At 43.6% G+C, this 144,179-nt stretch overlaps 1 protein-coding gene and 1 pseudogene across 2 annotated transcripts; both read left to right on the top strand.

Annotated features, from left to right (window-relative positions):
* Window positions 1-871, top strand: part of LOC103015553 (calpastatin-like) — a 3,001-nt pseudogene extending 2,130 nt beyond the window's left edge.
* A 50,419-nt stretch (window positions 872-51,290) lies between these two features.
* MYOCD (myocardin) lies at window positions 51,291-142,885 on the top strand. Of its 2 annotated transcripts, none has more exons than XM_007175293.2 (14): window positions 51,291-51,629; window positions 85,140-85,205; window positions 95,464-95,519; window positions 97,642-97,717; window positions 100,173-100,334; window positions 113,697-113,869; window positions 116,828-116,953; window positions 121,975-122,219; window positions 123,902-124,055; window positions 131,225-132,151; window positions 134,261-134,404; window positions 135,433-135,561; window positions 138,251-138,308; window positions 140,414-142,885. In XM_007175293.2, the coding sequence occupies exons 1-14, from the start codon at window positions 51,575-51,577 to the stop codon at window positions 140,983-140,985; spliced, it is 2,943 nt and encodes a 980-aa protein (XP_007175355.2). In that variant the 5' UTR covers window positions 51,291-51,574; the 3' UTR covers window positions 140,986-142,885. The 2 variants fall into 2 exon arrangements, with proteins under 2 accessions (XP_007175355.2, XP_007175354.2); XM_007175292.2 differs by having other exon boundaries at window positions 131,225-132,166.
* The last annotated feature ends 1,294 nt before the right edge of the window (window positions 142,886-144,179 follow it).

Raw genomic sequence — 144,179 nt, 5'->3', positions numbered from 1 at the left:
AACTAAATCTTTCCAGTTTAGGATGCCATGTTTTTGGTTTTGGTTTTTTTTTTCTAGGTGGCTTTTTAAATATTTTATTTTTTAAAAATGTTTATTGAAGTGTAGTTGATTTACAATGTTGTGTTAGTTTCAGGTGTCCAGCAAAGTGAATCAGATATATATAGATATATATAGATAGAGATATCTATATATCTATATCTGTAAGTATAGATATAAAAGAGCCCAAGGAACCACTCCCACCCTTGAGTGAAGACTTCCTCCTTAATGCTTTGTCCAAGGACTTCACCGTTCCCCCAAACACTTCGTCTCTTCAATTTGAAGATGCTAAGCTTTCGGCTGTCATCTCTGAAGTAGTTTCCCAAACCCCAGCTCCAACCACCCACTATGCAGGTCCACCCCCGACACTCCGCAGAGTGATGACAAAGAACTTGACGATGCCCTGGATCCACTTTCTGACAGTCTCGGGCAAAGACAGCCTGACCCAGGTGGGAACAAACCCCTAGAGGATAAAGTCAAGGAAAAGGTGAAAGCTGAACACAGAGACAAACTGGGAGAAAGGGATGGTACCATCCCACCTGAATATCGACATCTCTTGGATGATGACGATGAGGGCAAATCAGCGACGCCACCTCCAAAGAAACCTGAGGCATCAAAGAAACCTGCAGATGCCCAAGACCCCATTGATGCCCTCTCAGGGGGCTTTGACAGCTGTCCCTCAACTACAGAAACCTCAGAGAACACAGCAAAGGACAAAGACAAGAAAACTGCTTCCGGCTCCAAAGCACCCAAGAATGGGGATAAAGCAAAGGATTCTGCAAAGGCAAAGGAGGAAACTTCCAAGCGAAAAGCTGATGGCAAAAGTACAAGTTAAAGTTAAAGTTCACACTATTTGGTACCTGCATATAAAATCTTCAGCTGGTAGATGGTGACTTTTGAAGAACAAAAGGCTTTGACAGCAGAAAAATTTTCTGAGTGGCTTCTAGACAGTGGTATTTGTTGAGTCTTTTGACATCCTAAACATTGTTTGTTATGCTTTTCCTGAAGAGAAACTGAATTTGTCTGGTTCACCTGTGTTATTCTACTGAGTATTGATAAACTTTGAATATCTATATATCTGTATCTATTTACATTTACATTTACATTTTCTTCCTTTATAGTTCCCTGTGCTGTAGAGTAGGTCCTTGTTGTTTATCTATTTTATATATAGTAGTGTGTATATTTTAATCCCAAACTCCTAATTTATCCCTCCCCTCCTTCCCCTTTGGTAACCATAAGTTTGTTTTCTATGTCTGTGAGTCTATTTCTGTTTTGTAAATAAGTTCATTTGTATCATTTTTTTAGATTCCACTTATAAGCGATATCATATATTTGTCTCTGTCTGATTTACTTCACTAAGTATGATGATCTCTAGGTCCATGCAGGTTGCCACAGATGGCATTATTTCATTCTTTCTTACGGCTGAGTAATATTCCATTGTATACATATCCCCCCCTTCAAAATGTCCATAGAACTGCCATTCTCCCATAAAGAAAAATTAGCAAAAAGTCTGCATCAACTTTGCAAAATAAGGAAGGGCATTTTCTGCATGAAGAAAACTCTGAGGACTTTCTGTTAAATGTAGTGCCGATCCGAGCCCACCCACAGTTTCAGACACGCAGTGCAGCACACACCTGAGCAGTAAAGGAAAAAGCACCCAGAGGTGAGCTTGAAAGCTACTGACTTGAGAGTTTGGTGGAACGACGTGTGAATAGCGTTAAAATATTGCTGGAATAAGTGGGAAAGTTGAGGCCAGTTGACAAAGCTGACAACATCTTTGAAAGATGATTCAAATAAACTACATGAAAAAAAAATTATGAGACAGGGAAATGTGAACAGAGATTGGATATTTAATGATTTCAAGTAATTACTGTTAGAAACAGACTCACAGACGTAGAGAACAGACTTGTGGTTGCCAAGGGGGAAGGGGGGAAGAAGAGGGGTGGACGGGGAATTTGGGGTTAGTAGATGCAAACTATTACATTTAGAATGGATAAACAACAAGATCCTACCGTATAGCACAGGGAACTATATCCAGTCTCCTGGGATAAACCATAATAGAAAAGAATATTTTAAAAAGAATGTATATATATGTATAACTGAGTCACTTTGCCGTATAGCAGAAATTAGCACAACCTTGTAAATCAACTATACATCAATTTTTAAACATACATACATACATTTATGTATTTATGTATTTATTTATTTATTTATTTATTCATGGCTGCGTTGGGTCTTCGTTGCTGCGCTCGGGCTTTCTCTAGTTGTGGTGAGCGGGGGCTACTCTTCGTTGCGGTGCGCAGGCTTCTCGTTGCGGTGGCTTCTCTTGTTGTGGAGCATGGGCTCTAGGCGTGCAGGCTTCAGTAGCTGTGGCTCGCGGGCTCAGTAGTTGTGGCTCTTGGGCTGTAGAGCGCAGGCTCAGTAGTTGTGGTGCACGGGCTTAGTTGCTCCACGGCATGTGGGATCTTCCCAGACTAGGGCTCAAACCCATGTCCCCTGCATTGGCAGGCAGATTCTTAACCACTGCGCCACCAGGGAAATCCCGTATACATCAATTTTAAAAAATAAATAAATAATTAATTAATTAAAAGTAATTACTGTTAGAATTTTTAGATATAGTAATGGGACATGGGACTTTGATTGTGCTTTTTAGAAAGAGTTTATATTTTTCAGAGACATATACTGAAATAGAGTTGATCCTCATTATTTGTGATTCCATCTTTGCGAATTTGCCTCCTGCTAAAATTTATTTGTATCCCCAAAATCGATGCTCACGGTGCTTTTACAATCATTGGAGGACATGAGCGGAGGGGTGAAAACTGAGTCATCCGACACCCCACCTGAGGTCAGCAAGGCAACAGCCACCCTTGTGTCCCTTTTGCCATCCATTTAGTGCCACATGTTTTGCATTTGTGTGCCTTTTGCTGGTGACTTTATTGTTTAAAAGGGTCCCCAAGCATATGCTGAAGTGCTGTCTGGTGTCCCTAAGCGTAGGAAGGCTGTGATGTGCATTTCGGAAGAAAGATAAGTGTGTAAGATAAGTTTCCTTCAGGCATGAGTTACGGCTCTGTTGGCCATGAGTTCTGTGTTCATGAATCCATGATATATAGTCACTAAGGTGTCTTTAAACAGACATACACATAAAACAAGGGTATGTATTAATTGGTTGACAAAAAGTTTGTGATCAGAGGCTCTCAGGAACCTAACCCTGAATGTTTCCAAGAGCCATGGTTGAGTATTTGCTATTTCGGTATTCACAAGACTTTAAAAAACATCACTACCACGAATAACAAGAATCAGCTGTCAACACGGATGAACTGATGATGTGTGTCTGAAATTTGCTTCAAAATCATCTAGAGGACCGGAAGCAGGAATATAAGTGAAACAGGTTAGCCCTGAGTAACTCGCTGAAGGAAAGTTCATTACACTCTTCTCTCAACTTTTGTATATATTTGAAATTGCCCATAACCAAAAGGTTTTATTTTTAAAAGAGAGAGTGAGAGAGAAGAGCAGAAACCCAAGTGTGGCCTTTTCTTCAGGCATTATAAGAATCATTTCATGTATTCTCTAAAGAAATATAATTATTTAGAAGGAGGATGAATTAAATTTCACATTCAGTATAAATGATCCAGGGCCACATAAAGTTAATATATACAAATCTGCAAAAGCAAAAGACAGTGAACGAGTGTGGGCTTTTATAAATTGTAAGGTAATATAGAAACTTCCATGTTGTTTTAGAAAGTGAAAAGAGAAAGGCAAGAGACGTCTAAATAAAAGACCACGTTCTGCCATTTCATTATAATAAAGCTCAGTTTCTAACCTTCACTCTTGTTTATCCCATTAATAAAACTGCTTCAGGCTCCTGGGAGGGCTTTGGCCCCTCTGCCCCAGCTTAGCCTCTGAGAGTTCAGAGCAGGTCAAGGGCAGGGGCGAACGCCCTGCTTTGTCTCCATCGGTTTCCATCACGATGCCTCCACTTGTACTCAAGCCCTCGGACACTAATTCAAGTCACTTGTCCCAAGTTAAAGCCTTTCTATCATTCCATCTTCCCTCACCTCTAACAGTTTTCTCCAAATGCATCCTGAGTGGTCCTAGAGCTCCAGGGAGATTTCCAAGGAGTGGGAAGAGCAGGGAAAACTCAAGGACCCCGCAGCGTGGAACCACTCCACTTTTCTTTTTAATTGGAGTCTCGTTGATTTACAGTGTTGTGCTAATTTCTGCTGTACAGCAAAGTGATTCAGTTATACACGTATGTACATTCTTTTTTTATATATTCTTTTCCATTATGGTTTATCATAGGATATTGAATTTAGTTCTCTGTGCTATACACTAAGACCTTGTTGTTTATCCATCCTATATATAATAGCTCACATCTGCTGACCCCAACCTCCCGTTCCATCCCTCCCCCAACCCCCTCCCCCTTGGCAACCACCAGTCTGTTCTCTATGTCCCTAATTCTGCTTCTGTTTCATAGATAGGTTCATTTGTGTCATATTTTAGATTCCACATATAAGTGATATCATATGGTATTTGTTTTTCTCTTTCTGACTTACTTCACTTAGTATGACAATCTCTAGTTGCATTCATGTTGCTGCTAATGGCATTATTTCACTCTTTTTTATGGCTGGGTAATATTCCATTGTATATATGTACCACATCTTTATCCATTCATCCGTTGATGGACATTTAGGTTGTTTCCGTGTCTTGGCTATTGTAAATAGTGCTGCTGTGAACATAGGGGTGAATGTATCTTTTTGAATTACAGTTTCGTCCAGATATATGCCCAGGAGTGGGGTTGCTGGATCATATGGTAGCTCTATTTTTAGTTTTCTGAGGAACCTCCATACTGTTTTCCATAGTGGCTGCACAGACTTACATTCCCACCAACAGTGTAGGAGAGAACCACACCGCTTTTATCTGCTTTATAATTTGGCTTTTGCACACCATTTTGCGAGGGGAAGAAAATAGTCTGCTTCTTAGGGAAAAAAAATGGCACAAGCCAAGCTTCTGAGATACACGGTACACTGAGGGGACGTGAGGGCTTGATGGGGACACGTCACGGCTGTTCCCCGTGAACCTGGCTCACTCCAGGTGAAAGACACACTTCCTCGGAACGTTTCCTTCTGTTTCCTTAGAGAAACCAAGCCCTTTTGCAGCCCAGATCAACCTCAGTACCTCTGAGACGCTTAGCACCGGCCGCTCCAGGCTGGGAAAGATTCGGAGGACCCTGAGAGATTTTTGAGTCACCGCCCTCATTACCATTTCTCGAGAGCCTTTCGTTTGCCAGTTGTTGCACTAGTTACTTTGCATTTATTATTTTATTTAATCCTCTCAGCAAACTTGCCCGCTAGGTGGTGGCTTTCTCATGTATTAGTCAGCACCCTTTTACAGGCAAGTGACAGACACCCAGACCCTAAGCCACAGAAACTCACAGGAACCAAGTGCAAGAAACGCCGGACAGAGCCTGTCTCTGGAAGGACCAAAACCCAGGGCTCCAACACTGAAAGGATGGCCACTGCCTTCACTCTCCTTGGTGTCTATCTTCACCTTGACTTGAACCCACAGAGAGGTCACTGGACGTGCTTGCTTCGTCACTGCAATATTCTCAGCAGATAGACCCATGCCTGGCATGAGGCAGGCACTCAAAATATAACTATTGAATGAATGGATGGAGTGAAAGCAGGATATGGATTTTTGTAAGTCCCGTTACCCTATGCTCATACCAAAGACACAGGCGCTTCCCGGTGTACAGTGTATCAGCGTGGGCACTGAGCAAGTGCATCGCCCAGCCTCGCTCCAGCCAGCCTTTAGAACGGCCTCCATTAATAGATTATTACATCTTTTCCCTCATATTTAGCTACGTTATCATTCCACGTGTTTTTTTAAATGTGATATGTGTGAATCTAGAGGTAAAACAAGACCAGAACACTCTCTATGAAATATACAGGCAGGTGTGCACACACAGCTGCCATTGACTTTGGGTTATTGCAGAGACTACCACCATTTTTTAAGGGATAATCCCTCTTTGTTACAGTCTACCAAGTAATTTCACTATGCTTTTATAATTTGAATTTGGAAAAGAAGCGTCTTCCCATGGGTTTGGTCCTGAAGAAAGTCGAGTACTTGACGTCAGATCTCCCTACATAAAATGAAAGTTTTAGACAAAACGTTCAAGGAATCTTCCGGTTCCTTCTAAATTTCCTTCTACTTGTCACTCACCCACACTTATGCCTAGTTCCCATCAGTATTTGTTCACTGCAGTAAGTCCCCTACATACGAACAAGTTCCGTTCAGAGAGCGGGTTTGTAAGTCCAGTTTGTTCATAAGCCCGACGTTAGCCTAGGTACCCAACTAACACAATTGGCTATATTGTACTGTACAGGTTTATAATACTTTTCACACAAATAATACATTAAAAAAATACAAAAAATAAAACATTTTTAATATTACAGTACAGTTCCTTGAAAAGTACAGTAGTACAGTACAACAGCTGGCATACAGGGGCTGGCATTGAGTGAACAGGCAAGAGCTACTGACTGGAGGAGGGAGAGGAGGTGGGAGATGGTAGAACTGAAGGATTGTCAGCAGTAAGAGATGGAGGGCAAGCTGCAATTTCACTCACGCCTGACGTTGATGGCACAGGTTCTGGTTCCTTACTGGAACCAGATGCACGTTCGCATCTTTGAAAGTTCAAAACTTGAAGGTTCGTATATAGGGGACTTATGTACTTGGGACCAAATCCAGTGTATTTTCCTCCATTTGGGCTTTTAAGAAGATGCTATATTTCCCCTACATCAGCCTCAGGAAGGCACTCCAATACTTAAGAAAATATAAGATGCTAGTAAGGCTTCTAGAAAGGGAAACAGACAATAAACAAATAATACCGTTATATGTTATATAATATAGAATTTATTATTTATTAATTTTATTAAATTAATTAAGATATATAATGTCAGGTAGTAAAAAGGTAAAGACATAAAGCAATGCTGTCCAATAGAAGTTTTTAATTTCTACTAGCCGCATTTAAAAAGTAAAAAGAAAGTGGTGAAATTAATTTTCATAATATATTTTAGAAAACCAAATATATCCAAACTGTGGTCAACATGTAATGAATATAAACATTGAGCTACTTTACATGATTGTCTTCTCATACTAAATCTCCAAAATTCATTAAAAAAAATCTTTGAAACCGAAGTATATTTGACACTTTCAGCATATTTCAGTGTGGGTGCTCAATGTTCAGTGGTTAAAGTGGAATTGGTAGTCCCATCAAACAATAAAGTTGTTTAACAGGAAAATCATTTACACCCCATCAGTTTTTAAATTTAAGTTAAAGACAATTAAAAATTCAGTGGCACTAGTCACATATCGAGTGCCATATAGCCATGTGTCTCACGACCACCGCCTGGGACGGCAAAGCAGAGGGAGTTACGGGCCGGGAGATGGGGGAGAAGGCAGTTTCAAGTAAAGAAGTCGGGAAGATCTTGCGTGGAGATGACCCTCGAGCAGAGACACGAATGGAATGAGAGAGGGAGTCTGCCAAGATGGGAGAGAACAGCATTCCAGGAAGAGAGAAATAAAAATTGCAAAGGTCCTGAAAATGGGACCATAAATCCCAACGCATGTACAACCTCCAAAGGCACGACCTTGGGAGTCTATCTACTTGTTCTAAGGATGCCATCATGGTGCAATATCTCTTTGGTGTTTGGGGCACAAGGTTCCTAAAATATGCATTGTTTCCCCTTTCTGTGGTTCATCAGAACAAAACATGAGGTTCGTCTGTGTGATGAGAAGGATGTGAATGGAGTTTGAGGCTCTGTGTCTGATTTCAAGGCTGAGTCGGCCATCTCCCTCTGGCTTCATGGAGTGCGCCACTAAAGAGAAATCCAAAGAACAAACTTTCTGGATCACACCTGGCAGCGAGGTGCTGCTTGCTCTCAGCTACCTCTGTCCTTGAGAAGGGTTCCTGGTGTCCCTCTGCATTTAGCTAATCTCAGTGTTATTTTCTCTCGGCGGTTTTCTGGACAGCTGACACCTTTGACAGTGATAATCAGAAGTAGGTTTCCAAACAGTGCTATTCACGGCCCACTCAGAGAATCTGAGCGAATGGATGAAAGCCCTCCTTATCTCTGCTTTTTCTTAGGCAAGTTAGACAGAGGTGTGTAGCTGCCGAATAATCTCAACCAGGGACAAAAAGTCTAGAGGAACCAAAAGACCAAGAGCTGAGAGGCCTCTCAAGTGGGCCCTGAGCTCCAGGGCAGGGAGCACACAAGGTTGAGTGAAGTTGGGGAGCCAGTTCTCTCTCCACACTTCGATATCCCTGTGCAAAAAGCAAAATATCTGAGTGTGTGAACAGTATGGCTGAAATGAATTAGAAAGATAGATAGAAGGGTTTAAGATAAATCAAAAATAGGTTTTGTGAGGGTGATTGGTTGAAAACTTTTTTCCTTTTATCAAAATTGTCTTTAAAAATTAGTATTGATTAAAAGTTGAAAAACAGTGAAAAGATACTCACTACCACTAATCATTGGAGAAAGGAAAATCAAAACCAAATGAGATGTCCCCTCACACTTGTTAGAATGGCTATCGTCAAAAAGACAAGAGATAACAAGTGTTTGCATGGATGTGGAGAAAAGGGGACCCTGGGAACACTGTTGATGGGAATGGAAATTGGTGTAGCCACTATGGAAAACAGTGTGGAAGTTCCTCAAGAAATGAAAAATAGAACTACCATGTGATCCAGCAATTCTACCTCTGGGCATATAGCCAAAGGAGATAAAGTCATTATCTCGAAGAGAGATCTTCACCCCCATGTTCATTGCAGCATTATTCACAATAACCAAGTACATGGAAACAACCTAAATGTCCATTGATGGATGAATGGATAAAGAAAAAGTAGTATACTATTTACAATGGAATATTATTCAGCCATAACAAGGAGGAAATCCTCCCATTTGCAACAGCATGAATGGACCTTGAGGGCGTTGTGCTAAGTGAATAAGTCAGACTGAGAAAGACAAATACTGTATGATATCACTTATATGTAGAATTGAAAAAAGCCAAACTCATGGAAACAGAGAGTAAAGTGGTGGTTGCCTGGGATCGGGGGTTGGGGGAAATGAGAAGATGATGGACAAAAGGTACAGATTTCCTGTTATAAGATGAATAAGTTCTGGGGAGCTGATGTACAGCATGGTGATGATAGTTAATAATTCTGCGTTATACACTTGAAAGTTGCTAAGAGGGTAGATCTTAAATGTTCTCACCACAAAAAAGAAATGGAACTACATGACCCCGTGGGACTAATGCTACGTAGGTGATCATTTTGCAACATATAAGTGTTTCACATCAATATGTTGTACACCTTAAACTTAGACAATGTTATATGTCAATTATCTCAATAACATTGGGGGGGGGGGGAGTTGGAAAACAAAAGTTCTTGCAACTTTTCATTTAAGGTGAGTCCTGTCCCGTCTCTCAACACTATCAGCCTTGATGAGGCTGCTTCCAGAGAAAGTTTGCCCAGGCTTGACTTGAGCCCATTCCCTGAATTAAAGCCCCATGAGGGTGAGAGTACGCCTGTCCTGTTCACCAAATAGCCTCAAAAGCTCACACAGAAGGGACACTTAGAAAATATTTGCTGCATATTGAAGGGGCAATGTCATGCAAGAAGTCATCGCCCAAACTACAGGACAGGAGAAGAAAGCAGAAAACAGGAACCGTGTGCCTGGTTGGGGGGCGGGGGGAACATGAGGTTTCAGAAGATGAGACCCTGAAGGCATATCTGGGGTGAGATGAGGAAGAGGTTCCAGGCTGTGTAGAGAGCTGCTTTGAAGTCCATCAAAAAGCTCTGGATTTTTAAGTCCAGGGATGCAAGGCACTGGGGGTGCAATAGCACCTGCCCTTGGAGGTTCAAGATGTTTGAACCTGAATATGTGTCTGCCCTGAGCCTTGGGAGCTCAGATAAATCAGGCACTGGACTCAGCCCCATGACCATTTCACGCTAATGGTGAGCTCCGGGCGCCCAGACCAGCAGCTGCCAGTTAGGAGGGGGGCTCAGGGCTCCCTCAGGGGAGAACCAGGAAACAACGGGGGGCAAAGGACTTCCCTTGCCCCTCCAGTCTGATAGCATCTTTCCATCCTCGGACCTTCCATAATCATATCTGAAGCGTTCTCCATTAGGAGGGAGAGCAGACTTCTTGTGCTCTTGGAGAAGGAAGATTTCAGCTCAGTCTGATAAAGAACGCTCTAGAATGCACCGAACCACACAGAGAGTAGGCTGCCTCCTGAATCGAGGTCCTGACCCCAGCCTGAGGGGCCACATCATCGGCATCATGGGGGGAATCTCCATTCAGAGGGAGTTGAACTTGGTTGTCCACCTGTCTAACGATAGCTCCCCTTTGTGAGTGGAGCCAGCAGCTGTGGCCCATGCCAGGCGCCCTGAGCGCACCCCTGCTCCCCTCCAACCTCCGAGCAGAGTCAGGACCACAAAGCCAGGTGGCCCCCTTGTCCCCTGCAAGTAGGGTGACCATCTAATCAATCCTGCAAATTTGGACACTTTTACAAGTGAAAGGGGACAGTAATATGATTATAACATACCGCAGCAGGGCCGATAGGGAGCCGTGGTCCCCTCACTGGAGTGCAGCAGCAGCAGAAATGCCCAGCCTTATGGTGGGACCTGTGGTTCTAAACCACAACATTGATTAATGGGCTAAAAATCTGCCTGCTGCTGTTAGAGCCTCAGGATGTCAATGCATCTAGCAATAAGTGTAACATGTGGTGTTACGTAAAGCCTCTTGGCTGGGAAGTCCGTTGGATACAGAACACGTCGTGTGGGGTTACGGTTGAAGGAGAGTCCTCAGGTTTGAGGAGCAGAGGTGATTACGAGGAAGCAAGGCCGGGGTGAGGCGTGTTTCAGAACTGCATTTCCAAAGAGACCTTTAAACACTCTTAAAATAAGAATAAGAAACTCTCAACTGTCTGTATCCAATTATACCATTTTCTTTTATCTGGACGGCTTTGGGGGATATCTAGAATAGAATTGGGGGAGATAAAGCCCTCTGCTGTACTGTCTCCTCACAGCACCGTCACCAAGCCACGCCCCCAAGCTGGCACTGCCTGGGTTTGCTAAGGAACAGCCATAGGACCAGGCATGTTTCTAAACATCTGAGCTTCAGGTCCGCATCTGTGAAGCCCAGCGCAGAGGCCTTTGCCCCTGGGTTTCCACTGTAGCCCAGACCTCTGTGACTTCACTCTCTATTGACCTACACAGCAAACCAGCTGACGTCATGCCGAGCCCTGCAGACCTACCAGGGTGACTCATTTAACAATATTTGTAATCTTTGAAAGGTGCAGTTGCTCCATAAAGAGTTAGAAAAGAACCCAAGTCAGGAGTCCCTCTGGTGCAGACAATTTTATTATGGCCTGAGCTCTTACTTTCTTCCACTGGCTTCCTATCACCCCCCTCCCCCCTCCCCGGGCTCAGACTCACACTGGAATAGTTTGCAAAACTCCACTCTTTTCTGATTGGGTCCATCTGAATGGAGTCAAACCACTGTCTTCACAAATGGCATTTCCATTAACATTTCTATTTCCGTCCATTCGGGGCACCTAAAGATTTCCCACCAAGATTTACATCATCTATTTTAAGAAAGTGCTTTTAAAAAGCCAGTGCTTTGGCTAAGTTTAAGTCTGACTTTCTCAAGGGATGCTTAAAAGAAATACACAAAGCTTTTTTTAAAAAGAACCTTTGTAAGTTCAAAATAACATTCCAAAAGGAGTCACTAGAAAAACATTCAGGGGAAGAGAAAGATTTTCTTTTTTTTTCTTGCGTTTGGGGCAGTCCTGGCTTCATCCTCATGTTCTGTGTTTGTTTTTTGACGCACAAAAGTCAAATAGCCCTACGAGTCAGGTGATAATTGAAAGAAAAATGGGTTGTGCCTGCCATGTCTAGGATATTTACAACAGAGGGAAGAGTCAAGCCTGTCTGGATCCATTATTCAATAGGCCGGGTAGAAAGAGAAGATTCTGACAAATGGTGGATCAAAGGCAGAGCTTTGGAGATTCTCTTAGATCTTAGAGGAGCAGCGTCAGAACCATTGCCCAACTATGCCAACTGTAACTTTCCATCAGGCTGATGACCCACGATCTTCTGATGCCATAGCCCGATGGAATGCCTGATATGCTTGGACAGCTGCCAATCAGGAAGATCAGCCGTGGATGATTACTTCAACAAAATTGAGATTTGAGATGATTGTTCTCCTAGGCATGGAGACAGACCTCTGCTGACAAAGCAAGATGAATGGCGTCTCAGTGAAAAATGGGTTTTGCTGCTAAAACTGAAAAACCATAATAGTGGTCGAATCATAAAAAGAGTCAAAGAGGAGGTTTAGGACTAATATAGTGGGACCACAGTGTCATCCGGGTCCCAGGCTCCTAACTGTTTCCTCTGCCACCTTGAACGTGTGGCTTCCATTCTCCAGTTTACCTCATGGTCCCAGATAGCTGCCAGGTCACTATTCATCATGACTGCATTCCAAGTAAAAGCAGAGAGGAAAGGGCGGGGGGGGGGGGGGAAGTGTAGTCCCTTCTCTTTTAGGAGTCCCACACAACACCTGCATTGCATCTCATTGGCCAGTTTGGTCACATGGCAATTAGGAGCCACAAAGCAGGCAGAGAGTTTCTACTTTGGAAAGGTATCCCCCCCGCCAGTCTCTTCCATAGATAGAGACTGCAGTGAGTCTTTTCATATCTTCCAGAGGCACCAACTTGCCTAAACTCAGCATTGTAGACTACAGAAGTCTTTACGAATGTTGACTCACCCTTGGACATAAAAAACAATCCAGAAATTTGAAAAGAATGCCATTTTCCATGACCTATAATAAATGGTAAGTGTCTAACCCTTAAAACAGTAGGTAAGAAGTATCTCCTGGGCTTTCTCCAGAAATGGATATGAAAAGATAACCTGTGTTTTACTCTAATAAAGATGTGGTATCCTAAATTCACTTTTGAGGGAAAATGAGAAAACCATTAGCTTCTAGAGAGCCCATCCACTGTGCTTGCAAGATTCGCACCCAGATTCCCAGGTCTGCATAATTCTACTCAGGATGGCTTAAGGGGTGCCAGTCTGGGTGGAAGTTACGGGGGAAATGGAGGTGGTAAAACCTGTCTTGAAGGTTACTTCCATAGCAAGCACAATGCCCACAATTTGTTCAAAGTCTGTTGATTTCAAGTTTCGTCTTCCCCACTCCCATGACAAGACAGCTTTGGAGGCAGTCCTGCGTTGGAAGCTTTTTCAATGTTCCTACACGACAAATGTCTACAGGGCCGGTGCTACCACCAGGATCGGGCTGTGTTCAGACACCTTTCCACGGGAACTGCTTCCCTGGATGCCTGCTGTAGGTTCTGAGCTGTTGACTGAAGATACTTAGTGGGTCTTTCGGCTTTAGATATTTCTTTCCGTTTTAACACATTATACCTTGCTTCTTTCACACCAAAATATATAATGATGAACATCAAAGACTTATTTGAGACTAACTGTGTCCATTATGTACACACTATGGAAGGAAAAAAAAAACAACATGTTGGTCATGAAACCATTGACTGAAACCATTATCTACAACAAACTCCAGTAACATGGCACTGATGGGGTCTTTTTAGTGTATTTTCCCAGCCTGAGATATAATTGACTAGATTGTAAGACATTCAAAGTGTGCAACGTGACAATTTGATATATGCATACATTGTGAAAGGATCCCGCCTACTGAGTTAATTAACCCATCCATCACCTTACATATTTATCTTTTTTTGGTGGTAGTGGTGGGGGGATACATTTAAGTTCTACTCTCTTAGCAAATTTCAGTTACACAATAGTGTTATCAACTATAGTCACCATGTGATGTATTAGATCCTCAGACCTTATTCATCTTATAACTGAAAGTGTGTACCCTTCTACCAACCTCTCCCTATTCCCCACCCAGCAGCCCCTGGTAAGCACTTTTCTACTCTCTGTTTCTGTGTTCAAGTTTTTTGCTTTATGTCTGTTTGGGGGTCCACTATGTCACACTGTCTTCAGTAGGCAGATTTTGATGTAATTGACAGGAAAGTGTCTCCATCTTATTCTTTTCTTCCTCCTCTTCACCCCTATGCCCAGAGGCACAGGCCTGACGCACACAAATAGGTTCAGGGACCTCCTGAAACTGCGTGTCCAGTTGTGTGTACATGTGTATTTGCGTTGGGAGCAGGACACATATCAGATTCTCAAAAGAGGTCTCTAGCCCTATTTTATACCTTAGCAATGCAAACCCCTCCCACCCAGGCTAAACACGCAAGGTTGTCTCCTGCCTCCGAGTCTGCCAGGGGACAGAGAGAGGAGGCGTCCAGGTAGAGAGAGCCACGTTGTCTACCTGGTAAACTCTGGCTCAGCCTTAATATTCCAGAACAAAGCCTGTCTTCTCTGTAAAACTTTCTGAGACGTCTAAGCAGATACAGGCTTTCTTTGCCTGGGTGGTGCTGCCTGCACCTTATTTCATCATATCCTGTTGTTTGTTTTTATGTTTTTCTTTCCATTTGTCTGTGAATTCTCTGAAGCTCAGATTGACTTTTCATGTAGGTACCAGCTAGTACTACAACTAGTACATCCCAGTGAGTTCCCACTGGATGGGTAGGTGGGTGGTTGGTTGGATGGATGGATGGATGGATGAATGGTGGGAAGATGGGTGGGTTAGTGGATGGGTTGATGGATTGATGGATGGATGGGTAGGTGGGCAGATGGGCAAATGGATGGATGGGCGGATGGGTGGATGGTGGATGGACAGATAGGCAGATGGATGGATGATTGGGTCGATGGTGGATGCGTGGATGGATGGATGGACAGATAGATGGAGACTTTCCTTTCATTGCCAGTTTCGCATTATCCACAGATCCACTTTTGTTCCCTAATATGTTAGTCATTTCCTTAACTCAGGGCTAGTATTAATTGCAGTGCCTAATATTGCTGAATGTTTAGGCTTTAAAATAAGCCATGCTGGTTAACTGAACTTTGATCCATCCATTTCTGTTTTCTCTGGACAAATTCTAGAGCTGCAACTCTATTCTGTAAATGGGTCCTGTTTGGTTCCTGAATAACAAATAGTGTCTTCTCTTTGATGGGGGCTGTTTCATGCTTCTTCCTTTTTCGAGAAAGAAAACAATGTCAAGTCTCAGGCTTATCTGAATCTAGCACCATTTTCCACAAGTTGTTTTTGCCTCAACTACTTTACATGGCTCTCTATCAATTGCTGATCCCCACTCTCCACAGTAACTAGGTTTAAAAAACTGTCAGTTTGGCTCCTTCCTGAGGTTTTGCTAATTTTTAAACTTTGCAGTGCTGGCTTGCATGTTTTAAATTTGCTTATCTCTAAACTTACTCCCAAGAGCTGATGAACTTTCTCTTCCATGTTGATAAGCCATGAAAGAGTGAAAAATTAGGAGAGGAAAGAGTTACTGTCTCACAAGCTGCGAGTTTGCCTGTCTAGCGTGGCGTTTGGATGAGGCTCATTATTTGTGGCAATGGTGTGTTCCACAGGCAAAAATAACTTTTTAAAAAAAGAACATCTCTGTACCCTCCTGAAATCATCTCAAAAGGAATTCAAGATTTCTCATGAAATGGAGAAGCCTTTATCATGGCCCGAGTGTGTCCTTGTATACTTGGCCACGCCACATTAAGTCTAATCTCAGTAACATTAGGGTCCAGAAAAAGCTAATAGAGACTTAATGATGAGGTAATGAGAACAGAGGTCAAGGGTGGGAAACAGGTTTTCTATTTGGAGCCACACGACCATGGGAAAATCTCACTTGAGGACCATAAACTACCAAAAAGAAACAATGGAAAGGACCATTCTGATATAGGACCTTTCCCTTACCTGATTTTAAATTAAGCACAATGGAGGTCACGTTTTGAGTAATAAATCAAAGCATATTATGTCAGCTTCACATGAGAATCAGCTAAGGAAAAGAGAAAGAGAAGGAAGGAAAGACAGAAAGGGAGAGTGGTAAACAGAGGAGAGGAGAGGATAAAGAAGAGAGAACACGGCTGGAAAAAATAACCAGCACTTCCTTTGTGCCAGGTACTCTTCTAGGTGCTTCATTCATATTGGTTGTTTTAACCATTTTAAATCTACAAGACCCATATTATTATTCTCTCTGAAGAAGTGACGCATAGAGAGGTTAAGTAACTCACCTAACAGGTAGAGGAAGTGGGATTTGAACCCAAGAAGTCAGACTCCAGGGTCTTTGCCTTGACAACAGTGTGACTGCAGGTGCAACTGGGGGATTGGGAAAGCTGAGATCTCCTGACCCCAGGCTGACTGTTTATATCTCCTCGAAATTCACTGAAACCTCACCTTCAGTGTGATGGTAATTTGGAGGTGAGGCCTTTGGGAGGTGATTAGGTCATAAGGGTGGAGCCCTTGTGAATGGGATTAGTGCCCTGATAAAAGAGACTCCAGGGAGTTCCTTCACCCCACCTCCCATGTAAAGACAGTTGTTTATGAACCAGAAAGTGGGCCCTCACCAAACATGAAATCTGTCGACACCTTCATCTTGGACATCCCAGCCTCCAGAACTGGGAGAAATAAATTTCTGTTGTTTATGAGCCACCCAGTCTGTGGTATCCTTTTATAATAGCAGGAATGGACTAAGACACCATGGAACTCCCATCCCAAATCCCGTTCAGGGCCCAGCTGCCCACATCCCTGCTTTGTACATTCCACCCCTCTGCTCCCACCTTGGGCCCTTGATAAAGCATTTCCAAGTGCCCAGCTCAGCTGGTCACCCCTCACCCATCTATGAGCCCTGCCTAAGTCTCCTGACCTACGTGACCTTGTGTCCTGTCCCCACGGGGCATGATGTCCCTGGTGAGGCCATCTCTGGTGGTCCAGCCAAGGAGTTCTCCATCCCACTGACCTTGCCTCCTGCTCAGAGCACACCTGGCCTGTGTCTGACCAGTTTATCTCCACATCTTTGTTCTAAGCTGGTGGAGTCCCAGAAAGAATGTAGCAAGATGAACATGTCTGAACTTGGAGCTGAGCACCCAGGGGTCCAACAGAAACCTACCTTTGAGAGAACGCAGAGAAAATCTAGTGCAATTGAGTTAGTTATCAGTGGGGCTGCGCGTGGTGTGATTGGAGGTGGATGCTGAATTGAGTTGGACACTTCTGATCTCATCACTGTTGAAAACTAGAAGTTTCGGCTAAGCCAGTAAACTCTGTGAGGCATTATGTTCTAGCCTTAGCAGTGGTGATATTTGCATTTGGAAATGGCAGCACACAATAACTTCTTGAATAGATTTATGATTATTTCCAACCCTGAACATCTTCCTTGACAAGACCGTACTACATTGGAAAGGTTTTTTTCTAGATAATCCACTCTAAATAACTTTCCTTCCCTAAGAGTTCTAGTCTAATAATGAGCTTTGCCTCTAGTTCAGAGGACACAGTAAGGAAAGCCCTGGATTCAAGGTAAGTTGCTTTGAGGGGTGTAGTGGATACAGTAATGTGACACCCAGAGCCCCCAGCTGCTTGGAGTGTTGGGGGCTGATGCGTCTCAGCTGAATCCCACTTAGAGATTTGCTCTCAGCCGAAGAGAATTACCCAAGGTTAGATCCCCTCCCCAGGGGCACATACACTCAATGACTGGTCCATGAGGATGGGGATAAGGAGCCCCAGCCTCATTGCCTGAAGGCAGAACGACTCTGAAGGACCATCCCAGCTCCAGAGCTCCTGGGATTCAGAGCCAGGACTAGGATGAGGAGATCGAGGTGCTCACCTCAGCTACAAAATTTAACGGGGCACCAAAAGTCTTAGTAAACAAGACAGATACAATTTTAATGCAGTATTTTTTTTTTAATGGGAATTATTTATTTATTTATTTATGGCTGTGTTGGGTCTTCGTTTCTGTGCGAGGGCTTTCTCTAGTTGTGGCAAGCGGGGGCCACTCTTCATCGCGGTGCGCGGGCCTCTCACTATCGCGGCCTCTCTTGTTGCGGAGCACAGGCTCCAGACGCGCAGGCTCAGTAATTGTGGCTCACGGGCCCAGTTGCTCCGCGGCATGTGGGATCCTCCCAGACCAGGGCTCGAACCCGTGTCCCCTGCATTGGCAGGCAGACTCTCAACCACTGCGCCACCAGGGAAGCCCCAGTATTTTTTTTAATACTGCAAAACAAGAATCCAGGAGAACTATCAAATTTTTCAATAAAGACTGACCTTGACTGGGGTGAGGAGAGTGAGGGCAGTCACACAAGTGCAGGGTTGGATTTTGACTCTCTTTAAAATTTTGATAGTGTGTTCATGATGGATTTTTTAACATTAGCTTAAATTATTTTTCACGTTGCATTAAAATATTATGTATCGTGATGACTGCGTTTTCTGGCACCCCTTACATTTTGCCCCAAGGCAAGACTTGCTTCACCCTGGTCCCGGTTCTACTGGGATCTGCCGGGGTTTCCATGGCAATCACATCACAGCTTAACTTCTTTCCTTGCTTGACTCTGCTTTCCTCACTCTTGTAAGAATTATTCCCAACAAGCCTTCTACATCCACACCTAACACTGTCAGAGTCTGTTTCCTGAGGATCCTGACTCAGGTCACGGAGACAGCTGGGTAGAGCAGGAAGCTTATACGATGGGCAAACTTGGGACTGAAGCTCAGCCCTGCAGCCTTCTCAAAGCGTGATCCCAGGCAGGGCATGCAGTCCCCGTATCTCGGTTTCCCTCCAAAGTAAAATAAGAACAACAATGCCTATCATTGATTTGATCGTGGGTCTCTGCGAGTAGTAAATGAGCTAATGTAGGTAAAGAATTTAGTCTAGCAAATAACAGGTGTTTGGGAAACGTTCTTATCTTTCCCTGTTTCATCTCCATCTTTCCTGAAACCCCGAAACAGACAAGACTGGGAGCTTCGGTAAAAAGGATGAGATCCAGTGTCATTGGTTTTGCCAAATCAGCCTGGGTCCGACCCCCCTACAGCTAAATCAACACTCTTTATCCTTTGGCTGCTGATAACCTGATCCACTGCTTCCTGGTAAAATCCCTAACGCGGGAGGTCTTCCCTCTGGGTTGTCTCTAAACATCTGTGATTAGGGACAATTAGGGACCAGTGTGCCTGCCTTTCCTCTCCTTTCAGCTGAGGAGGAAGTCCTGATGGGCCATTATCAGGGGCAAGACATCACCTGTCAGCCACAGTCTCAGGAATCCATGGCTCGTTCAGGCCCAACACCAATCTCACTACCTTTATCTGTGTTCCCCAAGTGCCTCCGACTTTGCTTCCCACCGATAGAGGAATCCAGCGTCTCCTTCTCTCAACAACCAGAAAAGGATGCTTCAGTAACAAGAAACTAAGATAGGTGTCATGGAATGTCAAGGAAATCGGGAAAACCACATAGGGGATGCAGTCCCCTCCTTCAAGGAGCTTCCAAAATTCCAACAGGAAAGAGGGCATAAACATACACGCGAGAGACGAACAAAACCCATAACCACAGACGTATAATGGGATGTACCCACCTCCCTGCGTGCCGCCTGTCAAAACCCATTAGGGCTCCTGTGACACCTCCACAATTAAGTGTCCCTCTCTCCTGCGCCCGCCCCCTCTCCCAGGCCAGACAGAAGCAATTTCTGTACTATCTGTCTCCCTAGCAAATTGCAATGCTGTTACAATACGTATATGCAACAGCTCAGTGAAATGCTCTTCTCGTTTATAGATGCTTCGCTTCAAGTTCGGATGACTGCACCCACTCTTGCGTGCTTTTTCATGTGTCTCTTCCACAATGATTTGTGCAAAATAGGTGCTCAGTAACTGCTTGCAAATGAGTGGCTGGGCTAGAAAAGGCCAGGGACCACGAGTAAAGGAAGGAAGAACAGATTTCCAGGGGAGGTGGATTTTGTGAGATGGCTTTTGAAGGAATGGAACAATATGTCCCTCTGGAGTAGTACTTACAGACTGGAGCTCCAAGGGCGCCGTTCCGCCCACCCAAGTGTTTGCTGAGCTGGCGTGGTGTTGTGAAATTCTCCGATCCAAAGGCCTGAGGTTAGCATGTGCATCCCTGCTGAACGGCATGTCCCATCACTTCCTGTCTGCTCTCTGCATCTCTGTTACCTGTCTGCTCTCTGCATCTCTGTTACCTGCCTGGCTCCTAAGGCCACTGGCGTTTGTCTCCTGCTCTAAAGCAGCCTGTCCATAGCTGCTTCCCTCTCTAGAGCTAAGTCTGCCTGGCCGAAAGACATGGAGGATGAAGGCAAATGTGTGTGTTTTCCCTCATTTCTCCACCATCTCCTTCAGTGTAGATTAAGATCTCTTCCTTCAGGGCCAAATACAGATCTGGGAAGAGAAGGGACAAAGCAGTTACTGAATACTCCCCCTCCATATAACAAGGCTTTATTGCATTTAATCCCCACAGCCACCTTGCAATTAGGTGTTCCCCATCCCCATTTTACAGATGAGCAAACTGAGGCTCAGAGGTTTAAAAACTTGCCCGAAGCTACAGAGCTGGGAAGTAACCAAGCCAGAGCTCAGACCTAGATCTGTACATCCTACACCCTTTACCTAATCACAGCGTGGAGCTGCCGGGGAGGAGCAGCAGCCCAGAACCTCCGTTTTCACGGGCAGAATCCTGGGAGGGAGGATTGTCTGAGAACATGTGCTCAGACACATGTTCTGAGCAGCACAGGGGTTTGCATGCAAGTAATTCCTGTTTATCTGCAGAAAGGCGGGAGACTCATGGGCAGATAATCCAAAAATAGTTTCTCATTTTTCTTGGGATAAATATAAAGTTTTGGCAACAGACACCCCTTTCAAAGTGTGTTTTGATTAGAGTTACACGGAAAGGCGTTTTTATTCTATGAGGATTTGCCAACTAACAAGCAAAAGGGAACTGAGAAGTATGCCAGCCCGACCTTTCTCCTGCCACCAGCAGGAGGACTGTGTCCAGGACACAGAGCTGTCAGTGGAAAGACACTGGGTGGATGTGGGCCACCTGGGCTAGGGCTGAGTGTCTCCCACTCTAGAACTTGAAACCCAACTCAACCCTCCTCATTCCACAGACACATTTCTTACTTCAGTCTGGTTAGGAAGTGTCTCAGCCACGGTCCCAAGGCAAGTCGATAGAGAATTGGAATTAGTCATCTCTAGAGCCCTTAACATCGTCTCTTTTCAACATTAACTCTCCTCCTGATCCGAATTCCAGAGTCAGGAATAGCCAGGAATTGAGGTAAAGAGATATTTGCATATGACTCAAAGTATGCACCCAAAGCATGAAGGACAGAAAATGGTGGGTGGGCACTGTTCTATTTTAGCCCAGAAACTGGGCTTCTGGGAATACCCTACTTCTGAAAAGTAACGAGGATCTTGGAGACAGTAGTGAGGCAGTTTGAGTCAAGGGGACGGAGCTGAAGCTTGGAATCAGGCAGACCCGTGTGATGTGGGGCACCTTGTTTAACCTCTCTTGGCTTTCCCTCGAATGCAAAATTCAGCTATGGTGGGAACTCACAGAGACAGCCGGCATGTAGAGAAGACTTGATTAATGCAAACAAATGGTCTTGTTGAAGGTGGAGGGACCCTCGTGCTGTAGTCCTTGTCGATGAATCTGGCTTCATGATTTATTGTTAAAGTTATTGATTTAGTGATTTACTGGTGGGTCTGTTTTCTTTCTCCCAAGCATCTGCAATAGATGAAAGGGAAATTAATAAATTGCCATACAAAGAAAAGCAAGATCTATCCTCCCAGCCCTTTGGACTCAAAACCCGTGCTCTTCTGTACCACAATTAGACGTCGAGGGCGTAAGTTATGACACAGCTGGGCAGAGAACATGGGGAGGGGAAGAGGCCAGAAGTGAGAAAACCCTAGAGCATCTGCTTCTGAGTGCACAGACTCCAGTAGCCCAAGGTTAACTGAAATTGTCCAGTGTGCACAGTAGGGCCATTCTGCCTGGAAGAGCCAAACCAATGAGCACCATGTTTCTGTCTTTAAGCTGAGGTCTGAGAAGGCCTGGAGTTTACCATTAACATAGTCTTTAATTCTCACTTACTGGATCCTAGCTGATACTCAGGAAAAACTCAGGAATGGTCCGACAGGACTCAATGATCCCATTTTGTAGATAAGAGAAATTGAGACTCAAGAAAATCAAATGACTTTTCCAAGCATACACAGTGTGTAATGGTAGTGCCTCTGTTAGAACCTACTTTACTGAAAGGGTGTATTCATATGCCTTGTACCTGCTTGAGGACAGAGGCTGTATGTCATTCATCTTTGTGTCCTCAGTGACTAGCAGATGATTGGGCTTCTTCAGTAAGGATTTGTTGAAGGGATGACTTTCCTACATGTTATCCTACTATGGAGTGTTATGAATCGCCATGACTCCTTCTCCCAAACAGTATGTGACTTCGGATAATACTGGTGATCACAAACTGAACCAAGTATAAGTTAGTGAGACAAATATTTATTTAGCCATATTAAAGAGTCTTTTAGTACAAATGTTTTTTACATAATCATAATTCATCAATCATTTCAAAATCAATTGTTTTCCGACTTTCTAAATGTAATCAAGATACTAAAAGCCAAAATGGCTGCCCCAAGGAAGCCCACTCTGAGGGCTTCACAGCTAGTGAGGGCTGGGTAACAAGCTTCTGTGGGAAAAGGGGAGGGAGGCTATAGGAATAGCCATCGCCAGGACCATCGCCCCCCAAGCTGCACAGTTTCTGCTCAGCATGGAGTCTGTCTTTCTATAAAAGAGCTTCAGGAGAAACCTTCAAGATGGCGGAGGACTAAGACATGGAGATCACCTTCCTCCCCACAGATACATCAGAAATACATCTACATGTGGAACAACTCCTACAGAACACCTACTGAACACTGGCAGAAGACCTCAGAATTCCCAAAAGGCAAGAAACTCCCCACGTACCTGGCCGTGTGGCTGACAGGGTCTTGGTGCTCTGGCCGGGTGTCAGGCCTGTGCGTCTGAGGTGGGAGAGCCAAGTTCAGGACATTGGTCCACCAGAGACCTCCTGGCTCCACGTAATATCAAATGGCTCAAGCTCTCCCAGAGATCTCTATCTCAACACTAAGACCCAGCTCTACTCAATGACCAGCAAGCTACAGTGCTGGATACTCTATGCCAAACAACTAGCAAGACAGGAATACAACCCCACCCATTAGCAGAGAGGCTGCCTAAAATCATAGTAAGTTCACAGACACCCCCAAAACACACCACCGGACACGGTCCTGCCCACCAGAAAAACAAGATCCAGCCTTGTCCTCCAGAACACAGGCACCAGACCCCTCCACCAGGAAGCCTACACAACCCACTGACCCAACCTTAGCCACTGGGGGCAGACACCAAAAACAATGGGAACTACGAACCTGCAGCCTGCGAAAAGGAGATCCCAAACACAGTAAGTTAAGCAAACTGAGAAGACAGAGAAACACACAGCAGATGAAGGAGCAAGGTAAAAACCCACCAGATCAAACAAATGAAGAGAAAATAGGCACTCTACCTGAAAAAGAATTCAGAGTAATGATAGTAAAGATGTTCCAAAATCTTGGCAATAGAATGGAGAAAATACAAGAAACGTTTAACAAGGACGTAGAAGAACTAAAGAGCAAACAAACAATGATGAACAACAAAATAAATGAAATTAAAAATTCTCTAGAAGGAATCAATAACAGAATAACTGAGGCAGAAGAACGGATAAGTGACCTGGAAGATAAAATAGTGGAAATAACTACCGCAGAGCAGAATAAAGAAAAAAGAATGAAAAGAATTGAGGACAGTCTCAGAGACCTCTGGGACAACATTAAATGCACCAACATTTGAATTATAAGGGTCCCAGAAGAAGAAGAGAAAAAGAAAGGGACTGAAATATTTGAAGAGATTATAGTTGAAAACTTCCCTAACATGGGAAAGGAAGTAGTCAATCAAGTCCAGGAAGCACAGAGAGTCCCATACAGGATAAATCCAAGGAGAAACACGCCAAGACACATATTAATCAAACTATCAAAAATTAAATACAAAGAAAAAATATTAAAAGCAGCAAGGGAAAAACAATAAATAACAGACAAGGGAATCCCTATAAGGTTAACAGCTGATCTTTCAGCAGAAGCTCTGCAAGCCAGAAGGGAGTGGCAGGACATATTCAAAGTGGTGAAAGGGAAGAAGCTACAACCAATATTACTCTACCCAGCAAGGATCTCATTCAGATTCAACAGAGAAATTGAAACCTTTACAGACAAGCAAAAGCTAAGAGAATTCAGCACCACCAAACCAGCTTTACAACAAATGCTAAAGGAACTTCTCTAGGCAGGAAGCACAAGAGAAGGAAAAGACCTGCAATAACAAAGCCAAAACAATTAAGAAAATGGTGATAGGAACATACATATCAATAACTACCTTAAATGTAAATGGATTAAATGCTCCAACCAAAAGACATAGACTGGCTAAATGGATACAAAAGCAAGACCTGTATATATGCAGTCTACAAGAGATCCACTTCATACCTAGGGACACATACAGACTGAAAGTGAGGGGATGGAAAAAGATATTCCATGCAAATGGAAATCGAAAGAAAGCTGGAGTAGCAATTCTCATATCAGACAAAATGGACTTCAAAATAAAGACTATTACAAGAGACAAAGAAAGACACTACATAATGATCAAGAGATAAATCCAAGAATAAGATATAACAATTGTAAATATTTATGCATCCAACATAGGAGCACCTCAGTACATAAGGCAAATGCTAACAGCCATAAAAGGGAAAATCAACAGTAACACAGGCATAGTAGGGGACTGTAACACCCCACTTTCACCAAAGGACCGATCATCCAAAATGAAAATAAATAAGGAAACACAAGCTTTAAATGATACGTTAAACAAGATGGACTTAATTGATATTTATAGGACATTCCATCCAAAAACAACAGAGTACACTTTCTTCTCAAGTGCTCATGGAACAGTCTCCAGGATAGATCATATCTTGGGTCACAAATCAAACCTTGGTAAATTTAAGAAAATTGAAATCGTATCAAGTATCTTTTCCAACCACAACGCTATGAGACTAGATATCAAATACAGGAAAAAAATCTGTGAAAAAATACAAACACATGGAGGCTAAGCAATACACTACTAAATAACCAAGAGTTCACTGAAGAAATCAAAAAATACTTAGAAACAAATGACGATGAAAACACGACAACCCAAAACCTAAGGGATGCAGCCAAAGCAGTTCTAAGAGGGAAGTTTATAGCAATACCATCCTACCTCAAGAAACAAGAAACATCCCAAATAAACAAGCTAACCTTACACCTAAAGCAATTAGAGAAAGAACAACAACAAAAAAAAAACCCCAAAGTTAGCAGAAGGAAAGAAATCATAAAGATCAAATCAGAAATAAATGAAAAAGAAATGAAGAAAATAATAGCAAAGATCAGTAAAACTAAAAGCTGGTTCTTTGAGAAGATAAACAAAATTGATAAACCATCAGCCAGACTCATCAAGAAAAAAAGGGAGAAGACTCAAATCAATAGGATTAGAAATGAAAAAGGAGAAGTAACCACTGACACTGCAGAAATACAAAGGATCATGAGAGATTACTACAAGCAACTATATGCCAATAAAATGGACAAACTGGAAGAAATGGACACGTTCTTAGAAAAGCACAACCTTCAGAGACTGAACCAGGAAGGAATAGAAGATATAAACAGACAAATCACAAGCACTGAAACTGAGACTGTGATTAAAAATCTTCCACCAAACCAAAGCCCAGGACCTGATGGCCTCACAGGTGAATTCTATCAAACATTTAGAGAAGAGCTAACACCTATCCTTCTCAAACTCTTCCAAAATATAGCAGAGGGAGGAACACTCCCAAACTCATTCTACGAGGCCACCATCACCCTAATACCAAGACAAGACAAAGATGTCACAAAGAAAGAAAACTACAGGCCAATATCACTGATGAACATAGATGCAAAAATCCTCAACAAAATACTAGCAAACAGAATCCAACAGCACATTAAAAATATCATACACCATGATCAATTGGGGTTTATCCCAGGAATGCAAGGATTCTTCAATATATGCAAATCAATCAATGTGATACACCATATTAACAAATTGAAGGAGAAAAACCATATGATCGTCTCAATAGATGCAGAAAAAGCTTTCAACAAAATTCAACACCCATTTATGATAAAAACCCTCCAGAAAGTAGGCATAGAGGGAACTTACCTCAACATAATAAAGGCCATATATGACAAACCCACAGCCAACATCGTTCTCAATGGTGAAAAACTGAAATCATTTCCTCTAAGATCAGGAACAAGACAAGGTTGTCCACGCTCACCACTATTATTCAACATAGTTTTGGAAGTTTTAGCCACAGCAATCAGAGAAGAAAAGAAATAAAAGGAATCCAAATCGGAAAAGAAGAAGTAAAGCTGTCACTGTTTGCAGATGACATGATACTATACATAGAGAATCCTAAAGATGCTACCAGAAAACTACTAGAGCTAATCAATGAATTTGGTAAAGTAGCAGGATACAAAATTAATGCATAGACATCTCTTGCATTCCTATACACTAATGATGAAAAATCTGAAAGAGAAATTAAGGAAACACTGCCACTTACCATTGCAACAAAAAGAATAAAATACCTAGGAATAAACCTACCTAGAGAGACAAAAGACCTGTATGCAGAAGACTATAAGGCACTGATGAAAGAAATTAAAGATGATACAAATAGATGGAGAGATATACCATGTTCTTGGATTGGAAGAATCAACATTGTGAAAATGACTCTACTACCCAAAGCTATCTACAGATTCAATGCAATCCCTATCAAACTACCAATGGCATTTTTCACAGAACTAGAACAAAAATTTTCACAACTTGTATGGAAACACAAAAGACCCTGACTAGCCAAAGCAATCTTGAGAAAGAAAAACGGAGCTGGAGGAATCAGGCTCCCTGACTTCAGACTATACTACAAAGCTACAGTAATCAAGACAGTATGGTACTGGCACAAAAACAGAAATATAGATCAATGGAACAGGATAGAAAGCCCAGAGATAAACCCATGCACATATGGTCACCTTTTTTTTTTTTTTAATTTATTTATTTATTTATTTTTGGCTGTGTTGGGTCTTCGTTTCTGTGTGAGGGCTTTCTCCAGTTCCGGAGAGCGGGGGCCACTCTTCATCGCGGTGCGCGGGCCTCTCACTATCGCGGCCTCTCCCGTTGTGGAGCACAGGCTCCAGATGCGCAGGCTCAGTAGTTGTGGCTCACGGGCCTAGCCGCTCCGCGGCATGTGGTATCTTCCCAGACCAGGGCTCGAACCCATGTCCCCTGCATTGGCAGGCGGATTCTCAATGACTGCGCCACCAGGGAAGTCCCCAACCTTATTTTTGATAAAGGAGGCAAGAATATACAGTGGAGAAAAGACAGCCTCTTCAATAAGTGGTGCTGGGAAAACTGGACAGCTACATGTAAATGAATGAAATTAGAACACTCCCTAACATCATACACAAAAATAAACTCAAAATGGATTAAAGACCTAAATGTAAGGCCAGACACTATAAAACTCTTAGAGGAAAACATAGGGAGAACACTCTATGACATAAATCACAGCAAAATCCTTTTTGACCCACCTCCTAGAGAAATGGAAATAAAAACAAAAATAAACAAATGGGACCTAATGAAACTTAAAAGCTTTTGCACAGCAAAGGAAACCATAAACGACGAAAAGACAACCCTCAGAATGGGAGAAAATATTTGCAAATGAAGCAACTGACAAAGGATTAATCTCCAAAATTTACAAGCAGCTCAATATCAAAAAAACCAACAACCCAATCCAAAAATGGGCAGAAGACCTAAATAGACGTTTCTCCAAAGAAGATATACAGATTGCCAACAAACACATGAAAGGATGTTCAACATCATGAATCATTAGAGAAATGCAAATCAAAACTACAGTGAGGTATCACCTCACACCAGTCAGAATGACCATCATCAAAAAATCCAGAAACAGTAAATGCTGGAGAGGGTGTGGAGAAAAGGGAACACTCTTGCACTGTTGGTGGGAATGTAAATTGATACAGCCACTATGGAGAACAGTATGGAGGTTCCTTAAAAAACTACAAATAGAACTACCATACGACCCAGCAATCCCACTACTGGGCATATACCCTGAGAAAACCGTAATTCAAAAAGAGTCATGTAGCACAATGTTCATTGCAGCTCTATTTACAATAGCCAGGACATGGAAGCAACCTAAGTGTCCATCGACAGATGAATGGATAAAGAAGATGTGGCACATATATACAATGGAATATAACTCAGCCATAAAAAGAAACGAAATTGAGTTATTTGTAGTGAGGTGGATGGACCTAGAGTCTGTCATACAGAGTGAAGTAAGTCAGAAAGAGAAAAACAAATACAGTATGCTAACACATATATATGGAATCTAAAAAATGAAAAAGAAAAAAAAAAGTGGTTCTGAAGAACCTAGGGGCAGGACAGGAATAAAGACGCAGACGTAGGGAGTGGACTTGAGGACACGGGGAGGGGGAAGGGTAAGCTGGTGCGAAGTGAGAGAGTGGCATGGCCATATATACACTACCAAATGTAAAATAGATAGCTAGTGGGAAGCAGCCGCACAGCACAGGGAGATCAGCTCGGTGCTTTGTGTCCACCTAGAGGGGTGGGATAGGGAGGGTGGGAGGGAGACGCAAGAGGGAGAAGATATGGGGATATATGTATATGTATAGCTGATTCACTTTGTTATAAAGCAGAAACTAACACACCATTGTAAAGCAATTATACTCTGATAAAGATGTTAAAAACAATTTAAAGAAATATATAATCAAGAAGCCTGAATTATAATTCTTTTTTATTTTAATGAATTTTTATTGGAGTGTAGTTGATTTACAGTGTTGTGTTAGCTTCTGCTGTACAGCACAGTGAGCCAGTTATACATGTAGCCACTCTTCTTTAGATTTTATTCCCATATAGGTCATTACAGAGTATTGAGTAGAGTTCCCTGTGCTATACCGTAGGTTCTTATTATCTATTTTATATGTAGTAGTGTATATATGTCAATCCCAGTCTCCCATTGTATCCTTGCCCCTTTCCCCCTTGGTAGCCATAAGTTTGTTTTCTACATCTGGGACTCTGTTTTGTAAATAGGTTCATTTGTACCATTTCTTTAGACTCCACATATGAGGGAGATCATATGTATTTTTTCTCTGTCTGACGTACTTCACTCAGTATGACAATCTGTAGGTCCATCCATAATTCCTTTTTTTTAATATATATATATTTTCTGCATTTGCTTTATTTATTTTCGTATGTGTTGGGTCTTCATTGCTTCACGGGCTTTCTCTAGTTGCGGCGAGCGGGCTTCTCTTGTTGTGGGATCTAGGCACGCGGGCTTAGTTGCTCCGCGGCATGTGGGATCCTCCCAGACCAGGGCTCAAACCCGTGTCCCCTTTATTGGCAGGCGGACTCCCAACCACTGCGCCACCAGGGAAGCCCCATCCATAATTCTTTATGAGACATTGAAGTAGCATCACCGTAAGGTGTTTTTTGCTTAGGGACACAGATTTAGGTGGGAATAAGATGAGGAGGTGGGTCAACTGGGCACATCTTTGGAATTAAAGATGCCAATTTCAGAATTTCATCTGTGAATAGTCCACCATTTCTTAGTCCTCTAAGGTAGTGTATTTTGGAAGAAGGAAGTTCTTCTCAGCCAAAAAAAAAAGTTCTTTTTTTCTTATATCAAGATAACTCTGTCCTTCATCACCTTTGAACCCATCACCTTGATCTTTGGTTGCATTCTCAGCCATGTGTGATGCTTCTCACTGTTCCGTTCACTGCCCTGCCTGACTCTCTATGTAGACAGAAACTCTAGGGGCAGGTGTAGAATGACAAGGGGAAGGAAGAGGTCAGTGGCTTTGCACAATAAAAGGAGGACTGAGCTGACCCTTGGGTAGGAATCTTTAACAAAGTCGATTAAACATGTAAGCTGGCAAGTAGGAAGCTCAAGCTTCATTCTATAATTCTCTGCTGTTTGTAAGGAACTAGAAAGGCCTGGTTGACATTCTCATGGGGTAAAGGGAAGGGGGGATATGAGATGGTTTGGGATCATGCGAGGGAATGCATGAGTCAACTTAGGCTGCCATAACAAAATTCCACAGACTGGGTGGCTCAAACAATAGAAATTTATTTCCTCCCAGTTCTGGAGTCTAGAAGTCCAGGATCAAATTGTCAGTGGAGTTGGTTTCTTCTGAAGCCTCTCTTCTTGGCTTGGAGACAACTGTCTTTTTGCTGTGTCTTCACTTAGCCTTTCTTCTGTGTGTGCACCTCCCTGGTGTCTCTTTGTGTCCTAATCTCCCCCTCTTATAAGGACTCTAGTCAGATTAGATTAGGGCTCCCTGCGACAGCCTTGTTTTAACTCAGTCACCTCCCATTTCCCAAGGCAATCACATCCTGAGGTACCGAGTGTTAAGGCTTCAACATATGTATTTTGAGAAGATATAATTCAGCCCATAACAGAGGAATATGTAAAAACACCAAAATCAAGCTTCATCTTCATCACAAGTTTTCTCAAGGCAGAGTTAGACATTGGACCCAGGAAAATGGAAAACTAAATATGTTTTCTAGAAGCAGTCATTTGCTGGTAAATGTTTAACCACCATTTGTCAGGGATGTGGGGCGCCATGACTTGTAGTGTTTGCCAATGTCTGTGCTGTAAATATTCCCACCACCAACTATTTCAAGTTAGCACTGTGATGTCACCGAAAATGGAGTTGGGAAGAGATGCATGCAATCAAACCTCACAAACAGTCCAAGCTGGCTCCAGCACACCTGCAAAGACTGGGACATTGTGTTGTCCCGCAAAGAGTGGAATGGTGTAGGGATGTCGTCTTGTCCGGGCCACATTCCTTCTTCCACAGTTGCCTCTGGTTTGAAGTCCCTCCTTACTCCCCACCAGCTACTGGGTCTCTAATCTGGCAAACTAAAGATCTGTGAATCTAAATGTTTCCCTTTTCCCTTCACCTGGACCCGAAATATTTTAATACCGATACACAAAATCCTTGATAGAACCCATCTCAACTCTCCGTACTGGACAAATCACCTGAATGGTCATGGAGGAAAAGTGGTAGATGTATGAAAATATTCCACAATCTCCAAAAAGGGAACTGATCTGATAAAGGAAATACCCCCCCATTTCAGTAACAGTTATTGAAATAGTCATAGGCAACCTAACCTCTAATATGTATTTTCAATGTTCTTCAGGAAGATTTTACACTTATGAAGCTGATCCTGTAAAGGAAACAATCTGACATCAGAAAATATTTATTAGCAACTGAAAAATGACAGATACATTTTAAAATTCAGTGAAGGTGGCACATATCAAATGGAGTCTATATAAAAACTGCATAATTTAATTACAGTACAAGATCAAGAAGTTTCCACATAACGTGGAGTATAAATGATAAACGTAGTAAAGTATTAGGCATGATCCAGAAAGTCTAGTATTTATGTGGAACAAAAATTCCAGAAAGAGATCAGAGTATTCAAAGGATCAATGAACAAAAGAATTAAAGGAAAATCCTTCCTGAACTAACAAAAGACATGAGTCTTTTCACCAAGTAGCACACCTAAGAATAAACTAAGACATACATCAAGACATATCTTGTTTGTGTTTTCTTCTAATTCAGGTGTGGGAGGGGAGGAACCCATAAGAATCCATGTATTTTTGTAAAATTACTCACAGAAGAAGAAGTCAGTTCTACATCAAACTTCTCCTTTGCAACACTGAAAAGCAGAAGTCCAGTTTACAGATTTCAGATGAAAAAATATTGCAACGATGGGAAATGTTCTTAGACTTACACACTTTAAAACTACACCAGTACACCCATTCCTACAAAGTTAATCAGAGAAAGTGATTTCACAAAAGCAGATAAGTATATAAAATCCAAAGACATAATGTTAGCTCGAAGAGAGAAAAGTACAAATAGATGATGGTGAGTAATAAGGACAGTAAGATTTAAAGTTTTACATTTTTTTGTTAAAATGATTTTGACACTGGATGCAAATGTAAGACCAATTCTTGCCAAAAATACTGTATAATGAAAAAAAATTTTTAAGTCTGATTATTTTCCTCTATATTTAATATTCTTGATTATGTATTGAGAGTTATTACTGAGAGTAGCAGAGGTTAAATTATACTCTAGTTTGGGGCTTCCCTGGTGGCGCAGTGGTTAATAATCCACCTGCCAATGCAGGGGACACGGGTTCGAGCCCTGATCCAGGAAGATCCCACATGCCGTGGAGCAACTAAGCCCGTGTGCCACAACTACTGAGCCTGCACTCTAGAGCCCATGAGCCACAACTACTGAGCCCACGTGCCACAACTACTGAGCCTGCACGCCTAGAGCCTGTGCTCCACAACAAGAGAAGCCACCGCAGTGAGAAGCCCACGCACCGCAACGAAGAGTAGCCGCCGCTCGCCGCAACTAGAGAATGCCCGTGCGCAGCAACAAAGACCCAATGCAGCCAAAAATAAATAAAAAATAAATAATTTTATAGAAAAATATTTTTTTTAATGCAGGCGAATACTACCATTAAACAAAGAAGAATTCAAGGCAAGAAGCATTTAATGACACAAGGTTATGTACCAGTTACTGTTTCCTCAGCTATAAAATAGAGGAAATAATAAGTGATATGGAGAAAATAATAAGTTCTGTTTGAATACTAAGTGAGATGATGCTTAAAAGTATTTAGCACAATGCTGCCTGGCACATAGAAAGAGTTAAATAAATGATGATTATGTAAAACAAGAGAAATCACTGACCAATTCCTTCAAAATTTCTCTCATATCTCACCTTTGTTCTCCCATTTCTATGACCCTAGCACAGTCTGTCCTTAAATTTCTGCTGGATTACAAAAATAATCCACTATCTGCTTTCCCTGTCTCCAGTTTTTTTACAAACTTCAATCCACCCTGCACAGATTAATCCTCTTAGAACACTATTTTTAGTGTTCTTTGGCTCAAAATTTATATACAAGATGAAATCCAAACTTTCCAGCTTGTTATTCAAAGCCCTTTAAAATCTGCCATGATCCCACCTTTGCTTATAGGCTTATGCTGTACCACTTCTCTATATGAACTCTCCATTCCAGGAATGTCTACCTTTTCAATAGCCCTGAAACATATTTTAATCACGTCTCTCTGTGTGTCTTTCCTTGTTCACATTTGTAATCTCCCTCCACTTATTTCCATGTCATCCTTCCCTGCTTTCACCTCCCAGCCCCAACTAGATCTCCCTTTCTTCTCTTCAAATGTAGTCTAGCTCCTACTACAGAGAAGCTTTCCTCTTATGATGTCGAAAGAATCAGGGGCTGTATTCTAATACTTAAATAAATCCTCCCTTGTATCATTATTCATCATATATCGTTGAATTCAAAAGCGTTGATTATAAGGTAAAACATTATTGTATGAACTACCAAGAAAGAGAAAGTACAGTGTGACATTTCATTGATTATTTTTCTTTTTTTTAATTGAAGTATAGTTGATTTACAAATGTGTTAGTTTCAGGTGTACAGCAAAGTGATTCAGAGATAGATAGATAGATAGACATTCCTTTTCAGATTCTTTTCCCTTATAGGTTATCACAAAATATTGAGCATAGTTCCCTGTGCTATACAGTAGGTCCTTGTGGTTTATCTATTTTATATATAGTAGTGTGTATATGTTAATCCCAAACTCCTAATTTATCCCTCCTCCCTTTCCCCTTTGCATTCCATTGATTTTTAAGAGGCATTGTATTTTGGTGATAGTAAAAGATAGAAAAATGTGCATCTTGGATTCAGTAAAATACAGTGGGTGATTCATACATACATTCATTATTCAGTAAATATTTCCTGACTGCCGACCATGTGCTCAGCACTGTACCAACGGTATCAACAATACCAACAAGACACCTACATTCAAGCTTATGTTCTGGTGTACACAGGCCTTTTATGGCCCCCGCCCCCCAGAAAGGATGGTAAGGTCTTTAAAGGTAGAAATTAATGTCTTATACTTTATATTCCCTAGTAGATAGTATTTCACATAGTTTTGCACATAGTAGGCACTCTAAACATTTAGTGTGAGGTAATGAATTTTAAAAAAGGTGCACATAATGTAATAAAGTCTGTTCTAAAAGAATACACAGTCTGTTAGAACTACTTAGCTTACAGGCCTCCCAACGTGCGTGTCTTCACAGGACTTCATAAGTCAGGGGGGAAATGTTCAGAAAGTGTGAGATGAAGCAATCGCGTTACGTCGATGTACCTGAGAGCTGTCTCAGGGATTCTCTGGCGGAAGCAAAGGAACACAGAGAATTAGAATTGATGCATTATTCGTACTGCTTTATGAAATTACTTTCTTCCCAATTATTTACAATAGCAAGTCAGCAGATCCTTGTCATTTGTTGAGTTCAGATTTCTGGTTTTTACTGTTGATGAGCCACTGCAGAGTCCACGCTGTCTAGAAATTTGCCTTTGTCCTGGGAATTCCATGACCTGGGAGGCTGGCACTCAGAAGAGAGTCGCCAAGCCGGGGGTGGGCGCAGACTGCCAGCCAGCATCTCAGCATCTCCGCATCTCACTGCAGCTTTGTCCTTCTCGTCTTCAGTTTTATTCAGGAACTTGAGGATTCTCAAGACTGCGGGGTGTATCCCTTGAGAACGCTGAGGGCCCATTGTAATCTTGATCAGCTGCAGCTCTTCATTCTTGGAAGTTCTAAGCACACTCCTTGCAGAACTGAGTGAGGAGAGGACCGTGTAGGCTACCAACAATGCTTACTTATTCTATCAACAAACTTATAAAGAGATTTACAATGTGCTAGGCTCGGTGTCAGAGGGGGGAGCACATACAGTGAGGTATACACTCTCATGTGAATGCAATGATCCCTTAAGTGAGGACTGTCCTTTAGAGAACTTCCATAGTTTTCATTGTTCTCTCTCATTTTCATGTTTCACCCTCCCAACCACACAGCGGAACAGCCAGGAAACATCTTAGTCCCATTTCACAGATGATGAAGGTGAGGCCCAAAGAGATTCAGAGAACTGCCTGAATTTAGATGGCTAAAAAGACCTCCCAAACTCAGGCCTCCTGACTGTAAATCAAATGCTCTTTGCCAGATTATACAGGTAGAGAGTCAGGGATATCAGTGACAATGTGTGGAATTTCAGAGTAATTCCACCGAAGTCCTGGATGGGCTTCTAGAAATATTCCCCCATCCCCAACCTCCAAACACACAAAAAATCCAAGAATCATGCCAAAGAGTACCAACTGGTTGAACATCTGAAGGTCCAAATATAAATGACACACAGAAGCTTCTGAGCAAACCAAATTAGCAATGGAAAGTGATAGGGAAGTTTTCCATGTCCCCGAGTGTTTCATTCAACCCTCTGTTCTTGTCCGTGGCTTGGCCTGACCGAAGAGCTCCAGATGGAATGGATAGTGTCTGGGGCCAGTCTCGGGCTTGTGTTATGACTGCAAGTGGGCATCTTGCCAGGTTGGGCCTTCACTCTGTCCTCCCAAAATGACCCTGGCCTACTTGGGCTGGCTGAATTATTTAAATATTGTACATTACTAGTTAATAGACACAACATATTGAAAGTTTTACAATCAAATATTTATGCTGCTAGAAAACATTTTACATGATCTTTAAACAGCCATGTCTATTTATTTTCATTCTCTGATCTTTCTGTTTTGTATCAGAATCGGAGAATTTAGCCTATTTACCCAGAAGTAAATATTATGATGAAAACATGGGTTGGCTCAAAAGTAGACTTAGTAAAGTGCAGAAGTATTCTTTGTTAGTGTCAGTTGCGCAAGAGCCCCGGCATGGTAGTACATGAAGACGTTTCTTTGGGGTGCTTGAAGCATGGAGATTAATATCTCATGGCTACACGCTGCCCCTACCTGCCTCCGGCCTCCTTCATGGAGCGCCTCACCATCCGTTCCGTCCATTCACTCCTTTTGTGAAATGGAGAGAAACTCTTCTGGGTCAGAGAGTGGGCATTTGCAGGTGACTGCAGTCAAGGAAATACATTTAGTACCAAACCTTGCGCTGCAAGTAAGAATTGACACTCAATGATCTGAAGTCTTCTGTTTGGCAGTTGAGGGCCACACGGCCCTCAGCTGACGGCCTCCTTTTTTTCCAGACACTTCTAACTTCTGAATACTTCTCCCTAACTCTGTCCTTGTTGCTGCTTTATGAGGCCTGAGAGCTAGTCACTGTGTTTCAAGGGCCACTCATCTCTGCCCTAGAGAGGGTCCAGCCAGTATCTCCTCTATTACTGAGTCAGAGAGAAAGACCCTCCTTGAATATCAGTGGTTTTTCTCCATGTCTTTTCCAAAGAATAGTCTTAAAGCTGCAAAGAAGGCACTAGAAAGTCAAAGGGCCAGCAAGCACCATCTCTATGACGAGCCTTGCATGGACCCCCATCTCTAACTTTGGGCTCAAGATCTAATTTCGACCCCTTAGCCTTAAATTGGCTCCGCATGCTCTCTACTCCTTGGGCTTCATTCCTCCACTGACATCTGATTTTTCCAAGCTCTGGCTGAACTCCCAATCAGGCTCTTACTTCTGTCTCACCCTCTCTCTTCGAAGGCCAGGTTAGCTCCCTGCCCTGACTTACCAGGAGCCTCATTAGATTTGGAGAAGGTAGTGTGCAGGGTTTTAAGGTGAGTGGGACCTGTGTCTTAAACCATCTCCTAACCTCCTTGAATTTCAGCTCCTGCCCCTAAAAGAAGAGGAAGATGTACAGGTCACGGGATTACTATGAGGAATATGTAAGAACTTATATGGATTATATGCAAAGTGCCTCATACTATGTATGGTCCAGACTGAGTGCTAATCCATTAAGTAGCAGTGACTATTATTATCACTATGTGTGGGACAGATGCTCTGACTTTCTTTTTTTTTTTTTTTAATGTTTATTTATTTGGCTGCACCAGGTCTTTAGTTGCGGCACTTGGGATCTTCATTGCAGCATGCGGGATCTTTTAGTTGCGGCATGCATGTGGGATCTCATTCCCTGACCAGGGAACCTGGGCTCCCTGCATTGGGAGCTCGGAGTCTTAACTGCTGGACCACCAGGGAAGTCCCTGACTTTCTCCAAAGTCTCCCAGGTCTTGATCTCCCCCAGTTGCTCTCCAGTCCTAGCATGGTTTTTTCCAAGTATCTAAACATTAGCTCTTAATTAGTGGTTCATAGCTACAAGAAGGCATGGAGATAGGACATAGGAAAGAAAGAGAGCAAGAGAGAGTAAAGGAAGATGGGGGGAGATACAGTTTAGAACATCCATGCTTTAGGAGAATTACTCATTATATTAAAGATCATAGCCAGTAAAGAGAAGGTAAAGAAGAGAGGCCCCTTTCTACAGGGAAGACAAGATTAAAATGAGACAGGAACTTGAGAACTGGAAAGGCAGCCCTGAGTCATAAAAATCTTGGTTCAATTCCCATGAGGGGCCCTGGACAAGATCCATTTCCACAGATCTCAGCTTTCCCAACTGTAAAGTGAGATGGTCCCATTGGATTCATTCAGCAAACGCTTAGCAACCATTTATCGAGCACCAACAGTGTGCAAGGTGCAGTCCTAGGCACTGGGGTTGCCAAGGAGCACCAGAGAGACAAGATTCCTGCCCAGGTGTCCGTAGTGGAGACAAAACAGACACACAAACAAAAAACCAGATAACTAAATATGATCATTTCAGTCCATGATAAGGGACTGGAAAAAAGCAAAACAGAGAAACTGATAGAAAGTGGCTGGGAAGAGTGGGCTGCTTCAAGGAGGAAGGTCAGAGAAGGTCTTTCTGCGAAGCTGATTCCTACGTGATTGGAGCCTGGGCCTGTAAAGATCTGGGAGAGTGTGTTCCAGGCAGAGAGACGCCTTGGCCACTTGTAGTGCTAAAGGAAGAGAGCAGAGTGGTCAGCAGGGCCCACAGGAAGGGAGCAGAACAGACAAGACTGCCTAGTGAGAGCTGTGGTCTTCACAGGGGATGCTGCTGGGGTCAGGGGACCCTGGGAAGCAAACACCCTGACCTCACACTCCCACCTCCGTGGAATCCCTGCCAGAGCTCCCCATTGGCTGGACACACTGGGAAGTCAGAGGGCAAAGGAACCTATCAACCCTGGCCATATTGGTCAACCTCCCGGGCACCGCCCCACCCTTTTGACCCCCTCCCCAGAGTGGAGGGTAGGACAGAGGAAGAAGGAGGAAGATGGGAGATGAAAAAAGAAGATAGCAGATGCTATCCGGAGTGGCCATGATGAGGTGTGTGGTTTAACCCTGAGGGCATTGGGAAGCCACTGGCGAGTTTTGAGCAAAGGAGGACTTTAAACTGATTTATGTTAAAAAGATCAATCTGGCTTCCGTGTGGAGAGTGGACTTTCCAGGGGCGAGACTGGAAGTTGGGAGAATATTTACGAGGTTATTACACCATCTAAATTTTTTAAAATGCATGTTGGGGTGGTCTAGCATGGTGGCTGAAGATAAAGAAAAATAAATGGATTCAGGAAATACGCTGGAAAAACATTTTAGAAGCAAGTTCTGCCATTGCCATGAGCTAAAGGGAGACCCTTCTCCAACGCTGATGGGAAATAAGAATGTACGTACACCCTCAAAGTTGCGAACTCTGGAACCTCGGCACCAATACCAACTAATGTGGCTTTTATAGTGCAAAGTGCATTGAGATAAATGTGTCAGCTCTATGCAGTCTTTATTTATAAGAAGGAGAGAGAAAATAAAGAATTTTCCGAGCCTGGCATGTAGAAAAAGGATGTGTCCAGTCGACCTGATAAATAACAAATTGTAAAGTCTTCTAGTTTTATTGTTGGCATTATCATAAAGAACATGCTGTGCTTATTATCTGGTTAAAGGGGTTTCATTCTTTGTGATGTTGAAGTGAGTTATAATCTTTAATAAACAAATAACGTCAGTAATTTTTAAATTCCAGAGTCATGAATGTTTGTAGGATTTTTTTTCCCTTTCTCTCTCTCTCTCTCGGATGATGCTTTTGTCAGATATCAGAAATGCTTTTGCTGTGATCCCGGATGAGGTATCATTTCCAGCTAAAGAGCTAAAATCCATCAGTGTCTCTAAAAATCCATCAGTGTCTCTTTAATCACAGACTGTATCCGTGATGAGCAGCTTGAAGGCTGGCGCTGTAACACCAATCCCAAACCATTATTCCCTCCTGAGAAGCTCTCATGTCCCATAAATAAATGTAGGTAGACTACCAAATTCATATTCTTCCGGAAGGTAGGCCTAGCCTGTAGCTGGTCGCAGATCAAAGAAAACTGTGGAAAGATTTTTTGCTCATCTGCAAATAAATGACTTAGGATAGTCGAGGGATAGTCGATCTTTTCTGCAAAATGTATATATAAGCATCACAACCCCTAGAATCTTGAAAAATAAAGAACAAATATGTGAAGCACTTCAGACACATCTGAGGTCAAATCACAGCCCTACCACTAAGCAGCTGGATGATCCTGGTCAAATCACTTCACCTCTAAGCAGGGCTGCTTAGAGCAGGGGCTTTGGGAAAATATTTTTCCCAAAGACAGGGCTCCTGTCTGTATAAACAATTTGAATAACTCAAAATCAGCATGGCAGCACCATTCTGGCAGCCTGATGACACACCAGTGAGAGGAAGTTATCAGCTCACCAGGCTGCCCTCCTGGCACCAGGGCAGGTCACAAGGATCTGAGATGACTCATTAGGCTGCAGTTCTGGAGTTCATTGGGCATCTGGTCAACCCCACCGCAGGCTAGAGGGTTAGAGAACACCGCAAAGAGGAGAAACAGAGACCAGGGAGTGGGGCCCACCCTATCTGACTTGGGCTCAGAGCACCTAGCCCAAATGACTCTGCTGGCCTCCACAGTTCTCAGAAGACCTAGAAAATTTCAAGGAAGGCAGTCCAAAGCATAGGGGGGGCCCTGAGATACGGCATCTGGGTCTGAGGATAGTACTCTCTCTGAACCCCAGTTTCCCTACCTGCAAGATGGGAATAAAAAGTGTACCTACTTCCTAAGGCCATTGTGAGTATTACGTGAGATAATAAAACCATTCAGATCCCTAGTATAGAGTAAGCATTTACTTCATGTCAGCTAATATTGTTGCATACATGTGTATTATACACATAATTGTGTTTATACACATAAATATGTATGTTATAGCCCAGATTCAGAAAACTTTTGGATGACAGATGTATCGATCGGTATTTAACACTTGGCTCTATTCTCTGGCAGGTGCAGTGTGTGTCCAGCTTCAAATCACCCATCAGCAAACCCAAATAGAGCAATAACAACAAAAAAAAGAGGACACAAAGCCTTTGGAGTTCTGAGTTCTAGCTTCACAAATTTCCGCCCAAGCAGATATTAGTTTGCAGGGTTTTTTTTTTTTTTTCTTTTCAAATAGGGCAAGAATAAAACTTCCGAAGTCTAAATGCCTCAAAATTGAATATTGTTTCCATTATTATGATTCACTTAAGCATGGATCATTCCACATTTGTATTTCCAGTGGAATCTTTAGAAAAAACTCAGATGCCAGCCAGTCCAAACCTGCAGCTCAGGGGTCTGACTGCAGCATCCCTGGCAATGGCTCCCCCACTTGCAGGACCACAGTCAGCTATGAAGCACTGATTTCATGCAGGGACAGCCTGGCCTGATGAAACTGGAGGGTGTTTAAAGGATGTTGACTTTCTCACTGCTTTGAAATGACTCTGGCTATTTCCACCACAGAAAATAGTTATTTCCCAAATGATCACCATTCACAGACTCTAATATGTAGCATTTGTAGAGCACTTTAAAGTGTGTGAGGTGCGGGACGTCCCTGGAGGTCCAGTGGTTAAGAGTCCACGCTTCCACTGCAGGGGGCGAGGGTTTGATTCCTGGTCGGGGAACTAAGATCCTGCATGCCGGGTGGTGCAGCCAAAAAGTAAAAAAAAAAAAAAAAAAGTATGTGAGGTGCTTCTCTGCACCTCAGCTTTGCCCATAAATAGGTTGGTCAGTGGATACGCGTGACTGTCAGCATCGCCATCACCGCCGCCATCACCGCCATCTTTGGGGGGGAGTGCTCCTTTTGGGGGAACTTCCCACGTGCCAGGCTCTGTCCTGAGTGCTTTATGTGTATCTATTTACCTATCGGGTCCTCTCTGTAACTTTTTGGATTAGACCACCATCTTACAGGTGAGGACACCGAGGCACAGAGAACAGAGAGGTTAAGTAACTTGCCCAAGGTCACACAGGTAGTAGAAGGTGGGACCAAGCAATTACATTCAGGCATCTGGCTCCAGAACCCACATCTTTTGCCATGACTAGCCTTTATGCCACTGCTGCACCTGACCACAGAGGGGAAAATTACACCCCCAACAGCTCCATGTTTCAATAACCTTTCCAAACCCAGCCCTCTGCAGACATGTACATTTTATTGGATCTTCTGGGATTCATCTTTGGTCATTTTTAATAAATTTTCTTTCAAACACACTGGAAGATACCCCCAGCTTCATGTCATGAAAGCCTTTGACACACAGTTACCATTCTTTAGCTTTAAATGCTAATGTAACAAAATCCTGGCTTTTATGGATTTTTTTTTTTTTTTTTTTTGGGAAATGGGTCAGTACCGAGGTCAGTTCGTAATAAAGAGTTTTCCAGAAGAAAAACAGAAATTGGCAACGTACTGTAAGAAAATCCTGCATGAGCCAGGAAGCAATGAAGAGATGTTTAAATTTTCCCTGACACGAACACTGACCACCCAGGGGAATAAAGAAAACACCTGTTGAAGCCTGGGCACGTGTATACCCAGAGAGGGAAACCAGAGTGGGCTTCTGAGTCACCTGTCAAATTAGAGGCTGCGTGAGCTCGTGAGAAGAACAGCCACACAGAGGCCTTGAGACCCAAGACCTGGTCTTGCCTCTACCTAGAGGGACAACTTCCCATGAATCAGTGACCCTCTCTCCTGCGTCAGTTACTTCAGCTGTCAAAAAGTGTCTCAAAGAACTCCCAGAATGGCTACAAAGGAAAGTACACACTCCAGGGCTTTAAAAAGTTAAAAGTACATGTGACCTTGGGGAAAAGAAGCATGAAAATAGTGCGATTATAAGACAGGAAAATCTTAGGGCAGGGAGGGATGAAAAAGTGGAGCACAGAGGATCTTTTCAGGGCAGTGAAACTACTCTGTATGATACTGTAGTGGTGGCCCCGTGTCATTACACAGTTGTCCGAACCCAGAGAAGGTACACCAGCAAGACTGAACCCTAATGTGAACTGTGGACTCCGGGTTATAATGATGATTCAACGTAGGGTCGTCAGTTGTCACAAATGCATTCCTCGGGTGGGATGCTGATAATGGGGGAGGTTGTGTACGTGTTGGGGGGAGGGAGATACAGGAACTCTCTGTGCCTTCCTCTCAATTTTGCTACAAACCTCAAACTGCTCTAAAAAAATTAAGTCTTAATAAAAACAAATCTTATAAAAAGAGAACTACTAAGGATTGCAACCCCTGCCTGAACATTGTGTAGGTTTCAGTCTGAGAGTTTCAGGAATCCATTTCTATCAAACTGGCATATCTGTTCAAATCATATCCATAAGGAGGAATTTTGTGGCAGAAGCATTTAGTGGGTCTGAAGGTCCCTTGGCTATTTGCTGAAATGAACGATTTTTTTTTTTCAAGTTTCCTTTTACTGAGACAAGCTGAGGGTATTCCTGGTTAACAAGCCTCCCACCATGAATTTTCTTTCCTGTTGTCATAGCTGGTTGGAACAGCACTTGGAATTTTCCCTCTTCAGACAGTCTCACTTGGAATGTACTAATTATAATAGTAAGATGTCAGTTTCAGTTAACCTGTTCTAACTTTCTGTATGGTGTTTCCAAGGGGAGAGAAATAGCCTTTCTAGACCACGTCCCCTAGAACTAAAAGCTCTCCTCCCTGACTCACAGCCCTGGAAACGTGGGGTGAGATAAAGGTGAGGTTCGGAAAGCTGTTGAGTGATTGGGGTCCAGGAAGCAGCACCGCTGGCCCTGCCCCGCCCCTCCCTGCTGGGGCGATGCTTCTCCATTCCTTGGCCATAATAGGCATCCAGGGTTAATGAGACTAGGCATGCGTGATTTGTAAGGTCATCTGAAGCAGGTCAGGGATTTATGGGCCTCCATTCTGTTTTCTGGGGAGCGGGGGAGATGGCAGGCGACTGAAGCAAAGGGAAGAGTTAGGAAACAGAATGTGACCAGTTGCAAAAAAAAAAAAAAGATTTGGAAGAGAAAGCACACTCCCACATCAGATCACACTTTATGAACCAGAAGCGGTTTCATCATCTCTGGAAAGTGTATAAGTTTGCATCGGGCCCTGAATGGAGTGAATCAGAACCAAACAGTCCTTACACCCCAGGCGTCATCCAACCAACCCCTGTTATAACAACTATTTGAAAACCAGCATTTAAGACGCCTTGGTAGAGATAAAGCATCTAAGATGTAGCCAAAGCCCTCAAGAAATGTATAATATATTTGAAGAAGAGAAGATCAAAAACCAGAAACACTATTCTGTAGACAATAATTCAAATACAAAGTATGTCAAAGGGCAGCTTATTATGAGAGGATTAATACAGGAAATCAGCAAAATAGAACAAAAGGAAAAATAGATAATGGGCTACAGATAAATGAAAAGGACATTTCTGTCCCCCAATAGCCTAGAAACTAGTGGAGGGATGTTCATGTCAAAAGTAATCCATAATACTCCTTGATCAATGCAATAACAAAGTATAAGCAAGATATGAAAGCAGCAAAGCAAGGAGGGTGTGATTAATTCTGCCTGGGCCTGTCAAAGGTTTTCTGAATAAGGTAAAGTTTGAATTGGGTTTTGAAGTATAAGTAGGATGTCTCTAGACAGAGAAAGGAAGAAGGAATTCTAGGTAAAAGAAACAGGAAAGGAAGGGGGACTTCCCTGGTGGTCCAGTGGGTAAGACTCTGCGCTCCCAGTGCAGGGGGCCCGAGTTCGATCCCTGGTCTAGAAACTAGATCCCACGTGCATGCCGCAACTAAGAAGCCCGCGTGCTGCAACTAAGGCCCGGTGCAGCCTAAATAAATAAATAAATATTTTAAAAAAGAAAGAAACAGGAAAGGAAGAAAGAGAGAGAAAAGCCTCAGTGTTTTTAAAATTCTTTGTTATTGCAAGTATACAGAGGATGAAACGGGAAGAAAGGCAGGAAATAAAGTAGGAGTTAATGGGGCCAAATTACGTGGAGTTCTCCATGTCGTACTTAGGGGTGTGGACATTATCCTTCAGCAGTAGGGAGCCAAAGAAAGATGTAGGCAGGAAGCAGACTGATCCTGCTTATGATTTAGAAGTACCATTTTGATGACAACATGGAAGATGGGTTGGAGCAGGGAAAGAGAAGGGCAACCACTCAAGAGACACTGGTAATAATCCAGGAAAAAACCAAGGGGGGGCCTGAAGTAAGGAAGAGGCATTAGGAGCAAATTAAGGGGTAGGTTCAAAAGGTATTTAGGTGGAGAATGGAAAAAGCACGGTGACAGATTGGTGATGGGGCGAATGAAGGGATGGTGGGCCATCTCCCAAGCCAGAAACTCGGGGGCTACTGTCCTGTTCACTCAACAGGAACTGCAGGAGAAAGAGTAGGTTTGTAGGGAAACTTGGTGAGTGAAAGTATAAGTTAGGTGTTGTACCTGTTGTTTTGAAGAGCTTTGGGGAAACCCCAGTGGAGAAGGCATTTGGATATGTGGGAAAGGACCAACAATGCCTGATCCCTGAGAGAATCTAGAAAGACAAAAACTGACAAGTGTCTATTGGACAAGTAGGTAATTATTTGTCGTCCTAGTGCCCTCACAGAATAGACAAAACAGGGCTTCCCTGGTGGCGCAGTGGTTAAGAATCCACCTGCTAATGCAAGGGACATGGGTTCGAGCTCTGGTCTGGGAAGATCCCACACGCCGCAGAGCAACTAAGCCCGTGCGCCACAACTACTGAAGCCTGTGCGCCTAGAGCTCGTGCTCCGCAACAAGAGAAGCCACCGCAACGAGAAGCCCACACGCTGCAACCAAGAGTAGCCCCTGCTCGCCACAACTAGAGAAAGCCCGCACGCAGCAACGAAGACCCAACGCAGCCAAAAAAAAAAAAAAGACAAAACAAAGGGGAATTGAAGAATTTGCACCATGCAAATGGTACCCATCCAATACTGAAAGACAACCATGAGTCCAGCTGTGGGCCTCACACTTCCAAATTCCGTACTCTCCATGGCAAGCAAGTCACAGCAGTGTGACAGGCTCTTGCATATACCCTGGACCCAGGGACACCATCATTGCGTAAATTCAGTGCAAACCAGATTAAGCAATACTCGTAATGGAGCTGGGACGACTGGTATAGATTGATTCAAACACTGTTAAATGCACCTTTTTTTTTAAGTTGAAGTATAGTTGATTTACAGTGTTGTGTTAATTTCTACTGGACAGCAAAATGATTCAGTTATACATATATATACATTCCTTTTTTATATTCTTTTCCATTATGGTTCATCATAGGATAGTGAATACAGTTCTCTGTGTTATACAGTAGAACCTTGTTGTTCATCCATTCTATACATAATAACTTACATCTGCTAACCCCAACCTCCCACTCCATCCCTCCCCCATATTTCAGATTCCACATATAAGTGATATCATATGGCATTTGTCCTCTTTCTGTCCTACTTCACTTAGTATGATAATCTCTAGTTCCATCCATGTTGCTGCCAATGGCATTATTTCATTCTTTTTTATGGCTGAGTAATATTCCATTGTATATATGTATCACATCTTCTTTATCCATTCATCTGTTGATGGATATTTAGGTTGCTTCCGTGTCTTGGCTATTGTGAATAGAGCTGCTACAAACATAGGGGCAGATGCACATTCTTTATTTTGGATCTATGCTCCTCCCATCCTCTTAAAGTGAGAGCAGCAAGGAAGAAGCTGAAGAGGAGGTGATGACAGATGCATGACTTTTTTAACACAGTGACCCTGTCCTCCAGCAAATGTGGCCCAACTCAGTGGCTCTAACTCTGAATTATCAAACTGGATTCCCTTTTCCTGGGCAGGAGCTAGGATAGAGATGTGAAAGAGAGAAGGGAAAATTGAGAGGTATTGCTGGCAAGCAGGGGAAGAAGAAGGAGCTGTGACAGATACTTTCCACTAAAACTACTTTCTTTACATTTGTTTAACTTAAAGTCTTTGTTTAAATCAGGCAAAAGTCCTTTTGTACTCACGTTCATGAAAGAAAACAGGCTATATTAATAGGTTGGGTCACACGAGTTCCATCTGAGATCTCATTATATTACTAGTGTAATAATGACATTGGATTTCTGGTTTATTGGGAGTTTGTGGAGGCCCTGCCACTCTATTCTTGTCCCCTGGAGGTCCAGGATCATATCTGCTTTATCTTTATAACCCTTACAGTGCTAGAACAAGGTCTGTGCTTTATAAACATTTCTGGAATTGAGACGGATAGGCTGAAATTGACAGGAAATTGACACTGAAATTGATAGGTGGAGGCTGTATTCCTTAAGTAGGTCATTGGTAGTCCAGATTTCACCCCCTCCATCCCAGGATCTAGATGGAGCCCCTTGGAGATTAGAGCACAAATTTCATCGCAGGGGTCGCCAAGCGGGACTGCAAGAATCTCCCTGAGCCCACACACATGTTCCACTGGCCCCAGAGATGGATTTACTGTGAAGGCAGTGAAGCTTAAACTTAAGGGACTTGCACTGGTGCTATGGGTGCTGGGAGGAGCTGAGAATTCTCTAGAGTTCCAGGTGGGAAGAGGAAACCAGGATGTAACTAGGAGGCATTTCCGAGTTGCCATTTCCAGTCAGTTGACTTCAGGGTCCCACGAGAAGGAACTGAGTCTTCATGCTCTAGTCAGTTGTCAATCAGAGGTGATACGCTACATTACCCACCACCTTTCTAATTTAGCACTCAGTTTTTATTTAAAAAAATTTTTTCCATTATGGTTTGTCCCAGGATATTAATATAGTCCCCTGTACTATGCAGTAGGACCTTGTTGTTTATCCATCCTATATACACTAGTTTGCATCTGCTAACCCCAGCCTCCCAATCCATCCCTCCCCCATCCCCTTTCCCCTTTAGTAACCATAAGTTTGTTTTCCATGTCTGTGAGTCTGTTTCTGTTTCATAGATATGTCTATTTGTGTCATGTTTTAGATTCCACACATAAGTGATATCATATGGTATTTGTCTTGCTCTTTCTGACTTAGTTCACTTAGTATGATCATCTCTAGTTGCCATTTGTAGCTGCAAATGGCATTATTTCATTCTTTTTTATGGTTGAATAATATTCCATTGTATATATAGACCACATCTTCTTTATCCATTCATCTGTAGCTGGGAGGGGTGGGTGATGTGACAGATGACACTGCCATGATTAGATTCTGTTCTATGGTCAAAGTAAAGAGGTTTTGCAGGTATAATTAAGGTTCCTAATTAGTATGACTTTGAGTTAATCAAAAGGGAGTTTATCCTGGATGTGTCTGGCCTAATCAGGTGAGGCCTTTAAAAGAATCTTCCCTGAGAGTGAGATTCTCCTGCTGGCCTTGAAGAAGCAAGCCACGGTGAGTTCTAGAGCTGCAAGGAACTGGATTCTACCAACAACCAGTGAGTTTAGAAAAGGACGCTGAGCCTCTGATGAGACCACAGCCCCAGCCAACACCTGGATTGCAGCCTGTGAGGTCCTGAGCAGTGGGCCAGCAGAGCCAGGCCCTGAATCCTGACCCATGGAAACTGGAGACAAGAAACGTGTGAGGGCTTCCCTGGTGGCACAGTGGTTAAGAATCTGCCTGCCAATGCAGGGGACACGGGTTTGAGCCCCGATCCAGGAAGATCTCACATGCCACGGAGCAACTAAGCCTGTGCGCCACAACTACTGAGCCTGCGCTCTAGAGCCCGTGAGCCACAACTACTGAAGCCCGTGAGCCTAGAGCCTGTGCTCCACAAGAGAAGCCACAGCAATGAGAAGCCTGCGCACCACAACAAAGAGTAGCCCCCGCTTGCCGCAACTAGAGAAAGCCCGCGCGCAGCAACGAAGACCCAACGCAGCCAAAATTAAATAAATAAATAAGTAAATTGGAAAAAAAGAAACGTGTGGGCTGTTGCAAGCTGCTAGATCCGTGATAAGTTCTTACACAGCCTTAGGTACCTGAGGGCAAAGGAAAGGAAAGCCACAACCAGGGAAAAGGATTTGGGATTACCTGGTATCATCAAGAATGGATGCAGAAGGGGGGAGGGTAAAGAGAAGGACGTAAAACACGCAGGAAGAATTGTTCCGGGTAATTATTATTCTTCCAGATGTACTGTTTTGTTTCAGTGCCCCAACACTTCTGGGAAGTGAGCATTTCTCGCTCCATTTTACACGAAGATGCTCAGCATCTCAGAAGACTTCAGTCACTTACTCGAGGTCACAGGAGTAGCTTAGATTCAAATGGAGAGCTTCCCAGCAGCTCATGTCTCTCCCTTACATCACATCGCATCCCGGGCTCACTCTGGGCCTCAGGGGGATAGCGAGGCCCCCGAGAAGTGCTGCCAGTGTGATCAAATTGCAGGACAGAGCCTGGGGGCCTGCCGTTGCTGCGTTCGCCCCGCTGCTCCCAAAGCACAGCAGCTTGGGACATCTGTTTCCCTCGGGAACGTCCTCTTTAAATTCCACCAAAAACATTTTTTTTCACAAAAAAATGCTTGCATAGAGGGGGGAAGGATGAGCTTCTATACGAGCATATTTATATCCATAGATATTCCACGCCATAGGGGGTATAAATCCCAGAGGGCTGATGTCAGCAGCTCCACACTCCGATGGGAAACTTGAGGAAAGCTACGGTTACCAGCATTTCCCAAACTTACTCGAAAAAGAAACCCCCCCCACACACACACACACGCACACGCACACGCACACACGCTCTCAGGCCTGCAGAGGGAAAACAATCCACTCCTGTCCAACTCATCTGGGTCAGGCAGACCCTTATCCCGACTTTCACTGCAAGAAGAATTCTCCGCCAAGTTGCCATGTATCGCTCCACAGCCCTCAGGATAATAATCCGTTTGGCTTTTTTTTTTTTTTTAATGTGGCTCAGAATCGTTTTTTGTCTGCTCAGATAATTTAGCAATATTCCTTCTCCCACCGGTCTCCTCCCTGTCAAGTACCTCCCTGCCACAGGTATCCGAAATCTGGCCAGGGTTCTTCCAGGCCCCTGGGCATCTCTATTCCCAAACCTCCCTCCACTTGACCTCTTTTCATTGAAGATCAGGAGCCTGGGGTTCAACTGAGGACAAGAACAGGCTGGTAGGAAGAGGGGTCACTCTGTGTCACAGATATCATAATGCCCCTACCCGCTATGTTCACATCTTAACCCCCAGGAATCTGTATGTTACATCACATGGCAAAGAAGGGTTAAAGATGCAGGTGGAATGAAGTTCGATAATCAGCTGACCTTACAACAGGGTTTATCCAGGTGGGCCCAGTATAATGACAAGGTCCTTAAAATGAGGAGGGAGGCAGAGACGAAAGGGCAGGGCCATATCACGTGAGAAGAACTTGACCCATCATGCTGGCTTTGAACGTGAAGGAAGAAACCAGAGACAAAAAACATGGGCGCCCTCTAGAAGCTGGAAAGGGCAAGGAAACTATTCTCCCCTAAATCTTCCACAAGGGAAAGTAGTCCTGATAATACTGTGATGTCAGCCTAGTGAGACCCACTTAGGATTTCTGACCTCTAGAACTGCAAGATAATAAATTCTTGTCGCTTTAAACCACTCAAGTTGTGATAATTTATTCCAGCGGGACTAGGAAAGAGATGCCTTGTGTATGAGTATGTTTCGTAATGACTGAGATACTCATGCACATCTCATGCCCCGTAAACAGGCCTCTGGGGACAGGACTCTGTCCCCAAGAGGAACAAGGATGGGATTGCTCCGCCTTTCTGACGTATCAGTAATTAAATGGTCTAGTCCAGAAGACCTCATTTATACCAACGACTGGTCAGTTCCAAAGGGTGAACTCAAGGATCCGAGAATTTGGGCAAGGCTAAAACTCAGAGCATTAGAAGCTGTCCCAGGAGCTGTGGTCATATCAGGTCTTCATTTGTCACCCACGGATCTTTGAAGGCTTTAGCGCTCTCAGACATAAGCAGGCGTGCATGTAGTAGATGATACTTCGACGCCCACGTGCATAGAAGGTTGCAAATAAATTCAACCCAGCACTCTGTGTGTATATAGTTCGGTGTTATTTTCTGTGCTGCCAACGATTAAGCAAGCTTCTCGAGAGCAGGTCTTTGTTTTATTTACAGACGAGCCTATCACACCTGGCACGTTCTGGATGCGCAATCACTTGGTGTTGGATTCGGGACTCGCTCGTGGGAAAAGTCTTTTAGCCTTTACAAGCTGAGCCCAAGCCCGGCTCGGACATCCCTCTGCTCCAGAGACCCTCCCTCCCTGAGTCCCACTCTACTGAGCGCCCCAAAAGGGCTTCCAACTCGTGTATCTCCCCCAGGAGGGAGAGCACTGTGTCCTGGCTGCACCTGCAGGCAGCCTGAGTCAGGTTTGTCAAAAAAGAGCATATCCCAGAAAAACGAAAGGCGTTCCGTTTTCTCCGTGGACGTGTATCCAGGTTTGATACGGGAACTGCGACATGTATGCTCCGTCTCTGCCTGCGCAAACGGAGAATGTGCGCACCCTGGTGCGTTGGAAGCCTCGGTTATTTGCCAGGGGTCCAGCCTGCCTGCCAAGCGCGGTGCGCCGCGGGTGCGCGGGCGCGCAAGTCCCCTCCCGGGGTGGGCCACGCCCCTCCCCCCCGGGGTCCCCACCCTCCCACCTGGCCCGCCCACCTGCGCGCTAGACGCAGCGCGGCGCCCCTCCCCTCCCCGCGGCTCCCGACTCCCGGCTCCAGGCTCCGCCCCCCGCGCGCGCCCTCCGCATCCCTGCTGCCCGCCCCCGCGCCGCCCGCAGCCAAGAGTTCAGACCGGCTCCCGGGACTCCTCCGGCTGCTCCGAGTCCCGGGCCCCGCTCGCCACTCCTGATTGGCTGAGCTCCTGTCAGTAGTAAAAAAGGATCAGATAGCAAACTGGGGACCTTCATAAAGGCGTGGTGGGGATGCTCGAGGAGCGCGGGCAGCCTATGACATCAGCCGCGCACGCCTGGGATGCCGCGGCGCCCCGCCAGACCCCGAGGAGGCGCAGGGTCCCGCCAGCTGAGAGTGGAGTAGCCCCGCGCGGCGAGGCCGCCACTTTTCTGGGGACACTGGTTTCGGTCACTGGCTGCCACTGTACTCCTACCCGGGGGAGCTCGCGGAGAGTTGGATGAATTCTGGGTTGTTAACTGCGGTCAACTGGGCTCCCGGGAGCTCGTTCCTGGTGGAAGTCAGGGGCCATCTGGCCAAGGGACCAGCGGCTCGCTGAGACTCAACATGACACTCCTGGGGTCTGAGCACTCTTTGCTGATTAGGAGCAAGTTCAGATCAGGTAGGGCTAAGGCACTTGGCATTCCTTCTTCAACTTTTCCTCTTCTGCACGTCTCAACTCCACACTGCTTTCCAATAAATGTTTCAAAGCCAGCGCCTTGGCTACTTCAACTCTGTTCCCCAAAAGCACATTTGGCAAGTGAAGAATTTTATGTGCCTTGGGGGGCCTTTAATGTCTTCTGTTGTAAATGCTTTGAGTCAGAGTGTGGTTTTTGTTTGTGAAAAGGCCAGTCCTTTTACTTTTGTCTCTATATTTGCGAGTAGAAATTCTGGAGGGGTCCATCCAACAGGAATAACCTTGAAAATGAGCAAATAGGGGATTTCAAGTTGGAGAGCTGCACAGTATCAGTCAGAATTGCTGAGACAATGAACCTGATGCTGTTGTATTAGATACAGGAGTCACTTCAAACGGAGCTAATCCAAACAAATGTATTTCCCAAAAAAAGTCACTTGGGGGAAGTAAAAATAGCAAATTTGGAGCACACCAAGTATTTAAAATGACATCACTGTAGGAAAAAAAGAAGTCCAGTGCCACAAATATTTTTTCCCAAACCATCTGATGTTTATAAATGGAGACTTTTCCCCCAAATTTCTGTGTTAGTGGCGATAGAGGAACTTCTCAGAGGACGCTGAGTGAAGGTGAGTGGAGAAGAGACGGGCCTTTAACTGCCTCACACATAGGGTGGTAACTCGCCCCGGAAGGTGTTTATGTGTGTGGGTCTCCACACTGAGACGGGGAGACTTCTTTGGTTCTTTCTCAATAGCTCTGTGTAGAATATCGGTTTTATAAAAGTGGTAACAAACTGCTCAATAAATGGTACAACGTCCGCTTAGAAGATGGGTTACTTTATATAAACTGTGATGTGAACATTTCCCATAACAGGTGTTAGAAGGATGCTGGCATAGTTTGCTAAGTTTTCCATAGCCCTTCTAAGTGGGACCACGCAGCATTTCACTTGGACGGATGTTACCAAAAAATGAGAAGAGTGGATGCTGGAAAGTAGGGTCCTCTGGGACTTGCTTAGACGCTCCTGGCTTTTAGATGTCTGTGGGGTCCACTGGAGATTTTCTATGGCTCTGTACCGTCAAAGCGAGATGAAAACTTGAGAACGGAGGCAGCTGCAAGACTCAGTGCCCCGAAGATCCGGGGCAGGTCTGCCAGGCACTAGGTTCTGCAGTGGATTAATCCATCCTTTCCTTTCCGTGGTGAGGTGAGGTGGTTGGTCTGTTAATCCACGAGAGACATGGCCACCGCTTTGCAATTTGGTCAAAACCGCAGGGCAACACTGCCACCTTTCTGAAGGAGAGAGGATGTGGATTTGTTTTGCAAGAAGCTACGCTCATTTCAAAGGCACCCTTGCCAGTTTCCTGCAGGGGCAGGGGAGGAGCTGGTCTGTCTCTGGATGGACTTGGTGATGTACTTGATAGTAGAATTGCGAAACTTATCGAACGAATGCTTCCTTCAGCCGCAGTGCAGAGGCCAGGAAGACAGTGCTCCTAATTCCTGCTTTGGCGGGTCGGCGGAGTCCTGGTGTCTCCCAGGTGGACCCTGCAGACCTAGACCCTGGAGCTTCCAAGAATTCCGATGGCAGCCTCACTTTCTTTTTTTTTTTTTTAAACTGGGACAGGCTTCTGTGTCACAGGAAGGATTGCTTTGGGAAGACACGCTATCGAAGCAGACATAGGCAGGCTTAATCCTCTACCTTTGATAAACAGGGAAACGGGGTCTGGAAATGGACAAAGTGATTTGGTCCTCTGAATGCAAGGGGTTGATAATCTCCTGAAAGATAGAGAAGAAGACAAGTTGAATGTAAAACTAAGTAAATGTAATGTCGAGGATGGGGATTATTCTTGCTGGAGATAGTTACAGCCCTAGCTGTGGGAGCACGTAAGTCTGGCTGGCAGCATGCGAACAAGAGGGCCTCTTCCTAAGAGTCCTCCATTTATTTTATGGCTAACAATGAATAAAGAAGGCTTCTTCTCTGTTTTGATTTCTCTCTCTTTCTCTCTTGTTTTCTTTTTTTCGTCTTCTTTTCTTTCACAAACTACTCAAAAGGTACACTCATAAAACTCTATCTCAGGGCTAATGTTTGCTTTGATAGTAGGCTCTGGTGTATTTCATTTTAAAAGTTTCAAAAAAAATAAAGAAAACTAAATTGATCATACCAAGGGGCCTGTGTGTAGGGCTGGTTTGTTTGTAAGGGAGCAGGTAACTGTTTTGACTCTGAAACTGACATGTATGGTAACAGCTTCCAACTGACTTTCTATAAGCTGTATTCCAGTGACCTTGTTATTAACTGCAAAGCCCGTGCTACTGGAGCAATAAACATGAAAGTTTACATGGATGAACGTGTTTAGTGATATAAACTCATCTTACTGGAGAGGCTGCAGGGTTTCACAATTGAATGTGCAGATCTGGTGCCAAACTCTCTGGGTTTTTCGCAGGTACTTCTCCTTATCGGGTGTATAACCTCGAACCTTAGCTAAATTACATAACTTTATCTGCCTCAATTTGCTTCATTTGAATGATGAGAATGATTATAGGATTATTGTGATGATTAAATGTGATACTACAAGTAGAGCATTTAGAAAAATGCCTGGCACTTAGTAAGCCCTCAAAAAATATTGTTCTATTATTTAAATTCTTAGGCAGGGTAGTCCTGGGTTTGTCACTTCTTCTCTCTGAGTCTTGGTTACTTCATCTGTAAATGTCAAGGTTGGACTAGGTGATTTCTCAGACCCTTTAGAAACATTTTATGGTTCTCTGAAAATGCAAAGATTGGGAATAAGCAAAATTGTGATTGGGCTGTGTGCCAGTTGGGCATAAATCAGAGGCAGTTTACTTAAATGCAGTCATTAGTGTTGCTTTTAAACTAACCACATTTTTATTGTTTTTCATCTTTTCACTGTTGTTATGTCAGTATCTGTAATCAGTATCACTGTCAGTAATTTTCCTCAATACCATAATCCTTGTGTCAATAAGACACAAGTACCCATACGTGTGTATACACACACACACATACACACCCACTCACCCACCCACCATGTACAAAGGATCAAAAGGAGAGAGAGAGGTTCATTAGTGGATTTCCCTTCTAAAGAACTATTGTGTTTCTTTTGCTTCTTTCTCTTTTTTCTCTTCTTCCCAAACAGCTCATACAGAGGCAGACTCTGGTTCCTGCCATGACCTTACCTCCATCCCCTGAAAATTTAGGGTTGTCAGATTTCGCAAATAAAAATACAGGATGCCTAATTAAATTTGAATTTCAGATAAACAATGATTAATTTTTTAGCCTATATAGGGAGCATACTTTCACCTGAACTAGGCACTCTGCATTTTCTGTGGCAACTAGGCTATAAAACTATATGTATTTACCTAATTTAATTGACCTTTTCAGATCTCATTTTTGTCATCTACAAAACAGAGGATTTGACTGGTTCATCTCTGCAGTTGTTTCCAGCCCTAAGATTTGATATTTTCCCCACATGAATGGCCCTGAGGGCTTCTGTAAACTTCTGAAGACTATAAACTTCATAAAAGTGTTACTATGACATTTTTTAGCTGTCGTATCCTCAGGGAACCGGACATAGAGTAGATGCTCAATAAATTTTTCTCACGTGGATAAATGAATAATTCACACCTGCCATCTTTAGAATTAACCCATTATTATTCTAAGATTATTCTAAGATATGATTATTCTAAGACAATCATTTCAATTGCTTCATATGTTCAGTCTTCTTTTCTAAATTTCCTTGACAACTTTTGGGTGTGACATTTACTGGAGCACAAATATCTATTCCCAAATTCCATTTTGCTATTGAAATGACCAGTAGAATATTGGTATATATTCCAATGTTAAAACAAAGATGAATTTTGAAATAAAATTATTTCAGTGATATAAAAATTTACTACTTGTTTACTTAATGTGCTGTCAAAATATCTCTCATTTGCCCATGGTTACAACATTTTCCTGTAACCACAAAGGCGGAGCCTACTATATGCCAGGTACTATGACAGATACTGGGAATTCAAAAATTAGTGAGATTTTACCCCTGCACTCAGAGCTAACTATAAGCTAAGAAACATAAAGTATACAGGATAATCCCCCTATTTTAAAAGGTCAGTTGATTAGCAGCCTTAATTCCCCTGTGCCATGCGTTTTAGTCAGCATGGGCTACTATAACAAAATACCATAGACTGGGTAGCAAAACAACAGAAATTTATCTTCTCACAGTTCTGGGGGCTGGAAGTCCAAGTTCAGGGTGCCATCATGGAAAGGTTCTGGTGAGGGCTCTCTTCCTGGCTTGCAGACGGCCACCTTCTCGCTGTGTCCTCACATGGCAGAGAAAGAGAGACAGACAGCGAGCTCTCTGATCTCTTCTCACAAGGATACTAATCTCATCATGAAGGCCCCACCACCAAGACCTCATTTAAACCTAATCATTTCCAAAGGCCCGCGTCTCCAGATACTATCACATATGGGAGTTAGAGCTTCAACATGTGAATCTGGTGTGTGGAGGACACAATTCAGTCCATAGGACCATGTAAGGTAACATATTCATTGGTTCCAGGGATTAGGATGTAGACATCTTTGAGGAGGGGACATTATTCTGCCTGTGACAGCAGCTTCCAATAAGGCATTCCTAACTATAACCCCTCCACATGCCTCTCTCCTACAGACTTTGTTCTGTAGCACTTTTCCTTTAATATAGATTATTCAGCCATAATACCTGTATTTTCCCCAGGGAGGCCCACAGAAGACTAACTCCACAGTATGTTAAAGTTGTTCAGCAGGAAATTTAAAAAAGAGGGAAGCAAAGTATAGTGAAAAATTAAATTGGATTTTTAATTGCAGGATTTCTGAAGCCTTTACTATTTCTCATGTCTATTATGAGCTTCTGAAAGGCAGGGATTCCGAGACATGCTTCACCTTTATTCACACAGCATCTCAGAGGGCCAGTTTAGCTGGACAAACACATTGTGGAGAATTCTTTCTGGACAGAAGAACTCACAGTTTCCGACAGTGATTTCTCGAATGGGGTTAATCTCTGTATCTAGGAAGCTGGCAAGCCGTCCGCACCCAGCCAGGTGAGCACACTGATGCTTTTCCTTCCTGGCTGCTTCCTCCCATGCTGGGTCCCCCTTTCACTGCTCAAACCTCTGTTATGTATTGGCACCAATGCCCCACCCCAGGAATATCCATCAGAGGATTATAACCCATGTTCTCAAGGAGCTCACAGGCAACCTGAAAGGTGCTGAAAAAATGCTATACGAGAGTTACGTATTTATTCATTCATTCAACAAACATGCAGGAATATTTCTTCCATGTTTCCCTTGTAATGGAGACTGTGTTAGGAGCTGGGGGTTCGATTGGGAAGCAGAAAAGACCCATCCCACGTCCTCACGTGGAATGTTAGAGCTGACCCTCTAATACCCTGTGCGTGGTTCCTGCAAGCCTTCTAGAAGTCCACATGAGAACACAGTTAGCGGGATCTTAAAAGATGAGTGTGGTTTAAGTCCTAAATGGGAATTTTAAATCTTTTTCTTAAAGCTAGTGGAACATTCAGGGGCCAGCCCATCTACTGAGACCATTGCATTCACCTCGTATACCAGGTGGCCTTCCCCAGCATCTTAATTACTGCAGCAAGAGCCCCAAACTCTCTCCCTGCACCTAACCTGCCTTATTATTATCCATAGCTCCTATTACTATGGAGAACACTAAACATTTTACTTGATCATTTGGTTATTTGTCCATGAGGGCAGGAATTTTTGTCTGTTTGTTCATTTTCACTGCTTTATTCCCCACACCCCCCACAGTGATTGGCATAGATAAGGCACCATTAACAATGCCTTGAATAGATACATTTTATTTTCCCCCCAAAGACTATTCAGAAACAAAAGTAACCAGTCTATGTTTTTATGTATATTTTAGGCATATTGGCTGAGTGGTGCTTAAGACAAGAACAAAAAAAGAATGAGTGAATATAAATACAAAATTCAGAAAAGTAGTTACCTCTGCAGTAGGAGAGGCAAGGGGAAGAGCTAGGCGTGGAGCCTGAGTAGGAGAAAGGTTATTGGTGGTGGTCTCAGGTTGAGCCGTGGTGACATGTACATTGATTATTCAGCAAATGAATTAAATAATGTTCATTCATGGGCCGATGATGACAGTGTGACTTGGACCAGGGGTGATGATGAATCCAATTATGTGTATCTGGGGTCTTTGAAAAAATTGAAAACATAAGTTTTTTAAGACCATAAAGAGTGGCATTCATCTTTTATCTGCTACAGTATATGACAGACACAGTAAGAGTTTGTCAAATAGGACTGAACCAAATTGAATGGATTCTGATCTAATTGGGTTGAATTGGAGAATAACAGAAGTGCCTGGCAGAAGCAGAAGTGCTCAACCCAGCACTTTGAGGATTTTACATACCTCAAAAAAGCCAGACCCGAATAGGAGATGTTAGAACATGAAGTGGTCTCTCATCTCCTTTATTTCCATCTTACTAGCACGAACTCACTGGTCCTCTAGCAGATGGTGACGAGCTATCTTGAATCTCTGCCCAGATCAAGAAAGTGAAGCTGGCAGGTGTATTTCCCAGGTATCAGTCTTTCCAGTCTCATGCCCACTCTCCTGTGGGCAGAACTGTGGGGGGAACCCATCACGCCCACTCTCTGACTCCATGATCTTGGGAAAGTCAGCGCGGCTCACTGGGCATCTGTTTCCATACTGGTAAAATGATCCCTGCCATTTGTGAGGGAAAGAGTTTTGTAGAATTATCAAGGCTTTCTTCTGCAGAAGGATGTCTCCATTCTCCACATGGGAAGGGATTACTTGACCTGGTGGCATGTGAATTGCACAAGAGAGAAGCATGAAGTAGTGGTTTTGATAGACATAAATAGGATTTAAAAAAAGAAAACAAAACCACCCATTAGCCAAATAATAGTTTTTTGCAGCCTTATGATTTTAGTATTTAGTTTGTTCAACTTTATTAAGCAGACAGTGTTTGTTTAAGTCAGTAATTTGCACTAATTTCTATTCTGATATCATCCAGAACAGCTGATAAGTCAAGCTTTACCTAACTACATTTGCATTATCATTCTTAGAGGAAAATACAAGGGTCTCCAAATTTTTTATAATGTGTCATTTATTCCCAGACATTCAGAATAAATAAGGCTGATTCCTGACTTTCATTTTTTACAGAGCACAGCAAAGTGCCCTCAGAAACCAATGAAGGAAGAATAATTTCATTCTTTTCTCCTGTTGGTTGAAGGAAGATAAATTCTCCTACTTCTCTATAGATACCACTAGAGTAGTTCTCTCACGTTTCAATCACACCAGTTGACGTTTGCTGTATTCAGCCACCTTAGATCATTAGAGAAAGCAGTAGAATTCTAGCAGTAGAAGCAGTGGATTAAGCCACTGTAATATTGTAAAATATATTTACTGGGTTCCCCCGTATAGGACCTTAACCATCACTTGGTATGTGCAGCAACGATCAGTGAATACACAGCCTCTCAAATTCTTAGCATGTCTTGCCTAACATCTCAATTTGAACTGCCACTCAAACAAGTTATCCATCCTTCAATCTGCATCTCTTTCCCCTTAGACTCTTAAGTAGTGCAAAGTCATCAGTTCTTTCTCATAAAATATAGTCCAGTAGCCCCCAGGAATATCCCTATTCCACAGATAATGACTGGAAAATACCCCATAAGCTGTTTTGACTTTCCTACTTCGGGGAAACACTCTCCTTTCAGGAAGTCATTCGACTTTGTTGTCGTCATGACTGGTTGGGCTGGTTTCTTGATCTGAGGGAAAGTTCCACGTGGAACTTTTTGATACTCAAGCTCCAGACAGGGCAGTGAGGCTTCAAAACAGGCTAACTCCAAGAAAATGCTATTCAACATTCATTGAACAATCATTTCCTCAATACTTCAAATGTCTTTGCTATTTTGTGTTCCCTTCCTGCCCTTGTGCAGACGCGTAAAGAACTTTACAAAGCTATGGTCAGAGCGTATGCCTAAGTTAAACTCGGCCTTTTTATCAGTCAGCATGAGATCATAAGCAGTTGTTCAAGCTGCTCCGTAGTAGCATAATTCTTGTTTTAAGGACTGTGTCCTATTCCACCAAGTGAGTACATAATAATTCCACTTGTATTGGAATATTTAGCCAGTTATAATTTTTATGTTATAAATAACACTACTATGAAAATCTTCATGAACTTTTTCTTCCTCTGGATTGTTTTGTAGGATACTCATCCTTTAGAGGAAATATCCAAGTGTGGGAATCACGGATAGGAATCTTTATGAACCACTATGGTAGCTTGTATTTCTGGAGCACTTAACGATGCACCAAGCTTAACCTTAGTCCTTTTTCCACATGGCAGTGAATATTTGACCCTGTGATAGAACTAACTCAGAGTCATCTTGGATACTTATCCAATGCGGACTGGTGTTCAGTGAGCTTTTCACACCTTTCCAGTCAAGAATGAAAAGGAAAAGGAGCCACAAGTACCTGATACCTTTGGAAACCTTTGGCTACCTCTGTGTGATCTGCTATTTGGGGACCAAATGTGACCGTTTTACCAAATATGATTGATGCTTCATCAAAGGAGAAGAGAAGAGGACCAGGAGTTACTGAGAACCTGTTATCTATGACATTTTCAGTATCTCATTTAATCCTTACAAAAAATGCTATGAGACAGGTATGCTTATTCCATTTTATAGATGAGGAAACTGAGGCTCAAGATGTTAAACAACTTAGTCGGAGTAACATAACTGGTAAACGGCAGAGACTAGGTCTGATCCCATCTGTGCCATGATGACCATCTCTATCACAAGCTAAACCTCGCTTCTCCCACCCTCCCTCTCCACCGCCCATCCCATACACACACAGTTGGCCCAGTGGTTTTAATTCTACATTCCAGTGGAGTCCTGGGCTACAACTTCAGGTTTATACCCAATTGCCATTGTTGTCCGTGATTTTCTAAATAGCGATTTACTAAGCTACTTGTTTCTAATACTAATTAACCTGTAAATTATACATGGCATCTCTCCCAAATCCCAGGACTTTTAATGAAACTTGAGTATTTTAATCTCAGTTTATCTGATTAAAAAATTTCAAGAGATTTTTGAAAACCAACAGCAACAAGAACAGACTTGCCCTAAAACACTAAACATGTAAGAAATATCAGATAACAGAGAGTCAAGTGTTGGTTGCCAGGAGCTGGGAGGTGGGGGAAATATGGAGAGGTTGGTAAAAGGGCACAAACTTTCAGTTATACAATAAATAAGTGACATGACATAAAATATTAGAAGACAGTTTTAAATTTATCACTCTCCCCAAACACACACAGAAATGCCAGTAAATTCTAAATATCATGCTCATTTCTTGATCAAAAGGCAGTGAAAAAAAAGATGTTTTTGTATTTTTAAACTTTTTATACAGTTTTTAAAAGTTACTTTCCATTTGCAGTTACTACAAAATATTGGCTATATTCCCCATGTTGTGCAATATATCCTTGAGCCTATTTTATACCCAGTAGTTTGTACCTCCACTCCTCCACCCGTTTATTGCCCCTCCCCCCTCCCACTGGTAACCACGAGTTTGTTCTGTGAGTCTGCTTCTTTTTTGTTACATTCACTAGTTTGTTGTATTTTTTAGATAACACATATCAGTGGTGTCATACAGTATTTGTCTTTTTCTGACCGACATACTTCATTTAGCATAATTCCCTCCAAGTCCATCTATGTTGCTACAAATGGCAAAATTTCATTTTTTTTATGGCTGAGTAATATTCCATTGTATAAATAAACCACATCTTCTTTATCTATTCATCTTCATCCATCTGTTGATGGACACTCAGTTGCTTCTTTGATAGCTGATAAAAATACTTTGATAGCTGAAATATTTTAAGCTCAGCAAGTTAGGGATCAAAACACACCACAAATATACCAAAAGCATTCAAGCATAGAACAAAGCCTAGAAGGATCCATTCTCAGTGATTATCTTTGGGTGGTGAGAAAATGAGTATTTTTAATTTTTCTTATATTCTTTCTTATATTCCTATATTCCTTATTTTGATGATCTATTCAGTGTCTCCTGTATCTTCTATAGTAAGCAGGAATAACGTTGGTAGTACATGAATTAGCAGTGGACATTGCTTGCGTATTCAGTTTTAAGCCATGCAGTCATAGGAGATGAAAGATTCCTGAACTGAGGAGCAGCTGAAACAGGTTGGCTGAACACCTAGGAGGTTTAAGTTGTTATAAATTCCCACCAATCCGAGAGCACATTCACATTCAGACTACAACCAAGAAAACTTGGTCCGCAGCTGAGACTGAACATTGGCAACCCCTCCGATTAATTTATGTTGGAAAACTCTAATGTGTATATTGTGATACAAGCCCTTCAGTCTTGCTGACCTGGGGTCAAATTCTGGCTCCACCTTTCCTGGTCGTATGAACTTGAGCATATCCTTCAAGCTCTCCACTTTTCCGTCTGTGAAGGTGGGAACACAATTGCCTGCCCTGTGGAAATTTTGTGAGGCTTCAGTGAAATGACAAAAAAGGTATTTGACCTAGTGCAGGGATGTACTTGTGTACTCCATTAATGGTAATGGTTTTATTCACAGATCAATATTCGTGATTATATCATTATTTATATCAATATGCTATAGGAGGTTAATCTGCAATATTTAAAATTACTTCAATATTATTATAAAATATCATATTGTTTCTAAATTTACAACCACCTTGTGGTTACCTCGTGAGATTTGCTGCTAGTTCTTCTCGTTTCTTTTTACCCCAGGTGGTGGTTGAGAATGTTGCAGATACTCATTATCATTATAGAATTTACACTGTATTCTATAAGGTGATTTATATACGTACTATCACTACTCCTTCACTTTCAAAGAAAATTTTGAGAAAGGCATTATTATCATTTGCATTCTCCAGACAGGGGTAGGTGTTGTCCGGCTCAGGTCTTTATGTGTTTCCGACGAGAGCCCCAGGCCTTGTCTGGGACCTTGCAAGGTTACCAGTTGGCTGTAAGGATTAGCGTGGCTCATGGCTGTTCTTCGGGCTCCACTGAGAGCCCAACTCCTCCACCCTTATAATCGGAAATATCGTTCTTTCTAAAACTGAAACCAAGGCAAAGAGCTCTCTCCAGAGGGAACAGTGTTTGAGGATCAGACAGCAGTCTGCTAAATTATAATACCTTTTATTTTTATGGTGCATTAAACTCTCAAGTTGATATGCTTATATTTTCATAACAACTCTGTGAGATGACAAAACTGGTCGTGCAGATGAGGAGATTGAGGGTCTGGGACATTAAGAAATCTGCCCAAACTTACTCATTAGAGTTAGAACCAGAGTTCTGGGCTCCCAGATTCAAGTTCTCCATGTGATCCTCTGAGGAACATGCAGCCTGGGAAGACATCGATGGTGCAAGGATGGGCCGATGCCTGGCTTTTTCAAGGCCAGTGGCTCTCAGCAAAATAAATGGTCCCTCTGCTTCGGGCGTTCTTTGCACGTAGTAGCCATCTGCACTGGCTTCAAGGTTCAAAGGGCTAGATTAGAGGGAGAGGTGAAATTCAGCAAGTTCGACACAGTATTAGCTGGGAGAGGAGAACAGAATAGGCATAGAAATGGCAAAGCAGCCATTGGCTTTAGTAGAGTACCAGTCTCTGCAGAAGGTTCTGGTCTTAGCACATAGACTAGAACCCAGCACCATGGAATGTCCCAGGGACGGAAAATGTTCTTAAATGTTATGTTTGGTTGTTTCAAAACCTTGTAAAAACAGTAGAGCCAAGATTATTTTCTAACGCTTAAAAAAAATTTTAATATACCTACATTTACTATTTTCTCAAACTTTAAAGGTACAGTATATGTGTACATATATATATACTCACACTATTATATATTATATATATTTATATATATCAATCACTGTTATATATATCATGATTATATAATGGTGTGAGCATATAATATATATATGTCTATTGTATATTATGTATATACTATATACTTCATATGACGAGTCAAAGATCTATATTCTTTGTAGTGTTATACATGCTACAGAAAAATTGAAGGAAAAACTCGAAATGCTCAACAAAGGGAGAATGTTTGAAGACACTGAAATGTAATATAACATGCATGTTATATATGGTACTTTCAAAGAATAGCTAATGAAATGGAAATATGTTTTATAATCAGAAGAGGCACTATGTGCTTTCAGTGCTAGCACAGTATACCCCAGGCTTCAGTTAGGATCTCAAAAGAACTTCAGTCTCTATTCCAGGACTACAGCGACGTGGAATGAAAAATTTCCCCTTAATTTGGAGAGAATTCCTTTTCCTTGCCCTCGTAAAGCACACCCTTGGTTCCAAGTTCTAATTCGCCTTTCTTACCAGTTCTCATCCAGGTATTCCCTGGATGCCTGCGTTCACCTCTTGAATGTTTGTGTAGTCATTTATCCCGGCTCACAGAGTCTTAGTTTGATCACGGCAGTGACCCTGTGAAATGGGTCTAACGATACCTTCCTCACAGGGGTGGGAAAATGAGGTTCCGAAAGGGTTCGTGACCCACTGAAATTCACACGCAGAAACATGGCTGAACCTGGATCTCGTGACCCCTCCCAATGAAGGGTGGACCCTGGGAGGTGAAAATCCGAGTCCCTTTCCTCCAGGACCACCCCCCGCCCCAGCACCAGCTTTCAAGGAAAGCAGGTCAAACAGCAGGTCTGGTTCCCCAGGCCCCTCCTGCCCGCCCCCCCGCCCCGGGGTGGCATGCTGTCCACCTAATTCACTCGTGGCTCTAGGCCATGGAACACATAAACAAGTGGGGAAGCCTCCGGAGGGATCTTGATGCCCATATGGAGCCATTTGTCTTCTGAAATGATTGTTTGAAATTGTTTATGTCAGTTGCCCAGTTTCTGTTCCACGCTTCAGGGACCTATTTGTGACGGAGGAAAGAATTTCCCTGCAGCCGAGTGGTCGGGGCTCAGCGGGCAGTTCTGGTGACAGCGTGGCCTGACGCCGGCTGGTCCTCCCCACGCGGGGATGGCTCTGGGGAGACGCACCGCAGTCCCAGTAGAGCACCCCAGGAGTGACTGGGTGCTCCCTGTTTGCTGGGCACTGCTCTTAGTGCCTCACGTGTACGAACTGAATCCTCACAGCAGTCCTGTGGGGTGGTACCCTGGGTCCCCCTCCGTCCCCCCACATTCACAGATGGAGAAACTGGAGAACCCAGCCCCGAAGGACGTTTCATAAGACTCCACGACTAGTAAATGGAAAAGCTAGGACTTGAACGTATGCACCCCTGGCTTCAGAGCCTACGTCTGCAACTCCTACTCTGTACTGCTTCTCACAGGCACCTGGGCTGGCCGGCGCTGGCTTTCTCATCCCGTCCTCCCCGAGAGCAGGCAAATTGCACCTTCTGTCCCCTTGGTGGCATCGTCAGCCCCACGGCACGTCCGCTCGAGGCCTGCGTTCCTCCTGCCTGTAGTGTCCTGAGATGTTGTAACATAAAAGCCTTCAGCTCACAAACCTGGCAGCTGGCTGCGTGAGAGAGAATTCCTTTTGAGGCATGAATTAGTCTTCTTCAACTGTTTTGACAAACTGAGAGTGTGGTGCTTAGGGAAAGGATCGCTTCACAGTGTTTGTGTGAACAGACATCTTTCTCAAACTTGAGACTGTGCGTGAGGCTTGATCATTGAAATAAGTAACTGCGTGGTCATCCTGAGCTGGTGCTCTTTGGATGTGAATATTCCCCTGGTTTTGACCCAACACGTGCCCAACGCTGGAAGCTGGCCTGAATTCGTGTGTCTCAGTCTCCTCGAAGGAAGCGCAGTCGGGACATCTCGTGAGATCAAGAAAGAACAGTGGTGCCTGGTCCCAGCCTCTCCCTGCGTGTCTGCTCATCTGTGAAGACCACTAACGCCAGTCCGGCCGCCCAGGCTCCCCTTCTCCATCAGACCACAAAGGGCGCGTTAGTCACCTGATCGTCATTTTCTCTGCCTCTTCTCTGGATGCCCCCAGCGACGGATGGGTACACAGTCAGCTTCTGTCCTTCCTGGTCACTGTGACCACTTGGCTGCACACAGGGCAACGCTTGGTCAAGGGAACGGCTATTATTGGTACCTGGACTCTGGAGGCAAGGAGCAGGGAGTGCTCAGATGTCAGCAGGACACACAGAAATAATCGCTGGCTTTCAGCCTTGTTTGGGAAACACGGCCAGGCTTGGGGCAGCAACAGTGTAGACAGCCTGGCCTAAAAGGCCACATTCTCTCAGTTCGCATCCCCCTGTCTCCTCTGTACTAGGCGGGTTGATGCCCGTGTACCCCAAGGAAGAAAACATCAGACCCACGAGTGACGCAAGCTGCTCCTGGGAAGGGGGTTTGTCCCAGAGTCGGAAAATGCCAGGGAAAGGAAAGAATTCTGTGAGTGGGCCACCCGCTGGGCAAGAAGAGGGCAGTTATTTCTACAATCTGTGTCCAACAACATCAGCTTCCAGCTCTGAGCGTCCCTGAAACCTCCAGTGGTGGTCCTGCTTGTTACTTGCCAGGAAATCCTCCACTGCCCTGTGCCTGACGGTGTCCTTGAAGGCAATGAAGTCAAAGTCGGGGGTCGTACATGAAGGTTGATCCAGCCAAACTCAGGGTAGAGCTCAACAAAAAGAAGTTCAAGGCCAAAATTATGGACAGATACGAATGCCCCTTCTGAGGGGAGAGCTTTCAGCCGACTATTGCTCTGTCGTGTCCAGGGCTTGTGGTCTTTACCTGGCATCGGCTAGAGAGGACGCAACATTAACAACCATCCAGGATGCTTCCCATAACATGCTTAACTTGGCTTCCTGGGTCTGCCAGCATCATGCTCTGGGGTGTATGCTTTGCCACCTCTACAGACCCTAGGTCTGCACCCCTAGGAGTTTTGACTAGTGGACCAGGATTTTAAAGGAGATCTCAAAGCTTTGCTTGCTTGTGCTGGTAGCTTTCCACCACCACTGGCTGCCCCTCTTCACTGCTAATCAGTAGGGAGCTTCTTGGTTTGCAACCAGTAGAGAATTAAATCTTGAACAAGCTTAAACAAAAAAAGAGCACTTATTATAAGCATCCTGGGCTGTCTCATGGAACTCGGCAACAGGAATGTGGTTGATACTTGGAGGAGAATGAGCTGGAATTGGGGATTGGCATACCTTCAGGCCACTCTCCCTGGCTCTCCCCATCCCTATTGGTCAGCTTCACCATTTTCCCAGTTCACGTGGTTGAAAATGGCCACTCCCGACAGCTCCCAAGTAGACAGCTCTCACCCAGTCCAATTTCCAAAATTCCTAGGGAAAAGCCCAATCTGGCTAGGGGGATGCCCATCCTTGGGGGAAAACTGAGATCAGGAAGCGAGGCCATCCTGTGGGAACATCTTAGCTACACAAAAACCACCTCCATAGCAGATCAGAAAGGCATTTCCTTGTAAGTTCAGTGGAAAACCATTCAGAAGAGAATGAAAGGCAGGTATGACTTGCTTCTCATTTTCTCTTTTATTCCTCACTCTGCCAGGGACTTTATTGTCAATATCTCCCCCTTTCTCATCAGGGAAGCCAAGTCTTTCGGAAATGGAATTTACCCATGCATGTGCACAGATGCACACACACAAAATGGGCTGTAGTTGAGTAGAACTGAAAGGAAGCAAATTAAGTGCCGTGGGCTTAACAACTCCATTTATTTATTTGCCTAAGTTTCCTGGGAGAAAAGACCAGAAAAGCCTCTCTAATTCCCAAACGATGTGAAGCTTCCCTTTCATAATGTACCCACAACTGTAATTATTTGTTTAATGTCTTTTCCCTCCTAGGCTGTAAAATTTTCATAGGCAGAGTCCGTGGCCGCTTTATTTGCAGCTGGATCTTTAATGTCTAAAACGGTATCTAGATGTTTAGTAAGAGATCAATAAATATTGAAAGAATGAAATGAAGGATGAATGATGTTAATACAGTCACCTTACTGCCAAGTTCCCAGATGAAAGCATGGCCTCAAAGCTCCTGACAGCCCTACCAGTTTTGCTACCAATAATTATAGTAACAGCTCTTTAGTTTTTGTGGTTTTATTTCTTCTTTGCCAGTCTGATGAAAGAAATTGTCATGTAAATTTGATTCACCTGTCTCTGACTCTCTCTCTCTCTCTTTCTCTCCATCTTTAATTTATTATCAAGACATAGTGATTCTTCTTTTCCACTTGTTTCTCAAATCTTCCCTCTCCTCTCCATTCTCACCATGTCCAACTGACCTTTCTTGCTTTACCCACGGAGCCTGATAAGAGTCTTCACGCCAGCCCCATCTCCGCCATTTGTGTTAGCACGAGATTAGTTATCCTAAAATCTCAATGTTACCATATAACTCTGCTGCTCAAAAAGTGCCAGTACTGGACTTCCCAGGTGGTGCAGTCGTTCCCAGAATCCGCCTGCCAATGCAGGGGACACGGGTTCAATCCCCAGTCCGGGAAGATCCCACATGCCACGGAGCAACTAAGCCCGTGAGCCACAACTACTGAGCCTGAGCTCTAGAGCCTGCGAGCCACAACTACTGAGCCCGCGTGCCACAACTACTGAAGCCGCGCCCCTAGAGCCCGTGCTCCACAAGGGAAGCCACTGCAATGAGAAGCCCACGCACCACAATGAAGAGTAGCCCCTGTTCGCCGCAACTAGAGAAAGCCCAAGCACAGAAACAAAGACCCAACGCAGCCAAAAATAAATAAATTAGTTAAAAAAAAAAAAAGTGCCAGTACTGCCATCTTTCTACAGGATAAAGTCTGAACACTTCAGCGTAGGTTTCAAGGCCTTCTGTCCATGAATCCCCACTTCCTTTTCCAGTATTATCTCTTACCACCCCACAATAGGAGTCCCTCTCCTTGAAAAGTTGGTGTTCTGGGGCACACTACGTATCTGGTGAGGGCCCAACGCAGCATTATAATGTGGGGTCCTTTGTTCAAAATGATCACAATTTCAGGTGGTGGCAGCACAGCGTTAAACTAAGCACAGGGCCCTTCTGAGTGTGGGATGCTTGTGGCACAGGTCATATATGCTCATGAAGCTGGCTCTGGCCAGGAGGTACCATGTTGATTCCACATTCCAATTTTTAGGCATGCTTTTCCCTTGATCAAGAATTCCCTTTATCAACCATCTCTCCTATAAGATTCTCCCTTGCAAATGTAAAGGTTCCATCCTTTTATCCTCGGTACCCTTCTGTGATTATGTATTCTTTAATCATGTGTTGCTTGACGCTTTATTTATCTGACTCATGTGTGGGCATCTTCTCTTCTTCATTAGATTATTTGCGCCTTAAATTACTGTGTGTCATCCTCAGTGTCTGGAGATGCCTCAGCCAATAGCAAGGGACTGTTAAATACTTTTTGAGAGACTGAATTGGTAGATTCATGGGGGGGGGGGTCCTAAAAATTCTGGTGCCTTTGTAAAAATAATAGCTGTTTTGGGTCACATTTGCCTCTGGAGGTTCACTTTAAGACCCTGCATTTCACATCTGACTTCTTGGAACCCTCGATGGTGTACTGCTCTGCTATCTTGCAGTCTTTTTCCTGCACTTCGAGCATAATGCTAAGAACTATTACAAGACGTATCATCATCTCATGGGGAAAACTCTTGAGATTAAGAAACATCTCAGAGGCTTGAATTTGGAAACATGCAAAGAAAGATCCTGGTCAAAGATGAAGCCAAGGGTCATGAAATGTTAACACTCTTAGTAGGAAGCCGAGGCCTGCAGAGGTGACGTATGTTTGACCGAGGTCACACAGCAGTTTCATGGGAGGAGCAGGGCCTGGTCCCCTGAACTCTTGTGTGACTTGCAGGGGACATCCGCTGTTGTATTTCAGCAGGCAGAGCTCCGGGTCATCTTCTAACCACTACTCATAAGTATTTTGCCTGTGTGCAAAGCAGAAATTAACCATAGATGCAGGTTATTATTTTTTTTTTAATACAATTCACTTTGGTTTTCTATGAGATTCTGGACTTTGGCATCTGTCATCCAATATTCAGATGATAAAAAGGATTCACATTTAGACAGAGGGCATATTGTATATGCAGGACATGAAACAAAGTATAGAGCAATGAGAATACAAGCAGCGGTACCGGTCTGACGGAATGATTGCACTTGTGGTTGCCAAGGGATGCTGGCTGCTAGGGAGGGTACAGAGGATTGTACCAGGAGCCAAGAGCGCATTGTAATAAGGTGCTGAAGAAGCAGTGAGAGCCCACCACCAGCTGCTGATGGGAGAGGCTTCCCTCTGCTGCTGTTGCTAAGGAACCTTGGCGTGGTTCTCTGAATCGGAAGCTTTCCCGCCTCTCGCGAGGCTTTACTCCCCCGCAAGGAGGGTTCAAAGGACCAAGTTGGGCTGGAGGAACAGGGTTCTACTGATGCAACGGCGGCGCCGTTATCCACCCCTCAGACCCTCGTTCCTGGATAAAAATCACTCCATCTGTTTCTAAGCAATGTCTCCTTGGAGGTTTGAGATTTTTTAGATCGAAATCACAAAAATAACATTTAAGTTGGAAGGGATTTAGGGACGACCCAACCCAATGATTTTTCAAACTCTACTCCACAGAGCTCTGATATTTCATGAGAGGTTTTGCTTTTACTGTGCTTCCTGGTACTGTTTTTTGTTGTTGTTGTTGTTTTGTTTTGTTTTGTTTTGTTTTTCCTTCCATGTAGGATTTCAGCTTGGAAAAAAAAAAAGTTTCCAGTTTGTTTTATTTTGTTTTTTTCAAGTTTGAGAGCACCTAATTCTAACTTAATCTGTCCTGTCCTTCATGGGTAAGGAGGCTGGAGCCCAGAGAGATGACCTTTTTGTATTATTATTTTGAAGTGTTGTTGGAAGAAGACCTTTGGGTTCGCTCAGCAAAATTGGGGGATTGATTTTCACCTTACCTCGTAGTCAAAGCAGAGCCATTGTTGGACTGGAACTTGTGCAACATTAGGAGAAAGATGATTCTCTAGATGATGAATATATGGTTGGTTTAGTGAGTACGTGTCTTCTGTTTATCATTTACCTTCTCTGAGGTGTTTTTTCATTTATTCCCTCCCACAAAAATGACTCACTCAATGTAAAATAAACACAAATTAGTTTATGACTTTGGTTACGTTTAAATACAAATTAATGTATAATTCAGAAACAGTATCTTGTTAGACCATGCATTCTGGGGTTCCTTTAGAGCAGGGGTCCCCAGTACCCGGGCCGCAGACTGGTACTGGTGTGCGGCCTGTTAGGACCCGGGCCGCACAGTAGGATGTGAGCGGTGGGCGAGCGAGCGAAGCTTCATCTGCCGCTCCCCATCACTCGCATTGCCACCTGAACCATCCCTCACCCCCCGTCCGTGGAAAAAGTGTCTTCTGCGAAACTGGTCCCTGGTGCCAAAAAGGTTGGGGACCACCGCCTTAGAAAATGTGACCATTCTCAGAGGCCATAGAGGTGATGGCAAGTGAGCTGCATAGAGACCGCAGGCGAAACGAGGCGGAGAGAAATTTGTTTAGGAAAAATGGAGGATTTGGTAGGAAGAAAAGAGAACAGTTGAGTAGAGGGAGGGTAGAACAGAAAATCAATCAAGTATGAATAATATGATGGTCTTAGGAAGGCAGTGTCTCCATGGCAACACGGGAGGTGTGATGGGTAAGGATGATACTCATCGCAGTGGTGGTTTATTTAAATGGACCAAATAGAAGCTTAGCACACAGATCCCAGCAACTTCTTTGTAGGATACAACTTCATGGGCCCATGTCGTATTCTAGATAGAAAGTAATAAACAGGAATTCACAACTGCCGAAGAGTTGGGAAACACCAAGACACCTAGTGTTATTGTTTAGGGGGAAAAGCAGCTGTTCTCCACCATCAGTGGTTGGAGGAAAGATATCTGGGTTTCACTTGGACCTGCCAGCTTTGTCAATACAGCCCAAACTGAAGTATGAATGGGCGATAATCCAGCTTATTGGATAGGTATAGATGGCTCCCATGAAGAATTCTGGTCCCCATTTTGCTGCTTCCAAATCATCTAAGACATGGAGCAAAGAGCCAGATTCATTCTGTAATTCTTACAGTGTGTAAGTGTAAAGGCAGGTTTTTTTCCTTTTCTCTTTTTTTCTCTTTCTTTCCCCTCCCTTCCTCCCTTCCTCCCTTCCTCCCTCCCTCCCTCCCTCCCTCCCTCCCTCCCTCCCTTCCTTCCATCCTTCCCCTCTCCCTCCGCCTCATTCAGAATTAGAATCACCTCCATGCTGGGCCCAGGGAGGCAGCTCATGATCTGAGTGGAAGCCTTACAAATCCATAGTTGTACCAAGACACTAGGCCCATCTCTGGTTTCCTTCCTGGAGCAGAAACTCACCCTTGATTTAACCCATCTTTTATTTTCCAATACATACATATGAACTAATAGCCTTCACTGGAATATTCATACACACACAAATATTCTTCTTACAGTGAAAAACAAATGAAACCTTTTTCCTACTGTCTTTCTTTTTGTTACTTCCTCTTTTTACCTTTATCCCATCCTTGCTTTCTCTTCTTTTGTCTGCTCCCTTTTTCCCTAAAATCCTCAGTACATTCAGAACTGATTCAGACTCAGATTTCATCGGATTAAACTTTTCCTACCTGTCGTATATAAACATTTCCATGAATACATGGCACTATCTTAACTTGATATGTCACCTCTGTTGCTGGTGTCAATAGAAGCTACTTTCTACTGTTTGGTCCCTTGAAACCTTGTAATTACTTAGAAATCATTCTGAGGGCTTGGTTTTGATCATCTAAACAAGGATTGTGTAACTGGAGGGCTGAGGGTATTTCAGATTAGACTCCCACACTGTACAAAATGTGTATTTAAGTCAAGGATAAACCCAGCCTGCCAACAAACAAAACAAAGTATCGAGGTCAGAAAATAAAGAAAGGGTAAAAACGGATTCAAGGGTATAGAAATATATATATAAGTATTATATGACAGAATCTATATCTAAAATCCATTTAATTAGAAATTAATTATGTTAGAGTAATTAGTTAACAATTTGAAAAAATAATGAAAACCTTTTTTAATGCTTATATACTAAAATAAATTCCAGGTGCATTGCAAAGTCATACAAAAACCAAAACCATAAAAATATAAGAACATTTAAGTGAATATATAATCTGGAGATGAAGGAGATTTTTCTAAGTATATACCAAAGATACAAATCATAAAAGAGTTTTTAAAAGGATTGCATATAGAAATGTTAAATGCCAAAAATCATCACAAACAAAATTGATTGGAAACAAAAAACCAGGGGAAATTTACAACATATATGACTATGTTTAATGTGCTTCAGATATAAATAGCTCTCCTAAACCTATAAGAAAATATAATCCCAATGGAAAACTTTGCAAAGAATATTATCAGGCCACTCACAAAAGAAAAGATACTAATAATCAACAAATCTATGAAAATGTGTCTAATTAGAAAGAATAATGGATACCATCATTACTTATCAAATTAGCAAAGCTTTTCTCCACTTTAATAGCATTGTTAATAAGGGTGTAGTGAAATGCAAACCCTCCACAAGTCCCAGTAGGAGTACAAAGTGATACCTCATTTCTGGAAAAAAAAATTAAATGTACAGTAAAAGGGGGTTTGTTAAACAGATAGTAAAACATGACAAAACACTATGTGGCCATTAAAAATGAGAGTCTACATATACACACCCACACAAAAAGTGACAGTATATTACCAGTGAAAAAGCAAGGCACAAAGCAGTATAAAAACATGGTCTCATTTCTTTGCATAATATATTTGCTTATTTCTATCTCTCAAACCTACTTTTTTCCTCAGAATTTCCTGGAATGTTTTTTAAAATATACTTCCAATATACACCAAAACTATTGGACTGTAGTCTCCAAGGAAAGATCCCAAAGAAATGTTTTTTTCCAGGTCCCAGGTGACTCTTGATATAAGATAAATTGGGAAAATCCTGATCTAAGCTAATCTAATCTCTTCTGTTGCTTTATATTAAACTGAGATCCAGGGAGATTCTGGGACCAGTCTAAAGGAACAACTACGTAGGAGCAGAGGGGGTTCTAGAATTACATGTGCTGTATTCCAGATAAGTGATCCCTTTTTAGGGCACCAAGCTTATTCAGACCGATATTATTAAATCAAATTCCCATCAGCCTCCTTCTATTTTGGTCAGACAGGTAACAGAACTTCTCTTCAACTCCTCTGTTTCACATTCAGTAATGATCTTTCTTTGTTGATGGCAAATGGAAAGTTTTCCATTTCCACTGTTCCCTAGCAATGTGACATTTTCAAACAGTAGCACAAAACTCTTTAAATAGAAAAGATCCATTTCTACTCTATCGTGACTCAGTAACAGACCCAGGATTCTTCTCAAACTTTCCTAAAAATGTCATCTTTGGGCTGGACTCAAGAGGAACATTTCAGCCAAGGAGACGCATTTTCCACTCTGTCAGGAATGAGCAAGCATGGGGTTGGAACATAAAGTGTTTTGCAATCCTCAGAAAAGCAATACTTCTCACCAAAACCATGGCAACAACTCTGTGTGATGCCGTCAGAGTCTGGGATCATTCAGGAGCCTCATCCTAACTGGAGACTCCGCTGAGCCCATCACCTGTGTTGGCGAGAATGGTACTCTACATGACTGTTGCTATGGAAACACTACGGACAGTAATGCTGAGCTGAGGGTCCCTCACGTTGGGTTACCGAAGAGGCAGGGAGCATAAAACATGCCTCATTTTCTAGTGGCTCCTGATTCTTCGTTTGAAAGGAACTCTTTCAATGGAAGAAATACATTAAAACACAAGGTTTAACATGGCAGAAGTTACCATTTTATCATCCAAATGGTTCCATTCGGAATTTGCACCCATGAGGCAGAACTTTAAAGTCCAAAGTCATGGGTTTGAAGTTCGCTGTCCTGGCTTCATAAGTCTATGGCCTTGGATGAGCTATTTACACCCTCTGGGCCTTATGAGTTATAACATAGGGATCAGAATTCATACAACTACAGGATTAATGGGAGGTTTCAATGGGATGATTTATATAAAAACTTCTGTCCGAGAGACTGGCACTCTTCAATTCTACCAATGCCAGAGAGACAGGGAGAAATAGTGAACAGGAAGATGGAAGAATTGATCTGTGTTGAGTTACTGATTCAGCTTCTACTATTCACTCCTTTTTCTGTCCTCTGCCTTTCCCACTTCACTCTCCGTACTGTATAATCTCTGTATCTCTGGTCCCTTCTTCCTACAAATCCCTCCTTTACAATTTGCATCACCTGCCCCCAGCAACTGCTAGCCCTGAACTTGGCCAGTATTTAAAGGCAGCAATGACTTTTTAAAACGTATACTTTAGTGCTCCCACTACAAATTAAAGCTCCTTCTCTTCAAATTCTGTAAGCAGAACCCAGCAGTTGGGCTTTCTCCTGAAGCAGCTATTAGCAGTAATAGCTAATAGAAAGTGGTTACCTCGTTAACTCCATCCCAATAATCCTGTGAAATTGGTTACTCTGATTTGTTATTGACACTGTTGCTATACACAGAGGAGAAGGCTAGGACTCGTAGACAGAGTGACTTACTCAAGGTCACGCGGCTTGGTTGAATCAAAGTTGAGTCTCTGTTTTCCATTCCCACCCTTGCTCCATCATATTGCTTCCCTTTTGCATCAGGAAAGGTCTGTCTGGGCATGTAGCGGAGGTGGTTGTCTATGTGACAAGAGAAATGTCACAGTGTCCATCAATCCCGATATTTCCCTCCTCTTTAACCTGAAACTCTTAAGAGACGTGCACAGTTGTACCTGGTCCTTCCCATCCTGACTGGCCCTGCTTCCTCTGCTGGGCACAGGCAACTGACATGTTCTGGTTGCAACCCAGTGGTGTATAGAGATATTCAGCTCCCATCATTTTTTTTTATTTATGTACTTTATTGAAGTATCGTTGATTTACAATGTTGTGTTGATTTCTGCTGTACAGGCAAGTGATTCAGTTAGACATACATCTACATTCTTTTTCAGATTCTTTTCCATTATAATTTATCACAGGATATTGAATCTAGTTCCCTGTGCTCTACAGTAGGACCTTGTTGTCCATCCATTCTGTATATAATAGTTTGCATCTGCTAACCCCAAACCCCCAATCCTTCTGTCCCCTACCCACCTCCCCCTTGGCAACCACAAGTCTGTTCTCTGTCTGGGAGTCTATCTCTCTTTTGTAGATGGATTCATTTGTGTCATATTTTAGATCCCACATATAAGTGATATCATATGGTATTTGTCTTTCTGACTGACTTCACTTAGTATGATAATCTCTAGGTCCATCCATGTTGCTGTAAATGGCATTATTTCATTCTTTTTTATGGCTGAGTAACATTCCATTGTATGTATATGTACCACATCTTCTTTATCCATTCACCTGTCGATGGACATTTAGGTTGTTTCCATGTCTTGGCTATTGCGAATAGTGCTCCTAGCTCCCATTTCTTGGGTTGGGTACCCAGTCTCAGCCCCAGCTGCATGCAGGGAGCCTAGTCCTGGTCCTGCACTGTACTTGATCCAGAGGTTTCTATATATTGTTTAATCATCTTAAACAGGGTGATGCTTCCCTGCCTGGATAGGGTTCACACTTGTGATTATAGAGTATTAAAGGGACATATTCCTCCTGCTTCTGGGGAGGTAGGTTCTTGGGGTGATGATGGAACTTGCTACTCACATCCTGAAATTGATTTTGGGGGAAGAGCAGGCTAGAGTAGTCAAGACACATTTATAAAACAAGAGTGATGTAAGATCCTCCCTATCAGGCATGAAAATCTATCATAAATCTAGAATAGTTCAAATAGTGTAGTACTGGGGCAAGAAAAGCCCCAGACAGATGAGAAAATCAGAATTGAGAGCCCAGAACTTATGAATAAAGAAGCAACTTGATTAGGATAAATACCTGTGTTTGTACCAAGGAAACCAAATTGGACTAATTGTCAGTCTTGAAGAGAATTTAATATAGTAGAGCTGATATTTTTATGATTAGATAAAAATCACTAATGTAAATATTGTGTAGTAAAGAACAGCATGTACTGAGGATTCCTTTTTGTTTTAACCTTAATATTTTCTCAAATCTTCTTATTGGTTCCTAGGCAAGTTATGGAAATTTCTAGAATGGTATAAATATTGCCTAACAACTATTGTGTAATTGGTCACAATAATTATCACGTTTTATTTTAACATTCGGGGGAAATACCACATTGGTTTTTATTGTCTCTTTTTGTCCTTAAATATAACATTGTAATGATTTTGATTTTTTTAATAAAGAAACTTAATTTAAAAAAAAAAGAAGCAACCTGGGTGCAAACATGTGACTCTTAATTCTGGCAACGATGCCCAAACGAACACAAAAGTAGAGAAAAAAAATTGCTTTGTTTCTGAAAGCTAAGACAGGCTGACACCCAAATGCCAGAACCGTAAGGGAACACATTGGGATGACATGGAAAAGACACCAAGAACTCGCTCCCTTTCACCTCCCAGAGATAACCATATGGCCTCAAAGGAAGCAAAGAGGAAGCTCCATGGATACCCGTAATTTGTAGGTGGTTGGAACTGGGAGTGGGGGAAGGCTTGGGCTGAAAAGCAACTCTCTGCTCAGAGTATTTTTAGCTACAGTGGAGCAGTGGAGATTTGCCAAGAGCTCTGGGGACACAAATGGCCACAGCAGGCTGAAAGCAGGGAGGGCAGTGCTGGTCAGTAAAGCACAGAGAGACAGGGATGGAGGCCAGACAACAGCTGAGGACAGCTGTGCCCAGACGGAAAGGCCAGTAGTGGTACGGTTTCTGCCCCAGTGTCAGGGGTCTCCCACATGCAGCAGGAAGCAGGCATGGAAAGGGATGTGGTCATTCAGTCTCCACCTCTATAGCATTGGAGCTTTGCCAAACCTGGAGAAGAAGCCTCCCAGGGACAAATGCCACTGCCAAGATCATCCTGACCTTGGCTGTCTGGCCTCTCCCTGTAGGCTTGGAGCACTGAACTGGCAACCAGGCCACCAGCTTCACTGGAGAGAAGGCTTACAGCAGCTTCTGAGTGATAAGAGCAGCAAAGCCAAGGGTGCTGGACAACCCTGCCATGCTTTACTCAGCTAGTGAGAAGAACATCAGAATAACCCCTCAAGAGAGCTATTTGCTTTATGGACCAACAGCCTGCAAACAATTCCACTTCTAAGAGTGTATCCCAAAGTAATAGCTTGAGGACGTGGCCCCAAATTAGCTACAAAGAATGTCTGCTTCTGTTTTACATGGTAAGATACGGGAAACAAACTAATTATTCAATAACAGGCATTTCGTTCAGTCACTTACGGAATAATCAGAAAATGAAATACTATGCAGCTTATAAAATTGTCTCTTTTGAAGGGTTTTCAATGGCATAGGAATATATTTGTGATACATTACTAAAAAGAGCAGCTAATGAAGGAAAACTTACTATATGATCCCACATAAACATATAGGAAAAAGGACCTCAAGTACATGAATCAAATATTAATAATAGTTATCTCTAGTTCAGGGATGAGTATTATTTTTCCTGGAAGCCTTTCTGTATCTTGCAGTGTTTCTACACTGAGTTCATATTGCTTTTGCTATCCACCCTTTATCCCTCTATGTTACATTCTAAGAGAACGGCTCAAACTTCCAGTTTACTGATTTATTTTTAACTGTATTCATTCAGCCATCCACTTGAGTGTGTTTATTTTAATGAACTAAGTTATACTTTGACCTTTGGTTTATTTTTTAATTGTATTTTTTTGATTGTAGTGAAATACACATGAAATTTACATTTTAATCATTTTTAAGTGTACAGTCAGTGGTACTAAATACATTCACATGGTTGTACAACCATCATCACCATCCATCTTCAGATCTTTTTCATCTTGCAAAACTGAAACTCAATACTCATTAAAACAATAACTCCCCATGCCCTGGTCCCCTCCTCCCCTGGCAATCACCATTGTTTTCTCGGTCTCTATGAATTTGACTACTCTAGGGACTTCATATCAGTGGAATCATGCAGTATTTGTCCTTTAGTGACTGTTTTACTCAGCATAATGTCCTCAAGGTTCATCGACATTGTAGCATGTGTCAGAATCTCTTTCCTTGTTAAGGCTGAATAATATCCTACTGTATGTCTACACAACATTTTGTTTGTCCATTCATTCACTGGTGGACACTTGGGTTATTTCCACCTTTTGGTTACGGTGAATAATGCTGCTATGAACATGGGTGTACAAGTATCTCTTCTAGTCTCTGCTTTCACTTCTTTTGGACATATACTCAGAAGTGGGATTGCTGGATCATATGGTAGTTCTATTTTAATTTTTTGAGGAGCCACCATACTGGTTTCTGTAGTAGCTAAACTATTCTACATTCTCAGCAGCAGTGTGATTTCATCACATCCTCATCAACACTTGTTAATTCCCATTTTTTTTAACAGTAGCCATACTAATGGGTATGAAGTGGTTATTTTATTTTATTTTTAATTAATGAAAATTATCTTGCCTGTCTCTGAGAAATACCTGCTCCGTTTGTTCACACTGTTTTGTTGAAGTTTGGAGCCTTTCTTTCATGGTGCTGACATTCCTCCCAGGTTAGGTGATTCTTGATTGTACCCTCACGTATGCCCTGTGGATACCTGTTAGACTGTCTGATGCACAGGTGAGCACAGTCTGTGGGGAAAAGACACGTTGCTTCACAGTCTGAAGCCCACCACTGTGTCTCCCAAGATGACTTGTTTACTGCTCCCACCTGGAGACAGTTTCATCCCACATGACCAATGCCCGATCCAGTGTGTGGAGGTGTACAGGACATAGTAGGGGCAGACCTCTAGCTTTGGTACCCCAGTTAACAATCCTGTTACATTGAGCCTTAGACGCCCTCCTGCTCCAAGGCAAGGAGGATTCTTGGCATGGCTTTCAGTCACTCACTTGTGTATGTCTTGGGATGAGTTTTCCAGTCCAATCAATTCCATATTCATTTTATGTCTCAGAGATTACTTACAGTTCCAATACACTGAGGAATCCCCTTTTTCTTTCCCTGTGAAGGTATAGATTTTTTAAACTATCATTTCTGTTATTTATAGCCATCAGTTGTGTACTCCGTCTGCCATCTTGAAACAGAAAACATTTACTACTTCTGCTAAGAGGAGAGAAAAGGATAAGAAGTGTAAATTAGTATAAATTAGAACTTAGCACCTAGAAACAGATCATGGCTTATATTAGAACTCTAATAAATGATGAAAGCAACATTACAAATCAGTGAACAAAGGAAAATTCTTTAATAAATGGCAGAGATATATGTAGTTTGCCAACTATTTGGAATAAATTAAAGTTATAGCCTAGCCTCAAACCATACATCAGATTCCACATGTGGGGATATATATATATATATTTCTCTCTTCCTTCATATCACCAAATTCTTCCAATTTTTTTTGTTCAAAAGTGTTTTCATATTTTTCTCTCTCATTGACTTCTATTACTTTAATGCAGTCAATCTAAGTCAAAATAGCTTTATATCTAGAGAACTGAAGCCAGCTTCAAAATGGTTGACACTAGTAATAGGATATCTCTCTAAACTTTTTCCTTTATTGAATTAAGATCTATGATAAACACAAAATAATTGAGGATTCTTACTTACTTTTGGTGTAATATATAGAATATGGAAGTTATTTGATGGAGAACTTGCAAAATCACTTATTCCAATCACAGTATTTTGATAGAATTTACTAGTAAAACAATCTGGGCTTGGAGGTTTTTTTGAGGGGGGAATTTTTTGGTAATCAGTGTAATTTATTTATTAAATATAGCATATTCAGATTTATGGTTCTTGTATCAATTTTGGTAAGTTGTAGTTTTCAAGAAATTTTATCTAAATTGTCAAGTTTATCGGCACAAATTTGTTAATGATATTTTCCTATTATCCTTTCTAATGTCGAGGGTCTAGGGTGGTAATAACTCATTTTTTAATTCCTGATATTGGTAAAATTTATCCTTTCTCTCTCTCTTTTTTTTTTAATCAGTCTAGTGAAGGCTTTGTCAGTTTTGTTGTCTTGGCAAAGAACCAGCCTTTGGCTTTGTTAATTTTCTCTGGTAATTGTCTGCTTTCTGTTTTGAAGATTTCTGCTCTGATCTTTATTTCTCTTCCTTCTACTTACTTTGAGTATACTTCTTTTTTAGCTCACTGTGGTAGAAACTTAGGTCATTGATTATTTAAATCTTTCTCCTAATCTAACAGAAGCACTTAAGACTCTAAGTTTCCCTCTAAGCATTGCTTTATCTGCATCCCATAAATTGTAATATGTTGTATATTCATTATCATTCCGTTCAAAATATCTGTAATTTCCCTTGTGATTTCTTTTTTGACCTATGAATTATTTAGAAGTTATCACCTAGTATTTTCCTAAATAGCACGTTGGTTCCCATTTCTAATTAATTCCAATGTGATCAGAGAAATACTTTATATGAGTTCAGTTTTTTTTTTACGTTTATTGAAACTTGTTTTATGGTCTAGTATATCTTGATGAATGTACTATGTGCACTTGAGAAGAATGTTTATTCTGTAGTTAGTGGGTGTAAAGCTCTATAAATGTAAATTAAATCAAGATGGTTGATATTGTTGTTCACATCCTCTATGTCATTAGTAATTTTCTATCTAGTTCTACCAAATGTTGAGAGGGATCTTAAAAATCTACCATGATTTTGAAATTGTCTATCCCTTTAATTCTGTCAATTTTTGCTTCATGTAATTTGAAGCTCTCATTAGATGCCTATCCATTTATAATTGCTAGGCCTTCCTGATGAATTGTCTTTTTTATAATTATGAAATGTCCCTTCTTTATCTCTGTTAATACTCTTTGACTTAAAGTATATATTAACTGATATAGCCATTCCACCTTCTTATGATTACTGTTTATATGGTGTATCTTTTTTCCATCTATTTGTTTTTAACCAATCTGAGTCTTTATGTATAAAGTGTGTCTCTTGTAGACAGCATATAATTGAATATTGCTTTTTAAAAAATCCCTCCTGATAATCTGCCTTTTGAGTGTTTCACCCATTAATATTTAATGTAATTATTGATTACCACTTTATTACTCATTTTCTGTTTGTCCCTCTACTTTTTGTTTCTATTTTCCCCATTTCTTGCTTTGTTTTGGATTATTTGAATATTTTTTAACATTCCATTTTAACCTATTTATTCTTTTAAATTATACCTCTTGGCATTTTTATTTATTAGTTGCTCTAAGGATGAGAATATACATAATTAACCTTTCACAGTCTACCTATAGTTAATATTATACCACTGCATGTAAAGTATAGAAACCTTGCTGTCATAAAGGGCCCTTTATAATTGTTACCTGTATTACGTCTACATGCCTTAAGAACATCACAAGACAATGATATGACTTTTCTCTAAACAGTATATATATATATATATATACACACACACACATATATGACGTATATATTTCTTAAACTTAAGAAGAAAAATAATCTTTAAAATTTACCCAGCTAGTTACCATTTCTGATATGCTTTCATCATTCTTGAATATCCAGGTTTCCTTCTGATACCATTCCCCTTCAGCCTGAAGAATTTCCTTAAACATAGTAGTAAGTAATAAGGAATTTACTTCCTTATTGTAGTAAAGTCTGCTGGCAACAAATTATCCTGTTTCCCCTTTACCTGAGCATACCTTTATTTCACCTTCATTCCTAGAGGATATTTTCTATTCTGGGTTGACAGTTTCATGTTTTGTTTTCATTTTGTTTTATTTTCTGGACTCCATGATTCCTGCTGAGAAGTCTGTGGTTATTTAAATCAATGTTTCCCTTTATGTAATGTGTTGTTTTTCCTGGCTACTTTCAAGATTTTCTCCTTCTCGTTGGTTTTCAGCCATTGGATTATGATGTATCTAAGTGTTGTTTTCTGTGACTATATCTGGTTTGGGGTTTGTTGAGCTTTCTGAATCTGTAAATTTCTGTTTTTCACCGAATTTAGGGAGTTTTGGCAATTATTTATTTTTCTGCTCTCTTTCTAGGACTCTCATTAGCTGATGTGAGACTTTCTGATATTGTGGCACAGGTACCGGAGGCTCTGTCCACTTTTTCCATCATTTCCCTCTCTCCTCTTCAGTTTGCTCTGTGTTCAAGTATACCGATTCATTACTCTGATATTCATTCTTTTTTCAGGCCTTTTGGTGAATTTTTTATTTCAGATATTCTACTGTTAAGTTTCGTATTTCCATTTGATTCCTTTTTATGTGTTCTGTTTTCTTGGTGCAACTTCCTGTCTTTACATTCATTTCAAGTATGCTTTCTTTTACTTCATTGAGCATAGTTGAAAATAACTAAAGTCCTCGTCTGATAATTCCAACATCTGGGTCACCTCAAGGTTAGCATCTCATTATTGTCTTTTCCATTTAGAGTGGGTCACATTTTCCTAATTCTTTGTGTGTAGAGTAATTGTGCATTGCATCCTGAACATTGTGAGTCTTATACATAGACTCCTACGGTCCTCAGGAGAATGCTGATGTTTTTGTTTTAGCGCACAGTTAACCCAGGTAGAGTCCCACTTTAAGCTCTCTCTTGCCTGTGTGCACAGATGTTCAAATTCCAGTTTAATTTTAAACCTTTGCTGTGCTGCTTTGAATCTGTCCCATGGAAACATCATTAGTGGATCAACCTGAAACTTGCAGACATTCACACATGGAATTAGGGAACCCCTTCCTTCTCCAGCTCCTTCCCTTGCTGATTTCGCCCTTACTCCCTGGTGGGCAGCCTTGGTTGTCTGGGCACCTTTTCCTGATTCCTCTGGCCAGAAAGATGAGCAAGTTTTCTATTGGAGTTTTAACTACCTATGACTTGCCACTTCATGACTACAAGCCACCCTCAAGGCAAAGCCCTCCCACCCCAAAAGGAGAAACTCACCCCCATGTAAGTCACCTCTCCAAGTTTCAACTCCTCCCTACAGTCTGCCTGATTTTGTCACTATTCAGAACCCTCAGGTAGTTACTTTTCACATTATGTTCAGAGTTTATGGTTTTTATCAGTAAGAGGGTTGGTCTGAAGGAGGGCTTGAATAATAAACGCTCATGTCGTTTTCGTTTATCCACAAAGTAAAATAATTTAGTCCTCTTTGTTGTCCAGTCCTAAGATGGAGTCATATGAGGCTATTCAGTGGAGCACAGTCTAGCCACCAAAAGTAATTAAAAGTATTTCAGCAACATTGGTCTCTCCCAAAGAAGTTTGGTGAGAAGCCAATTCAAAACCCACAGCAACACTTTTTTAAATTGTCTTTCTCCGTTACTTTCTCAGTATATCTTATGACTGCATTTGCTCTGAAGCCTCACTCTGAAATACTAAATAAACTTGAACATCAGCCCATATATCCTTTTCATTTTTGCTTCTCTTCTCTCCATCCTAATTTTATCTTCATAAAAGCAATGCTTATTCTCTCTTTTCATTATAAGGTGATTAAACCAATCCCTCTCGTTGAAAATTTCTGCTCTTTCTATTCTTATCCTGAGCAACTTAAACCCAGGAACCAAGATGGTGAACTCATAATCTCCCTGAGAAACTGTAAATGTCCAAAGATGGGTATTTTTTTTAGGAGGAAAGGGGTGAAGAGGATGAGAAAATCATAAGTACTATACTCATAATATACATATATATATATATGTCATATATGTAAGTACTTATATGTATAAATATGTATAATATATATAGTCTGTGCTAGGGATAGTAACAAAGTTTTATAATTTATAGTTTGGACAGATAACAGTGTTTTAATTTTTCTAAGTAAAGCATGACTCCAATAGCCCTTCTCTGAATTTCCAGGTGGATTCCAAACTCTCATAATACTACCATGTATTGATGACTTATGTGCCAGGCGCTCTGCTAAGCAGTCTGCGTACACAGTTTAATCAAACTATATAGCAATCCTGTAAGGCAGGCATTGTTCCCAGTTACAAATGAAAACAGTGAGGGTCAGAGAGGTTGAACAACTTGCCCAGAGTTACCCACATAGGAAGGGGCTAGAGACGGGATTTGAACCCAGGTGAGACTGGAGAGGCCAAGCTTTCTTTACTCCATCTCCTCTTTTGAAATCATGGCCAAGTTCCCAGCAGTGTTTGATGGTATTCACCTCCCAGGTGGTATAGCAGGGGAAGACAGAGCATGGTGCTGTGAAAGTAACATTCACCTCACAGAGGAGACAAGTCTTCTAGTCTCTGGTTGTTACCCACTTGCTGCAAAACCCTGCAACCCCCTCAGCTTCTCTCATCCTTCCTTCTACACGTCGACAACAAAAACGCAGGTCTCCTTCACGCAGACTTGCAGAACTGTTCTAGAAATAACGCAAGAAGAGTGATGCAAAAAAAAAAAAAAAAGTACAAGGCAAATAGAAGTGATTGCAATCAGTCTTAGCCCAACTCACAAAATAACACTTGCTTTTCTAAGTTTTACAGTTACGGCTTCAACAGAGAAGGACCCAAGAACAACTGGCTAACCAAGGCATCATACCACGTGAGTAGCTGCATCTCTTATTGACTGATCTGTACCATGGGACCGTGCAGCTTGGGAGCTGGAAAGCACCTCAGAGGTCATAGTCTAATTCCATGGATCAGTCTCCCCAGATCCTCACAGACTCTGTGTCAGCAGGAATCCCAGACCTTGGAGGCTTAGCCCCAAATGCTACTCACCTGTAAGGGCTTCCCTGTAATCATATAGGTTGTACCTAAAATTCCAATGTGGTGGTTTGTTTACAGGACAAACACAATTCTATGGGCATCCATCCCTCTCTCCTACTTTTAGAATTGGATCTAATCACTCTTCTTTCCGGAAGCATCAATCACATCATCTTTTTCTCACCTCCTCGGTTTCACTTCTGTTTGGGTACTTGAGTCCACAAGTAATTGAATATTGTCCAGTGCTTCCTTTCTGGAATAATGAGCGGCAATACCATTCTAGTGTAAACGGTATAACATTGAATTACTGGCCATCATTTGGGTCAAAGAAGAAGGATTATCATATCTTTTAGAAGATATGTTTGAAATTTCCTGCCAGTTTAGCAATTGAAGCTAACTTTTGGTTAGCTATAGAAACAGGAAAAGTCCTAGATAAATGGAATCACCATGTAAGCTCCTTTAGGTGACACTTTCTAACTTCTCACCCCAGCAAAATTTAAAAGTCAAGATCCGTAATGACTCCTGCAGAAATCCAGGTCCTTGTCATGACTGTGGCTTCAGGGTTAAGCATGCAACAAGCAAGCATGTGCCCTTAACTGAATGTCCTGCAGGTAGTAACCTTGGTGCCCTGTGATCCAAGGTCCAAACATTTTAAGTGTAGTCCGTGCTTCAGAACCAGAACAAAACTAAGAATATTTAAGTCCCTTTCCTTTGGTAATTCACGTGAAGTTCTTTGTTCATGGCTAAGCCCTACAAAGAATAAACAGCAGGTGACCTTATGGCAGAACAACTTTTTTAGAGGTTTGCTAAAGCACAGAAGAAAGATCTCACCCTGCAGTTGAAAGGCTGCTTCAGTAAAATGTACAGTTAGGATGAGAAACCAAAGGTACAAGTCTGTGTGGCCTGTTTCATCTCAGTCAGCCCAGCAGGGCAGGTGCTAAAACACAGGAAAGACCAAGAGTCTGCAGACTTCAAGACAGATAAATACGTTCGCACTCAAATGTGAGCAGGCCAGTCTTTTTCAGAATCCTGTTGCAAATGCGTAGAATCGAATTTGTTTAACCACGTCTAGAAGAACGATTCACTAAGAATGGAGTGTAGACAAGTGTAGATCCACCAGGATCCTCTCAGTAGACCACAGTCTCTACCACGTGCCCTCAAATATAAGATGAGCACATCAGTTTCAGTGGGATTAAAATAATCTGTTCCTTCACGGGTGTTTCTTTCCCTTAATTCTGGAAAGGCAATTGGAGTAGAGAGGCCTGGTACCTTTGCATCCCCTCAAGCTGTTCACAGCTGATTTAAAGTTTAACTACGTGCTTATATAATCCAAGCCTGGGTCTTGCAGCTGGCTTTTGGATGAGAATAAACTTTTGTTTTTAGGTTGCTGGGGTTAAATTTCAGGGAATCAGTGAAACACCTAATAAAAATAGGAATGAACCCGATGGTACCTTTTTACATAACACTCTTATGTAAGTCATGCAAATTGAACGTCCATTTGTAGAGTCGAGTCCAATGAAGATATAATATTTTGTTCTCCAGGATTTTCAGAATCAAATAGTGTACATATTAACGAAATACTGCCTGACAGAAATTTTGCATCCATAGCCCATTGTATGATTAAGATAATTGCTGGGGGAAAGTCCTAAGAGTAATGCAATGATATTTCTCTTTAATTCAGCAAAATGAGAAGGGTTGATTAAGCATCGTCAGTTTTCCTTACTCTTTAGCCATCTCCTCTCCAGGCTTCCCAAGGGTGTCGATTCTGCTGTGGAAAAATGTCAGAGCCTCAGCAGGTGCACCCTGCAGGCCCAGCCCCTAGACCTCGATGACTTAGTGCTTCTGGGGAAACCAGACCCAGACGAGCCTCTGCACCTGCTGAGAGGCTGGGGGCCGAGATGGTAGCCTCTTCAACCCAGACATGAAACATGCAGTCTGTTTACTCAGCGCCCCCCGGGGTATGTGTGTAAAAGCAGCCGCTCCAGAAGAGGGAACAGGAGCCCACAGTCTCAGGGTCCTTTCAACTCAATCAAACTCAGCACATTTCATGATGAACTTGACTCTCTGCAGGGTGGTATGCCAGGTGCTGTGGGGGGCCACAGTGAGCAAGACCGTCCTTCGCGGAGACTCGAGATTTCAGGGGAAAAGGTGACAAGAGACACAGATAGTATGAGTCAGGGTGAAACTAGTTATGTTCTACTAGAGGGCTCTTTATGTCTTCCTTCTATCATTTGAATTTTTTGAAGTGGAAGGAAAGCGGAAAGGAGGAAGGAAGGGGGTAGAATGGAGGGAAGCAAAGCCAGTAGTCATTGGAGATCATCTAATTTTGTGATTTTCAGTGTTTTTTAATAGTTAAAGATATTGTGTCTGTGTGTATATATATATATATATACCCCTGATGGTGCAGTGGTTGAGAATCCGCCTGCCAAGGCAGGGGACACGGGTTCGAGCCCTGGTCTGGGAAGATCCCACATGCCGCAGAGCAACTAAGCCCGTGCACCACAACTACTGAGCCTGCGCTCTGGAGCCCGCGAGCTGCAACTACTGAGCCCGCGAGCCACAACTACTGAGCCCGGGAGCCACAACTCCTGAAGCCCGCATGCCTAGAGCCCATGCTGTGCAGCAGGATAAGCCACAGCAATGCGAAGCCCGCGCACCGCAATGAAGAGTAGCCCCCGCTCGCCGCAACTAGAGAAAACCCGTGCACAGCAACGAAGACCCAATGCAGCCAAAAATAAATAAATAAATAAAAATTTTAAATTTATGGAAAAAAAATATATATATACACTGGCTGGAACAGGGTCGGGGGCCTCTGTCCCATTCACTCAGCTCCCCTCATCCCTCCTAGATGACCCTGATTATCCTCCCCAGAGCGCTGGTCCTCTTCAAACAGAGTTTGAAAATCCCTTCCCTGGGCTTCCCTGGTGGCGCAGTGGTTGAGAATCTGCCTGCCAATGCAGGGGACACGGGTTCGAGCCCTGGTCTGGGAAGATCCCACATGCCGCGGAGCAGCTAGGCCCGTGAGCCACAATTGCTGAGCCTGCGCGTCTGGAGCCTGTGCTCCACAACAAGAGAGGCCGCGATAGTGAGAGGCCCATGCACCGCGATGAAGAGTGGCCCCCACTCGCCGCAACTAGAGAAAGCCCTCGCACAGAAACGAAGACCCAACACAGCCATAAATAAATAAATAAATAAACCCAAAGTTTAAAAAAAAAAAAAAAAGAACCCTTCCGGAATCAAAGAAAAAAGTCCTCCTTTAAAAAAAAAAAAAAAAAAAGAAAATCCCTTCCCTAGTCCAAGTCTCATTGTCTTTAACCTCCATGAAACCGAGATTGGAGAGACCTAAGAGGCTTTTCAAACATCCCAAAACCAGGGCCCAGTGTGGTCCTACTTACAGACCTGAACTGTGAGACTTTAAATGCACGCACAATAAAACTAGTAACACAACCTCACGTTATCCATACATTGGAAATAATTGCAGTGTTCCCCCTGAATTTTCAGACTTGTCATAAATTGCCTAAATGGAAAGCTTATGGCCAAGTGAATTGTTCATTGTCCTTATGGTATTATCGGATGGCTCTGCAGTTTTTAGCTGGTCAACAGAAACACCTGCTCTCCTTGGACAGAATTAGTCATGAGTTGTACATTAGATTAAATCCCAAGGGCATTGTCCATTGCAAAAAAAAGTGCAGTCCACTCCTAGTGCGGCAGAGCTGAGGCCAGAACCCGTGTCTCCTGATCCTGGTATGGGGCTCTTGACTCAAATATTCAAAAGGAATCACTGGAACTTTAAAAGCACTTCCTTAAGTTTCTATCATCAAGCATTTTGTGGCCAGAAAAATTCATTTGGAATTTGGGAAAATAAAAACATGTATATGTGAAAATGCCAAGGAAAAGCCCATGGTTTTAATGAAATGGCTTTGGGTTCTACGTCATAATCTATGTCTCACCATGACCAAGAGTGAATGGAAAATTCCACTGAGTTTGCTCTATGGCTGCTCTCATTTCAAATGCACACCAAATTGATGATTAAGTAGAAGGTTTCTCCCCCACTGACTCCAGTGGGACCATGTGTGATTTTCAGTAGACTAGTGAAACTGGTCCACATGGATTGAATTTAATTTCTTCCTCCTTCATGGGCTTGCATCCTGCAGGTTTCAAAGTTGCTGATGAGTAACCAACAGGCCACAGCAATCAGAGAATCAAAGTCTCTTTTATAATCGCCCTTCATCACCTCTCTTAAGCATGTACTCATATCTTACCTTGTATATATTATAGGTTTAGGATTTTCCCCTTCCAGTGCTTTGAATGCACTTAAAGGCATTTTTCCTTGAATTTAGTCAAGGAAGGCAGGGTTCTGAGATCAGCACACGGCCCCTCGAACAACTTTAAACAGTGGGAAAGGGTTCTCGGGCCAGAAGCATGGGCCCAGGTTGGCTTCTAAGATTGCTTTCACACTTATAGTATCAGTGGTGGAATTCACATTTTCAAAAGAGTCGTGAAATCTGAGTGAAATAGCCTCTCAACATTTACGTAGAAATATTACTTTAAGAATATATTGTTTGGACTCCTCTCCAAAATCCTACCTCTGAATCTCAAAACGGAGATTTCAAATTGCCTACTTGTCACCATCAACTAGAGTTCAAAGGGATGGCTTTGCCGCCCCTCCCTGCCAGGCTCAAGGCTGCAAGAGGACATCAAGGTTCTCTTATTTTCTCTTGCCTTTGAGACAGAGCCCAGGCTCCTCCTCTGGAGACCTATGGGTGGGGCTCAGATCTGTTCATTATTTCTCAGGCAGATTTTCTCCACTATCTTCTTTTCTCTGGGCATCACTCTCCTGGGTTGAATCTTAAATACCATTTTATTCCAACCATTTCAGAAGCCTTAGTGCAGAAAGACGATCAGCTCTTGAGTTTTCAATGCAAAAAAAAAAAAAAAAAAAAAACGGTCATAGAGCAATTCAGTAAGTATTTTGACCATCTGCTGGGAGGAAGGCCTTATGGAACACAGAGGAGTCAGACATGAATTCTGTTTCAAAGAGCCTACAGTCCAGAAGGTTCCCCAAATCGCTCCTGCTTAGTTATCCCCATTAATAATATTGGACAATGTCCCACCACTACATGGAGTGAGTTTCTGGGAGAATTGAAGGAAGCAGATGACTTTCTCTCCCTTTCCTTCTGCTACTACAGTGGGGCTGATCTATATGAACCCAGGGGAGAGAGGAGGGAACATTGAGTTTATTCTCTGGGATTATAGAAAACGAGATTAGAGACCTGAAGTGGGTTACAGAGGCCCAGGGGACCAGAGAGGCTGCGACTTCTCCCCGGAGACTCAGAGAAAGCACCGCTGGCCAGAAAGAAGCATCTGGGCAGCCAGGTTCCATGGTCTGATCGATGTCAATGAATGGAAAGATACGATGAGCTATCTGTGAATGGTGCTGCCTTTATTTGTTTTGCAGACTAATCCAAGCCTCAGCAGACACATACTTACTGCAAAGCCTTGGTAAATCCCTGAATTCTGTGATCCTCCTCCTGAATAGCAAGAAGAATGACGGGGCAATTCCTCTACCCACAGCACATGCAGCTTCCTGATAGTTTTGAGACGTTGACGGGGCAAAGTCTTCCTTCCCTTCCTCAGTGCCTTCATCTGACTTGGCTTCTCCCCACAGCACCCTACGTACCACACACTGTTGGCTGTTTGAGCAGAACACGGCACAAGGGTTTCATCTGTCCCTCTCCCCTTCCTTCTAACACCTCAAATTCAGAGATAGGAAAAAAAAGGCGCCCTGGATTTTCATGCCAAGCCCATTTGGGTCTAAAATCCTCACTTCTTTATTTCCCTCCTTCTTTCCTTCGATTTTCTAGTTCCTCGCTCCTTAGAAACTAGTAAACCAGTGATGACAGGCACCCTTTGAATTTGTCTTTGAACCCTTCTGAGAAACTCCAAAGTACTCATGTGTGATGCATTAAATTCTCCAAGTGTGCAAGCCAGGCCTTAAATATTACAAAGCTCTGTTGGGAGAATGCACTCTTTTCAGACCCCTAAGGCTATCCTTTGGGAACTGAATAGGCAATCTGTTGCCAACCTAAAGAGTTAAGACAATTTCCAAAGCATTATCACACACCCATAGCGTGGATCCCATTTGTTTGGGGAAAAAAAATATTCATGGTCCAACTTGTCCTTAAAAGCAGAGCCAAGAGAGGACTACGAGATCCATTTTGTAAGTGGGAAACGGAGAACACAGGAAACCTGTCAGACTTGTTCAAGGCTGTACCAAAAATAGATGGCAAAGCAAGGACAGAGCCCGAAGGGAAGGCTCCCAAAATTTTAGTCACTTTTGAAACTATACCCATTACTGCCATGGGTCTTGCGTTTGAATCAGTTTTGTCTTCCTCCCAAAGAACCCTACATATGTGAATTGTTAATCCATATATCTGTCTTTAATTAGCGGCATATAAGCTTACCAGCCGTTGCTTCTTGATGAGAATGACCGGTTCTAACCCAAGTTATTCTGATTCGAGACAGCAAGTATGAGAAGTGGCAGTTTCATTGAACTAAGCAGCCTTTCTCTGGGCAAACACACCCTCTTTCTTCAGCTTTTTGAAATACTGAGAAATGAGTCCTAGACATCATTCCCTGCTTTTTGAACTCTCAGTTTCCCAAGGACTCTAGATCAGCACCCACTTGGCCTTGTGAACGCCGGGGCGCCAGGATCTCCCAGAGGGCGTGTTCCAACACAGACCCCTGCGTCCCTCCTGAGCGTTGGATTCTGTAGGCCTGGAAATTGGTATTATTAACAAGTTTCCAGCTGCTGCTGAAGATGCTGGTGCAGGGGCCACACTTCGAGAACGATTGCTCCATCTGTTGCCTAAGATGCGGGCTCTTTGATGCTGCCTCTTGGTCCTTAACCGTATACCAGTGGAGCTGGGTTCTCCCCTGCAAGCCTGGACGTGAGGGGCCCTGGGAGAGAAGGCAGGCCTTGCCTCTGCCACCAGAGCTGCTACCAGCCCCGGGCCCCTCCTCTGTGAGAGCCAGGCCCCTCTCCCTGACGGATTGTCCACGGCCTTGCAGCCTATTTTCTCCTTTTGCTGGGCTCCTGTAGGAAGCAGGAGGTTAGCAGCAGGGGACCGCAGGAGGCCTGTTCTTATCTTGGGATCTTTTCCTGAGCTCTAAGTAAGCAAATGTTTATACACACAGCTGACCCAAATTAGCTGGAGCCGCGGGGACAGAAATAGGAACAGCCCCTAACTAAACTCCGCCGCGAGAACATGAATTCCCCTGTGAGAAGCGATTCATCTTCCTCCAGGCAGAATGAGTTAGATGTGGGGTTGACTGAATTTACAACCGTATTTTAATTTGAGATCACATTGACTTTTTTTTTTTTTTAATTTAGAAATCCAAATTCCTTTTCAATCCTAAATGTCAACGTCCCTTAAATACAAAAATTTGCCATTGGATACTCCCAGGGCTGGCAGCAAAGGAGGTCCTTTTTTCCAAAAAGTCAACTGGGATAGGGGGTGCATTATGGCTTTCGCTGGCCCTCAGGGGAGGTGGCTAAAACCCGCATTCTCTGGAATCACAGAAAAGGCAAACGTCAATCACAGGGCCCATGGCAGGCCAAGTGGTGCCCCACATAACACCCCTTAAGCCCTGAAAAGAAGAGCGTGGGGTAAAACACAGTATGTGGATTTTTTAGCTTCCTTCCCAAGTCCTGGCTAAATGGGCGTAGCCTCTCCCACCCTGTGGCGGAAGGTCCCAGAAGACCTTTGTGCTCCTGGCCTTGGAGAACTGGACTGTACAATCATTTCACAGGGGAATAGTTAACACCAAGAAGTGATGATTTATAGCTCTGCAAGCTAAGATACAGGAAATGCAGTGTTTCGTAGAAGAATTAATAAGTTCCGCAAATAAGAATTGAAAAGCCTCAGGGATAAGAGAACCAGATGAATTGCCCCTAAGTCCTAAGCCCAATTAAAACCAATTGAGTTTGGAATGTAAGAGCAATCTCAAGATAGATTCATGCTGTTCCCTTAGGGTTGCTTCTTAAGGCAAAGGCTGTGTTGCTCTTTTTAACCACTTAATAAGGCCACACTGAAATCAATTCCTTTCCTGGATTATGGAAGAGATTAAGCCACACCAACATATAATACCTACTTAGGTGACCACCAGACTGTCGGACAGAGGTGCAGACCTATGGGTTCAGATTGTACAGACTCACCAGGGCCCACTGGACTTCAAGCAGATTCGTAGCACCTGGTCGCCTGGGGAAATGGGAGATGGTTTCAAAACTCCATCAATATAAATTGCAACTGTGATCAAGTGCAAGTAACGGCAAGCCTCCTGACTCAGGATGAGGGCCAGACCCAAATCAGAGAAAATGCATGAGCAACGTGGCAGGCCTGCACGGTTTCCCAGGTGATTCCTCAGAGCCACTGAGTGAGGAGACAGGGAGGGGGAAAGAGGCCATTGAAAAGGGCAGGGTTGGCAGAGAGGCTCATTTTAAGAGTGAAAAGCAGCAAAGAGAAACGGGGGGTGTTAGATCAATGGGAAATATGATAGTCAAGCAACAATTGTTTCTTTTTTTCCTATAAGAAAGGAAGCCTTTCAGTCTCTGGTCAGATTGAGGAGAATAGTGCTTGTGCATTCTCCTTGGCACAAGGCAGCCAGCGGGGACTATTCTGTGCGTTCCTTTGGTCAACATTGCACATGTCGGGGTGAGACAGGAAGACTTAGAGATGCCTTAGTAGCTTCCCAAGCAACATCCTCAATAGAGGGTAACGTGGTCGATCAGTTGCCAGGACCACAGTGGAGTCTGCCTGCTGTCCAGCAAGCCCGTCTGAGAGCTGGGCTCAAATTTGGCATGGTCTTAAGGCTGAATGAGGCACACACACTCACACACGTGCACACACACACACACACACACAGCCCCAAGTGCCCATCTGGCTAGAAATCCGATTTTTTTATGCCAGCCAAAGTTTGGAAGAATATTTTCTTGCCTGCAGCTTGAGAGTTGACATCTGTGGGAATAAATATTAGAAATCTGGATCACGTGATTCGCCCACTGGTCCAGACCTACTTACTATCCAGAAAAATACTTGATGCAATTCTCTAACCTCTGATCCACCTCATCACTTCTGATGAAAGGTGATCCTTTATGGCTTCTGGTTGCAGTTGTTCCAGGGGATCAGGAAGACCAATAAAAAGGCAGAATTTTGCCGAACGATGTTCTACTGCTTTGCAAAGTCAAAAGTTCAGTGCATCGTCGTGACGAGTTGCTGGGAGCTGGGAGGAGGAGAAGCAGTGGGTCTTGGAAAGAAGGGAGGCTGGCGTTCGGTCCAGGTTGCTTCCGGCTGCTGTGAGCTGTGAGGGACCAGTGCCCTGTCTACTGGTTGTTAGTGTTTTGAGCATCACACCCTGAAAGAAGTTAGGTTGTCAGACGACCTAGGCTCCTAGCCCTACCTGTGTGACCCCGGGCGAGGCAGTCCCGTTCCCTGGGCCTCCGTTTCCCCATTCCGCTCAGGCTTGGAGCTGTATTTCACCATCTCCAAGGTCCCTTCCAGCCCTCAGAGTCTGATTCTGTGCTTCTCACTCACTGCCCTTTGGTTGCATGTTCCCACCCCACCAGCCAACTCCCTGAGCCAAAGGACAAGTCCCCTCCTGCAACGTGGGACACGGTTCCTCCACAGACTGCAGTCTCCACCCAGACTTGCGCACTCAAGGGCAGAGCGAAGTCAAAGAGGGTGGTAGTCACCCCAGTCTCCCCTAAAGCTAGAGCATTGCCTGGTCTCCTCCCCCAGGCCTGTCCCTCCTCAGGATCTTGGAATGCCCTGTCTCTGCCACTTCTCTTCCTGTCGCGTATTCTGTCTTTGCTGCTCCTCTTGTTTGAGGCTGACGTCCGCCTTCCTCTGGATTCTCCGGCTGCAGGGAAGCTGGTGACCTCCAGGCCTTTCCTCTTCCATTGCTTGTGGCCTGATGAAGGCCATCACATCTCCATCGCATCTCCACTGTGCACCGCTCGGCAAGCACACCGGCAAGCACCGCGACGCCGCTCCCGGCCCCAAGCCCCCTCTGCTCACATCTGTGTCTTTCTGTTTCAGCCCTGAAAAGCCCACCTGAATTCCATGAGCAAAGAAAACGTTTGGATAGTGGCAAGGTAACTGTTTGCGAACTTCCCACCTTCCTGAACTCAGACTCCAGGCTCTGGATCTCTGAATGCTAAGCTTGGGGGAAAGCGGGTAGAATTTCTCCTACAAACTCAACCAATTTGCCGGTCCCCTCCCCGCACGCCATGTGGAATCTTCCTCCTAGAAACTGAAAACTGTGGAAATGGGATCAACAATATTGGCTTTGAAGCTGCTATTTATGAGCTTTAAGAAAATGTCCCCCATCTTTCTGATGTCGGGGGGTATCCCTGCAAGGATGTGGTGGGGGTCAGAGAGACATGAAACAGGGAGGTAAGGTGTGTGGGCAAGCTGCCCTCTCTTTCATGACAGGCTTTTCTCAGCAACAATCAGATTATTTTAAATCCAATTCAGTGGTAGGGTAGGGCCTGCAGATACAGAGCTTATTCACAGCTATTTAAAGGCAAAAGGAATTCTGTTTATTTCTCTTTCGTTTAGCATTTGAGGGGGGGAAATCGGTGTATATTCTGTACCTTCAGAGCAAATCTCTGCAACTTGAATTTATCAATACAATAAGTGCTATTGAGCAAGCATCAGCAGTGTATGTAGAAGGAAAGGCCATTAGGTATCTTTCTCCTGGGATGTCTTAGCCTGGCAACTAGTGAGGGGAGGGGCTGGAAGACGGAGCAGAGCTCTGGGACTCTTCAGAGTCACTCGTGAGAGGCTGGGGTTCCTACTGCCTGGAGAATAATCGTCTTTCATCAGAACTGGAGTGATCTCCAGACTCCTCTCGGGGGCCAATTAAGAGATTCAATATAGTGGGATAAAAACCCAGAACTAGGGCTTCCCTGGTGGCGCAGTGGTTGAGAATCTGCCTGCTAATGCAGGGGACACGGGTTCGGGCCCTGGTCTGGGAAGATCCCACATGCCGCGGAGCGGCTGGGCCCGTGAGCCACAATTGCTGAGCCTGCGCGTCTGGAGCCTGTGCCCCGCGACGGGAGGGGCCGCGATAGAGAGAGGCCCGCGCACCGCGATGAAGAGCGGTCCCCGCACCGCGATGAAGAGTGGCCCCCGCTTGCCGCAACTGGAGAAAGCCCTCGCACGAACCGAAGACCCAACACAGCCAAAAAAAAAAATAAATAAATAAATAAATAAGAAAATCCTTTAAAAAAAAAAACAAAAAACCCAGAACTAGAAATCAGGGCCCTGAGGTCCAGTTGTGGCCCTGCCACAGCCAACGCCATCCCTACAGACAACTCCATCATCAAGAAAGCCATGAGACTCAGTAAATAACTCATCTCTAAGTGTCCTCCCAGCTTACAGTGGGTCTCAGTCTGCAGGATTTACATTTTCACGTCTTGAGAGAGAGAGATCAAGGGCAAAACAGGAGGAGGGCACATGTTGTCATGTTATACTGGATGGATTGAGGTTACATTTCATCTCTGACTCTAGTTAATTTGTGACTCTTTTAAGAGGCAAGGGAATAGGATTGGCTCTCATGCAAAGCAGTGTAGTATCATCACAGTTTTATTAATATTTTATAATTAGGTACCTGCCTGGCCTTTAAGTTTGGAGCGCTGAGGTGGACCCAAGCTTTTGACCCCTTTATCTTATTTTTCCATCCTAAAATTATTAGAGGTTTTTTTTTTTTTTAATAGCTACTTTTTTTTTTTTTTTTAATTTATTTATTTTTGGCTGTGCTGGGTCTTCGGTTCGTGCGAGGGCTTTCTCTAGTTGCGGCAAGTGGGGGCCACTCTTCATCGCGGTGCACGGGCCTTTCACTATCGCGGCCCCTCCCGTTGTGGGGCACAGGCTCCAGACGCGCAGGCTCAGTAGTTGTGGCTCACGGGCCCAGCTGCTCCATGGCATGTGGGATCTTCCCAGACCAGGGCTCGAACCCGTGTCCCCTGCATTAGCAGGCAGATTCCCAACCACTGCGCCACCAGGGAAGCCCCTATTAGAGGTTTTTGTGAGCCCTCCTTCATCAAGACATAGGAGAACAGAGATATTTGCATGTTGCATTTGTCAAACAAAAAACAAACAAAAAGAGACTTTTTCCCTTTGAGAGAAAAGGGGTCTCTTTTAAAGTTAAAACTAGGTGACTCAACTGTATGAGGTTGATAGCAGAATTCATTCTGTGTTCATGTCTGACAGGCTGAAGACACCCTGAAACACAAGGTCAGAAACAGGTCCGACCGTGCAGACGTGGTGAAAATGCACATACTCCAAGGTAAGGTTGCCCAAAGTCATAAACTGGGGCCCATCAGTGGGAATGGAACGTGGGCCATTTTCCAGGGTTCTTTGTCTCTGCACAATTGCTAACTCCCCTTAGAAAGGGACCCCTGCCATTCCAAAGTGGTGGTTTTCAGCTCTCATCTAGTCATTTGAGGCCATGTAGACAGTCAAATTGGGAAGCCATATAGTGGCCAAGAAGTACCAGACTTGGCATTCATTCTGAGCTGTGCCACCTCCCAACTTTCTCTGAGCACATAGGGAGTGTCCAACATATATCAACTTCCTTTAAAATGTCCATCCTTCATACCAGTAATAAATGTCTAGTATTGTATCAAAAAAATAATAATCAGACATACAAAGATTTGTGTACAATGATGTTTATCATGTAATTACTTTAAATAGTGACACACTGAAATGAGTGGAACGTCCAAAAATAGTAGACAGACTGAATAAATTATGCACCGTCCGTGTGATTGAATAACTTGCAGCTACCACAAATGAGGCTTTAAAAGAATCATGTTTTAATGAGAAAAGGCTTACAAAATGATGTTTAGTGAGGAGACCAGAAAACAAAGCTATATTTACAGTCAAAATCAGGGAGGCAAAAATATATACATAAATTGTATTTACAGTCAGCTTCTATGATGAAAAAATACAGACTTACCAATAAATACTGTATAAGTAATTAAGAAAGATGCCCAGTTATTAAAAACAGTTGACCCTAAGTGGGGAGTTTCCTAATGCTTCCACTTCTTTTGCATAATGTTTTAACGTTTTCCACACTTGCAACAATACGTATGTATAATATTATAATCAAGAAAGCATTATCTGTTGTATCAGTCCAGTCTTGAATTAAAATACCAGGCTATGAACCACAGAAACCCCAAGTTTAGTCTCTGTTGGTTCCCATGAAACTCACCCTTCCACCCGACAGAAATTGGAAATTGGCCCCCTGGAGCACCAAGGATCTGCTAGATACAAAATGACCCTTGCCCTCCAAGGGTTCATGGTCTGATTTTGGAATTAGCAGTATAAGATTAAGGACCAATGCTTGTAACTACTGGGGGTAGTCGAAGCAGAAGGAAGCTGTAAGAACAGGCGTTAGGAAGACTTTGTTAGGGCGGGGAAACAGAGTAAGCAAAGGTACAAAGGTGAACTCAGGAAGATGGGGGGCGGGGGACAGAAGGCAAAGGACCAGGCTCGCTGGAGTGGTAGTTTGGGCATCAACCATCTCAGGTCATGTAGGGGGTGGATTCGGTTTGTGGCGAGCCTGCGAAACCGGACTGAGAGACGGATGGAGAGGACCATCTTGGAGGGGATGCAAGAAAGGAGTGTTTCATCATACAGGATGAATCCTGTATGGCTGTGCAGGATGGGTCAGAAAGATCCCTGAGGCAGGGGGTGTGGCAGAAGCCCTTGCGCTGGCCTGACGGGTAGTTGGGAGAGGATTTGGGCTTAGAAACTTCCATTTTTCGGTTTGGAATATTGATGTTTTCTCCATCCCACATCGAGTGCTTTGCAGATGTAGCTCCTACGCAAGTCTGACCTGTTGCAACCATGAGACATCCCTAGCCCTCCCCTGTGTGGAGATTTCTAGAGCAGCGGCCAGACACTAAGCCTGGGTTAGTAGATGGATATTAATAGAACAATAGGACCAGGACGTCCGTAGAGGTCTCAACTTCTAAATTTGCAGAGTTGAGCGGAAAGCTACAGACTCTCGTGGAACCCTCACTCCCGGTCCTGCATTACAGCACCAGCGGCTCACAAGATCCTCTTCCACGTTCCCGCACAGAAATAAGTCAGGGCCTCACCCAAAGAGGAATAGAGCGGTGATTGAGGGCTTCTCAGTGACCTTTCCCACCCTCCCAAAGACGAGAAACTGCCTGTTGGATAAATTCAATTTTTTAAAATCCCTGTTTAATTAAATAACTATTCCCCCCCGCCAAATTGTTTTTCTTTTACAACTGGACCTGGACATTTGAATCAGTTAGTATCACAACCTCAATGAGTCTAAAACTCTTGAGAAGTCACGCTACTACAATTAATTATAAAAATAGATAATATTTACTGCCCGCTCAGCCTGGGCCGGGCAATATATAGACAGGATTTGCATGCAAATGCTATAGTTTAGTGTCAGCAAGCAATACAGGCCCCGTGGACTACTTACTTACAGAATCGCCAAATGGCACTTTTTTTTTTTCCCCAAAATCCTCACAAAGCAAGTTTCCCTAACTCTTCTGTGCTTCTCTATTTGCCTTTATTTGGAAGCGTCTAGTCTTCGCTACTAATCCATGTGAAATGAGGATGATTGCATTGAAAAATTATTAGGATGATGGAGTACAAATGTGTCAGAGTGTTTGGGTTACAAAAGCAAAAAAAAAAAACAAAAAAAAACCCCACAAAAATGACATCAAATTCTAGAGCTGATCCTTTTGATTTTAACCCCTTAGCCTCCACTGCAGAGAGATCCGTTCCAACTGCTCAGATGAAGCTGAAAAGAGCCCGACTTGCAGATGACCTCAATGAAAAAATCGCTCTCCGGCCGGGGCCCCTGGAGCTGGTGGAGAAGAATATATTCCCTGTGGATTCCGCTGTGAAAGAGGCCCTAAAAGGTAGGTAGCACAAATGAATGGCATGCCTCCCTCCGTGCTGAGGTCTGAGGGCTGCCATGGCTCTGAAATGCTGGGGCCCTGGGGGCGAAGACCTCTCACTAGACAAGAGTCAATCCATGGGTCGCTGTTCCAGAGTGTTCTCCATAACCAGAGGTCCGGGGAGTGAGGAAGAAACTGAGACCCGCTCACCCTCCAAAGTCAGGTTAACATAGACCAGTCTGGGTCTGGTCAAGCAGGTTGGGGAGCTGACTTGATTTTAAATCTCAAAACATCTTCCCTGCAAGGTTCCATCACTTTGGAGTCATGGCATTCTCCGCCCTTCCTCTTTTAAAGGGGCGTAGACTGGCAGAGTGGAAAGAGCGCTGGACCTGAATGGGAAGACCTGGACGCTAAGCCCAGTTCGGGTGCTGTGGCTTGGGGCTTCCCCAGGTCCCTTCACTTCTCCAAGATGAATACCCAACCAGCCCAACTCATCGGCTCTTGGGAGTGAGGTTCAGTTCTTGAAGCACGTGAAAACTCTTTGACAACACACATGCGTGCTACAGGGTTGAAGTACAGATACTTAAGCAGGAGACACAAACGTTCATTCTCTCGTCAGCTGCGTAAAATCATTTTGTAGACCTTTGGAACCGTTGAGGCCACATGGATCCAAACAGCCGGAGGGTCCTGAACTCATTCACAGAGGTGTTGAGGTGGAATCTGAGAAAACCATGGTACAAGGAAGAAAGGGAATCCTGGCATTCCCACGGGCAAATTACACTCTTCCAATGAAGTCTACAAAAGCTCTAAGAATTACTGATATATAATAAGCAATGCACATTTAAATGTTTTGACACATTGTCCAATATTATGCCTAAAGATGGTTTATAAAATGCTAAGTTCATTGTTAAACTTATCCACATTCTAAAATCTTGCACCCAACCAGTCAGAGGCCACATGAGTTTTGTATTTGGAACCTGTAAATATGGAAGAATCAACTCTAGGGGAGACAGTATTCTCATAACTGCGCATTAAATATCCCACCGTGGTTTTCTCTCTTCTTTACTCTCTCCGTCCACACCTAAATATCCTGTGCCTTTTGAACTTGGACTAGCCCAGTCAACAGTGCACCATCCCCGTCTTTACTTGGATGAGATCTAGGACAGAAAAGATCTCTATCGCGTATCTCTTATCATTTATTAAAACATTATATTTATTCCATGCATGCAAATTTATCTTTGATTTTTATATGATAGGCAAAAGATCTCATTTTAAATTGCCTTCTTTGGTTTATAGAGAGATGATGTTTTTCCATGTGATTTTGTGTCATTGGCAATTCGTGGCTATTCCTTTTTCCTACTAGGCATTTTCTTCCCTCACTATAAAAGCTATTTATATATTAAAAAAAAAAAAAGAGCTAATCCTCCACCTGTCACAGGTATTACACATCCTTTTACAAGCATGTCCTTTGCCTTTTATTGTTGGCTTTTTTTGTTTGTTCGTTTCTGTCCTTTGCCTTTTGATTTTGTGTGTAGTGTATTTTACCTATTGCAGTTTTTAATTTCTGTATAGTGCAATCTCTTAATCTTTTACTTTGTAGTTTCTGAATTTGTTATTGCTTATCAAAAACACTTCCTACCTCAAGAATAGAGTTATTCACCTATACTGTCTTCTGACATGTATATACTTCATTTTTTTTGTTTGTTTAAAGATTGTTTTGTGATCTCAGATTAACATCTTTATTCTTTTTTTAAAAATTATTTATTTATTTATTTATTTATGGCTGTGTTAGGTCTTCATTTCTGTGCGAGGGCTTTCTCTAGTTGTGGCAAGTGGGGGCCACTCTTCATCACGGTGCACGGGCCTCTCATTATTGTGGCCTCTCTTGTTGCAGAGCACAGGCTCCAGACGCGCAGGCTCAGTAGTTGTGGCTCACGGGCCCAGTTGTTCTGCGGCATGTGGGATCTTCCCAGACCAGGCCTCGTACCCGTGTCCCCTGCATTGGCAGGCAGAGTCTCAACCACTGTGCCACCAGGGAAGCCCTATACTTCATTTTTATATTTCATTCTTTACTGCATATTAAATTATTTCAGTGCACGGTTTAAGAGACAGGTCTAATTTTCTTTTTTCCACAATTTTAGTGGTGTATTTTATAATTTGTCTTAATATCTGTCTTCACAAGTTTCTTTACATTGGTCTGGTTTTTCTAATGTTTCTTGGCTACTCTCACAAGTATATGGTGGGTGAAATTTAGAATCAGTTTATTATATTCCAACTTCAATCCTATTAGAATTTTGTTTGGGATTGCAGTGAATGTATAGGTTAGTTTATGGTGAATTCATAGGTTTAAAATATATTAATTCTTCTGAGGCAGAAAGATAGTATCTCTTTTCACCTCTACAAGTCTTCTTTTATTTCCCTTGGTAAGGTTTTTTAAAATAAATTCACATCAGTTATTACTTACATATTGGAAACCTCTTAATTTTGCACATTTATTTTGTAACTGGGCACCTTTGAAGATTTTCTTAATTGTTCTGATAGTATCTCGTTTTATCTTTAATTGTTTGCATGGACAATCACATCATCTACAGATAATGAAGATGTGCCTCCTGGTTGTTTTTTCTTTCTTCCTTGGAGCACTGGCTGGTTGTTGAAAAGCAACATCATGGAATTATTAATAAATTACACAATTAACATCATTTTAAAAGTTACATGCAGTATATTCATAATATAAATTCAATATAATTTTATGTATTTTATTTATAAATTAAATATTTGTATTTGTAAATGATATATGTTATAATGTATAATATACTATACAAATCTAATTATATATATTTTATCATATATAAAATATTTATATCATGTAGATATATATCTTACATATAAAATTATATGTATGAATTATATAAAGCACATATAATTTATATTATTTTGCATTATGCAATATTTCATTATATAATTTTAAAATTATTGATATATTACATAGTAGACAATTATTATTATTGGTACATTGCCAGTGCTTCAAAAGCAATATTATATAATGTTATATATTTGTTATGTTGATGATAACATTTTTTTTAAATTTTTTATTTATTTTATTTTTGGCTGCGTTGGGTCTTCGTTGCTGCGTGCAGGCTTTTCTCTGGTTGCGGCGAGCGGGGGCTACTCTTCGTTGTGGTGCGCGGGCTTCTCATTGCGGTGGCTTCTCTTGTTGCGGAGCACAGGCTCCAGACCCGCAGGCTCAGTAGTTGTGGCACACGGGCTTAGTTGCTCTGTGGCATGTGGGATCTTCCCAGACCAGGGCTCGAACCCTGTCCCCTGCATTGGCAGGCAGATGCTTAACCACTGCGCCACGAGGGAAGCCCAGTGATAACATTTGTTGATTCAGTCTTCAGTGGGAATTCCTCTGGTCATTCACCTCTAAATATGACACTAACTTGTGCTAGAGGTAGATATTCTAAGGAAGTGTTTCTCTATTCTGTTCCACTAAGAATAGCTTGCAAGGTGGATGCTGAGGGTTTTTTTTGGCTGTGTTGGGTCTTCGTTTCTGTGCGAGGGCTTTCTCCAGTTGTGGCGAGTGGGGGCCACTCTTTATCGCAGTGCGCGGGCCTCTCACCGTCGCGGCCTCTCCCGTTGTGGAGCACAGGCTCCAGACGCGCAGGCTCAGTAGTTGTGGCTCACGGGCTTAGTTGTTCTGAGGCATGTGGGATCTTCCCAGACCAGGGCTCGAACCCACGTCCCCTGCATTGGCAGGCAGATTCTTAACCACTGCGCCACCAGGGAAGCCCCGGATGCTAAGTTTTTTAAATGCTTTCAACATGCATGAAAAGATGATCATATGGGTTTCTTTCTTTGATCTAGCAATGTGGTATTGCTGTCTTTCCTAATCATCCTTGCATTTCTGGAAATAAATCCTACTTGGATTTTTTTTCCCTAGAAGTTGCTAGTATTTTATTTGGGACTTTACATCTCTTTTGTTGTTAGTTGGGATAACAGAGGCTGCTAAACAAACCACAAAATTTCAGCTGCTTAACAATAGACGTTTATTTCTTGTTCATAAACAGTCCAGAGAGGGTTTTCCTCGATAGCAAACCCTTCAGGCACACAAGCTTCTTTGGTCTTGCTGCTCCACCATCCCCCAGAGCCAGGGTGGCAAACTTTTTCTTAAAGAATAAGCTTAGGTCTCTAAGCTGTCACAGCTACTCAGCTCAGCTGCTGTAGTGGGAAAGGAGCCATAAGCAATATGTAAACAAATGGCCATGGCTGTGTTCCAATAAAACTTTATTTACAAAAACAGACAGCAGGCTCACAGGCCCTAATTTTGCCAACCTGTGCCCTGCAGTCTCATCATCCTCTGGATCTAGCCAGTGAGGAGGAAAGAAAAAATGAAAAGGTCCACCCACACATTTAAAAAGCCTCAACCTGGGAATGAACACATCACTTCCACTCACATCCCATTGTGAAAACAGTACACATGGCTGGCAGGGGTGGTATTCCCTGGCTGAACAGTGATTTCACAGCAATATCTCTATACTTCAGAAGGGGGAACATAAAATCTGATGAACAGCTTTTAGTTAAGAGTCTGAACAAGAGTCGTGCTGTGGGTATAAAAGAAAAGAGCATCTGAGAGGTAACTGACGTTGCATCCTTAGATGACCAGTAGAATATGTCGATGTGAACAAAAGGAAGAGTCAAAGATGACACCAAGGCTTCCCTCTTGGTCAACTGAGTAAATGGCAGCCATGTATCAAGATTGGGACCGTGAGTGGAGGAGCAGATCTGGGGAGAGGTGATGAATTCCCGTTTCAGCTGTTGCAGCTGATAGGTCTACAGGAACCCCAAGGGCAGGGATTCAATAGCAGTAGGTTCTATCAAACTAGACTTCAGAAGAAAGTATTGGTCTAGAGCTGTAGACTTGGGAGACTTTAGTGTGTATGGTAATTTAAACTGACGGACTCGATAAGATTGCCCTTTCATTTATTTAGTTCTTCATTTAATATTTATGGAGCATCTTCTGTGTGTCAGACAAACCTACAAAAATTTCTGCTCTAACAGAGCTTATATTATAGTGCAGGAGACACAGACAATACACAAAACCCATAAATAATTATATGTCCTAATAAAAGGCGATAGATGCTGTAAAAATAGAAGTTGTGCAGGGTACAGAGAATCAGGAGTGCCCAGTAGACGGGGTATGAAGGGGGAGCTGGGGGTATGAAGGATGTATAAGAAGCGAAGAGGGCTAGGAAGCGCTCATGAAGGAATATGTAAGACAGAAGCAGGTATCTGTGAAGAATAAAGAGAAGGCATAGCTAGTGAAAGAGGTGGGGGATATAGGTTGACCTCATCCAAGGAACGTCCGTGCCTCAGCCTCTCTAGCGGTAATCTTTCAATGTGCGTGAATCTCTACGGGCAAGGCCGTGGCATCCTATGAAGTGTCGTAGAGGCAGAGGGCGTTGCTCAGCGACCAGTTGCAGAGACAGCGTTCTGAGTAGCCCTTCCAGTGGCGGTGATGATGCCGACCCCTCACCTATCTGTCACTTCTTGGGGTCACATCATCCACCCTCGGTGAAGTGGTGACTCAGGGCTGTGGTTTTCTGTGTATCCTTCTCCCGGCATCTGTGTATTTTTCCTCCTCTGTGCACGTGCCTTTCCAGATGTGTTTACATTTTCCAGCTCCCTCTGCAGCTGTGCGTCTGTGTTTCTGCCAAGCCCTGAGCGAAATACTCGTTGTCGTCCTCCCTCCCGGTCTTATTCAAGACCAACTCTTCTCCATCCCAAAGATACAATAATCCAGAACCTCTCTCAGTGCAGGGAGGGAAGGATACTGTAGACAGGGAACCAGCCCCTACTCCGGGATTTTTCTTCTCCTTCCCTGATGTCCCCCCTCTTGCACTCAGCTGAATGACTGTAGCAAATCGTTGCCCCCCAAACTTTCCTCTCCTTTTTGGGGTGCCAGCTAGCCATCCGTCTTCCAGCCTGCAAGTTTATTTTCTGAGTCAGGTAGAATTTTACAGATTCCACGGGGAGGAAACATAGGCTTGTGTGACCAGAGTGACGCAATGTGGATGAGGAGGGGGCCTTCTGACTTTACTGACACAGAAGGAGGCTTGGGGCGCCTCGTGCCTACATCTCAGAACATACACCTGTTTCCCTGTTTCTCCTTCTTAGAAAACCTCTAACAGCTACTCTCTCTCAGGCCAGAACTCCAAATACAACAAGTGTAACATTATGTGGGAGTGATGATTTACGAGAACGGAAACTATACACTGGAGTTGAGCCTGGCTTTGTTCTGCTTACACGTGGTCATTGTCACCTAGCATCCCTCAGTTTTGAGAGCCCTACTCCAAGCTTGTTAATCCTCTCTCTGGTCATCTGGGTGTCTTCTTCACTTGCCAAGAGCATCCCTTAGGTACCAAGGAAGCTGGCTTCTGCTTGGGTAAAAGAGAACCGCAGCTGGCTTTCCCAGCTCTTCAAACAGTGGAAGGGTCCCGGCATCCTGCTCTAGTGGACAAGTTCCTCCCCCTGAGGTGTCCTCATCTTTTCCTTGAACTGAGCCAGGCTTCCCACCTGAATGCCTGAGTCTGCTTTTTGGCTCTTTCTTTTTTTTTAAAATTGAACCTGTGATTCAGAGTATACAGCGCCATTATCAAAGATAAAGCAGTTCTTTTTATCACCGTAACCCTTCAACACAGGAAAGCAACATTTCTGTCCGCCAGGGATGGCCCAGAAGTCATCCATTTACAAGTGTCATGTACATTTTTCTAAAAGATCCTACGCTAGTCTTTGCTCACCTATAAGCCCAAGGCTCAGACTTTATAACTAAACAGAACAAAAATTCTTGTTTACTAAGTATCCAGTTATTCTTCAGAGACTCTGGAAGTCTGGCCACTCTCTGATCATGCATTTCTAAGACAAATAGACAATAACCACGGCCCTAAGGCAGATGGTAGCGTCGTTTGCTTTGGCATAACTTTCTCATGGACAAAATCTATCATTCCATAATGAGAAATTATTTCCAAAGTGTGAATAATCCTTGGGGGAAAGAAACACACGGAGGCATACGTGATAAATACTTTTCTGAGGAAGGTTCTGGAAAGGGGGTGGGAAAAGAGAAATAGGAAGCTGGTAGCTTTGAGGGGGGCGGTGACAGGGAGGAAAGTTCGGGTGCTCTGAGACAGTGCTAATGTATCTTTGCCCACCTAAGAATTTGTCCCTGGAGAATTAGCCTCGAAAGCTGATACAGGACAAGTGTTTATGCAGCTGAATTGTTTTTCACAACTCATGTGTTCCTAGCATCAGGGTCTATCTAGAGACTTAAAGCCAGTTTCTAAAGTGCCTGGGATCTGAGGAAAAATAATGCTGTTCCTCCAAATTCCACTTTGATCTGTTTCCATCCTAAAGGCATCTGATCCCCTTCAAGGGCAGTGGGTTCGGTCTTTGTTGGACAACATATCCATCCCCTCCAGACTATGGTGTCTTCAGTGTACTGAAATCTCTTTAGGCAAGAGCCACTTTTAAACTATAGCTACTGTCACCCGACCACCTCCTCCCTTGGGAAGTGGATTTGGCTTCAGTCTCTTCCAGGAGGACATTAGGAAGTCTGATCATGAATTAAAATAGCTGTCACGCGAGCACCGCTCAGGCTTGCAAACAGATAAGCGAGTGAAGTTTGTTCTCACATTCCCACCCCATGCTTTCCAGCCCCTGGTGTGGGTCCCGGTGGAAAGGTAACCAGGACTCTAGCGATCGCATTTTCATCTTGGAATTTGAAATGTTTATGCAGAGTAAAGTCCAACTGACTCATTCATCTAATCACTTCTGAGAAAGAGGGGGAAAACGCCGAGTCGCCAGGCCAAGATCCCCAAGGGGCCGGTGCCCAGAGACAGCGCCGTGGACATAGCCTGGGGGTGAGTCAGGGCTTTCAGAAGCAGGTCCTTGTCATCACAGCGCCTGACGTGTCTCCAGGGACAATAGCCAGCGGCCTACACTCCAGCAGCTTCCAGTGAGCCCCGCGCCCTGGGGGATTGGAGCAGGGGCCCAGGGTCACAGCCCGGAGCGACAGACTTTGCTTGTTCCTGAAGCAGCCAGATAAGGTGACCTTTGTCCCTCTCCACTGAGCCCGCCTTGAAGCAGGCAGGAGAGGGGGCGGCGCGCAGCCTTTCCTGTGACACTCCGTCTGCTCTGGGGAAGGTCTGTCTTTGCTTTCCCGGGATGAACCTCTCAGTGTTTCTGGCTCCGGAGTTGGGCTGACCTTTGCAAAGCTGACCACAGGATAAACTGCCTCTTGGGTGGTCTTTGTTTTATTTTTGATCGTGGTGCACTTGAGACAAGCAGACACTGCTAACAAAAACAATAATAACAACAACAGCAGCTAGAAATGACTGGACACGTGTGTGTCAGGGACCATGTGAATAACATATAAAACATGTAAAGCTCAGTGCTTTTACATGCGTTACTTTAATCCTCAAAACCCTGAGAGGTGACTATGGTGATGTTTCCCATTTGATAGATGGGGAAATTGAGGCTCTAAGAAGTTGAGTAATTCATCAACAGTCACTCCACCACCGAAGTGGTAGAACCAAGAAACAAACCCACCTGTCTGGCCCGCACTGACCACACTGAACACCACGTACCTCAGCTCCAAAGGAAGCCACTGCCACGCTCTCGGGGGCCTCTTGCTGTCACCGTCCTCATCAGCAGGGGCTGAGCCTAGTGTGGGCTCATCTCTCTGCCCTGTCACTCACCTTCTGGCCTCGCAGTCAGAAATCCAAGCCCTTTGTGATGCTGGGGGACTGGCAGGGGCCCCCGTGGTCGGCTCTTAGAGCGTGGACAGCCTCTGAGTGGTCCTCAGTGTGTCTGTCGGCTTATTCTGACCTGGTACAACGTGCTTTTTAGAAACTAGATGGGAGTCATTTTGGGGGCCTTGGTCTTCACCCTGTGTTTGTTCATTCAGGTGTGAACAACTACCCTGTACGTGGTTGCACGTATTCATGGCTTCTTCATGTATGGGGTTGCACGTACTCATGGCTTCTTCGTGTGTACAGTTGCATGTACTCACGGCTTCTTCGTGTGTACAGTTGCATGTACTCATGGCTTCTTCGTGTATACAGTTGCATGTACTCATGGCTTCTTCCTTGACTTAAGCAGAGGAACCTCTTTAAATGATTGATGTCACTTGTAAAGTAGACTCCTCGAAGCTGTGTGTCTCCAGGAACTGGATCCTAAAGTAATCCACTCCGGCAGCTGGGAGAGTTACTTCTTCATCCTTCCCACTCCAACTCTGCTCGTCACCACCCTGTAACTTCCCTTCTGTGCCCCCCAACTCCTGCCAGGTGCCCTCCTCCTTTCTGTTATCCTGTCCGCCGTCATTTCAGGCTCAGCTCCATCCCACCTCGTCTGGGAGTGAGTCTGCGGGACAACCCACATCTCCACCTGCTTTGTCTGCTAGCCACCAACAGCACTCATCAGGCAGGCTAGTCCTTGACAAGTTCTCCGGTTGTGTCCCTTGCATATAGACGGATAGTATCCTTCTCGTGGTTTCCATATCTTCACCATACTCTATCCGATTATACTTCTGCTTCTCTCTACTCCTCTCTGAGTGGGAAGGCTGGAAGTGAACAAAATAGTTGAGGAATGTTCCATCCAATTCTGGGGAAAATGAGACTGGTTACCAACTCCTTTATTCCAAACACTCTACTTCTAGACTTTTCCACATCATTCCAGGCAGGTGCCAAAGTGAAAAGGACACGCTGATTTATGACCACAACAACAGGGCTTCACAATCCTCCCAATCCCTTTTCTGAGACAGTGGCAATGAGATCGAAGTTATCGCCTGCCTTCTTTCTTCTCACAGTCAAGATGTCACGTTCAGTCCTTCAGATCTCAAAAGCTCAAGTTAAAGATGTTGTGGAGGATGGAGCTGTCCTTAGTATGTGTGTGCCGAAAAAGAAATCAACGTTGGCCGATTTCTACGCTACCCCTCCCCACTGCCACCAACCCAGTGGGTCTTGCGATGTTCCCTAAACAACATATATCTGTTGACCTACCGGGAGGGAAATTGATTTTGCCTCCCCCTCTGCTGGAGGCTCTGAGCATGCAAAGGCTGGGCCTGTGTCTTAGCTCAGTCTCTAAAGAACTGGTGGGCCTGGATCTTGCAATGTCCTCGTCTGCAAAACAGAGACGAGAGAATGTGGTCCTGCCTCATGTGACTTCCTGGACCATTCTAAGACCTAACACAAGTTGATTGTTTCTGTTATTGCTTCCACTACTAAGTGAACTGCTGATGCAAACCACTGTTTTTATCATTTGTTATCTTTCCCCTTGAAACTATTGAAGGGGGATAGTTGGAGGATTAAAAGAGAAATTTTCTCTTTCTCCCATCCCCGCCCTTCTTGTAACATTTCCACGCGCGTTAGAATGCTTGGACAACTTTGCAGTTTGGTTAATTCCCTCTCAATTGCACGTGTTTGGGACGTGATCCTCGGTGCAGGTGGAGGTGGCAGGGGGCGGGGGCGTCTTCTTTGTCACACGAAGTGTCAGATCACACAGAGAAGATCAGCACCGTTCAGACTGAAGGAAGTGGGGAGGGAGTGTAAGATGCTACAGCTCTCCCACGGAGGGTCCTGTTGGGCAGGGCAGGCTGGCCGCCCCCAGGGGCTGGTACGGTCACACGCAGGGCTCTCTGAGTTGGTCTTGCCTCACGGTCTACGCCAAGTAAATGCCAATGAAATGCTGTGACTTCTGAGGTGGGGAGGGCTTAACACCCACTCCCCCCCCAAATCCCATGCCCACCTGGCCCTGAATAATACATGTCATCTTTTCAGCAGGGACAAAGCCTTTAATTCCACAACTAGAAGTGGGACTTGAAATTTCAATGAAAACGTGGTTTCTAAAGTAAAGAAATTAGCACGTTGAGTTTACAATGGAAGCGTATTGATGGAGGCTCCTGGAAGGGCCTTCCTGGGAAGATCTCAGGCACATGATCCCCTGGAGAAAGGGAAATGGTATATAAATTCCTTCACATTGAGTGAAAATGACAGAATCGAGGCTTCTTTGCAGAGCCGGGGGGTTTGCTGTAAGGAAAGAAGGGAAGGGTGTGAGCTAGCTCTGGACCTTAAAATAGAGAGGGAGGGAGGTGGGAGAGACCAGATGGGAGAGAAGAGTGACCCCTGATTGCAAAGGAAAAGTTGACATCTGTCAAATACCCGATGAAAGCCCTTTCTGTTAGAAAATGAATAGCTTTCTGATGCAAATATAGGAAAATACTGGCATATATTTATTTCAGGTGATTCACATGTTTTATATTATTCTCTGTACCTTTCTATTATTTCAAAATTTTTATAGTTAAAGATAAGGGCCCCTTGGGAAATAAAAGTTGAAAAACAAAAGTTCCCATTCATATAATGAAATACTGTGTAGCTGTTAACCAAAAAATTGAGGAAGATCTCTATGCGTTCACATGTAAAGATCTCCAAGATACACTGAAGTGTGAAAAAAGCAAGTTTCAGAACAGTATCTTTCACTCAGTCCTGTCTGTTTGAAATGCTTTTTAAATATGTGCGTGTCTTGCTATATGGATAGAATTAAGTCTAGAAGAGGGAATAAATCATTAACGGAAGTGGGATTATTATGTACCTTGTTATGTACATTTCATATGGTATGAATTTTTATAAGTAAACGTTACTTCTATAATCACAGAAAAGTAATAATGACCTTTATAAATAATCCTTGAAACCAAGGAGCAGCAACGCGGGTCCCCAAGCCTTTCCAGGTTGGCAGGCTGCCCAGCGGGCCAGCGACTGGAGTTCCCACCTGCCCTGTCCTTGTCCGGCCTCTCTCCTGATTTGACACTTGCGTGTCTGAGTGAGGGTCCATGACAGATGCCAGCAGTGGTGGTGATGACAAGCCCCAAACCACATTCGTTCCATTACTTCCAGCTCCTCGTTGCCTTTCCAGTCTCCACAGTGAGCGCTCCTCTCTCTTATCTGCCCCAAGCCTGAGTCAAAAGTTCTTGTCAGTGTAACTGCAGAATACCGGGCTGGAAAACTTGCTGATAATACATAAATTCCTTTCGAAGAGCCGTGCCTGCAAGAGGGTCACAAGAGCGTGTGGCCTCAGCACATTTTGTACTGTGCATTTGGATAATAAGCCAGAGGAGATTTGGCAATTAAAAACATAAGGGAGGGACTTCCGTGGTGGCACAGTGGTTAAGAATCCACCTGCCAATGCAGGGAACACAGGTTCGAGCCCTGGTCCGGGAAGATCCCACATGCCGCGGAGCAGCTAAACCTGTGCGCCACAACTACTGAGCCTGCGCTCTAGAGCCCGTGAGCCACAACTACTGAAGCCTACGTACCTAGAGCCCATGCTCCACAACAAGAGAAGCCACCGCAGTGAGAAGCCCACACACCGCGACAAAGAGTAGCCTCTGCTCGCTGCAACTAGAGAAAGCCGCGTGCAGCAGCGAAGACCCAACGCAGCCAAAAATAAATAAATAAATAAATAAATAAATAAAATCACAGTACTATAAATTATCAAAATGATTTAAAAAAAAAAACCACATAAGGGACATATAAGGATGTCATGATAGTCCCACCTGGTCTGGTAACCCCACTCCCCAAGCCAATGTCTGGGTTTCCCTCCCAAGACCACGCAGGCTGCTGGGGAAGAATCTGAGCACGTCTGAGTCGCTGGGGATTTCCAAAATACACACAAAGATAAGAGGAATAACAACAGAATCCAAATAATAAAAATAAATAAAGATCACGCTCCAGTTTCTGAGACACGTTTATGGCTTTTATAAACAGATATGCGTTCGTTGAGTGGGGCTTTGGGGCATTCTGGTGACATTAGCTCTTCTGACACTTAGGAATTTAAACTTAGGAGCTCCCTGGCTTCTCCTTAATGGCAAAGTTTGCGAAATGTTTTGTGCCGGTTGCCTCGTTTTATGTTTGAACACGATGCAAATGGCCCACTGTCATTTCAATTTCACCTCTGGTCGTAAAGCCCCAGGGAGACAGGGCCCTTCTCCTCCTGCACCCGATGACCCCTGTTCTTTCCTTCATCTTCCCTGATTTAGCTTCAGAAAGATAGGGGCTCACATACAAAATGTGCAGGAATGGATCAATCTGAAAATGAAGTTTAATAAATGATGATAGACCTTTAATATGTCACTCATTCGTCCCTGCCAAATGTGTCACTTTTATAAACACAAGTTCCCCTGTATGGAGTAAATAGAGGGGAAAGCAAGTCATTTTAAATATCTTCACTCCTACCTTGAACTGGAAACATCTAAGGAGGTAGGTGAGTGCTCCTAATAGGGATGACACACTGAAGCACTGCCACTGACCCAGTTCTTCTTGGCTTTCACTCCCTCAGGTAACCAGGTGAGTTTCTCCAAATCAGCGGATGCATTTGCCTTTGAGGAGGACAGCAGCGATGGGCTCTCTCCGGATCAGACTCGAGGTGAAGACCTCCAGGGCTCAGCAGGATCCCCCCCAGACGTGAAAGCTACAGAGACCCCTTTGGCGGGTCCTCGGGGGAAAATCCAGGTAAACAAAGCACATCTCAGCCTGTCACCTCTTCAGTCTTGAAACCAGCAGTGCTGAGGTTGTTTTGCTTAGAGACCCCAGAGATGTCTCCTCATGGCTCGTCATCTTGATGCTTCTTCTCACCCTGTTCGGTCCAGGGTTCTGTGTGTAAGGGCAAAAGCTTCCAGATAACGCCGAAAGAGAACCCCCAGAAATGTGCCCTTTTGACTTATGTTTTCAGCATCTACTCTGTCGAGTAGATCTCTTTTATCTCCACTTTTAGAGACAAGGTAGAAATGAGGCTCCCCAAGATGAGGTGACCGACCAACAGTCTCCTGGAGAGAAAGGGCCTCAGCAGGGCTGGTTTCAAAGCCCACGGTCTTTCCAGGCACTGAGTTACCACTGTAGGACCCTGGGGAGCGGGGAGCAGGAGGCGCTGATTGGCTACAAAGCCGGAGCCCTGAGCCAGTTCTACCCCTAAGCAGGCGTCTACCTGCCGAACTCCTGGAGCAAGGGCCACCTCCAGCCCCAGCCCAAACATAGCATTCCCCTTTTTCTGGACAATTCCACAGATTGTTGAGATGTGAGAAATGGATATTGCACATACTGTTAAAAGCACATTTATAAAGAGCAGTATAATGATGGCTAACAACAGCTACTGCCATTATTAAGCACCCACTGTGTACCAGGGCCAGTGCTAGGCACTCTGCAAGCGTTTTCTGTTAGATGTTACAGAGAAGGAAGTGAGGCTGAGTAGCTGTGTGGCCCCAGGAGCATGCAGGGCCCCCCACCAACACCTGGAGCTCCCCCTCTATAAGCCACACCCAGGCTTGATGGGACCTTTCCTTGGCCTGGCAGGATAGTATTCCCAGAGCCCCCAGAGGAGATGAGTGTGAGGGGGAGGGGTTGCACTCGTGGGACAACGAGATATCAATCTTCCATCACATCCTGTTTCTGGAGAGAACCCTTCGACCTCAGCCCCTACCCTTCAGGAAGAGTTTACTCCTCTTGGCCTCAAAGGAATTATTCGATGACTTGAAATCAGATATTTTATATATATGATGTATATTTTATTAACATATTTTATATATTTTAATTATATAGAGATATCTCATATCTTATTTTTATTATATAGATATTTTATATCTGTGTGTACTTCTAATTTTTTTAATTGAGGTATAATTGACATATAACATTATATTAGTTTCAGGTGTACAACATAATCGATATTGTATATATCGTGAAATACACAATGTATACAATATATACAATATCAGGTGTACAGAATAATTGCTTGATATTGTATCGTACATCGTGAAATACACGTGTATTGTGAAATACACGTGTATTTCACCATATGTACGATAGATACAATATATCATTGTATGTATTGTGAAATGATCACCAGGATCCCATCCCCACACATGGTTACAAATTTTCTTTCTTGTGATGAGATCTACTGTCTTTAAGATCTACTCTCTGAGCAACTTTCAGAGAGACAATACAGGATTGTTAACTATGGTCACCATGCTGTACATTACACCCCCAGGACTTATTGTATAGCTGGACGTTTGTACTTTTTAAACCGTATTAGATAGTGTATTTGAAAACATTTTTACACTGTAAAGCATGCAGGGATCAGGGACAGTTTCAGGAATTATTTACCGCGACCCTGTTTCCTGAAACTGTGCTGTTACCGGTCGTTGTCAGGCCCTTCTTCACTCCATCAGAACAAAGCCAAGGCTGCCCAGGAGGAAGTGTGGAACAGGAGGGAGACGGGAGACAGAAAAAGCAGAGCCGAAAGAGCCGTACGTTTATTGTGCAGGAGTTTATAATCAAAGCATTTTTCCTTCCCCTGCATCCCGCAGCTGGTCTCTGCAGCCCGACTTCTTTGATAACATCAAACAGTACATCAGAACATTTGTATCTTATTACTCTGACAGTAAATTCCTCAGCTTCTGATTTAAAGATGCTTTGGGGAGAAGACGCATTCTTTTCTTTTTAACCCTCGGAGCGGGGGAAAAAGGGAACAAACACCGAGCAATGCCAGGCAAAATGCAAAAATCATCTTATGTCAGTTCATCCGGCAACCTCACGTGACAGATGAGGGCACAGGCTCCGAGAGAAAAGGATGCTACAGACCTTTGATAGGTGCTGGGCTCAGGGAGGGGCTGAGCAGCTCGGGGAGATCGTGGAGCAGCCCCTGCCCCGTTTTCAAGGTCATGGCACAGGATTGTAGGGGAAAGAGAGAGGGCGCTTGGTCCACGTCAGAGTCCTCTGCGTATGGGAACGTGCCTCTCATAAAGGTGTTCCTGATACTACACACATACACACACACACACACACACACACACACATATACACACATGCACATACATATACACAGACACAGACACACGTGCAAAGGGATACATATACATACATATATGCACACATACATTACACAGGCATACACACAGACACATGCAGAGACACACATGCACACAAATACACAGAGACCCAGATGTGTACACACACATACACATACCTACACACTTTCCCTCCATCTGCTAACCCCCTTTTCATCTAACTTTTTTGTTGTCCTACTTTCCCCCAAAGTTCCTACACCCACTCCTCCCACTTCCTCTCTTTTTCAATCCCACTGTCAATTCCAACAGGTAGACCTAGCCGCAGGTAGGTGGAACCCTCACCCAGGGTGACCAGATGTCCCAGTTTGTCTAGAACAGGCCAGTCCTATACCTGTCTGCCGGAATAATTATTAATCATGCCTGCTTTCTCTCTTAAAAGTGTCCTCAACTGGATGACAAGTTATATACACGACTCCTCCCGCTGGAGGACAGAATCTGATGTTCCTGAGATAAGAAGCTAGGATTAACACGGCAGACCTCGGGGGTGGGAGTGGGAGGCTCTACCGCAACATTTCCACGTCACACAGTTTTTACTGCTGCATCCTAATAATGCTAAACTTTGGATTTTTAGGATCTTATTTCTGGCTCAGAAAATGAAAGGAATGACTCGCCCCCCCAGCCCGGCAACCAGTCAGACCCAGGGAAGCAGGGGCTTGGCCCCCTGGGCAACCCGGTCCCTGTACACGCTGCTGTCAAGGTACGGTGGGCCGGCCTCCACGCCCGTCTGAGCCCTCAGCTCACAGGGCCAGCTCGGGGCAGGGAGTGCTGAGTTAGGTCTGTCAACAGGGGGAGAGTCACACGGCCCCACGGACGTGTTCAATCCACTGGGAACATCGCAAGACAGGAGTTGAGTCATGGGCCATCAGTGTATATGGACCAAGATTCTCTTGCCCAGCAGGGGTCTTCCCTGCAGACGAAGACCCCTGCTGGGCAATGTTTGCCCTTCTTTGGGATCACAGCTCAGCCAGCCTATTCCTGACTTAAAAGGCTTCATCAGCTCAGCCTAGAGATAGACACAGCTGACTGCAGTGTACACAGGATTTGTATGTGGCGTAAAACAGGTGTAGGGCAGCTGGATTTTATGCAAGGAAAGCAAACCTGAAGGCCTTGCCTGCAGCAAACCCTATATCATTCAAGCCAGTCTCCCTATGGAAGTAAAGACAAAGCAGAGGGTTACACTCACAAGAGACACATAACTACAAGCATGATCACATAGTTTTGGTTTAAGTTTCTCAGCATTATATCTAATAGTTCACAGAGTACTTTCTCCTCAATTAACTGCCTGGTAGTCATTTGACTTTCTTCGTAATGTTTTATCCCAAATAACCTCTGATTGATTTGGGGGCATGTTTTCTCAGCTCTAAAGCCACCGCTTCATGCTGAGAAGATTCTTAAGAAACATTTTTTGAAAAGGTTGTAAATTGAGTTAGAATCGATGCTAAAGTAACGGTGCCCACCCACTGCCCCCTCCACTGCATGTACACAGAAGTGGTTTTCATCTTATAAATGGATGGCGGGTATTTCTGATTCCCAGTAAAGCTCCCCAAACTGCAGGGGCTTAAACCCAGCCTACAATCCACTCAGCTCAACGGCGTTGAAAATAAGTGGCTATTGACGAATTTTGTTCACTGCAAGTGGAGGGGATGATTCAGTGATTTCTAACGTTGTGTGCAAAGAGAAATTGCATCAGTATTTCTACCAAAGTGTTTCAATTCTGCCTAATGCAATGAGCAAAGCGCTCAGCCTCTTGGTACTAAGGGAGTGTCATAGTTGCCCTGAGGAAGGACAGTCAGTTTCAATGAGGAGCAGGGTTGATACCCACCTGGTCCAGCAGGACTGGCTGTTTACGTGAAAGCCAACAGCTCTTCTGACTGGTCAATGCCTGTGGGTTCTCAGCTGATGAATGCATATTCATCATCTCTAAGCTAGGAGGCTACTAGAGGGTTTCTCAAAGAAGGAAGCAACCCAGCTAGGGAAAAACAGCTCTGCCCTATCGACTGCGTAAGCTTCACATAAGGCCATTGAGAGAATGCACAAGAATACTCTTTGAAACTGTAAAATCCTCTGTAAGAGAACGGGGCTCACATTGCAGGCTCCAAGTAGTGCATATCAGGTTGAATAAAACATGATTCCTGCCCTCAAGGAGCCTACAATCTAGTCTGATATCACAGCCATCACTAGTCCATATGGGGCTTTGAGCAAGTAAGAAAAATGTGCCCCAAAGGACTTGAATAGACATTTCTCCGAAGATAAACAAATTGCCCAACAAGCACACGAGAAGGGGGTTCCACGTCATTCGTTGTCAGGGAAACGCAACTCCAAACCACGACAGAATACCCCTGCACACTAACTAGAATGACTAAAATTTTTAAAATGGAAAATATTAAGTGTTGATGAGGATGTGGAGAAATCGGCACCCTCATGCATTGCTGATGGAGATGTAAAATGGTGCGTCTGTGTGGAATGCAGTTTGGTGGTTCCTCAGTAAATTAAACACGGAATGACCACGTAACCCAGCAATTCCACTCCTAGATACATACCCAAAAGAATTGAAAACAGGTGTTCCAACAAAAATGTATGCGGGAATATTCATTGCAGCTCTATTCCCAATAGTCAAAAGTTGGAACTAACCTAAATGTCCATCAAGCGAAGAATGGATAAACAGGGCATATCCATGCAATGGAAGATTATTCAGCCAGAAAAGGGAATGAAGCATTGATTCTTGCTACAACATGAATGAACCTTGAAAATATGCTGCATGAAAGAAGCCAGACATAAAGCGCCACATGGTGTCTGATTCCATTTTTATGCAGTGTCCAGAATGGGCACATCCATAGAGACAGTAAGCACATTAGTGGTTTCCAAGGGAAGGGGAGGATGGGGAGTGACTGCTTAACGGGGATGGAGTTACCTTTCGAGGTGATGAAAATGTTCTGTAACTGGGTAGCAGTGACGGTTGCACCACACTGTAAATGTGCTAAATGCCACTGAATTGAAAATGGTGACTATGGGGATTTTTATGTTCCTTGTATTTTACCGCAATACAGAAGGAGAGTCCCCTTCCCCAGGTGGCCACAGCCCCCCATCAGGGCCAGTAGCCTCGGAAGCAGACCTGGGGCTGGATGTCCGTCTCCCTCCGCCCTCAGCAGGGTCTGCGGCAGTGTGACCGTTACGGGGCAGCCTCAAGTGTCCTATGAGACATGCAGATGAGAGACCTCCCTGTGGGTTAGGAAAGGCTTCCCAGGTGAGCCAGAGTTTGAGCCAGCCTCGAAGGATGAGCCGCCGTCAGACAGCAAGCAGAGGAGGGAGTCACAGACGGCAGAAAATGACAAGGAAAGGAGTCGGGAGGGGTAAGCCATTGGAGAGCAGCAAGTTTAGGCAGCTCGATGATGGTCTCCTTTGCAGGCTGGAGTTTGGACTTCAGTGTGCCGAGCAGGATGGACAAACTGAGTGCAGGTGGCTTGGGGGGCGTGCTGCGTGCCCGGCGCAGTGTGTGTGCGAATTCGAGGCAGAAGGCCTTTAGGAAGTCATGCCCTCTCTAGCTGCAGGCCCCACCGTTCCCTCTTGCCTTACACTAACTTGTTTTTGTTTTTGTTTTTTTTAGAAGAATAGCTTATGATCTCTTTGCATTCTCCTAAGATTTTTTTTTAAATACATGTGCCCTAGAATATCTTTTAATTTTTTTTTTAATTTATTTATTTATTTTAATATATTTTTTAAATTTTTTGGCTGTGTTGGGTCTTCGTTTCTGTGCGAGGGCTTTCTCTAGTTGTGGCAAGCAGGGGCCACTCTTAATCGCGGTGCACGGGCCTCTCACTATCCCGGCCTCTCTTGTTGCGGAGCACAGGCTCCAGACGTGCAGGCTCAGTAGTTGTGGCTCACGGGCCTAGTTGCTCCGCGGCATGTGGGATCCTCCCAGACCAGGGCTCGAACCCGTGTCCCCTGCATTGGCAGGCAGACTCTCAAGCACTGCACCACCAGGGAAGCCCACTAACTTGTTTTATGCATTCACGCCCAAGTCTTAAACCACTGGATTTGGGATCCAGGTCTGCTTTAGAAAGATGATGGTGCTCCCCTTCTATTGGCCGTGCAGTTCTAGAAAGAAAACAAAAGCAAACCCACAGCCTTAGTATCCTCTGGTGTCAAAAATATGAAAGTGTACAGTTGCAGGGATTCGGAGTTCCATGGGTTCGGCGGCCTTTGCCCCTCACTATCCAGAGAAAATGGTCCAATTTCCGTACCTTTTTAAATGTTCGGAGTCCCTGTGTTAAGGCGACAGGTAGAGAAAATGCCTCAGCCCCTGACTTAACTGCTAGACCCAGGGCTGCAGCTCCCCCAGACAAGCAGGTCCTAGGAGGAGTGGGAGCGGAGGCTGCGCCAGAGCCAAGCAGGGCAGAGCTGACTGTAGGAGCCCTGCAGAAACTCTCCCAAGTGCAGAAGACTGATTCGTTACCTGGAGCGCTAACCAATGAATGAGCAGGGAGGAGAGCCCCCAGCCCACGGGAATACTTGAGTTCGTTGCCCGTTGGTCTCCAAGAAGAAGCCTCCCTGAGAAAACACAAAAAAGGCTTCGGTGGAGGGATGCGCTGAGTCAGAGAAAACTTTTGTGGTTAAAACGGGGAAGCTGCCCAGTCACAACATGCCCGCCAGCTATTCAGGAGCCCCCTCTTCTGGACACTGCTGGTACCACACCTTCCCTCCCACTTGTCCCCAGATCCTCAAGACTCTTCCATGGTCATATCCATGTTCCTTTCAATCTTCTGTAATAAAGTCAGGGTTTGGAAATGTATGTTTTTTAACCGATTCCAGTATGGATCTATTGCTTTCCAATCTATGGAGGCCTTTGGATTTTAGGAGCGGGTTATAATCACACTCTCCTTTGAAATCTGTTATTATTTCAACAATATGTTTCACCATCCTTCCACTGATTACTGAGATCGAAAGTAGAGAATGTTTTTCCCAACTTGCAAGTGAGGTAATTGAGATGTCATGAAGTTGGATGATTGTACCATGTTCAAAACTGTGTCTTCACTTCAGAGCCTGTGTCCTTAACTTTTTTCAAGGGCCCAAATCATGCTCCATGATGGGTAACTTCTGGAAAGGTCCCAGTGGGTGACTAACCCTTCCCGTAGTCAATAAAGAATCTTTAGTTCAGAGGATGTCACTTCCTGATCTTATATCAGTGTTTGATGGGAAGGGGAATTGATCTTACGTTTGAGGTAACAAAAATCCACATTGTGGATTTTCAGAGGCAAGCTGAACTTCATCTGAGTTTATGTCATTAATAAGTCAGCTTACTAAGGGCTTCACTAAAGGTGATTACATGTATACAGATGAAAGAGCTTTCTTATGAATCCATCCCAGGAGCAGAATATCTCCTTCGTTAGGCCGTCAGGTGGTTTTAGGTTAAGAAGGTGTCCTCGTGAAACACAAGTTTACCTCTCCCTCTCCTCCGGGAAGGAAATTCTCCTGTAGCCACTTCTAAGACTCAAGACTCCCAGCCTCAGGGGTGTCCTTCCTTTGCGATGCATTTGCAGTGGATTTGTCCGTTAGGTACCTTAACGTCCAGGATTTCTTTGTGCATCCTGCCTTTGCTGTATTGTGTGTTGGGGGTTCAGGAACATCCATCCCATGAAACCTCCTAGAGATATATTCCTGATGCCAAGCCATTCCCATCCATCACCTAAAGCACATGCCGTTTCTCCATCTGCTTTGCAGTCCAAGTCCTTGAGCGACAGTAAGAACCGCCACAAAAAGCCCAAGGACCCCAAGCCAAAGGTGAAGAAGCTCAAATATCACCAGTACATCCCCCCGGACCAGAAGGCAGAGAAGTCCCCTCCGCCCATGGATTCCGCCTACGCCCGGCTGCTCCAGCAGCAACAGCTGTTCTTACAGCTGCAGATCCTCAGCCAACAGCAACAGCACCGCTTCAGCTACCCCGGGCTCCACCAAGCTCAGCTCAAGTAAGTCAGGCAAGCCCAGGCTGGCGCCCGGGGGCAGACGCTGGCGGTGGCTTCTCTGGCCGAGGCCCCCGGGCCAGCCCCTGGGGACCCAGCGAGTCCCGCACTGCACCGCATCCTGGTCCGGTGTGTTTAGAATGTGACTCTTTAGAAGCCACGCCCACTTTTTCAGGGACAGAAGGCTGGGAGGAAGCAGGTACATCAATGCCCCGGATAAGAGGCCTCTTTGGGGAAAGTATTAGCGCTAGATTAATGGCAGAACGGAGGGGAGGAACCATCTAGGAATGTAACATTGGAATTGGGAGCCAGTCCAATACCGGTTATGTTTCAGGAGTTGGCTCAGGGCTGAGTGACTGGGTGACAGCCTCAAAGATGGACTCCTGAGCCCAGTGTGTGATCTCACAGCTAGGTCACCTTGTAAAGGGTCTTTCTCCTCAACCATAGAGTTGGGATGTAGGTTCCCCCACCTGTCTCTGTTCAGCCTCGGGTCATGCTGGCGATTACGCCACGTGCGGTACGCGATCAAGCTTCGTGCGCATGCTCTTTCCTCCCCAGGACAGGGCATCTGCTGAATCACAGATGGACGGGCCTCTCCCATGGCCACAGTCTCCACCACTCCCTCTTGTCTCCCCAAACTAGCTTGAGGGGTGCTTGCCACTTGCCATCTGGCCCACTCTGCGGTTCTTCCTCACCCTGCCACTTCTACTGATTTATTATTACATTTGTTACATTGCACTGATTATTATTGCTGATGCATTGATTATTACACGCCTGATCCTTCTGGGCAATTAGCGTGTGATCCAGTCTAAACGCAAGCCACCCCCTAAGGGTTCTGGTCACCCAGTTTTCCCCACGCTGCCAAGCAACTCTGTGACACCAGCTGGGTGGTCTACAGTTCAACTCAATTCCGATGCTGTCTCCCCGGAGATCGTGTCAGAGCCCGCAGGTTGAGGGCTCAGTCCCACAGGACTGCCCCCTCCCCCTTCGGACACCAGTCACAAGTCCAAGTTGTCACCTGTGCTTCTGACAGACCGGCTACAGATGGCAGGTTCCAACAGTCCCCTCCTTGGGTTCGATTAATTTGCTAGAGTGGCTCACGGAACTCAGAGAAACATTTTACTTACTAGGTAACCGGTTTATTGTAAAAGCACGTAACTCCCCACGGGAACAGCCAGATGGACGAGATGCTTGGGGCAGGGTACATGGGAGGCAGGCATAGCATCTATGGCCCCTCCAGGTGCACCAGTCTCCCCAAATCTCCACGTGCTACCCAACCCGGAAGCTCCCCAAACCCCATCCTTTTGGGTTTTTATAGAGACGTCATTACATAGGCACGGTTGATTAGATCATTGGCCATTGCCGATCAGTTCAACCTCCAGCCCTCTCTCCTCCCCAGAGGTCGGGAGTGGGACTAAAAGTTCCAACCCTCCAATCACATGATTGGTTCTCCAGGCCACCACCCTCCATCCTTAGGTGGCTTCCAAGAGTCACCTCATTAGGATAACAAAAGACAGTTCTGTGCTCTCATGACTTAGGAAATCCCAAGGGTTTTAGGAGCTATACCAGAAACCAGGATGAAGACCAAATATATATTTTCTATTCTAAATCACAGTATCATACCCCCAGATGTATATTTGACTGTATTTGATTGTATTGTAAGTGCCTCTTTTCTGTTTGTTTTTCAGGGAACCAAATGAGCAGGTGGTCAGAAATCCAAACCCTTCTTCAGCACCACTGAGCAATACCCCTTTGTCTCCTGCCAAAAACAGTTTTTCTGGACAAACTGGTGTCTCTTCTCTCAAGCCAGGCCCTCTCCCATCCAACCTAGATGATCTGAAGGTATACGGTTTGACATGATTTTCTTCCTTTCTTTCTTTTTTTTTTTAACAAATACTTTTTTTTTAACCACTGTGGTTGGACACCCAGTAGAACAGAAGACTGTGGGTTCCCAGCTCAGCTCTTCCACTGGCTGTGCAACCTTAAGCTGGTCTCTTAATGTTTCTGCATCTCAGTTTCCTCCTTTGCATGAATGAGTCATTGTAAGAGTCACATAGAATCGTATACATGATAGCCCTTAGCGCAGAGGGCGGCTTTGAGATTGATACAAGTTTCCAATGGCCAATTTCGCGATGAACTTTTACCAGTCTCTTGAAATAAGAAAAACAAGAGCCACGTCAAGAGCTTTTCATGAATCTAACTGTGTTCAATATATCTGACTAACCTTTATTTGAAGTATTTATTTCCCCTCAATGTTTTGAATGTCAAAATGTCCTTTCCATCGGGAAATGATGGCAGCAGTGGATAGAAGTTGAGTGTTTCTGGTGTTTTATTTCTTTTTCTTCCATCAGGATGCTGTTAAATAAGGAGAATAGTCCTTACTTAACAAGGTAAAATGTTGGGAACCCTATGTTGATAATATAATTTAAGACAAGGTGCTGTTCTATTATGAAATCCCCAATTCTGAGAACTTCTGCCCTGAAGTGTAGCAACAGCCTGTTAAATGATATATGTGTGCTAGCAGTTGACTCTGGGTCACACTCATGGGTCTCAGTTCACTGAAAGGACGCTGGCCTTTGAGCTGAACCTGGTGTGTTTCAGAGCAGTCCTCAGGATTGGCAGATTCGTCCATCCGGTATTTACAGAAGGACAGAAAAGGATGGAGGCAGGGCCCTTCCTGGTCTCCAGTGCGTGGGCACACCTCCCTCCAATGCCTACTCCAGCTCAGTGATTGCACCTCTTTACCTGGTTTCCACCCCACCGATTACTCTTCCCCCCAAGAGGATCTTATCATTTTTCCCAAAAACACTAAATTCCTAAAGGCCCCCGTGGTCCTCACTGGGCCAGTCTGATGGCCCTTCCCCAGCCCTCCGTCCTCCTTGGTCATCCTCCTTCCCATGCTCAGCCCTCAGTCATTATCTCCTTTGGGGGAAAAGTAGGATTGGGACTCTTTCAAATTAGAGGAAATTCAGTGGCCACCAAGTGTCAACACTGGTAAATGAAATGTATCTTGGGCTTTGATATCAAAGGTTTCTCTATTCCTTACACTTGGAATAAAAACGCTTAGGTCTCGTCGAGTTTGTTTCAGTTTGGCAGCTATAAACCTAGAAGAGGATGTCAGGTTTATGACGATGCTCTCCAGAGCGGTGGTCCCTCACCCTCCACGCCCCCGCAGATCATCAATCCATAGAGATAAAAGTAGCTTCTCTCACCTGGAAAACTTGATGCTAAGTGAAGTAAACCAGACACAGAGGGATAAATATTGTGTGCATCCACTTCTGTGAGGTCCCTGGAGTCCTCAAATTCATAGAGGCAGAAAGTAGAATGTTGGTTCCCAGGGGAGAGGGGAATAAAGGGTGAGTGTTTCAGGAGTACAGAGGTTCAATTTGAGATGATGAAAAAGTTCTGGAGATGGGTGGTGGTGATATTTGCACAACATTGTGAAGGTACTTAATGCCACTGAACTGTACACTTAGAAATTATTAAATGGTAAATTTTATGTCATATGTCTTCTACAAAGATTTTTTTTTTAAGTCGTCTATCTCTGGATGGGAGCTCGGATCACACAGGACTGGAGATGTCTTGGCCCCAAAGAAAACATAGTCCAGATACGATGTCCCACCTATCAGAGCCCCGAGGGGTGGTTTCCTTGATGTGCACATGCTCAGAATCACTGGCTGGTTATAGTTACAGTAATTAGCAGAGGTATAAGGAGATGGTGGTGGTGACAGTGGGAACTACCATTTTTTGAGTATAAACTATCGGTCGGCCGTCTTTCAGAGGTTTGCTTTAGAATGAGTTTGGGAGTGTTCCTTCCTCTGCAATTTTTCACAATAGTTTCAGAAGGATGGGTGTTAGCTCTTCTCTAAATGTTTGATGGAATTCACCTGTGAAGCCATCTGGTCCTGGGCTTTTGTTTGTTGGGAGTTTTTAAATCACAGTTTCAATTTCAGTACTTGTGATTGGTCTGTTCATATTTTCTGTTTCTTCCCGGTTCAGTCTTGGGAGATTGTACCTTTCTAAGAATTTGTCCATTTCTTCTAGGTTGTCCATTTTATTGGCATATAGTTGCTTGTAGTAGTCTCTTAGGATCCTTTGTATTTCTGTGGTGTCCACTGTTGACTTCTTTTTCGTTTCTAATTTTATTGATTTGAGCCCTCTCCCTTTTTTTTCCTGATGAGTCTGGCTAAAAGTTTATCAATTTTGTTTACTTTGAGATTTGCTTTAATTTTTGCCCTACAAGATAAGTTTTAAATGTAAACATAACAAATCAGGATCTTAAAGAGATTAAATGAAATGCAAGTTAACCAGCTTCTACATGACAAAACTGGGGCTTGAACTCAAGTGACTGATGTCAAAGGCTTTGCTATTGTCCTTCTTTTTTTTTTTTTTTTTTCATTCATGAGATATTTATTAAAATAACACATTTAGGGAAAAATATCAATACAATTGTATGCATCATTACTGAAAACTGTATACCATCATACAAAAAAGGATTTTATTTTGGGAAATCAATTCCTAATTTATGGCAAGTTTTACTTTCAGAAATTGAGAGTGGAAAGCGGGCGGGCAGGGGATAGATGGGAGAGACCTGAACTGGGCTTGACTACTGGGTGCATGGGGAGAGGTGTCACCTGGGAGAGTTACAGCAGCAGCAGAAACTGGGAGGGTAGACTGAGGAGATGGTTTAAAGGTATGTTGGCAAGTTCATTCCGTTTAGAAAAGTTGAGCACAAGCAAGTACCAGCAGGACAAGCAAGAGAAAAAGTCCAGCCAGTTTCCATCAGTTAGACGTATATCAGCCTCGCTCAGCTCACCTGTGCTGTCAGGGATAGGAACAGAAATCTCGGAATCGTTTGCATAATGGGGAGGGTTGGAAGTAGAGCAGCAAGTGAGATAGAAGGAGAACAAGATGGAAAGAGTGGGAGGGAAGGATGGAGAAGGCGGAAAGCAAGGCGAGAAGAGGAACAAAGGAGGTGAATGATGGAACCGCATTTAGGGAAAGGAAGAAATAAGAGGACTTAATGAAGGCAACCCTCGAAAAAGTAATCAGAAGGGTAAGGCAATGGAGGTGATGTTTTCCAGAAAAATGCTTGTGTTTTGCTGCATAGACGTGAAAGGGGAAAAGCACGGAGAAAAAAGTTTGATTTCTCATTGAAAAGTTATAAGTGGTAATTTGACAGTATATGGATTTTTTTGTATCCCGCTTCTAACAAACTGGAGAGTCACAGAGCCAGAGAGCATGGGGGGTCGGGGGAGGAGAGAGAAAGTAAATGGGAAGTTTAAAAAATTGGGAAAATATTTGACGGATATTAAGAAATAATTATTCATATTTTTAGGTGTGATAATGATCTTATATCTATATTTTTTAAGTACTTACTTTTTAGACAAAGATACCAAAATATTTACAGATTAAAATATATAATTTACAGATGAGCCGGTTTGCAGGGCAGAAGTTGAGACACAGATGTAGAGAACAGACATATGGACACCAAGGGGGGAAAACTGCGGTGGGGTGGGGATGGTGGTGTGCTGAATTGGGCGATTGGGATTGACATGTATACACTGATGTGTATAAAATTGATGACTAATTAAAAAAAAAAAAAAGATCAACAGAACCAGAATTAATTACATGGGACTGAATAAACTTATTATTATAAAAAAATATATATACATATATATATAATTTGCTTCCACATAATTCAGGAAATGTAGGGGAAGAAGTAGTTTGGGGTATAAATCAAACAAGATTGGCATATAAATGAAACAAATGTGGGCTGATTAATTGTCAAAGCTGGTTAATGGGTTTGTGGGTTCACTACACTTTTCTATTTACTTTTGTGTATGTTTGAAATTTTTCGTAATAAATGGTTTAAAGTTTTATCAATGATTAAAACGCCAGGGAGGGACTTCCCTGGTGGTACAGTGGTTAAGACTCTGTGCTTCAAATGCAGGGAGTGCAGGTGCGATCCCTGGTCGGGGAACTAGAATCCCACATGCCGCATGGCATGGCCAAAAAATTAAATAATTAATTACTTAAAAAATAAAACACCAGGGAATGTAAGAAACAGTTTTATACAAATCTTTGTCCCAAGCAAGCCTACACAGCATAATATTCTGAAATTTATAGCAAACTGGACTGAACAAGTATTCATTTTATTTTAGAATATGAGCTGTATTATTTAATAATGTTGTTTAAATTATTCAGTGCCAGAGCAGATTCTAAAAATAAATGTAGAACTCATTAATTTTAAGTAACTCTAAATTAAAACAGTAATGAGTTGCCATTTTGCACTTTTTCAAACCAGCAAATCTAAAAGAAAATGGTAAAAAAATGCTAGCCAGGCTAGGGGGCCGAGAGCGTATTTTATTGCTTGTGGTACGGTAAGTTATTCAAATCCTTTTTGAGATAACTTTTAAAATAACTCTTAATGTAATATATATTCACTATTGAAATATGATAGTGTATAAAAAAGTGAAGAGTTTTTTTTTTTTGGCTGCACCGCATAGCATGTGGAATCTTAGTTCCCTGACCAGGGATCGAACCCGTGCCCCCTGCATTGGAAGGCGCAGTTTTAACCACTGGACCACCAGGGAAGTCCCAAGTATTTTAAAAGACAATTAACTCACAGATTCTATATCCTTCTAGACTTAAAATATGTATGAACATGTTTGGTTTTAAAATAATTATTTTAAAATAATTATGTGAGCATACACTTCGGGCATGCTTTTTTATTTTATTTATCATGGACTTTTTCATAATGTTTAATATTCAATAAGATTTTTCTTTTTAATACTGGCATATCATTTCTCCACCTCGTTGACATCCCTCTATTGGACTTTGAACTTGCTTCCAAATTTTTGCTATTAAAAATATAATTTGTACACACATTTATTAATTTCTCTAATTATGTCCCCAGGCTAAATACATGGGAGTGGAACTCCTAAACCAAAATATATAACTATTTTTAAGAACTCTTGATCCATATGGCCCCATTCCTGTCCTGAACATTTGTGCCAATCTATTCCCAGAGGTAGTGTGTTAGTGCAGCACTTCTCAAGCCTGAATGTGCCCAGTGAACCACCTGGGGCTCGTGGTGAAATGCAGATTCTGATTGGATAGGTGTGGGGAGGGGCCTGAGATTCTGCATTTCTCCCATAAGCGCCAGATGCTGTCTGATGCTGCTGGTTCAAAGACCACACTTGGAATAGCAAGGTATTAAAAAGCTTTTTTTCCTTAACATTTCTATTCAATTATTTTTTCTGCTACTTCACTGACACAGTGTTATTATTCATTTCTTTGTCAATTTGATGAATACAAAGCTATGTACATACTTATTTTATTTGCATTTCTTGGAATACTAATGATGGTACACATATGTTATTGGCCATTTTTCTTTTAATTTTATCTTTTGTTTGTGAAGGGTTGGATCATGTCCATTACCCAGTTTTATATTGGGTGTCAGTCTTTTTCTTTTGATACATTGAGCTTACTAACACTTTATTACTTGCCCTGCAATTATTTTTTTAATGAGATGGCTATTTGCATTTGCATTTTCTTCCAGTATTTTTGACTTATAGTTTTCAATTTTTGTGGTCAGTATTTTTATTATTACTCTCTTTGCTTTGAGGCTCAAAAGATCTTTCCCTGCAAAATATCAGAAGAATATTTCCCTATAGATTTCTGGCTGTTTTATGGAATTATTGACATTTAGGTATTTATTATGTTTCCCATTTTAATTACAAAAGTAATATGCTGATGTGGGCTATTTTGGAAATACAGATAAGGAGAACCATTGTTAACATTTTAGCATATTTTTATCTAGACATTTTCATCTTGCAAGCATAGGTTTAAGTATATATCTATCTATCTATCTATCTATCTATATATATATACACATATTTATATAATTCTTATAGAAATTGAATCAAGCAATTCAAACGTTTCTCACTTAATCATATACCATAAATAATTACTCATTATTCTATATCAACAAATAGCATCAGTTTTAATGGATCTAAAGTGTTCTATCATGTCTATCACATGTCTATCATATTTTTACGTATCTGTGATTTATAAACACATGTAATTATTTCAACCCTGCAATTATATATATATATATATATATATATATATATATATATAATTGCAGGGTTGAAATAATTACATGTGAATCAACATAATAATAATAGCAAATACACTGCACTAACAATTTGTGAGGCACTACTCCAAGCCCTTTACAAATTTTAGGCCATTTTAATCCTCGCAAAAATGTATAAGGGAGGTTCTGTCATCCCCATTTTACAGAAAGATCACTGAGCTGGGAAGAGGCGGGGCCAGGATTTGAATGATGGTCTCACCTCCGCACATACTTCTCTCAGTATATGACTGTTAACCAAGCCAGTCAGTAAAATTGGGACATCAGTGGTAATGCAGAACTGCAAGGCTGAGAACCTGGTCCTGGGACCAGTGGCATCTGCATCCTCTGGGAACTTGCTAGAAACCCAGATTCTCAGCCCCCAATTCAGACCTGCTGGATCAGGAAGCCCAGGCCAGGGCCCAGCTGTGCTGTAATGCTCTTGCCAGTGGTGACAAAGAGGTGGCGGACAGGGCATCCTCTAGGATGCAGAGGTCCTGGGGTGTCAGCCTGCTTTGGTGTTGTGGGTTGAGGGTTGATGTCCAAACCCAGGCAGGTATCAGTTTTCTCACCTGTAAAGTGGGGACAAGGACCAGGTTGGGGGTTGGAAAGCAGTAGACCAGATAACCGCCGTGGTTCATTTGAGCTGGACATTTCTATAATCTGGACCCATGAAAACATGGTGTATGCCGATATTTTCAAATCATTAAAATTGTGCAAAACCGATAGAATATCTGGTGTAGGGGAGGAAATTGGAAACAAGAAAGGGGACATTATAAAATCCCATTTGTGATGTCTTGAAGTTTCTGTAACAATAAATACATTTTTAAAAGATGGTCATTAAGCAGCACTAACGACGGCCTGGTTTCTTTAGGTCTCTGAGTTAAGACAACAGCTTCGAATACGAGGTTTGCCGGTGTCCGGCACCAAGACGGCCCTCATGGACCGGCTTCGGCCCTTCCAGGACTGTTCTGGGAACCCTGTGCCCAACTTCGGTGACATAACGACCGTCACTTTTCCTGTGACGCCCAGCAACGCGCTGCCCAATTACCAGTCCTCCCCGCCCACCGGCGCCTCGTCCAACGGCTTCTACCACTTCGGCAGCACCAGCTCCAGCCCCCCAATCTCGCCCGCCTCTTCCGACCTGTCGGTGGCGGGGTCCCTGCCGGACACCTTCCACGATGCCTCCCCGTCCTTTGGACTGCATCCGTCCCCTGTCCACGTGTGCCCCGAGGAGAGCCTCGTGGGCAGTCTCAACGGGGGTTGTTGCATCCCTCCCGAGCTGGACGGGCTGGACTCCGAGAAGGACAAGATGCTGGTGGAAAAGCAGAAGGTGATCAACGAGCTCACCTGGAAACTCCAGCAAGAGCAGAGGCACGTGGAGGAGCTGAGGCTGCAGCTGCAGAAGCAGAAGAGGGGCAGCTGTCCCGAGAAGAAGCTGCCGCCCCTCCCGGCCGCCCCCGTCAAGCAGGAAGACGCCGCCCCCAGCTGTCCTTTCGCATCCCCGCAGGTAGCCGTGAGAAGACCGAGCGCCTGCTCGGAGGGCCAGCCGCCGGCTCGTGAAGATGCTCAGCTCCCGCCCCTCGGGGGCACTGCCTGTGCGGAGCCCTCAGGTCAGACCAGCGTACTTCCTTCCACATTCCTCAGCCCGCAGAGCTCCCCGCAGCATTCGCCCCTCGGGGCCGTGAAAAGCCCTCAGCACATCAGTTTGCCCCCCTCGCCAAACAACCATTACTTCCTACCCGCATCTTCGGGCACCCAAGGAGACGAGCACAGGGTCTCCTCACCTGTCGGCAGCCAGGTGCGTACTGCACAGGTAAGGACTCCTGGCCCCATGCCTGGTGAACCCGTCTTCCTGGAAGCGGGCTGTGGACGTGCAGCTGCTAGAGAGCTGACGTTGGAACTTTTCATGGGGAGGGTTTGCCACAAACCCAGTAGCAACTGCCAGAGGCCACGACACACAAAGCCTTTACGGTAGAACGAACTCGCCTCCGAGACTAGCGTGGCGAACCTGTTCTGGAAAGGGCTAGATCATAAATGGTTTTGGCTTTGTGGGGTGTACGGTCTTTGTCGCAGCTCCTCAACTCTACCCCTGTATCACAAAAGCAGCCATAGACAGCTGGTAAACGAATGCACGTGGCTGTGTTCCAGTAGAACTTTATTTACAAAAACAAGCCAGGGGCTGGTTTTGGCTCGTGGGGCTGTTCCCAGGACCCCTTGGTATCAAGCCTTACCATAGGCCAAACCAACTCATCAAGAGGGCCAAAGAGGGAGTTACCGTGGCCATGTAATGGTCTGCATAGTGCAGATATTTACCTACTGTGTGCCAGGCCCTGTTCTAGTCTCTGGGGATTAGTGCTGAGCTGGCCAAACAAAATCCCTACTCTCATGGGAAGACAGATAGTAAACAAAGGGTATAAGTAAGTATTTAACACATTAGAAGATGATACGTTTTACAGAAAAAAGGCAGAGAAGGGAGATTAAGAGTTTGGAAGTTTACAACTTTAAAGGGAAGGGCCCGGGACGTTTGAAGGAGATAAAGGAGAAAACCTTGTAAATACTTGAGGCAAAGGCATTGCAGGCGAAGGAGGAACAGCAAGTGCAAGGGCCCTGTGGTAGGAGCATGTGTGGAATGTTCAAGGACCAGAAAGAAACCAGTGTGTTTGGTGCAGAGCGAGAGTAGGGATGGCTTAGAATAGTGACCAGTTCAAAGACTAGACCAAGGTGACCATCCAGGACTTTCCTTTTATCCATGAAAACAAAGAATTATTAGGAAAGTCTCTTTGAGAAAGACAATTACATTATCGAAAGGTTCTGAAATCTATGTTATTAGAAAGGGAATAGGAAAAACACTTACATTAATTGGATGCCTGCCGTGTACCAGGTAGTAAGAGGCATGTACATGAGTCATCTCATTAATTGTCACAACAACCTTACGAGTTCCAATTTATCACTCTTTGTTATTGAGGAAAATAAGGCCCAGGGAGGTGAAGCCAGTTGCCCAGGGTCACAGGAACCTAGGTTTATCGGATTCTAGAATGCATGCCCTTTTCCCACTGAATATTCTCTACCCTGGGAGTATGAGGCGTGGCCATAGGTAAGGCGAATACATTTTTATGAACCCACCAGAACAGCACATTCACGTGAATGATGCTCAGTCCTCAGTCAGCACTCTGGGATGAGCTGAAACTTACATGGATTATCATCCTCATTGACAACAGGTATTGAGCGCGTCATGTTCTAGGCAACAAAGGTAAAAATAGCTCTTGAAATATACAGCTGTGGACCAGAAGATACTCAATTGAAGGATATCGATATTATCAAGAAGAACTACCATTTGTACAGTCATTGATGGTTTACAAAGCACTCTTTGTAAAGACATGAATGATTCCATAATAAAAAAAATTAAAAGATAAAGAGCAATATAGGATAACATCACTGATGGGCACTTTTGACATTAAATGCTGCACAAAGCATGGCAGTGGGTATTGATCATGAAGCGCTAGAAAAGTCTGGAAGGCTTTGCAAAGGGGTTGAACTTGAGAAGTGGAGTTGGAGAAGGAGAGTCAGGAAAAGATCATTCCATGTGAAAAAACACAGGGAGGGAATATGTACAGGGCCTGGAGGGATTAGTAGAATTTAAGCTCGCAGAGGGAAATCATACTCGACTGTGGAGCGTCTTAAAGACTTACCCTGGTTAGATGTGGAGACCCTACGATGTAGATGTGTGGAAACCATGGAAAGTTTGTGAACAGGAAATGATACGTCCAAAGCCAGATCTGAGACTTTGGTGATGGAATTCAGGGAGGTTTGGAAAGATGAGACACCAGGGCAGGGACTAGTTGTCTGAGCAAAGGTTACCCTCAAATATGCTGCTGGTGGCCATTTAATTTGTCCTTCCTTTCTACAGAACTCAGGGGCACGTGAGGGCCATCCTTCAAGCTTCTCTGCCCAGCCTTCCAGCCTTCACCCCTCTTTCTCTGGAGCCCAGGCAGACAGCAGTCATGGTGCCGGGGGCAACTCTTGTCCCAAAAGCCCAGGTGTACAGCAAAAGGTAGGCACCTGGGAAGAGGTTTAAACTGGGGCTTGACTTTGCCTCTTCTCTCTCTGTGGCCCCTGTTCTCCAAATGTTGAGGTTCAAAAGCAGAAAGAAATGACATTTTGGATAGAAACAAGACCACTTGAAAAGGACAGAAATGGATGTACAGATACAAGTGAGGGTATTCCAAGGCACTGTTTCCAGGGTTCATCCCAGAAATTATGCCGACTAACATGGCCTTGGTATGTTTGCGAAACATCATGGCAAACAGACCTTGTTCAGTGAAGTTGAAGATTGGAGTCAGGGCGCATGGGAAAAAAATGTGGAGAAAGAAGTAGTGGGTCCTCAGAAAGGACTGGAGAGATGCAGAAAGTTGGAGTCACGGTGCAAAAGGGAAGAGATGATACATGTCAGCAGGTGGGACAATCGGGGATATAAAAGATGCGGGACACGGGGAATTCAAGGAGCCGTGGGAAGATGGTAAAAAGGAGGCAAACATGAGACGGCCATGACACAACAGTGCTGCAGGCCACAGGGCAGGGCATGAGGGGACAGAGACCCTGAAAGGTCCCGGGCACTGCACAGAATGCACTCACAATCCCCAAGGCTGGTTCATGAAGAGATACCCTGGCAACACCTGCCTGCAACTGTCTGCGTATACATCCACTTAGGAATGAAACAGGGTGGGAGATAAATCACTCTGGAAATTCCTGGGTTGGTGGAGCTCTTCACGTCGGATTGGATGGACCCTTTGCTTTATTTCCTTTTCTCATCTCGCTTTCTCCCAACAGACAGGGTGTACCTTAGAGGGGGAAGTGAATTTTCGAGGCTCCCATCCTGAGACGCCTCCAGCTTTGCATCCATAGTGATGTGTACCATTGTTAATATGTATCTGTGATACATATGTAACATATATTTAAGCCCCAGCTTTTGTTTTCCCTTAAGTCAATGTTTGCAGAATTTAGCCTGTAGTTTCTAAAACAGAAGCTGTACCGTTTCCGACGCATGGATTGATTGTCTTTCTCTGCGTTTTACTCACCCAGATGGCTGGTTTACACTCTTCTGATAAGTCAGGGCCAAAGTTTTCAATTCCATCCCCAACTTTTTCTAAGTCAACTTCAGCAGTTTCAGAGATAAGCCAGCCTCCATCCTATGAAGATGCAGTAAAGCAGGTAAGCACATGATTTGGTCTTTACGGAAGAGTAGGCTGACTCAGTGGACGTGGTTTTACGTGATGCAGCTTCTTCGCGCGTGGAGATTCTGTTGTTGAGCGTGTCTGTCACCTCCCTGCTGGAATGAGCAAAACGTCTAGATGCTTGTTGTGGGGAGGTGTTGTGTGTGTACAGATGCTGCCTGAGGCAGAGAGAGAAGAGGTTGGCTGGGCGCCCAGATGCCTGGGCTCAGTGCCAGCTGCCTCTCCCACTACCGTTGGGCAAGTATTCAACTTCTCTTACATAAAATGGAGGCGATATCTACTGCCTCCATCATTTCAGATGATGCAGCATTTATCACACTGTCCAGACATGGGATAGGTACTCAAATATATGAGAGTAATTGCTGGGCCAGTCATTTCTAAGTTTCTTCCTAGCTTCAAAATTCAGTGATCCTAGTAAAATATGAATGGTTGTAGAAGCTGGGTCATCATGGAGGTTTGTTGTAGCCTCCACTTCCATTTACGTTTGGAAATTTTTCAAATAATAAGTAAAAAAAAACACACACAAAAAAACAGCAATGAGTGATCTTATATTTCAAATGGTCTGAACGTGGATAAAGTGTCAGATGGCCCTCCGTGTGTGCTCAACCCAGAAAATACCATCTCCATCAGTTGCTGCGCCCTGGTATCCTGCAGAGCAAAATCAGCCTGCAGTTAGGTTTCATTTGGATGAGAGAGTGTTTTAAATATCGGGAAATTTTATGCGAAACGCAGGTTTTCCCATTTCTGAAAAAAATCAGAGACCTGGCAACCCTGGAGGCACATCTCTGCCAGACAACCATTGCCTGAAACAAAGTATCGTCGCCTCCTTGGACCAGAACATGTGTTCTAGCCTCTACCCCTCTCTCTCTTGCTCTGTGTTTGGCTCATTTACATTACCTGCCAGACCTTGTAGGCATTTAATGCAAATGATTCGTTCTCTAAGCAGTGCTCTCACCCACGTTGATCATTGATGCCTGTGTTTATTGGGACCCGGCTCTCAGAAGAGCGGGATCAGTATATGCCTCTGTTCTCCCCATTCCTGTCCCCTGGTATCTGTAAACATCAACAGATCCTTCTTGGTTTCAAAAGAAAAAAAAAAAAAAGCCAGGCAAAGTGGACTTCCATAAACGGACTCTGCTTCACAACTCAGATGAGCCAGAGGAGAAGGTGTAGTCCCTACAAATGTTGATAGGTTCCACAAGCTATCGCAATGAGGAACTAGAGAAATGTGAACCACATTCTTGGGTCACATCCTCAGCGCCCAAATGGGAGGCAGAGCCGAGTCACCTCATTTCTTATTTTGTTTATTTGGGTTCTCTCTCTTTTCTTCTTGGTGAGCCTGGCCAGAGGTTTGTCAATTTTGTTTACCCTTCCAAAGAATCAGCCTTTGGTTTTATTGATTTTTTCCTATTGTTCTTTAATTCTTCCTTCCTTCTGCTGACTTTAGGTTTTGTTTGTTCTTTTTCCAGTTCTTTTAGGTGGTAAGTTGAGAATTTTCTTGTTTTTTTGAGGAAGGCATGTATCACTATGAATTTCCCTCTAAGAACTGCTTTTGCAGCATCCCATAGATTTTGTACGGTTGTGTTTTCACTGTCATTTGTCTCTGGGTATTTTTAAATGTCCTCTTCAATTTCATCGTTGACCCATTGGTTTTTTACTAGCATGTAGTTTAGTCTCCATGTAAGCATTTTTTTCTCATTTCTTTTTCTGTGCTTGATTTCTAGTTTCATGCCATTGTGATCAGAAGAGATGCTTGAACTATCTTCTGTCCTCTTAAATTTGTTGAGGCTTGTTCTGTGTCCTACCCAAGTCACTTCAAAGTGATAAAAATGGCCATACTATCTATGTGTTAAGGTGCCCATCTCCTGGGATGGAAACTTCTCGAACAACTGAATTCACTCTGAAGAACTCTGGGCTGGGGAGCATTCTGCCTCCTTTTCCCCTTCTCTTGTTGTAGTAGATTGTTTCCTGTCCAAAATTCATACTGAGCTTTAATCACACATGGTTCAAAAACCTTTAGTCAGTTACACCCATATTCATAGCCACATTATTCACAAAGGCCAAAACGTGGAAGCAACCCAAGTTGGTTGAATGGATGAATGGGTAAACCATTGATGGATGTATGGATAAACCAAATACATATTCTGTACATGCAATGAATATTATTCAGCATTCACAAGGAAGGAGACTCTGACATATGATACATACAGCATGGATGCACCTTGAAGACATTATGCTAAGTGAAATAATCCAGCTGTAAAGGGAAAAATGCTGTATCAATCCACTTATCCGAGGTACTCAGAGTCATCAAATTCAGAGGGACAGAAAATAGAACGGTGGGTGCCAGGGGCTGGGGGAGGATGCAATGGAGAGTTAGTGTTTAATGGGGACAGAGTTTCAGTTTTGCAAGATGAAAAAAGTTCTGGAGCTGGACAGTGGTGACGGTGGCACAACAATGTGAATGAACTTAATGCACTTGAACTGCACACTCTGAAATGGTTGAGATGGTAAATTTTATGTTGTGTGTATTTTACCACAATTAAAAAAAAAAAAAAAACCCTAGCCAAACCTAGTTCAAAAACCTATTGTGCTGCTTCTGATGATTTCCTACAGAAGTGGCTGCCATCTTTTAACTTCTCTGTTCTCCTTTGGTTACTTTGCAATAGCAAATGACCCAGAGTCAGCAGATGGACGAACTCCTGGATGTCCTCATTGAAAGTGGAGGTAAGACATCAGGATGCCCTGCACCTGCATGTACTCTGGGGTGCGAACCCTTAGGATCAAGGTCAGATGCTCGTTGTAAGCTGGACCAAAAAGTCGTCTCAGGGTCGAGTGTCACTTCCTCTGAGCCTCCTGTCCACATTTGAAGCAGAGATAATGTGAGTAGAAGGCATAGATGATGATTCCCCATGGCCTTTGTCCCGTTGTCCTCAGAAAATTTCTCACCAGTCATTTTAACACTTTTCATCTTTCAGCTCAGTCCCTGTTTCCCTAAATGTTTTCTCCTGCTACACCATGTCTCCCTACTGTTCTAATCCCCATGTCCCCCTCTTCTTAATTATAAGAAGAAGGAGGCAGATAAGGGAAGTTTTGTGCTACCTACTCAAAATGAAATTTAATTGGTAATCTCCCACTGATGGCCCATTCATGTTCCCATGGCATTCAAGTAAAAAATGATCAGCGTGTTCTTTTTGCCTCCTTTTAAGTCATTCATCTATTTCTTTTTAAAAAATTACATAGTATGTGCCTAAAATTTGAAACCACACAAATGAGTAGGATCATGTAAGGAGAACGTGTGCATAGAAAGAAAAGACTCCAGATCTGAGCCCTTAAGTAACAACGTTTAAAGTTTCAGGGAGAAAGTGGCCAGGCATCATACTAGGTTCAATGCTGTACCAGGCAAAGTCTCCACCTTTAGGGGGTTTGCGGTCTGGTAGGGGGAGATGGGGAAAAAGCAAGTAAACAGGCGATTCTTCCATTGTAACAACAGGGAAAGAGGAAAAGATGGGCACAGGTGTATGTATCGTTGTAAGTTTCGTAATGGAAAGATGAGTGGGTTCCTATCAGACACCCTTATACTTTTAGTGAAGTATGTTGGCAAGGTCTGCAAAGAGTCGGGGTGCAAGAGGGGAGCACGGGAGGTTCCAGGAAAGAAGAATAGTGATGAATTGATCACAAGTGAATTGAGTTTTCTGGAGAAACACAGTAGGATCCCTAGGCAGTATTAAGTGCCACTAGTAGGCTTGACATCATGAAGTTCAAGAGAAACCGGGCAGCTTCATTGTGTAATTTTTCTCTTGAACGTCCAGCCGATCCAGGGCAGGCTCGGAGAAAACAGATGATAAGATTCATCCAGATGTGGGCTTTTGCCCAGGGAGTATGGTGATGGGAGAAAGGGACAAGGGGATTGAGGATGTTTATGAGAGAGTAATTACAATGGTGGCTCAGGAGTATAGACGGGACAAGAAGTAAAAACCAGAAGGGGCTGATGGATGGTGATAAAATAGCCGAGTTGGTAGGTTGGGGTGACCCCAGCTGGCTGAGAAGTTGTTGTCGTGGGGTCCTTACGAGGTGAGCTAGAGGAATGGGAGGAGATGGACAGAGAGTTGGCGATATTGATGGAAATCGAGCTTTCAGGGGGATGCAGTGTCTGGGGACAACGAAGTCCAGGCTGTGTCCAGCAGAGTGGGAATGGCGGAATCACCTGGGTTGGAGGGATGGCGTGTCAAGGAACAGAGAGGCCAACTGGACACCGGGTCATTTCTGGGGATGCTGAAATCACAGAGGATGGCAAGAGTTGAAGGGGGGAAAAAACAATGAACCGGAAGTAGAGTTTTCAGTGGATGAGGAGGAGGGACCAGGAGACTGGGGGTCGGGGGTGGGGGGCAAGGAGAGCAGCATGACCCTCAAAACCACTGAGGAGTTAATAAGAATGAGGGGGAGTGACAATCAGAACGTGGCAATGGGAAAGGACCTGATGACCCATCTTCTGGCTCTGCAGCAAAGGAACCCCCAGTGAGGGTGTAACGGAGGATGCAGTGTCCTCAGGGGACAGCCAGGTGTCAGTGAAGAAGCAGGTAAAAGAACCTGCTTTGAGCGTTCAATAATCACAGAGTGGAATTTCCAGCAGGAGAGAGTTTGAGTAGAGACCCAAGGGAAGAACTGAGAATATACAGAGCAGTTTGGGGATGAGACTGGGTGATGAGCAGTGACCCGAGAAGCATGGCCATCTCCTGTGTCTACACGTAAGTCATTCATTCCAAAGATTCATGCACGTGTCACGCTCGATCGGAAGGGATTGAACAATTCCCATTGTGTTTTACCAACAGAAATGCCAGCTGACGCCAGAGAGGATCATTCATGTCTTCAGAAAGTTCCAAAGATACCTGGGTCTTCCCGAAGCCCCACTGCTGCCCTCCCCAAGCCCCCGGCTTCCTTTGAACCAGCATCTGCAGGAGGCCAGCTCTCCTTCGATCACTACGGCGCAGACAGCAACGAGCACCTTGAAGTCTTACTAAACTCCCAGAGCCCCTTGGGGAAGGTGGGCGACGTCGCCCTTCTGAAACTCGGGAGCGAGGAGCCCCCCTTCGATGGGATGATGGATGGATTCTCCGGGAAGGCTGCGGAAGACCTCTTCAACGCGCACGAGATCCTGCCGGGCCCCCTCTCCCCCATGCAGACTCAGTATTCACCCTCGTCCGTGGACAGCAGTGGGCTGCCCTTAAGCTTCACGGAATCCCCTTGGGAAAGCATGGAGTGGCTGGACATCACGCCGCCCAGCTCCACCCCGAGCTTCAGCTCCCTCCCCGCCGGCGGCCCCAGCATCTTCAACATCGATTTCCTGGATGTCACGGATCTCAATTTGAATTCCCCCATGGACCTCCACTTACAGCAGTGGTAGATGCCTGACGCAGCGTGCTAAGGACGCAGCGTGCTAAGGAAGACCAGTAGGAACCCCGTGGGGGAAAGCACACAACCGTAAACACTGACATTATCCAAAAGAAGGAGGTGGGGGAGGGAGGGGGAGGAGGAGGAGGAGGAGGAGAAGCCGGAGAGAATTAAAAAGAAGCAATGGAGACTTCTGTGACAATGAACAAGAGCAAATAGGGGTCTTTTCTATATAGATAGATGATGTAATATTTACCAACCTTCAGTGACTGTTCAGGATTTCAGCAGTGCATTCAAAAATGTGCTTTTTCAGACCAAGAATGCCAAAAAAAAAAAAAAAAAATTCTTCCACTGCCTTTTCAAACACCAGTCTTTTTTCTAGCCTGTACTTTTTCTCAGGCATTGTTGGGGCATAATCTCACTTTGTAAGCTTTTCTCATGAATTTATTACACATACTGTGGAAAGAAGATGTAAGCTCTCTTGGGAGCACAGGGAAGCCAGTCCATCAGAGGTGATGGAGGACGTACCCATGACGGAAGCTGCTTCCTGTCTCTCTGTCACCTGGCTTTCAAAGTAGAAGTCAGGCCCAGTGTCAGGTTCTTAAGGCAGAACAGAGGGACAGGACCAATCCATTCCCAGGGGAGTGTAATGAACTCAGCATCCCTCAGCCACAAAGCTGCCCCGTTGCAGTGGCCCCAATTCTGACCCACAGCCGACCCACCTTTGGCCTAAAGAACCCCACCTAGAATTTCCCTCCTTCTCAACCAGTAGCCGAATCATTCCCACTGTCTCCGTGGTGATAAGCGTTGTGAAACAGGTGAGAACCCTAAAGCAAGAAGAAAAGCAAAACCTTCTGCCATAGACTGTTCTCCAGCACAACCCCCTTTAGTGTCAAAGACTAGAGAGGACCGTGTAGGCAGATCAGAAGACGGTTCTCTCTAGCCTCGGGAAGCCATATCAGAGAGAATTCAGACAGGACGAGAGAACATCGTTTCACGTGTCATGGAAATAAATACCATGGGTTACTATCACAGGACGATTATTTATAGAAGTCAGGCTGCTTTTCTTGTTTTCTTATTGGTGGGAGGTGGTCCACCTCTGCTTACCTTTCTCCCGCTCTACTTTTCTTTCAAGATATCAGTCCTTTCTTGCTCCTCTTTTGGAGATCTTTCCTTTTCTGCCCCACAATCGGGAGAAGAGAACTTCTGCCGTCTAACCAGCTGTCATACCCCTAATAAAGCCATATGTTAAAAAATCGAGGTTCTCCTGGAGAACTCATATGCATATGCATAATTTGCTACAAAAGGAAGTCAAAAGAATGTCCTCAGGAAGAAACCAATGACTCGGCCCATCAATCACAAAGCTGTCTCTACCCTCACTTGATTAATAGCAATCACTGATTTGGGTTGCTCTGGGGAAATCGGAAATCATTATATAGTAAAGATAAATACGAATCATAGTTACAAAGAGAGAGTATTTCAGGTCTGGGTTTCTGAAAGAAAACACAATTGCACGTTGAAAAGGATGGAAGGAGAAAAGACGTCGGTCTCGTGTGCATTCCTCATCACCTCTTGCGCTTTTGCTGGGAATTGAAAAACTTAAATTGCAGGATCGTCTCCCTAAGGCTCACTGTGCTTCCAGCTCACTGTTTCATAGTGTTGCATGCTGTAGAAAGTAGCTATCGCTGTTTTTATTTTTTATTTAAATCACTAAGGCACTGTTTTCTTCGTTTGTAAAAAAAAAAAAAAAAAAAAAAAAAATTGTTCACTGTGCACTTATGGAGAAAATAACCAAACATGTTGTGATTTTAGAAGTTCTCTTTTGAAAAAAACCAAAGATTTAGAAGTCATTCCATTGTTAACTTGTAAACGTGTGTGAACACAGAGTGTTTTTGGTGACTGCTACTCTGAAAGCTGCCAGATCTTATTGGGGGGTGGGGAGGGAAGGAGAGGGATATATATATATATACACACACACACACGCATGTGTGTATAGATATATACATATGTATATGTATGTGTGTCTATAGGTGTGTGTGTGTATATATGTATCCATATATACACATACATATGTACATATACATACACATATGTGTATGTGTGTGTATCTTCAAGGCAGTGTTAGAGTTCCATACCAAAAGCCTTTAAGCCTCCATCTGCTGTGAAATGATCTTGCCCTTTCTCACTACGAGTTCCTGATTAATCACCCAGATTACACGTTGCCTCTCTGTGTATGACTCATGGCTCCAGCCCAGTGACTCACAACCACCTGCTTACCATGAACAAGCTCGTCTTGACAGTGACTGTGATGTGAAAAGACAGCAGAGCATCACCGTTGGTCGCTGGAAAGGGTACCACCATCTCTCATGGGAGAGCACCAGTGGAAGATGACAGTCGTTTTACATTCCTTCATCTGCATTGTGCTTTAAAAGAGCCACACGGTACACTCTGCTTTTATGTCCGTCATCAGAACCAAAAATCTAGAGGGGAAAATTGCCAATCTCTTCTCTGACAATGAAGCTAATGGAGAAGAAAACCTTCGTGACACATTCCTCACATTTGTGTGTTCCTCAGACGTTGAAGTTTTATTCGGATCTTGATAAAGCTCGCTGGTCTGTCCATTTCTCATATGCCACGTTGTGTGATTTTTTTAATGTTATTTTCGTCCCCCTTCCTTTGGAAAACAATCGCACAGCAATCTCTGAGACTTTGGTCTGAGTGTCAATTATTTTTTCCTTTGGGTGTTTCTGTCTGAAGTGCTAGACTTGGTTAGGAGGCCCCTATCTTTGTAAGACTATGCATTTTCACTGGGATATTTTTAGGATATTATCTGGCACTGACATATACGCCTCACAGTTAACAAAAGATATTCGCTGCTACAGACCAACACACAACCCAGAGCAGACTCCTGGACTGTTGTTTTTGACCTCCTCCCACAGTCTCCACCCACCATATTCACTGTCTCTTCGTAGATCAGATGTGATATTTGCAAGATAAAACTGAGGATAATTGGGAGAAGGTTGATGAAGTTAGTTGCTCCCAGATCATCTGTGTTAATTCACCTGTCTCCTACAGAGGATTTTTTTTTTTTTTAAGTTCTTTTAAACTCTTAGTTATGTCTCCTTTTCTGGTGACAAATTGAGCATGACTAAAAGATGTACAGAGACTTAGGAAGATGGCCATGGTCAAGGTTAGCTTGAAACTAGC

Source organism: Balaenoptera acutorostrata, chromosome 20 (assembly GCF_949987535.1).
Source record: "Balaenoptera acutorostrata chromosome 20, mBalAcu1.1, whole genome shotgun sequence".
Taxonomy (NCBI): domain Eukaryota; kingdom Metazoa; phylum Chordata; class Mammalia; order Artiodactyla; family Balaenopteridae; genus Balaenoptera; species Balaenoptera acutorostrata.
This window is presented reverse-complemented; position numbering and strand designations above follow the sequence as displayed.

Excerpts from the sequence above, each read along its gene's own strand:
- MYOCD (XM_007175292.2), top strand. The coding sequence starts at position 51,575 with ATGACACTCCTGGGGTCTGAGCACTCTTTGCTGATTAGGAGCAAGTTC. Across the intron at positions 85,206-95,463 it reads TAACCAAGGCATCATACCAC|CCCTGAAAAGCCCACCTGAA; the intron begins GTGAGTAGCTGC and ends TTTCTGTTTCAG. Across the intron at positions 124,056-131,224 it reads CCAACCTAGATGATCTGAAG|GTCTCTGAGTTAAGACAACA; the intron begins GTATACGGTTTG and ends TGGTTTCTTTAG.